Here is a 144,179-nt window from a genome sequence, read left to right as displayed (position 1 = left end):
TTAGCCTTCTCTGTCACAGTGATAACAATTACGATGTCTTCATTCGATGACTATATATTGAGTGTGCCCTATGTACTAAGCGCTAGGGACACTGCAGAAAGCGGTAGGGGACAGAGTAAATAGGTACCCACCATAGAGGTAGTAAATAGGTACCCACCATAAAGAAGTCGTTACAGTCCAGCAGATGGCATGAGTAACAGCCAGGTATGTCTTTCAGATACGGTGATCCAGGAAGGCTTTCTTGAGAAAGCAACATGCGCACTGAGACTTGAGGCAAATGAGAATTTATAAAGCAAGCCAACAGAAGGGAGTGAGGCAGAAGGAGCATCTGAGATGGGGAAAATGGTAGTCATCGTTTACCGCGTCACAAGCTGCTATATGCCAGCCCCGGACACGCCGTCTCATTTGACCCCAGAACACTGTGAGGAAGGTACACTTTTTTCCAGGAAATAACTGAAGCTCAGAGACATCACCCAAGGCAAGTGGCAGCACTAATACTGAGTCTCGTCAGCATCTAGCTGTGATGCACAGCCTGGTTTTGGAAACCCAAGGTCAGAGCAAGGCAATGGACCAGACCAGTAAGAACAGAAAGACGAGGCTTCTGGGGCAGGGGGAAGGCCAGCAGCCACCATGAGTGATTTCAAACAATTTTCTTAAAGAGAAGTAATAATAGCCATTATGCTCTGAATGATAGGCTTGTGTCAGGCACTATGCTAAGCCCTCCTCAAGCACCATTCATGGCCTCCTCCCAACACCCGTAAGATAGGAAACACTACACTCCCTGCTTTGTGGATGAGTAAAGGGATGTAACTTCCCCTCCCCTGCCCCCCGTTTCTCCCCCACCACCACGTCCCACATGGACCCAAGCAGAAGCCAAGATTTCAACCTGGAATAGTGACGGCAGAAGGGAGTGATGAGGGAGACTGTGAGACTTTAAACCATGTCTTACGAGCATTGGTTAAAACCAAGTTAACCTGGAGAAAAGAAGAATGCAACAGAGAGCGGGGATCAGACTCTGCGTTGGTGTTTGGAAGGTTATCTCTTAGAAGCTGGACTAGATTCGTTGACTTCAGAACACAGAACTCAAGTCACTGGGTGCAGTGGAGGCTGCCAATGCCCCACCCAGCTCCCTCGTGCCAGACCCATCCTCTCAAACCCAGGTTGCTAGGAGTGTCGGCGGCCAGGTTCTCACAGTGGCACCCTTTTGGGGAGAATTTGCACCACGGATGGTCCCACAGAGCAGCTGAATGTATGCACTGTCCCAGCCACTCTATTGGACCTGAATTTTGACATGCACAATGACTGTCGAAAATCCAGTCCCCTCCTTGCAGAGCTCGCTTTAATCAGAACTAAAGTACAAAAAGACTGCAATTTAGAGACAAAATAATCGCCACGCTACCCTGATTCTCTCCAGCAACTAGACACAAAAACTGAAAAAGGACAAACCAAATATAGCACCTGGGAAATACAGATCTGGAGCTCCTCCCTGCTGCTATGTTTTAATCCTTGGGGCTTTCCCTCGCTTGGATACTTTACAGGTCAACGATTTCCTTTCTCTTCACACACCTAACGTTTACCTCCTCGTTTTCATCAAGGAAAGATGGAGGCAAAAAGCAAAGATGCCTGGCTATAGCAAAAAGCAGTTGTGAAAAACATTACGCCAAGATCAAATATTTATGCTGCAGCAAGCCAGCCAACTGACTGTAATGTCAAAGGATAATACATCACTTGAAAAAAGGGAGGAAAAGCAATCAATGTGAACAGTATAATTTGCCTTTCATCAGGTGCTGTTGAGATCTTGATTTTTTTCTGTTGTTCATCTAACAATGATCATTTAGGACTTCTTTTTTTCTCGCTTAAAAATACGTTTCATTGGGCTTCCCTGGTGGCGCAGTGGTTGAGAGTCCGCCTGCCGATACAGGGGACACGGGTTCGTGCCCCGGTCCGGGAAGATCCCACACGCCGCAAAGCGGCTGGGCCCGTGAGCCATGGCTGCTGGGCCTGCGCGTCTGGAGCCTGTGCTCCACAACGGGAGAGGCCGCAACAGTGAGAGGCCCGCGTACCGCAAAAAAAAAAAAAAAAAAAAAAAAAAAAAAAGTTTCATTTCCCTCCCCCAAGGCCCTCCGATGTGCAGTGTTATTAGATGAGGTTTGCGAAGAAGACATCGAATTCCATATTTTGTACCCTGTGAAAGGGAGCACATGTAGTTCTCTGTAGCCCGTGTCTCTTTTTCAGTGGCTTCCGCTGTTGTTACATGATTAAGAAATTGATTGACCTCTGAGGGACCAGGGCATTTCAAAGAGCACCCATGTTCAACTTACAGATTTCAGTAAATGAGACTTATGAAAAATTAGCAGCAGCCCACTAGTCAGTATTTCTCACGCCTAGCTACCCTTCCCCCCTCCACTACGCCCAAGCAGACAGCAGGTAATAAATTAAGTGGAGAAACAAAAGAAAAATGATAATGAATAATTTGACATCTCTTTGCCATTAATGTTTTCTAAAACTCTACTCTCAGTATTTTCAAGAGTACCATCCCTCTCATAGCATTTTTAAAAATTTTACCATTTACATCAATTTTTTTTTTTTTTTTTTTTTGCGGTACGCGGGCCTCTCACTGTTGTGGCCTCTCCCGTTGCGGAGCACAGGCTCCGGACGCGCAGGCTCAGCGGCCATGGCTCACGGGTCCAGCCGCTCCGCGGCATGTGGGATCTTCCCAGACCGGGGCACGAACCCGCATCCCCTGCATCGGCAGGCGGACTCTCAACCACTGCGCCACCAGGGAAGCCCTAATCCTTCAACAAGGTCATACTTAGAAGATAAACTGCCGGAAGATTTATCATCAGACTGTTAATTTCCAGTGAAAATGACCTGATTCTTACAGAGAGCTTAGTGCTTATGGAATTTGGTTCTCCTGATTTAAAAAAATTTATTTATAAAAGCTTTATCAGTATTTAATTCACGTACCACACAATTCATCCATTTAAAGTATATGATTCAATGGTTTTTACTGTATTCACAGAGTTGATTTTTTTTTTTTTTTTTTTTGAGTAACCTCTTTTGAGTAAGCCTGTTGTTTTTGAATTGGTCTTTTTGGAGAGAACACTAAAGAAAAATCTAAAAGAATTTTTAACCTCATGAACTTTGAACTCAAAGAATCAAATGCTACTTTTCTCCCACCTCATGGCTTCTTTCTTTGTAAATTTTTAGTATTACTTTTAGAAGAGCTCATTCCATCAGCGGAAGCCCTCTATGTCTAAAGTCAGTACAGAGGTACTTTTATCGGATTGAAGCTACATCTTTGCTCTGAAAAGCCTAGTTGGGCTTTACTACTGGAAAATAAACTCTTTGTTTCCCTCAATTTTCCTTACAGACATTTTTGAGCCCAGCTCACTGCAGGCTGACCTTTATGACTTCACATTTGCTCAAGGCAAGTGATGCACTAGCGGTAGCACCAACATGGATTCAGAAAAATCTTTATGAAATATCAATGAACCAAGGTTCACTTTTCACACTGTGTTGCCTGTGTGTGTGTGTGATTTGCATACACACACACATTCATTCATTCATAGAATAGCTCATAGGTCTGATTGTGTTATTTTTTTCCTTTTATAAGAGGAGATAATTAAACATGAACACTTATTGTTCCTTCAATTCCTATACGTCATTCCCTCTCACTCAAGGCTTCCTGCACCTCTTGGAGGGGTGGAGTCCACAAACCTGTGTTTTAAACAAACTTTCCAGGTGACTCTGATGGCCCAACATTGGGAAACAAAGCTCCTCTGCCACATACTGAAGACGAGATATTCAAAGCCAGCAGTGGGTGGCTTCACGGCTGATATTCAGTGACAGCAATGCACCAGAATTAAATCCCAGACTGCTGTCGTCTGAATGTCTGTAACCTACCAAAATTCATGTTGAAATCCTAACCCCCAAGGTGATGGTATTAGATGGGGGGGTCTTTGGGCATTGGTTAGGACACGAGGGTTGAGCCCTCATGAATGAGATTAGTGCCCTTATAAAAGACCACAGAGAGCTCCCTCACCTCTTCCACCATGTGAGGACACAGTGAGAACGCACCACCTATGAACCAGTAAGAGGGCTCCCACCGGAACCCAACCATGCTGACACCTTGATCTTGGACTTCCTCCAGGACTGTGAGAAATAAGTTTCCATTGTTTATATGCCACCCAGCTGTGATAGCAGCCCCAAAAGATACTAACTGTTCTAACGTCTGAGAGCACCCAGATCTACGTGTATGCTCCTAAATGTGTGCTCTATGCCACGTGCAGGGGCTACAGACAAACAAGACTCAGCTCTTGACTCTCTCTGTCCGGGGGGATCTGGACATGTAAACCAGTAGGTTACAACACAGTATTAAAAGTACGAAAACAAAAATCTGTACGTTACAAGGCTGATGTGGGGACTTTACAAAACCACCTTCAGGTTTCCTATATCTCCTCTCTCTTCTGACCAACCCTCCCAATCCCCCACCCAAACGCACACCCCACACATATAATACACACACGCACCATGTACATACACACACCCATGTACACACACCCCAGGTACACACACACACACCATGTACACACACACACCATGTACACACACACAGCATATACTCCCCACTCGCACATCACAGAAATAGGGTTGTTAGATTTAACAAATAAAATACAAGATGCCAGTTAAATTAAAATTTTAGATTAACATATTTGCGATATATGAAAAAGAAATTCATTATTCATCTGGAATTCTAATTTAACTGAGGGTCCTATATTTTACTTGGCAATTCTTCACATCTCTCTGTCTCTCTCTCTCAATCTCTCTCTCTCTCACACACATACCCACACATACCCTCTACCCTACTTCCACAGAGGTCTACTATATTGCTGGAAATCCCCACAAGTAAAGAGAGTGCTGAGTTACTATTTTTTTACCTTTCTATACTGTTTCCTTGAATTTTTAGAAGACATAGCTATTACATTTGAAGTTAAAAATCTAAAAATTGTTCAGAAGTATGTAAAACATGTATTTCATTCCATTAAGCCATCAGCATTCCTGCCAAGTTGCCCTCTCCTCACCAAGTGGGTGAACTGCTACAGAGAGAGCCATGTCTCAGGGAAAGGGGAGAGCTTTGGGAAGGGGAGGAACGTGGGTCCAGTGAAAAGGGCAGCTAGGAATGGACACTGGGGAAGGCAACCGGGAGGCATGGAGACTGCTAAAAGCTTTGACTGCTTTTTTAATGGTAAAACCAATTACATCAGTAGTAGTTACGAGGACTGCTACATGCGGTTGTGCGGTAAGTACACTGCAAAAGGGGCTCTGCTTGCCCCTCCAAATATCCAGAGGGCATCTTTTTCTAAAGTATATAAAGGCTAACAACTGCCTCCCATGAGTCTGCACTTAGGAAAAACTGTTACGTGCTAGCTAGTGCGCTAATTGGCTTAAGATTCATGACTCCCTGTGGAGATCTCCCTGTTACAGAAGGAAGGGGACTCCAGGACATTCCGAGCACCAGTGGGTAACATGGGCACTTCTCCAGTTCATACATTGGAAGCTGTCACCCCTTCTTTAGCCTGGCCCCTTCCCGTCGGACTCCTAAGAGAGGTGAAGAATTGCATTTGCCAAAGATGGCCCGCACTGTGACTCTCCAGCCTGGAAACGAGGCAGGATTGCAGGTGCTTCAACCAATAGAGTAGAACAGAGTTGCTGCTGATGGAGTTGGAGGCTGGGTCACAGCAGGTGAGGCAGCTTCAGCCTCAGGTCTAACGACCCCGAAGCTGCTACGCTGTCAGGAAGCCACGCCAGGTCCAGAACCTGAATCATCCTCATCCAGATACCACAAATGTGCAGGAATGAGCCTCTGGGAGAGACCAGCCCCCTGCAGTTGCGTGACCACCAAACTCTGAGTCTTCCCAACGGAGACCCTGACATCCTGGAACACCAATGTACCACCTAGGAGGAACTATACCTTGTCTGTTTTCCTGACCCACAGGATCGATGGGCATAAATCACTACGTGTTACAGCAACTCGTACACAGTCATAGCGCCTAGAACAGGAGAGCAGAAGGCCAGGTGACCTATGAACCTGGTGAGAGCCAACAAACTCTATCGAAGTCTGCAGAACAGAGTGCTGTAAGCCAGGCCAAGAGCACCGTCCTGACACTGCCAGACCCGGGCTGCTTCCCTCTGGTCTAAACAGCACTTCAAGCCCATCTGACCACAGCAAGACGGAAACTGTGGGACATCAAGAATCACCAAGTGGCAAAATGGCTTTCCTCTCTCATCGTTGCCGCCAGAAGCCCTGCTAAGCTACATCCAGATTTTCCCTGCTCCTCTGGGAAAGTCTGGTTTCCTTGATAGTCTGAATATCACTGGTCCCCAGGGCATGCAGAGCCCATGCAGCAATGAGGCGGGACAGAAAATCTTCCAGGTACAATTGGGCTCCAGGGAGAAGGGTAATCTGATGGCTTGTAGTGTTTTTCCCTGGGAAGAAACGGTGAGGCTGTGGTGCTATCCAATCTCTACTCTCCTGGGCCTTTCTTGGGATATAAAGCACAAGCTTCTCCCTAACATGTATGGGAACACGCCAAAGCGGAGGCCTAACGAGCAAGTGTGATTTTTAAACCGAGGCGTGCTCAGTAGAGGGCTTGCAAACATTAAGAATTCTCTTATTTTGTGCAGATAGATATGCAGCCTATCTCTGGGAAAAGACACAGAAAGCTTAGGAGACCCCAACAAAAGACTGTTAGAAAGTAGCTGCGGTTCATCAATTCCATCGATCACGTATGAAATGAAGACATCATTACATAGTTCAGGGGTCTCAAGGCCTAGGTAAGGGATTTTTCTGAGGGGCTCCCATGATGTTAACGTACAGTTTAATTAAGCACCTGCCATGATATAATGAGGCCCAAGAGGATGTCCCAAATCGCCTCTGTACCTTCATGGGACTCACAATTGAAGCCACTCATTGTTGTCAACAAGTAGAATAGCCAGACTCCACAAAAAGGCTTTGGATCAATTGATGAGACTGTGCAGTGCTATTTAGGAACAAAAATAATGGCACTCAATTTTCATAATTACATGAACAAGGTTAACAAAGACCCCCCCCCCCCCCCGCACTTGGAGCCTCTGCTGGTGACAAACCATGAACCTGATGGTCCCGGTAGCATGTTTCAGAGACTGCTTCAGCCAACTTTCCTTATATTATGTACGAATAGTCTGCCTGGAAGGGGCAGCATTAACCCAGGGTCTCTTGTAGAAGGATGAGATACAAGGTACTTCCAACTCTCCAAGAAGTGACATGATGTAGTGGCCCAAGCACTGACCTCAGACAAGTTTGAATCCCAGCCTAACCACCATCCTACAAAACCTTGAGAAAGGCATGCTAACCTCTTTGGGACTCATTTCTCACAATCTGTAAAATGAGGAGTTTGGACCAGGGTGGTACTTCCCAGAATGTGTTTCTTGGAATACTAGTCTTACAAGATGTTTCATATATTTAAATAAAAATAGGAAGGATCCTGTGATCAGACATGTTTGGAACACGCTGCATGTTGCGTCACCCTGTTGGTGAATCACAAGATGCACTGATACCTAAGAGCTCTGAGAAGTCCTACGTTAAAGAAGCTTACTTCACGTTGGTTAACCCAGCACGTCCAAAACGTGGTTGACCATGAAACTGTTCTAACCTATAACTCCTATTAACACTTGGAGAATGGTTCCCTGGAACTCATTTTGGGGAACACTGGGCTATGTTCATTTATTTACTCACTCATGAGTCTCCCAAGTTCCAGAAATCTTTCATTCTACCTTAGTCAGTTTGATTGTTTGAGTGGGATGCCCGGCAGGTGGTTTGCAAGAAAGCCAATGGACTCAGAGCCAGATGTGAGACACCACATGCTTTCTGCCAAATGTGGGTGAGGAACAGCCCTAGGTCTCATCAGTAGGACTCTGGCTTTAAAATATTAAATAAATGAGTTTTCCAGGACAAAAAAAAAGCCTATGGAATTGCTGAGAAATACGTTCCCCATCACGGTGAGGGTTCCCATTATTCTCCATGATGCTACTATACAACAATTTAGCCACTGCCGGGTTGACTGGGATAAACCATTCCTCTTTAATGACCCCCAAAATAGCAAGAATGTTCCCCTCTTTCACAGAAGTAAACAGCTCTGAACAATTTTCTACCACCATTCTGAGAAATGAATAATTATCTTCCTCCATTTCAGATAAAATACCCGTCCCTAACCCAAGGATAGCAACTAGGTTTGTGACCCATTCTCTCCCCTCCTAGGACTGTTGAGGAGAGAAAGACTCTAAGGCCATGTCTGAAATCATAGGGAAAGAGTTCTGTGATAGATTAATGATGCCTGCAAGGGATGGGGGAGCAAAGACATATGCCATGGATTTGCTATCTTGGCTCTAAACTAAAGTGAGATGGAAGCCGCTATTCCAAAACAACAGGATTGTTACAAAAATCAGTCTTAAATTAGCAGGGGAAATGTAAACAAATGCTTGTTTTTTGTTTGTTTTTAATATTGTTCTTTTTACACCACCAGCACTCGAGGAAAAAAAAAAGTGTGAAAAATGAGTCCATTTTATTACACTCCCAGATCCTGCTACTGATTCTAGGGGGATTTGAGTTAATAAACCTCTGAGATGGAAGATTGAGTTGTAGTTTCTACAATTCCATTTTATTTCATTATAGATAATATGTACTCACCAAAAGTAACTTTATTATTCTTCTGACATGTTTTATCTAATTCAGGAATGGGCAATTCCAGCCGTGAGATGTGTGTGCTGCACGCCAATATATTCAGAAGCTGGGCAAACCCCTGAGTGCTGGTTGTGCATGAAGAAGGGTCTGTGCTCGTTCCCTCTGGGTCTCCATGCAGCCCCGGTGGCTCTGTGATGAGATTCGCATGAGCATCTTTGACACAGCTGCTAAGACGCCTCAGTCACTACCCCGTAGTGAAGACGGCAGGAATAGCAAAGGTGCTCTGGACTCTGCTCTGTTTTAGGAGCACCTGGGGAGCACCTGCGGGTCAAGCCCAGCCTAGAGCTGCTGACCTCAGGCCCTGAGCACAGAGTCTCCATACTGAGCAGGGAAGCTGTCCATGCTTTAGGCAAGGAACTGCAAGAGACCTGGATGCTAGGGGAGCCTTTCTGTGACGATGGAAATGACCTATAATCTGCCTGTCCAATAAAGTACCCCGTGTGTCTCAGGAGCTCTCATCGTGTGGCTGCCACTGAGAAACATATTTTAATGTATTAAAATGTATTAATATAAGTTTAAATAGCCACTATGTGAGTTTGGTCAAGTGACTTAATTTCTCCAGCCCTCAGTTTTACAGACCTCCCAAATCCATCCGCTTTCTTCTCGCCATTTCTCTGCTAGCCCTCTCATCCCCTAATGCGAGCTATTCTGGCTGTTTCTACCCAGGATAAACACTGTGGCCTCCTAATTAATTCTCCTTGCTGATTGCAGACGGTGAGCACTAGTGAAAATAAAAGTTGAACTAAAAACATCTGTCAATGGCTTCTCAGTGCTCTCCAGATGAAGGACACAATCACAAAATTGGTCAGCTGATAAGGCCCTGTGTGGTTTGCTCCCTCCTACTTTCCCAGCCTAAACTCTCATTGTGAGGCCCTTGCCCTCTGGGCTCTGGCTAATCTGATCTGTCCTTGTCCCTTGAAGCTCTACGCTCCCTCCTGCCCCAGGGCCTTTGCATGTTCTTCCTTTCCTATTCCTTGCCCTCCTTCATCCTCCTCTCTCTCTCTACCATATTCGCTCTTGTACATCCTTTAGAACTCAGCTCAAGCGTTACTTCTCCAAGGAAACCTCCAGTTTGGGTCCCAATCCCTTGCTGTTAAGGTGTTTTAGGATTGTAGTCCACACCTTCAGAGCCCCATCATCATCCTTTTTTTTTTTTTTTTTTTTTTTTTGCGGTACGTGGGCCTCTCACTGTTGCGGCCTCTCCCGCTGCAGAGCACAGGCTCCGGACACGCAGGCTCAGTGGCCATGGCTCACGGGCCCAGCCGCTCTGCGGCATGTGGGATCTTCCTGGACTGGGGCATGAACCTGCGTCCCCTGCATCAGCAGGCGGACTCTCAATCACTGCGCCACCAGGGAAGCCCCATCATCACCTTTCCAACTTCAAGTTCATTGCTCTCACAACAAGGGAGAGCACAGCCTTGTCAAAACTGTAGTAACATCTCAGAGTGGGGAGACACAGCTGGAATATTTAGGAAACTTGGGGGAACTGGTTTAAGGCGGCTCTTTTGTGGGTGTGTGTGTTTGTGAGCACTTTTTTTTAATTGGAGTAAAACTGTTTTACAATGTTGTGTTAGTTTCTGCTGTACAATCAAGTGAATCAGCTATATGTACACCAACATCCCCTCCCTCTTGGACCTTCCACATCCCACCCATCTAGGTCATCACAGAGCAACGAGCTGAGCTCCCAGCGCTATACCACAGGTTGCTACTAGCTAATGCGAGGTCTGATGGGTCATGGGCAAAGTTCATAACAATCATTTAGGATTGGCAGACACAGCCAGGCAAGGGTTTTGACACAGTCTTGAAATGTCATTTGACGAGTCTAGTTAAGAAGCTTATTGCCCTGAGAAAGAGACATTTACCCTAGTGGGAGCTCCCTGGGAGGTCTCGGTTTGGATAAACAGATTTTCTCAAACAGCACAGCTATCTGTAGCTGCAACTTTCTGAACTGGGTAAGTCCCATTAATGCAGGCAGTCAGTAGTAAAGTTGTGTCAATGAAGACCTTGAGCTGGGTGCTGTGCATGGCTCTGCTTCTCAGCTCCTTGGGGAATTTCTAAGTACGCATTTGGGTGCTTATTTGATTAATGTTTCTCTGTCCCTCTCGACCGCAACCCCATGAGAACAGGGACTATATCTGCTTCTCAAAGCACCATTGGTTCCTAACACTTAATCTTGCAAATGTCTAGCAGTAAATATTTGTTTAACAGATAAATAAACAAACAGAAGGAAGGAATGGACCAGTGAGATGTTGCATGGGGTGAGGATATTAAGAGAAAAGTGCCAAGAGGAGGAAGAGGTGGTTATCTGGAGGGAATGAGACCAGCACAAAATGGAGATCACGCCGCTTGATTAACAAACATGTTTCTGGCTCCAGAGATCCCCTCAAGACCCAGCGTGGTTCTGTCTGTCTTCAGTACCTATAACTGACTATCTCTGTCCTTTGTTCTTGCTTCCCAGGAACCTATGGCGCCCTCTTCCCATCAAACCCTTCCTCTATCAAAAACTCAGATCAATTGCACACCATCAATCTCTGCCAATTAAACTCATAGAGCCTTTCTTCCAGAAGCTTCTTCATCATCAGTTTTGTTTCTTGTGGAATCAAAAACTTGTCCCCTCCTAAAGGGAACTCAGGCCACCTCTTCCTCAGCCTCAGGTAAGCAGAGGGTCATTCCACAAACCTTCGCTGAACCTACTCTGTGTGCAGGCAACTTCTTGGGCAAACCTGAGACAGAAAACTGGGCTGACAATACTTCTGACCATCTGCAGAGATCTCTGCTGACAGGGTCCACCCTATGAGAATCCCTGCAGGCAGCGTCCTGGTTCCTTCCTGTGCCCACGCCCTTAGGCCCTTAGGAGCCGCGCTAGCAGACCGTACTTAGGATTCCTCTGTGACGAGGACTCCCTCCTTGATCAACCTTTACTCAGGGTCCTCTGAGCCCTCTTATCAACTAGGCCTTGACCTTGACCTTCCACATCCTTGGCCAGCTGACTCCAGTTTTAGCAAAGAATACTATGTCCGTTTAGCAAGAATCTTCCCACCCTTGCTATTAATTAATTTTCTCTTAGTTATTTTCCATCCACTGACCCCCCTCACTCTGCTCATTGGCTCTGAATTCCTAGCTCCTTTCTATACTGGAGTCTCTCTCCCCCAGTTGCAGTAACTCAAATAAACTCTGCCTTGCCATTCTTAACAAACATCCAGTGCAAAAGTTTTCTTTTACATGTGAGTTTACAGAGAGACGCCCACGAGCAGGGCATTGGTGCTTACGTCCACACATTAGCATCCTCCCACATTCCAGCATATAGGAGTCCTAGACCGGGACTCTCTTCTAATTGTAAAACACAGAAATCAAACTCAAACAAGCTTAAGCAAAGGAGGAGTGTACTGGTTCCCATTTCTAGGAAGTCCATGGCAGGACTAGATATGGGGCTCAAAGTTTGTCCTGAAGAGAATGTTTTCCTCCAGCTCCCTGGCTCTGCTTTCCCTTTGCTGACTTCATTCTCAGGCAAGCTCAGGGCTCACTTGATCCTCTGTAGCCTCAAGAGAAGGGACATTTCCTCTCTCATCTAGTATCCATCTAAATCCCTCCAAAAACACTCTAAATAGCCCCGTCCAGGTCACACATCAAGCCATGGACCACTCCCTGGTTCTCAGACCAACCTGAGACCCATTTCCACCCTGCTGCAGAGATGATCAGGCACCCTTGGTTGGCAGCCCCACCTAAATCACAGAGAGTGGGGAGGAGGTGGTACCCAAAGAGGGTTAGGAGGAACAGACCAAACTGTAGGGCACATCCACTACTCTAGTTCTATGATAAGTGTGGTCCAGGGACCAGGCATCACCCAGGAGCTCATCAGAGGCTCCCAGGCCCCAGCCCAGATGTGCTCATTCAGAATCTCTAGGAGTGGGGCCCAGCAATCTGTGTTTTAACAAGCCTTCCAGGTGATTCTGATGCATGCGTTCTGATCCACTGCACTTTTCTACCCACTTGGTCAGAAGTCACAAACTGGGACTTCCCTGGTGGCACAGTGGTTAAGAATCAGCCTGCCAATGCAGGGGACACGGGTTCGAGCCCTGGTCCGGGAAGATCCCACATGTCGTGGAGCAACTAAGCCCGTGTGCCACAACTACTGAGCCTGTGCTCTACAGCCCACGAGCCACAACTACTGAGCCCGCATGCCACAACTACTGAAGCCTGCACGCCTAGAGCCCGTGCTCCACAACAAGAGAAGCTACCGCGATGAGAAGTCCACGCACCACAACAAAGAGTAGCCCTCTCTCGCCGCAACTAGAGAAACCCCATGAACAGCAACGAGGACCCAACACAGCCAAAAATACATAAATTAACTAATAATAAAAAAAAAGAAGTCACAAACTGAAGAGCAGTAGATGTCCAATGGGCTGACAGTCCTGGAAACAAAGAGTCATGAAACAAGGATTATCCGGCACTCACACAGGCTTTCCCATCACTTATTAATCTCTAAATGGGCCTTACTACATGTCAGGTGCCAAGCTAGAGTGTGCATATCCAGAAACAAATACAAAGTCTTCTTAATCAAACAGAAAGAAAGATTTTCAGTCTGGAATAAGCTTTATAGATGTATGATCATACTCTATTGGTGTGATTATAAAATGATACAAGCCTTCCAGAGGCCAATCAAGCAATATATACCCCAAATCATAAACATGTTTGTTTCCTAATAATTCCACTTCTAGAAAAAAAATCCTAGGAAGTGAACAGTGATGTGGATCAAAGGTTATATATAACTCTTGGTAGCATCATTCACCATAGAAAACAATGAAGGCAGTCAGAATAACCAATAATAAGAGAATGGCTAAAGGAATTATGATGCATTTATGAAAAACCATGTTCATGACTAGTTTTTAATGGCTGGGGAAAACGATTACCATAGAATACTACGTTTCACAGAAGCACAACACAGGCTCTGCCTCACTTTCCACCTCCCAGGACTTTTGTATTAGTTAGATACTGCTGTGTAACAACTTACCCACAAACTTAGCACTTTAAAACACTTTAAAACTTTTTATTATATTACAGTTTGTGTGTGTCAGGAATTTGGGAGAGGCTTAATGGGGTTCTCTGGCCCTGGCTCCCTCACAAGGCTGTAGTCAACTTAAGACTCAGCTAGAGAAGAACCAGCTTCCAAGCTCACCCTGGTGGTTGTTGGCAGGATGCAGCTCCTCCTGAGCTGTTAGCCAGCGGCCTTCTTCAGTTTCTCATCACACAGGGCAGTGCACCCCAGAGCAAGCAAGTGAGAAGGCAAGAAAGACTGCCAGCAAGACAGAAGTCACAGCCATTGATAACCTAAACTTGGAAGGGACAGCCACCATTTCTGCCATATTCCATTCAGTCAAAGTACCTGCTGACAGGGGCCCACCCTGCAAAAGGCCTTGAAGGCAATGTCACAGTTCCTTGCTGTGTTTGGTGATTCGCCCACGGGGCTCAGGAGCTGCACCAGCAGATTACACCCAGGAGCCCTGTGAGCTTACAGAGAGACGCCTACGTCCAGCCCAGGCACACGGGGCAGGAACTACACAGGGTCGTGAATACCAGCAGACAGGGACCGCTAGGGGCCGCTAGGGAAGTGGCCGGCTTCGCCTCTGACAGCTAGAGGGCTGCCGCCAGAAGCTCACTCGCCCTTTCCCTTCACCCTCAGCGATGCCAAGGGAACAGAGCAGATTTTGAGGACCTGATGGTTTCCACTGAGCCAGACACCAGTGAGAACACGAAGAAGCAGATGCAGACAGTGAAGAGAGAATTAAACATGGAGAAAGATCACTTGTGGAAACACCAAGGCTGAAGATGACAAATATTAGGGAAGTACCGATTCAGTAGCCAGAGGAGACTCGGGTCTCTACCTGGAGGTTATTCCCAGAACCAGGCCTCAGCCAAGACCAGGAGGGACATTTTTAAACTTCTGAAAATAAACCAAACAGGTACTCAGCAAGGTGATAGCAGGAGGCTCTGTGGCAGCCCCACCCAGCTCTCCCTTCCGGGGAGGGGCACCCATTCCTACCCGCCTCCGCACCCGCAAAGCACCAACGAGAGCACTGGCCCCTAGAAATGCACAGCTGTCCCTTCTTCAGAGAATTGCCCTCAGGTGGCAGCAGAATTAAATTAGCTAATATAGGGAGGCACTCAGAACCGAGCCTAGATCATGAATACTTCATGTGAACAAAATCGCCAAGAGAGCGGAATGGTTCTTGGAGGCAAACAAAATCGTATTATTTTTATACATAAAGCACAGATACACAGACAGCACAGATAAACAGGTATCCAGCCTACCAGCGGTACTAAAGTTTCATTGTGGGCGGCTGGAGAGGATCAGAAAGAAAAAGTCTGAGAGGCTCCTTAGCGGGGGGGGGGGGGGGGGGGGGCGGGCAATAACGCAAAAACAAAGTTGAGAAACGCTGCCCTAGATGGATGCTAACTATGGTAATGGTGTTGGCAGAGCCCCAAGGGCTCCAAATGGCCTCTTTCTGTTACTCGGGAGGATTCCCAGTCTAAGGACTGGTCGGTCCAGACTGCTTTTCCAGCACCCCAACCCCCAGCGGCTCCCCTCCCAGACTGTTCTCAGCAGGAGGAAATGCTTCCCGTCTCCTCCAGTTACCAGCACATTTACCCTGGGCCAAGCCTGGCAATTCTTCTCCCTCACCTCCCTCACCCCTGCTTTGCATATTACTAAAATCAAACCACCTCGCTGTGTGGGCTGAGAGAATTTTATTTTGCTCATTGAAATCTATTTTGAAATTGATGGATGTGTGAAGAGTACATGCAATGTAGATTAGCCTCAGAATGACTGATTTCTCATAATTCTGAGAAAAGAGAAATTATTGCCCTTAGAAGGTGTCACCTATCTGCATACAGTTTGGGTTAGAAAGAGAATATCCTTATCAGTACTTTAGTATATAGCTCTCAACCCAGCACCAGGAAACAGTGTAATTTGAGACAATGAATATCATCAATGCCATGAATTCCATGTAACTGTATTTCATTGAGAAAAAGAAAAATGTCTCTCCTTGGCAAACCTGTGCGTCTTTTGTGGGGTGCGAAGAGGGAAGGATTGCACTGTACCATCTGGACTGTCAGAAAAGAGATGAAAAATAGCACAGCCGCTCACCCCGCCATCGGGAATTCAGTCACGTGTTTCCGAAACGCAAAGTATGAACACAAGCTAAGGTAAAAAGAAATTAGCGTGACAGCTACTTATTCTCTGCAATGCAGCCAACCCTTACTGAATTCCTACTATGGGCCAAGGGCTGTGGCAGCTGCCCGGCCAATTCTCTGCCCTTGTTGAATTCTCTCTCCACCAGCCCTCGTAACAGAAGAGGTCAAGACTCAATCAGCCTGAAAGTGGCAGAACTGGGAGTTGAACCATGTTTCCTTAGTTTGATATCATGACTCAAGGGACTGAAAGAGACTCTAGCCGAAAAAGTAAAGTACTGGCTCATCCAACTGAAAATCCCAGGAGTAAAGGCTTCAAGCACGGCTAGATCTAGTAGCTCAAACAACATGATCAGGACTCTCGCCTCATCTCGGCTCCACTTTCTCTGCGTGGGCTTTGTTTCTCAGGAAAGCTCGCCCTGCATGGCAGCCTCTGAAAACCCCGAGCCTAAAGTCCTCACAGCTCAATGACCTCAGCAGTTACTAAAAGGGGGTTTTAAACTTCTTTCTCTCTGCGCTAGTTTCTCAGAAAAGCCTCAGGGCTCAGTCTCGTTAGGGTAGCTCGGAGCCCACTGCTGAAGCATCCACTGTTGGGGGCAGGGAGATGAACGCTCTGACTGGCCAGACTTTGGTCACGTGCCTCCCCCCACTCGCAAACCATGGGTGAGGAGAGAGGAATCTTTTTAAATGAGCAGGGATGAAGATCAGGGTGCCCTTCCCAGAACAAGGATGAAAAGGGCAGCAAAATACAGTCCTGTATATCCTCCAAGAAAAGAACAGCTTCTCCTCCCCTCTCCCACTTCATCCCCCACCCAAAATTCTATCCTCTTACCCTACTTTGCCCTCAAAGCTCCTACCAGGTTTTGACATCATAGCGTAAATTTACGTATTTCTGCAAAGGCACAATCTTATCAGTATATCCCTGGTACCCCAAAGAGCGCCTGGCACACTATAGCTGTTGAATAGTTTATTTGTTCAATAAAAGAAAGAATGAATCAGAAACAGCAAACCTGCCTCTCAACCAGAAGTAATAAAGGGTTCAGGTGATGGGGCATGTTGGAGGGGAGAGTAAATGACCAGCACACCCGGTAGGTGCTTAACTAATGCTCAGCACCTGTGCACTCGGGCGAGCGGAGAACGAGCCCCAGCACCCAGGCCTCCAGCAGGAACTGGAGAGATGCGGGGGCCTGTCCCAGCAGGTTGGGAGGAAGCCTCACTGGCCCTCCCGGGATGGTGACCTGCCACTTACTGCATAACCCCTAAGTCCCCTTAACGCACAGACGGCAGGCCCCACCCCCGGGGGTCCCAGTCCCTGGGACGGGGGCTGAGTTTGCATTCTGACTAAGTTTCCAGGGCCTGCTGGGGCTGCTTCTGGGACCACAGCTTGAGAACCAAGCTGTATCTAATGGTATTTCCAGTGTCGCCGGCAGCTACCGCGTGCCCCGGGGTCTACGGGACGGTACAGCAGGGAGCTGCCTGGAAGAGCCAGATTCACGAATTTTAATCCATCAGTCCCTGAAGGGAGGCGTTGAGATACAGGACGGGGTGCGGCTCCCCGCCAGCAAACTCCCAGAGTTGTGGTTCTCAAACCGTGATCCTCTGACCACTGACCTCATAACCCCCTGGAGAGATGGTTGAAAAGCAGCTTCTGACTCAGGAATTGTTTAGCAATCATACCAAGGGATTTTTTTTTTAAGGTACATAGAAAGAGATTTGTGAGGAATTGGCATCACCTGGTTATGGAGGCCGAGACGTCCCAGGATCTGCCGACCGCAAACTGGAGGCCCAGGAAGCCGGAGGGGTAGTTCCAGCCCAAATCTGAAGGCCTGAGAACCAGGAGAGCCGTGGTTTAAGTCCCTGAAGACGACTTATAAAGACCTGAGAGCCAGCAGTCCAAGGGCAGGGAAAGATGGACGCCTTTACTCAGCAGAGAGTGACTTTGCCCTTCCATTCTCATCAGGCCTGCCATGCATTGGATGACACCCATATTGGTGAGGGCGATCTGGATTACCCAGCCAGGTACCGGGGCTGGAGGTGGCAGGAGGGCCAACGGCCAGCCATGCTCTCCTGACGGAGATCCCCACAAAGACCCGCCTGGCCGAGCATCTCCAAATTGAACAGGAGATTCTTATTTAAATGTGAGAAGCACTGCCCCAAGGACTGCTGGGTTGTACTTGAACATAATTAGGTCAGTAACAAGTATTCTCTGAGTTCTCTTAGACTCAGGGCCCATAACCACAGAAGCAGCTGATCAAGGGCAAGAGAGGAAGAAATGGAAGAAGGATTTGCTAAGCAGATGCAGCCACTGCGTGTCAGGGCCTTTACACACACAATTGCTTGAATCCCTGCCAAACCCTATGAGATGAGTATAATTAGCCCCATTTCACAGATGAGGAAACTGAGACTTAGAGAGGTTTACTACCAGCTCGCCCAGCAATAAGGAGCCAGAATCAAACCCCCGGTTTTGACTGCAAATACTGCCCTCTGTCTGCCAAATGGGATAATGGAAAAAAGGCAGGACAGTGAGGAGCACTAGGAGGTAAGGTTCCACGGGACCCAGAAGCTTCTAATATCCAGAGTTGAGGCTCCTTGTGAGAGGCTGTGAGGAAGGACAGTCCAAGGAAGCAGTCATCTGGGAAACTCCCAAGGCACTGAGAGACCCCCTTCCCAAGCTTTCTCTAGAATGATGTACGTGCCCAATTTCATATCAAGCTGAAAGCAAGTTGAGATGAAAATCAAATCACCCACCTGAACACTGAGGAAGGCCTGGTGTGCTTCCAAAAGAACAGTCTGGAAGTTTCGACGTTTCCCCTGTTCTTACTTCCCATTGTTCTGAAGTATCATCACCTGACTGTGCAACTCATGGTGTTTCCCCAGCTGTACTCTCCGGAAAACAGGAACCCCAAGACACACGGCACTGTGAGTCTTAACTGAATAATATATATGAAAGAGCTTGATCCTGGGAGGAAGTCTCTACAGAGAGGCCCAGTGTCCTCACTGTCATTTTCACCATCACTCATATTTCAACGAGCAGCCTGCCAAGAATTCAGTACAAGATTCCAAAGGACCATGAAATGACATTTTTCCACGCTGTGTTTAAAACATGCCAACACTGTATTTTTCTATATCACTGGTGGCTAAAACTATACTTTTTTAAAAGCACCATTAGGAAAAGTGAAGCAATAGTGGTCTCTTGTGGAAGTAAACAGTACATACAACAATTTATATATTGTAGAATGTGAATCACACAGGATCTTTTTGAAGCCCATTGGTAGAAAAACGCCCCTTTTTCAGAGTGGATGGTTTTTGAAGGCTCAGGCCTAAAACCTGAGGCTATACTTGGGAGCCTTTCCTCGGGGCCATGAACATTTGATTCCTCCTGTCAACCACCAGCCTTCCCGCTCTGCTCCCCTCCATCAGCCAGGTGGGTCTGAAGCAGGTGTTCGGGAGATGCGCTCTGAGATTCAGCGTTGCATTGAGTTTCAGTGGCTTTGTGCTGGGCATACAAGTGCATTTTCTTCAAATATCACTGTCAAAACGGGGCCACGCTACTTAAAGGCTTTCCCTCCTGGACGTCCATTCAAAACTGGGCTGCACAACATGAATGGACCTAGAGATTGTCATACTGAGTGAAGTAAAGCAGACAGAGAAAGTGAAATATCGTATAATATCACTTATATGCGGAAGTTTTAAAAAATGATACAAATGAACTTATTTGCAAAACAGAAACAGACTCACAGACTTAGAGAAGGAACTTATGGTTACCGGGGGAATGGTGGGGGGGAGGAATAGTTAGGGAGTTTGGGATTGACATGTACACACTGCTATATTTAAAATGGATAACCAACAAGGACCTACTGTATAGCACAGGGAACTCTGCTCAGTATTATGTAACAACCTAAATGGGAAAAAAAGATTGAAAAAGAACGGATACATGTATATGTATAACTGAATCACTTTGCTGTACACCTGAAACTAACTCAACATTGTTAATCAACTATACTCCAATATAAAATAAAAAGTTAAAAAGAAAAAAAAAAAAAACTGGGCTGCAACCCATTGACCACAAACCGCTGTCTTTGTTTGTGACCATGAAAGGCAAGGAAAGACTAATGCTGGCGTAGGTGTAGCAGAACTCAAAGGCCTGGAGGAGGACCAAAATACTTGGTAGATTTCTCCACCAAATGATGCACATTCTTTTATTTTCCCCTCTTTTGATGAACATTTTGCCATTTTTTTATGCTGCACCAGAACTGAATTATGACTTGTATTTCAAGATTTGGGAAACCTATTTCACATACGACAAATTTATTATGAAATTTGACATAAACACTGAGAACACCTAAAATATGTGCACCGCATAAAGAATAAAAATAAGGTGAGCATTCATGCAACTAAGAATGAGCATTGCCAGGACCCCGGTGTGCCTCTCCAAGCACATCCTCTCCAGGGATGACCCCTAGGCTAACTTTTATGATAATCATTCCCTTGTTTTTCTTTACAGCTTCCCACAAGTGTTTGTATTTCTAAGCATACATTTAGTTCGAGTTGCTTTTGAACTGCACATAAACGGAGCTTCTCTGCTCTGTCTCTGCTCTATAACAATCCATTGTATTGATACAAATCAACTTCCTTTTTTTTTTTTTTGCGGTACGCGGGCCCCTCACTGTTGTGGCCTCTCCTGCTGCGGAGCACAGGCTCCGGACGCGCAGGCTCAGCGGCCATGGCTCACAGGCCCAGCCGCTCCGCGGCATGTGGGATCTTCCCGGACCGGGGCATGAACCCGTGTCCCCTGCATCGGCAGGCGGACCCCCAACCACTGTGCCACCAGGGAAGCCCCAAATCAACTCCTTTTGATGAACGTTTGGGTCTTTTCCAGTTGTTCACATTGGCAAACAATGCTGCTATGAACAGTCTCATATGTCACCTGATTCCCACATGCAAGGGGATCCTCCAGGCTGGAAGTGGGAACACGTTTTCTGTAAACGGACATACAGTAAATATTTGGGACTTTGCAAGCCAGTCAGTCTCTGTCTCTCGCAGCTATCCAACTCTGCCATTGTATCAGGAAAGCAACCAGGACCAGATGTCAACAGAACGCAACAGATAACACAACCGTGCTGCAACGAAATTTTAACGAAAGAAAACCAAAGCAGATGGCAGGCCAGATTCCGGCTATGGTCCCATAGTCTGCGGACTCCTGCTAAAGATGGCCTGCTGAGGAGTGCAACTGCCGGGTCCACCCCACTGCACAATCCCATGGCAACCCGAGCGTGCACTGCACAGCCTACTGCAGCCAGAAGCCGCAGCCCAGCCTGCTGAACCAAGGCCACAGCCGACTCTGCTGGGTGAGGCCAAACGCTTCCCCGGAGTGGTTCTGCAAGTTTGCATTCCCCCCGCGGTGTGTTCGCATTCCCCACAGCGGTGTGAAGATGCCCCCTTCACTCACATCCTTACCATCCTTGGCATTACTAAGTTTTGCAGAACTCAAGGGTGTGCAGTAGTTTGGCTTTGCATTTCGCTAGTAAGTAGCTGAGTCCTGACTTCATGCATTTCTGACAGCAGCCCTACTCTTGTGTAAACTGAAGATAAGTTGTTTTCCCTTGGGCACCTGAGTGGCAGAAGCCTGTGCTTCTGTATCTCCCTCTTGCCCCAGAACCAGGCTCACACATTGTGGAGGCAATGATGTTGATAATCCAAATCACGTCTTAGAACTCTGAAGCCTTCCTACTGAGGAGAGACAGGCAACCGAGAGTGGTGGTTGAGGCGGAGGCCATTTGGGGGTTGGGGGGTCGGGATACAGAGCACAGAACATATTAAAACCCTGAAAAATAAAACCACCTTACTAGCGAAGAAGGCAGAGCAAGCAGCTGTCTCAGTGGTTTCCAGGGGACCCTGGATCTTGTAAAACTGGCCTGGCTGGGGAAGCAGGGAAGTTAGGGTGTACGTGCCAAGCGGGGAGAGTCCCTGTTACCACCCCTACTTCACCAGAGCTACGAGTTCTGGGTTGTTTGTCTGTATGTGGGGTCATCTGTTTTATAAATTCAATCACTATATAATTTTTATCTGAGGATTTTTATCAGCTCATTAAAAAAACTATAGACCACCATTCAGTATTAGTCAACTTACAGGAAGCCAATCCAAGCAATGGCCCCCATGAATATACAGTCACCCCTCGGTATCTGTGGGGGATTGGTTACAGGACCCCCAAGGATGCCAAAACCTGATGACGCTCCAGTCCCTTATATAAAACATCACAGGGAAGTTGTCCCTCTGTATCTACGGATCCAGAAAGCCAACTGGAATGATACAGCTAGCGTTTAAGATCTGGATGCAGAAGCCACCTACTGGCTGGGTGACCTTGGGCTGAGATCCTCCACTTCTCTGAATCTGTTTCCTCGTGTGCAGAATGGGAGTAATGATGGACCCTCTCCCATTGGCTTAGTCTAAGTGTTCACTGAGATAATGCATCGGAAAAGCTTGCTATGTTTGAGGCAGAAAATGCAAGCAGTAAATACTGGCTGCTGCTATCTTAGTAGTTTTTATAAAATGCAATCAGGAGCATAGTGGAATATTCCCTATGTAAATCCACATAAACTCGTCTGCCTCAGAACCACATGTCTCCTGTTGAAGAAGTAGGCTCAGCTTGGTTAGATAACAAGAGGCCAAGAACCCAACTACTTTCCCTCTTTGCTCTGGCTGCCAGGAAGCTGAGGTTCCGTAACCAGAGGGTTGAGGGTGTGTGTTAGGAGAGGGCCATACAAATGTGAGCCACAAAATTACATACATACATTAATTTACATATTAATGTGAATGTAAGTACAGAGAGTAGGCAAAGGGTATGTAACCAAAAAATGTAGGAACAAAAGAGCTGAATCAGGTAATTTTAATTAAAACATTGTAATTTTTATGGATTTTTATGTTATTATTTGTTAGCGTTTTAATAGTTGTGATTTGCTAGACTTCTCATCTTACATACATATTCACTTTTACATTCACTTTCAAAACTTTATATTGTTTTTCTTAAAGGGATCCCTCTAAAACTTGGATCAACCCCTGCAAGACATAGAAAAGTCGACAGTGTCCTTCCTACTGCAAGATTTCCCAAGGGGCATGGCTGCAGGGAAAGCTCTAAGCAGGGCTCTCAAACTGTGGCCCCCAGATTGGCAGCATCAGCCTCACCTGGAAACTTGTGAGCAATGCAGATTCTCAGGTCTCACCCCAGACCTACGGAGTCATAAACTGTGGGGTATGGCCCAGCAATCTGTGTTTTCACAGACACTCCAGGTGTACTGGAGGCACTCTGAACTCTGCACACCACTGGCTCTCAGGGAATCCATTTCCAGATCCTCAGGGTAAAAATATGCTTTTGTATTGATCCTTTCACCTACAATCGATCAGCTTGAGACCTGACCTACGATCTACCAGTTCTCAGCACCCACAATCCCCTCTTCTACTTTATCAGAGGGCACGCCTCTCGCAAACCCAGAATCTCACCACTCTGGTTGCACAGCCGTAGCGAGCTTCTATTCTGGGGCACCAAAGGGTCCATGTGAAATATTTTTCATGTAATAACCTGCCTTTTCCCTTCCCTCCTTGTTGGCAAACAGTGCCTTGCTCCAGAGGTTGTCTCCACACGTTCCATTCCTGCAGCAAACTACAGCGCGACTTCCTGCCAGCATCTCTCCATCCTAGAACTTGGAAGGGAGATGGCTATTACTGGACATGCATTACCACAACTATTAGGACTGAAAAATGAAATCAGACATTTCCGGTGAGCAAATAAGCCTGATAGGGCCAATTAACTTGAAAACAAGGATCCGCTTAGCCAGTTATGTTAAATCATGGATACATTTTTCTAAATTGAATAAGTCTACAGCTTCAAGGTTTTGATGCAAACATATTTAAGGGAGGTCATAAGATAAAGGCACTTACTTTTTTTAATGTATTACCAGAGATAATATTGCATTTAATAATATTTTAAAATTTCCCAGCACTTTTGAGTATTTCAGGTTACACAAGGTGCCTCTAAATTGAAAAATAACAGGTACAAAAAATAATCATTTGACAAATCTTGGAAGGCCTTTCTGGAATACATACCAGAAAGTGCAAAAGTGAATGGCTCTAATAACTGAATAACAAATCTTTTTGCAAGTCAGTGGTTTCCAATTCTTTGCTTGCAACAAAATTGAAAGAGAGCCCAATTTATTTGTCAGCAAATGGATTCTAAAACTTAAGTTCTGATCATAAACTACTGGGTAATTTTGGGCATATTGCTAAGTTCAAAGAATTAAGATATCTAGAGCTATAGATATTTATATATAATAGCTATAAAAACTCTTTGTACTTCTATCCACTTATTTATGTGAATGAGGTTACATCTGTAAAAATGAAAAATAGGATAATTGATTCTAAAACCCGTCTCATTCTGGCAATAAGTAGTGTTCATCCAGAGACATACAATTCAATTAGAGAGAGAGAGAAAAAAAACAAGTTACTTAATAAAAGGAAATTTTTCCAAAAGAATTTTACCTTTTTAAAAATTAGCAAAATACATATTTACGCTATTTATATAGTAATTGTAATGTTAGTTCAATCCTGAAGAAATTTTTTACTACTTGGAGCTTTATGGCCGCAGAAAATCTGTTGACCTTCTATTTGTCAAACTATGTGTGTTTCTGTGACACAGTGTGAGTGGGTGGCAGCAGAACTTTAAAGGACTGAAACATATTAAATCAGTAGAAAATTCTGTGGTGAAAAAGGAATGAAGAAGACCTTGTTTGAAAGTGCTTTTAAATAGATGATGGTAGGTAACAAACTGCAATGGTTTTTAGATTTAAACAAATATATTTAAGAGAGTAACTTTCAGTTTCATTTTAAAATGTCCTTATTTACCCACAAAATCAGTTTAGGGTGGCCCAGATGGGTTTTCCAGCAATGGAAGCCGGCTCTTGGCTCCCTTCTGGTTTTCTTGCTAAGAAGGTGTCAAGCTTTTCAAATAACAGGGCAGTGTTCTCCAAGAATTTGATCAGCCTGCCACTGAAGATGCCCTTCACCCTGCTCCCTTCAGAGTAGAGCTTCCTCAATGTACCCCATGATGCCAGAAATCCCCGCCTTGGAAAGGTGGATATTTGAGGAGGACCAAGCTCTTCAAAGAGGGCATTTCTGTTGTGTGGAGGCCATGTGGACCCCCAACTGGCCTCCCTGCCTCCTTCCCACATCCCCACACAGGCACGGAGATTATTCTGAGCTGTGGGGAAAGCCTCTGGCCCGGGCCTCTCCGAGCCAGTCCCAGTTCTTATCCCTCCCTGGGGTCCCTGTTTAAAGACTGTAGGGCTGGACTTCCCCGGTGGCGCAGTGATTAAGAATCCGCCTGCCAATGCAGGGGACACGGGTTCGATCCCTTGTCTGGGAAGATCCCACATGCCACGGAGCAACTAAGCCCCTGTGCCACAACTATTGAGCCTGCGCTCTAGAGCCCATGAGCCACAGCCACTGAAGCCCACGTGCCACAACTACTGAAGCCTGCAAGCCACAACTACTGAGCCTGTGCTCTAGAGCCTGCGAGCCACAACTACTGAGCCTGCATGCCCTAGAGCCCACACACTACAACTACTGAGCCCACACGCCGCAACTACTGAAGCCCACGTGCTCTAGGGCCTGCATGCCGCAGCTACTGAACCCACATGCTGCAACTACTGAAGCCCACGCACCTAGAGCCTGTGCTCTGCAACAAGAGAAGCCACCGCAATGAGAAGCCCGTGCACCAAAACGAAGGGTAGTCCCTGCTCGCCGCAACTAGAGAAAGCCTGCGCGCAGTAACGAAGACCCTATGCAGTCAAAAAATAACTTAATTAAAAAAAAAGACCATAGGGCTTGTCCTGGGTATCAAATCCAATTTGGCCATGATTAAAGGAACACACACACAGAGGCTGCCGTGTGCCAGGTGCCATGTTAAGCACTTTACACATAATGATCCACTCAGTCCACTCTGTGCATGTGGACTGTTATCACCATCCCATGTAATGGATGGGAAAACTGAAAATGGATGGAATAACTGTGTAACTTGGCACAAAGCTCGTCAGTGGCAGAGCTAGGACTTACCCCAAAGACCGTGGATCCGGAGTCCCTACCCTCACCCCGACACCCTCCAGCGCTGCCCACACAGGATGCTCCAGTCCACTCGCTCCACAGCTGACCGAGGGCTCCAGCTACCAGGGCTCTGCATCTTGGAGAGGGAAGGCGGGGCTGAGGCGTGATCTATGGCCCTTCAGCTGTCCACTGGCATACTGGGCCTGCTTGGACTTGAAGTCAAGAGGATTACAAACCCATGGGACTTCATACACACACTCACCCTGCCTTACGGTGGCATGTGTTCTGAGATCAGCAGGTGCTTCCAAACTCGGGACTGCCCTTCACCCTGTTGCAATTCAGGATTTTTATAAAGCCCCATCAAAATTGCAATGACACAGAGCTGGGACACCAGGATGTCACAGGGGCAGAATCAGCAATCGCTTCAAGACCCCATCAAGGTTCAGGCAGCAGTAGGCATGGAGGCCATCCCTCTGCAACCCTCCTAGGTCGTGCTTCCCCTGGACCATTAATCCCATCTTAGCCTGTAAAAAGATAGGAGAAAAGAATTGCCTTGCTTAAGGTAACACCAAGAATTCCTTCCAGGTTCTAGAGAGACTCAGGTAAATGGCAGCAAGAATTGAGAGTGAGTCAGGCCTGGGAGAAAGGAGGCTAAGGTGAAGAGGTTAGGGATAGGACAAAGGTCATTAAAAGTGGCTCTGAGTGAAGGACGGTTAAATGAAGGTACGACAGACAAGCCTGAAGTGGTATTCCGCAGGGCTTAGCTGTAAGGAAACAAAATAAAGTTTTTATTCATCCTGTTTTATAGACTCTGCTCCCCTCTTTATCCTCTATTATATAATGTGTATGTGTGAGTATATAAAGGAGAAACAAAATGACAACTCAAAAAAAAAAGAATCTTTTAATAAAAATTACTCATAAAAATCCTAATAAATTTCAAAGAGCAAGATATTTCTTAGTACATTTATAAAGAACATTTGGTCCTTTTACAAAAAGCTCCCTTTAATTTAAATACATTTTCTTATTTACAGATTAAACATAAAATATCATCTATAGTTGCAAAGCGTATTGCACGTTACAGAGAGAAGCATTTGTATGTTTCAATAGGTTTTTCCCAGAGTTTCCAACTCTAGGTTTTTTTGTGTGTAAAAACATATTTACCTTTCTTGTGCATAATAAATAAAAATGCAGCCTGTGTTTTGCTATTTAAAACGAAAACAAAATACCTTTAAAAATATTATTTCTCTGCCTCTCAGTAAGAGGGAAGGGGGGTAACAAACAAATCAGGAAGGTCCACAGGTACTTAACATTCTCGCCAGATTCACATGTAAATTCAAGTGGGAAGGTAACCCTGAGCCCTGCAAAACCTGGGGACACACAGCCCAGCCGACTCGCCTTCTCACTTTCACAAGAGTCCCTGCCCTGCAGGAACAGGCACTAGAGAAGGAGCTGGATGTCTGGGAATGGAAAAGGAAAGAAAGATCAAGACTTTTTTTTTCTAAAGTCCCTGCTCAGCCACTCTAGGGCTGGGGCAATCATCCGGCCCGACCTGGTCACCAGCATTAAATTTGCGGTCGGCAAAAAGAAAGAAAGACCTCTAGAAAAAAAGAACTTCTGATATTTTGTCTACAAAACCCAAAGTGAAGGATGACAGTTTGTAATCATTCATTAACTGAGCTAAGAAAATAGCTGAGAGGGATGTTTTTCTTTGGTGGAGGACACAGCAGGGAGGCGAGAGAGGAATCAAGCTGAGACCCTCAGATTGCACGTATCCAGCCAGGGAGCTAATTTCCATCTGCACAGACACCATCCTGGTGCATAAACACACAGAAAACTATTGGACTGATGTGCACACGCCCCATGATCCAGGACAGCCTCAGAACCTGGGGATTCAGTCACACAGAGCAGTCACACAGAGCAAGTTCTGACGCAAGATTTCCAAGTTCTGAAGGGAAGATTTGAACATGGAAGCTGGATTTCCACCAAGGCCAGGACAATTGGAGAGCTAGCAAACACTTCCTTCATCACCTCCTCCTCCAGGAAACGGAGTTCCTCAGTCACAGCATCTCAGCCAGCGAAGCCTGCCCTGGAACAATTTAGAACTCTGTGGTGGGACATTTAGACTCCACCCACAAAGGTAGCTATAAGGTAGCTTCCCACAAAGGTTTGGCGAAACCACTTTCATTGTGTGAACCAAAGCAGAGTCTAGACATTAGCTACACACAGGATTGCAAGGATGGTGCAAGCTGTCAGCTGTTCCAAAGCATGGAATGTTTGGAATCAGGGTGCTCCTAGGGCAAATCACAAGGGAATTTCCCTGACACTCCCCTCCTCAGCCCTCGCCTTCCTGATCTCCCACGACCCAGAAGAAACAGCAAAGACCCTGAAGGACATATCACAGTTGTTGACACTCTGACCTTTAAAGAGAAAGCAAGTTTTGAACGTGGCTCAAAGGACCTTCTCCGTAACTAGCCACGAGACGGGCATTCTGGCATCTAGTCACTGACTACATGGCATCCAACTTCAGACTGGGCAGTCTGGAAGCTCAGCAACCGGGGTGAGAATGGGTCGCTCACCCTCGGACTCACGACTGGTACAAGTCCAGTGCCTGGAAGCCAAGGGGGTCTGAGACTTAATACAAAACATGTCTCATGCCAGCCTGTAGCCGTGAGGTGCCTCTGTGGCGCTCAGGCCCAGGTCCCTGTTCCAGAGCGGGAGGGAGATGGGATACCTGAGCCCAGAGGAGGGGGAACATTGGGGTGCGATAACCTAACAGTGTGATCACAAAGGGCCCACTTTCTTCCCTGAGGTGCCCCATTCTCCCAAACAGCTCATTTATAGTCCCACCTTGGTTTACCTGGAGAACAGGTGCAGGGATGCTCATGCAGGTGTGTGTCTTTAAAAGGGGATATTTTGGGTTTACTGAGGCAATGAAAATATTTTAAATATATAGAGTATTCTCAAAGAAACTTTTCTGTTCAGTAGATGAGACAATGTTGACAAACAGAATGCTTCTGAAATGAAGAAAAAATGTAAAACAGAAGCATTTGATTTTTTTTCTTTAAAACATTTGCACAGTAAATGTTTAAAAGACAGAGGTGACGTTTATTACTGAAAATCCCTCTTCTAAAAACCTCAAAGAACTGAATTAGATATCTATTTTAAAACCAGCAACACTTAAATTTTCAAGAATAAAATTCCTCCCTTTTGACTGAAAATGCAATGGCTTACACAGCATTCCTTTCTAGCTTTAAAAAGACGAAAATAAAATCATTTGAAGTATCCTAGCGGTGACGGGTGAGCCACACGACAGGTGAAACTGGAGGTTTCTAAGAGACTTCCTACCCTTTCTATTGAGGTTCATTTCAACCTCTGACGTTACAGGGAAGCCAAAGCTCAGGGTTCTGCTTTCTCTGAGCCCTCTGCACAGTTCAAAGAGACACAGTTCCGTGCTCACTAAAGAAATAATACCAACAAAGAAAAGAGGCGTTTTAGCACAACTTCCTCTTTATGTATGCTTGCTTAAAATATCAGGCTGAAAGGCAAGGACTGGCCAAGAAGTTTCCAGAACCTGCCTGATATCCATCCCATGCCCCTTTCGCTGTGGTCACACCATGTAGCAATACAAAACAAGGCGGTTAAAATCATAGCAGCAGCTGTGACATCCAGTGGCCCAAACCAAAAGAGTATAAGGCACCCATCAAAAGCCTGCATTGCACAGAGAAATGGCTCAAGGATGCCAGAAAGTCATCTGATCATTTCTTTCTCCCTGACTTAGCTGATTGGCACTAGACACAGGAAACAAAAAGGAAACAATTCCAACCCAAACGTGGTCGGAACTGATAATCCTTGGTTAGTAAATACAAGACAGATGAAAGCTCAGACGATCATAGGTATTTTTCTCTCCCTTGAAAGGCACCTGGTTCTGAAACTATGGGAGATCCTCAGGTGAGTTCACAATAAATGTAGAACACCATCCAAAAGATCTACCTGTTAAGCTCTTAAACTGTGAGGCGACAACTTAAGAGACTGCCTGTTAGAATTCGGATAAATTCGTGAGCAAATAATCTGTCAACACCGTGACGAACTGCATGGGGCGCAAATGCATAACTGGATGATTTTTCCCCATGTGACCGACAACCGTGGGTAGAGACCTGGGACACAGCCCAATTATCCAATAAGAGAGAGAGGATGACAGAATGCAGTAAATAGGGATGTCAGGGAAACCGCAGGCCCTGCTGCACAGAAATTCATTCACACTCCTCTGGCAGAGAGGCGGCCAGGCAGCGGTCACACAAGCGCCGGCAGAGAAGACTCGACGGATTCCACAGTAGGAAGGTCTGGAGATCCAGCCAAAGAGGCCCACCCACGGTGCACAGTAACATCCGCACGTCGTAAGAAGCCAACTCCTACGTACCTTCTCACTTCAAAGTACATCCTTAAGACAAACAGGGCATTTTATTGAACAGAAGAGAAACGCTAAAGTATCCAAGAATCTACCAGATGCGGCTGGGGAGCTGGACAGAGATTCCTACACCATCGTGGACAGCCAGACGCCTAGCCTCCTCCACTTCGGACTGGGTCTCAGCCTGGCCTGGGTTCAGCTGTTTTAGGTCCAGTTTCAGATGAGGCCACACAGGGGAGAGCAGATCAAATCAAGCCAACCATCTGGTCAATCTGTCGCATGTAGACGCTCTTTAAGGGCAGGGAATATCGCCTTTCGTCAGGAACACGATTGCACTAGAAAGAAAGTAAATGAGGGACAATTCAAATTTTGAGTTAAGACGCCATGTGTTAATTCCTCAGATGTGACTGGATAACCTCCCCTGGGGTTTCTCATCCTGGCACTGTCAACACTTGGGGCCTGTCCCGTGCACTGTGGGATGGTCAACAGCATCCCTGGGCTCTCCCGCTATATGCCCCCTGCCCCTAAGCCCCAGCTGTGACAACCAAGATTGTCTCCAGACATTGCTCAATGTCCCTTGAGGAGCAAAGTCACCTCCAGTTGAGGACCACTGATGTAATTTAATTTCCTCACTTCACAGGTGAAGAAATGGAAACCCAGGGAGGCTAAAACACATGCACCCAAGTGAAGAGGGGCCGGGACTAAAACCTGCACCCCCTGGGTCCTCAATCCACCCAGAATCGCAAAACATGTTTCAGCTACTTGAAAATACTGTTGTTTGTCTGAGTCTGTTGCTCTTCTCATCCACAGCTAAACCCAACGCCCCCCACTCGTGCTTTTTGTAGGTGCTCTGCCTTCTGCCAGAGCGTCCCTCCTGGGAAGCCCCCCCTCATCATTCCAGGAGCTACTGAGAGGCAACCTCCTGAGTGAAGCCCGCCTTGTTTTCCTGGCAGAATAATTCCTCCCTCTTCGGTGTTTCAACAGCACTTCACACAGCCTCCTACTGACAAGCACCCGGGGGGAACCGGTCTCTACACTGGGCCCTGGGCCCATCCAGCACCAGGACCCCTCTGACCGGCCCGCATCCCTGGTGCCCGGCACAATGGAATCGGGTCTATCAGACAAGTGTCTCCTTCAGTATAAATCCGGGCTCCACCACGCGGCTCCAGCGTGTGACCTGACCCTCTCTGTACCTCCCTTCTTCTGTCTGTGCAGTAGGGATATTGCGATACCCACCCCTCACAGGGCTGCTATGAGAAGTTAGCATACTCAAGCATTCAGCACAGTGCTTAGCATGTGGTAAGCTCTGTAAGTAAACGTTGGCTATGATATTCTCTCTCCTTCTGTTTTAGCCTTTCCTCTCAATCACGCTTTGCTTGCTTAATCTACACTCCATGGCCTAATATAAATTTCAGGGTCTTATCTACAGCTACAGAAATGGCCTCCTTCTGAGACTCTTCTCAAATTACCCAACCCGAGTGTGCCATGAATATTCTGTCAGACACTCTGGATGATAATGTGATGAGTAGTGTTTTCTCTTCCTCCAATTGCAAACCACCCCTGGAGAAAGCAACTTACATTGGAGCTGGAGTTGATGACTTTTAGCTCATGAGGTCTCGGCCTGTGCCCCGACTTTCCCACTGGGTCCCGCCCTCCCTCTTCAGAAAAGAACTCCTTCCAGGGTGACTCCCGGAGATGTGCGTCCACAGATACAATGTGTCCCTCAGTCGTAAACATGTATCTGGTTCCAGATTTGTGTACTGGATTCTCCTCATCAAAGAGCTAGTAGAAAAAAGAAAAGAAAACATACAATTGTAGCAGGTTTGGAACCAATTCATAGGGCGGCTGAGTTAAGACTACTTAGGGACAAGAACCTGCTTGGCTCTCAGGCCAACTCAGGCTGTGGGGCGGAATCCCCAGTTGTGTTGAAACTCAGACACCTGGACTTCCCCGATCCCGCCCAGACCTAGAGATTAGAAAGCCCGGGCCTACGACCCAAGCGCCACTAATCTGTAAAAGCCCTAGATGATGCCCCCACGCTCTCCGGAGAGTCCCAGCGCTGGAATCCTGGAACCACCCCCAGCTCACACGCACCTAGGCCTGAAACTGGAAAAGCCTGGAGAGAAGGAGGTCAGTGGTTCATCCTTCACCAGGTCCCCAGGGCCTGACACACGTGCCACCGCGTGGCGCACTCCTGTGTGGGCTCTGAGGGCACAGGGCACCCCAGGCAGTCCTTCCTTCAGCAGCGGGCGTGGGGGGTGGAGGAGGGCGCAGCGGGGGCATCTAGAAAGGACCCCTAACCCAGGCGTGCGGTAAACGACGCATGAGGAAGAACGCAGAACTCTTAGAGACGGAGGAAACCTCACAGGCACCTCAGGTATTTTACAAACGAGGAAGAACACTCGGCACAGCTGCTCCGTGTTCACACGGCTCCTAGGATGAGAACAGGGTCGGCCTGGGTCCTCCCCCTCCGCCACCCCCCGCAGCCCTGAGTTCTTTCTCCAGGAACACCTTGGGGGGTCTCCTCCGTTCATTCGCTCCAGAACTTGCCCCGTGAATACCCCGGACCCCACGGCTGCCGGACGGGATGCCCGCCAGGCTCTCGGCAGCCGACCGGACTGGCCGCACTGTGCAGTGTGGGAGACCTCGGTGCCCACAGGACCTGGTGGCAGGACCACGTGGCCAGCGGGCGGTCCCCCAGGAACCGTTACCTGCACTTCACACAACGTGTAACCCAAAGAGTGTCTATGTGTGTACTCGGCAGTGCCTCCCGTACGAGGTCAGGAACCACGGAGCAGACAGCAACGTGCCTTTGCTCCGACAGTACTGCGCCCCTGGGCCGGCGAAATGTCCAGCCTGGAGCAGCGCCTGGTGGCGTATGTTAGATGGAAAGCGGAGGAGTGCTTCCTGTCAGCAGAATGGAGCACTTCCGGGGTTAATCTGACAACACACCTACCAGATACAAGTATTTACAGGTCTCGCTGAGGAAGAAGCTCTCCATCCGGTCCTCTTTGGATTTGTCGATGACATGATGCAGCGTAGCGTAGCCACACCTACAGAACAATCACCCAGTGAGGCCCACCTCTGCTCCTTCCCACCTGCTTATTAACTGAAGAGGCAGAAGTAGCCTATTCACAGAGCCACCAAGGCATCAAACACCCCGTGAGAAACAAACTAAGGTAGGTTTAAGGGCTGTCCTTTTCCAGCCTAGATTGTCTGCAAACTTCATTAAAAAGTGGTCTGGCTGCCGAATCATCAGGTTAATGGCAGCAGAAGGGGGGTGGGGGTGGAGGACAGTATTTGCCAAAAGCATAACAGGACACCAAGAAAATGACTCGCAGCAAATTCAAAAGGACTGATTTAAATTTCGTGTCCCAATACTTGCATAGACTGACTAATCACTTGATAGTCTAAGACAATATTTTGTAAGAAAATACTCATGATATTATAGCTAGGTAAAAAAAGCACATCTCAAAAAACTGAAATAGAGTTTTTATACATATATACACACATTATAGATTTATATATAAATATATAAAAGAGTATAAAACTACGTACTTCAATGCTGATGGCAGTTATCTCTGCAGGTGGAGATTACAGTGATAATATTCTACCTCTATATTTTCTATATTCCATGAACTTTTTAGTATATATATTATTTGTATAACAGGGGAAATAAGTTACTTAAAAAGAGCTCATATAGTCTGCTGGAACCCTACAGGAATAAAGGTGAAAAATAAATTTTAATTCCCACTATAATGGGCAGGTTCTACTACACAAAAAGTAAGCAATTTCCCTACAAAATTAACATTAACGACCTGTTCTAAAAAGTAAAATGCAAAATAGAATAATATTACCTCAGCACAACTCAAATGAAATCAAAAGTGGCCAACAGAAAAAGGATGGAACTTAGAAAACTAACTTGACTTTTGTGTACTTTTCCAGACTCTGCAGGATGTCCATTCCTACATGGAGGTAGAAGGGATTCTTGGTTGCCTAGAGAGAACACGAGAGAATGTGATCCAGCGGGGGCCTGGAAGACACGCCGTCAACACACATCGCGGTGATTGCAGGACGGTCCCGAGGAGACGAATCACTGTCCAAAGGTAGGCACGGGCCAGTTCACTTTATCCTGAAGGGTCGCGAATGTTACAGGATTAAGGTGTTCTGTTGGTTCACATCAAAGCGCACCTCCAATCTGCTTAACTTGAACGGGGTGGGGGGCGGGGGCGAGAAGATCTGCCCCAGAGCAGATCAACTCACTGCCTTTGGCTCTCGTGATCCCCATCATGGTCAGAAATGAAACAACGCCTCACTGACAGCCCCATATCTGAGAACAAATCCAGTTTCTGTGTTGCCTCAGAACTCACTCGACATTTAAGCTGCGAGCACAGGGGAACAGGACGTGGCCCCCATTCCACCCACAGCACCGTGAGAAGGGCGGGGACAAGAAGACTCTCAAGTATCTAAGGAGGCCTCCACGTGCTGTGCTCTCTCATCACCCTAGGAACTCAGTCCCTGGGTTGCTGCTTCCTCTTCTGTCACGTGCTCATAGATGGTTTCGTTAGGGGAAAAAAAAAATTCTCTGGGAAGATGAGACTTTTATCCCAAAACTAGTTTGAAAGTTGGGGATCACCTATAATTCGTGCCCAGTGCCAACTGCGCAGCACCAAAAGCAAACGAGCACAGGGTCAGCTGTGTCTGGATTAGGAGGGCACACGGAGCAGCTTCTGAAGGCAGGGCAGAAAGCCACAGATTTCTCTGGATTCTAAGAAAGTAGTCAGCATGAGGAAGAAGCTGCAAGAAGAAAGAAGCAGTGACAAAACAAAGAGGCATCAACCCAAAGGCAACAGACCTAAGCTTAAGAGGAGAACGCAGCCAGCACCCGAGTGTGTCACCCTCGCAGCGCGAGTGGCCGGACTCTACCCTGGGATCTGGGATCCGGGAGGCGAAACCAGAGGCCACCTCCCCACCCCTGAGAGCTTACATACAACTCACAAGGTCTCTCTACACCTGAAGTCACTTACCAGTTGCATAGGATTTCTCCCTTTTTCAGAAGCAAATGGCAAGGATTCGGTGCTAAAAAAAACTATGGAATAAATCTAAACTACTAATCCTACTACCAGAGCTCATGAGATCTCCTTGCAAGGGCCTGCCCACTACACGCGTCTGCCGAACGCACGGAGGGCCAGCTTCTTGGAAAGTGAGCAGCTCGTGCTGCTGAATTTGCGAATGGCTGACAACTCTCGATGTGCATGTATGTACGGCACGCCCAGAGGTATAAATATCGGCCTTAAACCGTCGGGGAGAAGATCCTTCACAGTTAGAGTGACATTTCCTCTGGCATTCAAGGAATTCCACAAAAGAGGAACACTGTATGTGTTTTTGAACGATTAACAAAAGTAGGCACTCAGACAATCCCAGAAGATTCCCTTTCCAACTAAGAAAAATAATTTTTCTATCTGAATACTTTACACAAACCAGGGTTCCACAGTACATGAGGACAGAAATGCATCCCCCAACAAGAGTTGTTTGGTCAAATAAATTTGGAAAACAGAGAGTACCAAATCTTCCTCTTGATTGAAGGATGTGAGAAACAAGCCCTGCAGTGAAGATACGACTCAGCTTTGCAGACTGTAGGGCAAACGCGTACATGACCGCAGACGTCTTCCCTGTCCCGTGCGACCAGGACAGACACTGAGCGCTAACAAGGCTCTGGGCCGGTGGTCACTCTAACGGTCGCTGTGAAATAACACTATTCCCCACCTGTCAGCAAGTGTTCCCTACGAACCAACTGCTACAGGTCTTCCCAGCATTTCAACACAAACTACTGTTCAACAAGCTCTCGTACCTGGTAGAGGAGATACGTAGACTCCACCAGCTCAGGTCTCAGTGGGTAGAAGAGCACGTCGGGGGCCTGCAGCTGCCAGTTGTACCTCTCGGGGAGGGCCCCATAGCGCTTCCATATGGCGTAGTAGAAGGCGTGCAGGCAGATGGCGTCTTCCACGTCTCCTATCAGAACCTACAGGGAAGGCGCAGGTCACCAGGCTAAGACACTGTTCTCAGAGCGGCAAGACGTGACACAGGCCCTGGGCTTCCCCCTCCCCGCACTGGTCACCTGACCTACAAACGTGGCTGGAGACAAAACCAACCCAAAAGGAGCATCCCAGACAGACCCCCCCCCACCCCCCATCTGGCCATCAGTGCCAAAGCCCTGAGAACTGCACAGGACAAGAGGCTAGCTGTACTCGTGAATGGAGAACGGACAACTGAGACATGAATCACCCAAAAGTCACACGCCGTTACTTTTCTGGCATGGCTTTGCACTGATTTAGTGTGGAGTAATGCCCAAAGAGAATAATGGGGACGTACTGTGCTATTCACTTCCCAAATCTGAAGGAGCCAGAGAATGTTCTGGTACCATAAAAAGAAAACAGAGGGGGGAAAAAAAGCCCTTTCCCAATGACTGCTATTTCTTAGCACACAGGATTGCGAAATACCTGCAGTCCTGGGAAGAACGCCTGCAGAGAGTCAATCCACGTGTTCATCAGCTGCCCGCTGAACATGTTCACGTTGACGTAGAGGGGCGGGTCCCCTTCCCCCTCGTTACAGGCTTCCCGACTGAGGAGCCACGCAGAGAGGCCAAAGGGGAGGAAAGAGAAACAGCTCAGGCTCTGTCCCCCCCAGCAGCCCCTGGCAGCTTCTCTTAGATGGAATCAACATTAACCTTTTCTCCTCACTCGTTCTTTAAACCTTTGCAGACAGGCTGCCTCCACCTCTCAATACGAGACTCTAGCATAAGATGACACTTACCAAAGGATGAAAGCTCTAAACTCAGCCATGGTAACACACTGGGATTTCACTGCATTTTGCAGAAAGCACTTTGACAATCAGGTTTGAGAAATACTTCCACGTAATTTGGTATATAGCATGGGTCAGTTTTGACCTGAGTGGGGAAGTCTGGTTATTTCTGCACAAAAAAAAGGAGTCTCTTCTCTGATAAAATCCTACACCACGGGCCTGGAGGAACACCTCAGAGCAAGAAGCTCAGTGATTACTACTAATTTAGTAAATTTAGGGGCTTTAAAAATCGAAAAGGATTGAACTCTGGCCAAACAGCCTCTTACTAAAACACATCACTTGAATGATCCTACAACAGCTAGGGTAGAAATGGGCAGGCAACTAGTAGCTATCACGTGCACTGGCCACTTAACACACACACGTGCACAAGGGAAGACCCAGGGAAGGCAGAGGCGGCACCAGGGTCGAGGCCGCTGCAGCTTCCAATGGTACTTCTCTTCTGCCGTCCTGAACGCACAACTGACAAGCGGCAAGCAAAGCTGTTTTAAACAAACACAGAGGGAAAAGAAGGTGGCAGCTGTCCTTTCTCTCATCAAGTATAAAGATCAATCCTAACTTCTTTAGAAAGTGAAAGACCAACACAGCTGTGCCGCATTACAGCGCTATGTGCAATTTAAACCAGCGAAACAGAGGGGTGTGTCACTCTTGAGGCAGCCAGTCTCTGGGCGGCCCCCAGTGGCCCCCGCCTCCTGGCTGTCACACCCTTGTGCAGTACCCTCACAGACTACGTCAGCCCTGGTCTGTGTGACCAACAGTGTCCGGCAGAAGTGCTGGTTGTCATTCTGAGATTAGGGCATGAAAGCTTATGACATCCATTCTGGTAGCTCTCTTTCCATCTCTCTCAGATCACTCATTCTGAGGAAGCCAGCTGCCATGAGCTGCCTACAAAGAGGCCCACATGGCAAGGAACTGACACTTCCAGCCACAGCACGTGAAGAACTGAAGCCTAGGAGGGGACCCTCCAGCCCTGAGTGAGCCGTGACAAGGCTGCAGCCCTCACCAATAGCTTGTGGATGACCTCGTGAGAGCCCCTGGATCAGCCCAGCTGCTCCTGGCTTCCTGACCCTCAGAAAACGGGTGAGATAATGTTTGCTGTTTTAAGCCACTAGGTTTCAGGGTAATTTGTTACGCAGCAGTAAATAGCTAATACACCTCTTCACCACCCCCTCAAATGACTAACAAACAACTAGGAGGCAGTAAAATGAGGGCAGAGACCAAAAGACCCTGTGAATCTATATTGAGAAAAATACGAACATTTCACAATACATTCTATTTGCTTGACGGGACAGTAAGAGAGATGGTGAGGAGACATACCCTCTTCTTAAGTAGTTCTGAATACTCTTATATACAGCATTAAACATTTCTAGGTCTTCTTTTTCTCCAAAGAGAATGTAAGATTTCAAGAGGTATTCATAGAAGGAGTCCAGTCCGGCACCCAAGCCACTCTGCTTTCCGACCCAATGGCCCGTCTGAATGTTCACAACATTGCCTGTGAAAACAAGCAAGCTCGTCAGGGCCCCCGGGTGGGGGGCCGGGGGGCCTCCTACTTCAGCCCCACTGCTGCTCAGCACTTTCGTCCCTCACAGGAAAGAGGAGGGATGAACGCGTGGCCCTCTCGTCTTTATCGGTCCTATCAGCAGCATGGGTGGCCAGAGCTTCCTGAACATACAGTGTTTCAACACTGACACAAAAATGGGGAAAACATTTAATGCACAAGAAAACTAGGCTTGTCGTGTTGCTTTTCCAGGTTGACAATGCATTTCAAAAGCCTAAAGGGTGTTGTTCATCAGAGAATGATAAATTTTATAATTTACATTATCTGTAAAATGGAAAAAAAAAAGAAAAACGGAAATAATTCAAATGTCCAACATCAGAAGAGTCAATGGACTGTCATATAGACTTTAAAGACAATAACTGTGAAAGCAACACAACAACTTGAAACCACCTGCATGATTTGCCAAATGAAAGGCAGAATAAAAATATCTATAATTTGAAAGTATACAAAAGTTGCACATGGGGCTTCCCTGGTGGCTCAGTGGTTGAGAGTCCACCTGCCGATGCAGGGGATGCGGGTTCATGACCCAGTCCGGGAGGATCCCGCATGCCGCGGAGCGGCTGGGCCCGTGAGCCATGGCTGCTGAGCCTGCGTGTCCAGAGCCTGTGCTCCGCAACGGGAGAGGCCACAACAGTGAGAGGCCCGCGTACCGCAAAAAAAAAAAAAAAAAAAAAAAAAAAAAGTTGCACATGACAGGCTGCAAGGGCCTATGGAAAATTTTAAAGTTGACAGTTTGGGGTGACACTGGTAATGGGGTGACGGGGCAACTGTTTTGTTTCTACTGTTATTATTAAATACAAAAAATTTGTAAATAAATTGAAGAACTTAAGGAACAGTAATCGAAGATCACTTCTAAAAAGCAGTGCTTTTGCAATGACACTCTAGGCTCCAGGACCACCAATCCAGTTCCTTCCCGATGACAAAAAGAAAATATTTCTCAAAATAAGACAAACAGTTACAAGAGGCAAACAACCTATTTTAAAATAACATCTCGAGCTAGTAAAATACTGATAATCATTGAAGATAAATAATGAGTACATAGGGGTTCATTATTCATTATACTTTTTCCTACTTCGCTATGTTTGAAATTTTCCGTAATAATTTTTTAATAACATCTTGATCAAAATTCTCAAGGGAAAAAAATAAAATCTAATACAGGTTTAATCTGGGCTTTTAACCTACTACCACATGCCGTGATTTTTTAAAAGGAGGAAGTCACTCTACCAGTTAACTCTAAATTCCTAACTCTAACTTCCTATCTTTGGAACCTTATACTGAAGCAATATAATCTGCCTCCGAGGCAGTTCTTTTTATAGCATTTAACAATCATCTTCAAGTGGAATATGCCAAGGGATTCAGATCAGAAGGGTGCCCTCAAATAGGAAGAGCATTACTCTGTCCCATCAAACCTTCCACCCACCCTCTAAGTGAAAAGTCACAGGGAGAAATCAGATGTGGCAGACACTGAGGGAGGGCCCTTCTCTCTGAGCTGTCAATTTTCAGGTTCAGTGGTACAAGGAAGAAGGAGTGGAAAGGAGGGAGGGCCCCAGAGAAGAGGAAAGGAAAGGGGGCGATGTGCACAGTGCCAAGGGCCTCACAGGTGCCCCACACCTAACAATCCCGTATCGTTGCTCCGCAGGTTCCAAAGGGCTTTCACGGCTCTCCTGGCCACCCACTCAAACGTGGAATCCCCCAGCAGTCGACTCAGAATCCCAAATTCCACCAGCAGGGAACCAGCGCCGGCCGTGCACGTCTCATTATTACTGTCAGGAGGAACGCCTGTCTTTAGATTCACCTGGGGACAGGAAGAGACAAAGGATTTGTGGCAGAAGTCAAGGAGCCCACAGGGCTAGAAGCCCAGGTTACAGCGACCACACTCCACTAATGAACCAAGCTCACCACAGGGGGAGTCAGCCTGCTGCCTCCCACTTTACATTCAAAAGGAAAATGGGAGTAAGTTTAAGACGCAAACAAGACAGTACGAACACCAGAGCCCTGTGTTATTAATAAGAGCAAGCCTTGGGGGAATCATTGTAACGCTCTTCACTAATCTGCCTCTTCCCAGCAGGTTCTCTTCATGGTGACGCAGCACCAGGCTTTGGCACTGGGGACAAAGGCAAGCTGTGGAACCACGTAGAAATTTTAAGTGAGCTGCTATGAACTCACTCCTGCTCAGCAAACATTAACAAATCTTGGACTGGGAGAGAAATGAACCCAGCGAGCAAGTGACAGCCTGTTTGATCACTGAGGCTCAGTGGTCTGGCAATTCTCCACTGGTTGCTGACCCAAAGGCTGACTCAATTCTCAGAGGGGTTCTGGACTCAGTAAACCAGATGCCACAAAGACAAGAGTCTCATGCCAGACCTTGCATTTAAATCAGCAGCTAACTTACTGGTCTGTACAGGTTTCATTTGAAAGATCCACATGAAGTGTCCAAAAGAACATTCGCTGAGCTCCTATAGCGTACATGTGGGGAAATGGACCCAAGTCAGAAATGAAGACAAACTGCCCCCACTGTTTTGCAGCAGAGGATGTAAATCCCACCTGCAAAAGGGGTTAAGAATACAGAGCACAGGAACATAACTTCCTTAAGGGAAAGGATTAAGTCAAATATGTCACTGTGGGCTTCCCTGGTGGCGCAGTGGTTGAGAGTCCGCCTGCCGATGCAGTGGACACGGCTTCGTACCCTGGTCCGGGAAGATCCCACATGCCACGGAGCGGCTGGGCCCGTGAGCCATGGCCGCTGAGCCTGCGCGTCCGGAGCCTGTTCTCCGCAACGGGAGAGGCCACAACAGTGAGAGGCTCAAGTACCGAAAAAAAAAAAAAAAATTTTCACTGTATGCCCAGCACACAACAGGTGTCCAGTAAATGCTGAATGAACTAAAAACCATTTCTATCATATTTAGGGCCAAATTCTCTCAAGGACATGGCTTTCCTCTTCCGCATCAGCCCCACTCCTTCCCGCAAATAAATTCATCAACAAAGAGTTTTAATTCGGGAAGGTGGTGAGTTGTTGACGCCGTCTACCTACCCGAGGGTAGGGGATCCCTGTCCTGGTGTTTTCAAAGGCAGGGAGGAGCCGCACGGCCAGGTCGTGAGCCATATGCAACAACTCATTATCATAATCCTTAATCGTCATGTCACCAAAGGGCTGCTTGGAGTCAGTTATTATTCTGTGGGCAGAAAGAAGGCTTCCCAGGACCCTAATGGCAGGAAAAACAAAAGAAGAATAAAATCACGTTGGTTGTAAATGTGTACAATGCAGCTCAGAATGACAGAAGCAGGCTTGAATCCCCTATGGACTTAGCACTGCCTGAAATCAGAGGGACTGGACTTAATGACCCCCTGAAGTTCTTTCCAGCCGTGATAGTAAACGATCATTGTTAGCTAACAGCGTTATGGAAAGGGAGAAAGCGAACCATTCTTCTGAGGCTACTGAGAATAATCCCACTTGAAGTAGTAACAATGTTTAGTCATTTTCATCATCTCATCAGAAGGGAGTGTCCTAATCATTCCCAGAATAAATAACACCTTTTAGTATTAATAAACTACTCTTGGTTTCTCTCACATGGGGAAAAAACTTAGCAAAATAAAAAACAGAAAAGAGCAAGACAACAAACACTAAGTAACTTTTGTAGTTCTGGCTGCCAAGCAACGTCCAATTCTCCAGCTTCTGCTAAACAGGCAAGGTGGGGAAGAGAAGGAGAAGGAGAAGGAGAGAATGACCCGACTGACAGGCAGGCGCCCCCAGCTTAGATCTCAGTCCCTCAGCAGCCACGAGTTCAGGTCCCCCTCCAATGAGGTGAAGCAGATTGTGACATTTTTCAGAACAAATGTTTTCATAACTTTACTTTTAAATAAACGCTACATCTGGAATGTTATGCAGTGATACAACTTTCAAAGTTTAAATGGAATAGGAAGGCAGTCGCAATCTATCAAACTAAAAAGGCAAGATATAAAACATGAGCCCAGTACATTAGAGAGAGGGAGAGGGAGGGAAACCCAAATGGTCAGCAGTGGTTTTCTGCAGGCGGTGGGTGACAGGAGAAACTATGATTCCTTCAGAAATACATAGGGGTTTTCCTAGGACACAGTGGAGGAAATGAGACCAGACATAAAGTGAAATAATGAAAAACTCCTTTAAAGGGACATCTATCTTAAACCTGCATTACAATGTGTCTTTCTATTTGGCCCCAAATAGAATTAATGAAATGGCAACTGTTTCAGTTTTGATCAATGCAAAGCAGATGAAAAAGGGACACAGTGCCCACAAGGTCTGCACGGACTCCCTACCTGGACCCCGGGGCTGGTGGACCCTCCAGGAGTTTTCTCCTTACACACCCAAAAGCAGCCTTCAATCCGTTTGATGTACTATTTTACCTTATCGTGGCCTCAAAGACTTGGACGGTGGAATCTTTGTCAAATGACACTGTGTTGATCACTAACTTGACTGCTTTCTGGAACTCGGATGAATTTCCCATTATCTTTAAAAAGAGGAACACAAACCATTACAACGGCCTGAAACGACACTGAGGCTGCATGATCGCAGGAGCTGGGCCACTTCATCTGAATGTCTGTACGTGTGGTTTTGCCACTCGTGGGAGAAGAAACACAAAAGGCAGAAGAGCACAGTTATCTCTTAGAACACATTCTGGGACAGACGGCAAGCCCATTTCCACCAAACTCAAGCATCCTATCTCCAAATGGCAAAACTGTGTCAGTAACTCCTCATAAAATCATTAGCAGCCCTCCTCGTCCTGCCCCATTCTCCCTCACCTTCTGTCTGATCTTGTTTACCGTGCAAGGCATTACACTTCCAGAAATTCCTGAAATGAGTAACAATAAATCCAAAAACTGAAGAAACGAAAAACATGGCTTTCCCTCTGCTCCTCAGATAATGCAACAGCTTGGGCGCTTAGCTCCCAGGAGACCGAAACACCTGGAAAACTGACTCCTTGCTTGTTACCCAGATGTCTGAACACTTTGGGAAATAGTGGTATTATCTTTTGGAGCATAGCATAAGACCAATGACATTCAAAACAAACAAAACATACAAATAACCACCTCTACATCCTTTGTAAGAAATGTTCTAGAATTAGGATTCCTATTTTGGCTGTGTGGATATGGTATCATTCCAAGCTTCTCTCTCTTATATGAACTGCAAATTGGACATAAAATTTGATAAAAATAACCTGAATAGAAATGCTTTCATGCCGTTCAAAATTTTATGACAATCCTGGCACTATAACGACATCATAAAGACACCAAAAAAAAAACAAAACAAGAAAAAACAATTTCATTCAGACACTACTTATTTCAAGTATGTCTTATTTCCTAGTGTTTATTGATCTAGTGCAGCTTTTTTTCTTTTTCTCCCCCTCATTGTTATTTTGCTGTTACATGCAGAGCAAGTACAGACGTTTCTTTTCTGGCTTTCGGTTCTTTCTTTTTAAAAGATTATGCGATCATGCTGCAAGTTGCATCGAACAGTCAAGGGACTGCTATCGTCAAAGTGTTTCCAAAGCACACCTGTTAAAGTTTGTTTAAAATGTCAGCAAAAGAAAAGGGAAGCGCCAACAGAAGTAACACCTGAAAAATAAGCCTGAAGTGTACCTTAAAGACCGGATGTTCTACAATGAAAACCACAGAGATGGGTCTGTTTCCCTACAGATGTTCACCAGCAGCAAACTCTGTTATAGCAGCTGCAGGCACTGATATGATCTCAGATCACGTGGAGGACGGCAAAGGAAGCCAACAGCTTTCAATGATATATTGTAATTTGCCATTTTAGACAGCTACGGAACAGAGTAACGAGGCTCTGAAATCGTTCACTCAGGCTCAAGAAAAGCTGGACTGCGTTTCTTTACTTCTCAGAGCCTTCAAACTGCTGGTGTGCATGGTGGCTCTCCAGTAGTGGGACAGACTGGTAGAATTTCTCAAGTTCATTTGGGAGCAGAACTCTTCTTTGAGGGAGGACACCCTTGGAATCTGTGTTGGGAAGTGCCAGGTTACTAGAAATTCATTTTCTTAACACGTATTTGCCCTCCTATCATGTATCAGACACCATGCGGTGTGGACAGAGTGCAGTGACTGTAACAGGGACAAGGTCTCTATACTTCAAGAGCATGGCAGACGGATAAAAAGACACAATGGGGCAAAAAGAGAGAGGGTCAGGGGGAAAAGGTGTGCTTTCATAAGCTATATATGAGTCTTGGGACTTTTTTTTTTTTTTTTTTTTTTTTTTTTTTTTTTTTTTTTTGCGTTATGTGGGCCTCTCACTGTCGTGGCCTCTCTCGTTGCGGAGCACAGGCTCCGGACATGCTGGCTCAGCGGCCATGGCTTATGGGCCTAGCCGCTCTGCGGCATGTGGGATCTTCCTGGACCAGGGCACGAACCCATGTCCCCTGCATCGGCAGGTGGACTCTCAACCACTGCGCCACCAGGGAAGCCCTTGGGACTTTTTTTAAAGCAACACTTGTAGCCTGAGCCAGCCTCTGGTCCCCTCAACAAGTTAACTCTAATCAGGGTGAACACACCCGTCCGGGCACATTTTGACCAGTGATGGTGGATGACTGACAGGGAGTAGCAATCACTTCAGAAGGAGAGATTGGGAAACTAAACTGCTGTGCAACTACGGCCTGGCAGAATGAAACCCCGGGCTCTCTGTTAGACCATGAGCCTAGGGGAATTGAGAAGGACCGCTCCAGCTCTTCCCAAGTTCCGGTAATTCTACTACTAGCAAGATCTGGGACAGCTGTAATGCAAACTTAGCTAGCGTTACCCAATTCTAACTCCTGACAGCTTCAAACTCTGTTTAAGGAAAGTTAAAATGCGGGATTTGGAATCGACTTCAGTACAAATTTTCTTATGGTAAAGGTGTGCCGGACAACGGAGGAGAGCAAAGAGGCAGTAGAATCGTGTTTACTAAGGAAATTTTTCAGCGCTACGCTGGGATATAGTCCCTTGCTGTATTCTACAGCAAAGGGTCGTGAGGCACACCAAGCACACACGGCAGCCTGGTAGTAAGAGCCATGCATGGTGCCTGACTGCCTTCCACGTGCTTTGGCTCATCTGTCTAGAGGCCTCCAGCTGCCTTGAGGGAAACCAGGGCTGAGCATGTAAAGGCTGCTCCTGAGCTGGCAGCCCAAGTCTGGAGGGGGTAGTGTCCACAAAACACGGACAGCAAACAAAACAAGAGTGTTTATACAGAGGGTCTCTGCGCAGGGGCTGGAACCAGGGCTCAGACTTGATTTTGGGGAGCCAGTAGCTGAGGCACATTTCAGGGGATCTTGTCCCCTGGAGATCTTGAAATCCTGAGATCCTGTCTTTTACTTCTGAAGTCTTAACTACAGTAACTGTATACTGGTTCCTTTAAGGAAAAAGATAGTGGGGACCCTGCAGAAAAATAGGTTTCCCCAAAAACAATCACATTTTCTTTTTTTTTTAAAAAACATTTTTTAAAAATTTATTAATTTATTTATTTTTGGCTGCGCTGGGTCTCTGTTGCTGCCCATGGGCTTTCTCTAGTTGCGGTGTGCGGGCTTCTCATTGCAGCGGCCTCTCTTGTTGCGGATCACGGGCTCTAGGAGCACGGGCTTCAGTAGTTGTGGCACATGGGCTCAGTAGTTGTGGCTTACGGGCTCTAGAGCGCAGCAGGCTCAGGACTTGTGGCACACGGGCTTAGTTGCTCCACGGCATGTGGGATCTTCCCGGACCAGGGCTCGAAACCGTGACTCCTGCATTGGCAGGTGGATTCTTAACCAGTGCACCACCAGGGAAGCCCAACGATCACACTTTCTCCTCTGCTTTTTTAGGAGAATCACATTTCCCCTCATCTAACCTTCAATGTTCTTCTTGCTCTCAGCATTAAGCTCATTAAAATAAACAATAGCTATCAGAGCTATGAATACATGTTGAGAATCACGTTTCCTGGAATTCTCATCCCTGGGGGAAAGTAAGGGTAATTAACTCCAAAATATCTTAATTAATTTTTAAAAATAATAATAAAGCTGAACACTTACTGCAAGTGTATCCAACGCATCAACAAGAGTCAGTGAATAATTCCCTAGGACATCATTGATGTTCAGATTTGAACTGAAAAAGAAAGAAAATTAAAATTAAACAAAGGTACTTTTAAAAGATAAAAGAGGCAACAAAACTAAACACTCATCAGAAACTAAAATGGCTGGACACTTATTTATTCAGGGACTACTGTGGGTGGATCAGTACGGCAATGGTCCTTCTGCCTCACAAGGGACAGTCTCTATAGTGGCACAGAATAGCAGAGACACACACGCTTATACTATAGTGGAAAGAACACAAAACGGGAAGTAAGGAAATGGGAAACAAGAGTCATTGCCCTCTCCAAGATACAGTTTTGACAGCACAAATGACCTTTCTGTCCAGCTTCAAAAAGCTCTGATTTCGAAATCATTAGGAATGAAAAAGGAGAGGCCCTGTCACATGACCTGCAAATAAAACTTTAATACAGAGATCAGACACTGGCGCAGATTACACACACAAAGCAGCAAATAAATACCTCAGTTACAGGCTCAGTATCACTCATCTGTCCTTGGGGTGGGGGAATAAATTAACTGCTTTGTATCATTTTTTCCCTAACATACCACCCAAAGAATCCCCACCAGCTCCATCAATTGTGAGGAGCTGTTGTTTTACCATGAACCAGGCCAGGGCTTCTCGTAACTGCAGCTGCATTAATGATTCTACCACACACCTCCTGCCCCATGATCAACACCAGTCGCCCACTGTGAAACAATCTTAAGACACCAACTTCAGGGCTGCAACGAGGGTAACTGACAGTTCTTTGCAGCACTAAAAACGACAAAGATAATACTAATACATCTGGGAAAGGTGGGGACGGAGAAATAGTGCAAGTCATAAAGTCAGCTTGACAAATTCTAGGGAGTTCAGCTATTCCTGTCCCGTTCCCACAAACCCTAGAAAGCAGCTGCAGAAGCTTGAAAAGATTTGAAAGTAAGGAGAGAAACGAAAAAGATGAAAAAGATGTAAGTCAGGAGAGAAAGAGGATGACTGTTTCAAGATTACGTTTATGAAAAACCACAGTGAAAACACCCTAGTTTTATCTTCAGCAACTGATTCACCGTCATTATGACGTCTTCCATCAAACCCCAGACCACGTCACCTGCTCCGTGGCTCTCTCTGATGGGTCCTGTCTCACTTCCCTACGGGCAGCATCTCCGTGTTCCTGTTGCTCGCCCTGCTCTCTGAGAGGCCTCCTATGTGCCTCAGCTGGGGCGAAGTGGGCCCCACGTGAAACACACCTCACATCCGATTTTACCTGAGCCTTTGTTTTAGGCTGATTACGTCCCTTAATCTAGGACAAAGAATGTAGGGCAAAATTGTACCTCCTTTTTTTTTGAAACAAACTATCTAGAAGGGGCGATCTAGGAACCAGGGCTCTCACATGTCTCTCCCAAGCCACAAGGCCAGCACACCACACCTGCTGAAGAACCGCACCTGCTGCTTCTAGCTGTCGATTCTTTCTGAATACATGAATATGATTGCAGAAGGTCCTCTGAAGACGAGAGCTGTGGGTTAAGCTCAGCCCTTCAAGGGCAGTGCCAGCCAGAGAGGATATAGGAAGTGTCAAAAGCTGGAGGGGAAGGCCAAAGGAGACAGGGAGATCCTCAGTGCTGCCCACTCAAGAACATTCTACTGAGCTGAAATATCTACCTCCACTGGTCTGCTGCTCAGAAACCAGGAGCTGCCTCCAACAACCCACCTCATCCCAACACGGGTCGCTCATCACCTAGCCTCCAGGCTGGATGCTGGGCGAACCCCGTGGGACCACCCTCCCCTGAGGCGTATCACCCTTTCCACCTGCACCGGCCCTGGAAGGGAGGACTAATCTGGAGCACTGCACTCCTTCCCATGGTTTACTGTGCTTTTCCTTTCAGGCTATAACTACACCGGACCCAGTTTTAAAATACTTCTCAATAGAACGCCCAAGCAGCCACGACAGAGAACAATTATAAGAGTTGGCACAAGAAAAAACGTGTTTGTAGTAACTGGTGGTTCCTTCTCTCCACTCAGGCAAATCCACTCAAAGATCCAAGGCGTTCATGAAAACACTTCCAAATTCTTTTCTACCAGATTGTTACACACTCTTTCAAAATGTGCCAAACTAGAAAAAAGAAAAATGGGGAGGGCAGGAAGGAAACAGGAGACTCCACGGAAGCCTGTTGGCCTAACGGCACCAGATTACCGGGCATCCATTGAGGCCAGCCCACCGTGCAGGCAAGACGGCGATCCGTCTGTCCTGTGCAAACCTGACCAAGAACTCAAACTTCAGGTACAAGGCTGGGTTCAGAAGTGCCCATCTTTCCACATAACCAGCTGCCGAACCACGACGGCTCTCCACTTAAGATACCCTGTGTGCCTGTTCGTGACATTCACCCCACGCTGCATTTTTAAGGTTCTTATTACCCCCAAACAGAGAAGATGGAGAAAACTATGGCCTTTCACAGAAAATTTCTGGCGACGCAGCTAACATAATGCTAACATAGCATGTTCAAAATTAAACGCATGTGTAAAAAAGAAAAAAAAAATTCCACATATACTTAACCTGTAACAGCTGTTCAGAAATCTACCTGGTGCTGTGTAGGCACAGAGGTAATATAAGAAACAGTCCCTGTGTTCCAGGGATTGACAATCTGGGGAGACAAGACAAAGGGAAAGGAAGGTGAACACACAACAGTACTCAAGTCTCACACGATATTAAAAGGTGGAAAAGCAGCTCAAAGGAAAGGAACCGAAAGGAGAACTGAGTAGATCAAGGACAGTCATCTTCAAACAGTTCAATGGTGTCATGGAAAAAGACTTGAGCCTGACTCTGAAGGAAGCCAAGATTTTAGGAAGAAAGGGGAATGCAGAGGAGGCCATCTTAAACTAGGGGTGCCTAGGAACGAGTCGGTTTAGGGGCCAGCATCGGTTTGGTTTGATTTGCTTTTTTGTTTGAACAGCAATATGGTTGGGGAGAAACAAAGAAGGGTCATGCACCCAAGGTCTGAACTAACGTTATTATTCATGAGACTGCAAAGTTTCAATATCCAGACTTACTTGAAGAAACTTTTGAATTTGGATCCTCCAACCCAAATCGGGGATGTGAGAGGAACTGAGTTTACATAGTGATTTGTAGCTGGACAGACACGTTTGCTATTTTTAAAAAAGTGTTCCGGTTTTATTTACTTCGTGTCAATACTCTTCATCCTACCTCCAGTCAAACAAGACACGTAAGATAAGCCTCAAGTAAACGTGACTAAAAAGAGAAGACAGGCACATTTAGCACTCATACTTTGTTTCTGTACTTTGTACATAATATTCTAATGGCTAAGTTACTCTCTTTTTTAAGTGAGTCATTAGAATTCACTTGACAGTAATCATTAGAATACATTTGCTTAAAATAAATATCTGAAAGACTTTTTATTACCAGTTATTTATTGCAGGGATGTAAATGTGGCCTGCTCTTTTCCTGAAAAGACTAAAGTCTGAGAGGAGTTAAGTGAAAGGAAAAGGACTAAGAAAAATTAACTTTCCACTCTTTACGAGCGGCCAGCGTGAGGGTCTACTCAAGGCTACCATAACCCCAGAGCTCTTTCACCTTCTCAAAGACACCAAGGCTGACCAACCGAAAGGGCACAACCCTTCCCACATGGCATCCCCTCAATATCTCTAACTCCATCTTTCCAGAAGCAATGTATCTGTCTCAAAGCAACCTGACCTCAACTTATCCAGACTGTCACTGAACAGTCAAACCAAACCACTCATCAGCAGATGTCATCCCCAAGCAAAGAGAACTAGTTAAGCAAAACAACTCAATTTCCTAAAATCTGGAAAAGCCTAGTAATTTTTTAAAAAAAAACTTACTTAAAATTTTTCTCAAAAAAAAAAATTGAGATAGAAAATACATTTCTATGTATAAAGCCTGACACAGTGAAACATGAAAAATATAACTCATCAGTTTCCTACAACTTTAAAAAGGCCAAGTCTTTTTTAAGTTAACCTGGGATGTCCCCCTGGCTTCACTAAAAATCATGCTCTCCAAATGCAATTTAAGACAAGAATCTGTAGATAATCCAACCATTTTTAAAACTCTTTAAGTCCCTTTAGTGTATGGGCTTCCTTTTTAGGACCTAAGGACTGGACTCTGCTGCTTTTCATCAGGTGAAGGAAAACACAGGCCTCAAATGTCCACAGGGACCAAGCAGCTCAACTCCTCTACTGCCAAATGAGGGGAGCGGCCGAGAGAAAGGCAGCCATATCCAGCCTGACAGGGTCAGTGTCAAGGCACACCGGTTCCCTCCAGCTAGGAGGTCCTTAGCTGGGTGTGCTGTCCTCTTGGACTCTGATGTCATCAGCAGTAACCCTTGAAGCTCAGCCTCTGCAAACACGGCTGATGGAAGGGGAAGACTGGTAGATCTTCCCTGACAGCCCTGCCACCAGGGTGGGGGAATTTATGGAACAGACCCTACAGAGCAAGGAATGTCATCTTGAGCATCAGGACCCCAAATCTGGGCCACGCAGCCTCTCTCTCTCCCTTCCATCTAACCATCTCAGCCTAAGGAGCCACCCCTGTGATAAAGGAGAAAGGCTGTAGCCCTGCTCTGCCTCAAACTCACTAGATGGCTTTAGAAAGTCCCTTCTCAGGATCAACTCTTGAATTTTTATATTTTTATACAGTAAAGTTGGAGTTGGCTAGGTGGAGGGAGATAAGCGCCGTTTCGAAGCTGCGCTTACAAGGGATTTCATTTTGATTTGACTTTCACTTGGAGAAAGGATTGCAGACGGAAGTCTAAGGCCCCCCAAGCCACCCCTCGGTACTGCCACTGTCCCTTCCGGTCTCTGGGCCTCAGTTTCCCCATCTGTAAAAGAGACTGCGCTGACAGCTGTCCAGTAACAGAGATTCCAGGAGAAGCAAGAGCAGGACAGCCAGCGGGCCGTCCACGCAACCCCCAGCCCAGGCCGACCTCAAAGGGGGTCGGTCAGCCGAGGCGCCGGACGGGTGGGCGCTGCCCCCAGGACCCTAAACGCCCGGGCACCAATGGGGGGACCCGGAGGAATGAAGGCTGCACCCGCCGGGAGAACGGAAGGAAGCGCGTGCGGCGCGCGGTCCTGGGCGTCGGGCCGGCGCGGGCTACTCACGGGTCCCCGCGGTCGGGTCCTCGGCCGCGGCAGTGGATGGGGTTGAGCTCGTCCTCGGGGAAGGCGTGCGCCATGTAGTTGTCGTAGCCGAACACGAACATGCCCCGCGCCAGGTCGCGCATCTGGGCGCGCAGCTGCGGCGGGAAGGCGCCGCTGTAGCGCTTCTCATACTCGTCCCGGCCGCGGCTCCGGCCGCCCAGCACGTAGCCCCAGTGGCCTGGGCCGCAGACGTCCGGCCCGGGCCGCCGCGGAGCCCGCCGCCGCCCCGCCGCCGCCCCAGGGACCTGCGGCTGCAGCCACGATGGCCCCGACGGCCCCCCGGGCGTCCCGGGCCGGCCCGCGGGCCCCGAGGCAGGAGACTCGGGGCCGTCGGGGCCCCTCAGGCGCTGGAAGCCGAAGCTGAGCGGGAAGCGCTGGTAGAAGCCCATGCTGGGCCCCAGCCCGAAGACGAGCCATAGCACTCCGTGGAGGCCAAGCCGGAGGAGCACCAGCCCCAGGACGAGCGCTCGCCATTGCATGGTCGCGCGGGCGCCGCGGGCATTATTTACAAACGCGGGGGGCCTTCCCCGCCGACCACCGCACCCCACGTCCACCCAGTAGCTCCGCTCACTTCCCCTTTAAGGAACTCCCTCGTGACGCACCAGGAACTGGCCCATTATCTCCACACCCCCAGCACCTCGGGCCCGGCCGGCCAGGCCCCACGTTCGCCCGCCCAGTCGCCCGGATTGGCCCGGCCCCGGCCCGGCCTCGCGGGGCGCGGCAGCGGACGCCCTCCCGCGCCATAGGCCACCCGTACGTCTCCAGCGCCGCGAGGCCCCGCCCCTCCTTCCGCCCCGCCCTCCGGGCCCCGCCCCCTGGGCGGGAGGATTCGGATGGGCTGGCGTGGCGAGTAGGGACCGCTCGGGCTCCGGACGAGGGAACTTTCAGCCAATGGGAGCGCGGCACGGGAGCGGACGGCCGCGGGACAAGGACGTGGCCCCGGGCCCAACCGGTTCCGCGTAGAGCCTGTTTCTCCCAGAGCTAGGAAGGAGGAAAACTACTCCAGCTCTATGTTAAGGATGGTGACAGGTAAAAGACGTAAGGAACGAGGAGGAAAAAGGACATTTCTGTAGGACAGGGTTTTTAATTTGTCTGTTATGTGGTACAGGATGTTTTGTGGTAGAGGATGTTATGTGGTAGGGGATGTTATGTGGTAGGGATGATACTATCCTTAAGCTTAAGACTGCACAAAACGGTATCCTGAATTCTTTATGTTAAAACATCCTAATTTGTAGTCTTTTAACACTTTTTTTATTGAAACACCCTAACTTGGAAGAATTGCTCACGGTGATTGTTCCCAGGTCCTGTCCTAGACCTATCGAACTCCAGTGGAGTGTCCCGAGAATGTGTGTATAACAAGTGTTCTTGAGCAATTCTTAGCATCCGGCAATCTCAGGAAATATTGAGTTAGGTTACATTGCCTTTGTCTCGGAAATAGGATCTTTTTAAAAACAGATACAGCGGTAGGAGTGAAGGCTGCCGCTGCCACCACCGAAGTATTTTTACTAGATCTATTTAATCATGTCCCCTCCTGCCCCTCCCACTGCCACCATCTCTCCTGTACAGTGCAGCAGTGACCTATCCTTTGAGGTGTGGGATAGATTCCTGGTCACTTTACACCTCTGTATCTGCTTTCCATAATTAATAAGGTGGCAAATGTCAGCTCTGAAGGTCTACTGCTTTCATGTGATGACTCAGCAGTTGAGGGGTTTTGTTTTCTTTTGTTTGCTGCACTTGAAAATGTCTGCTAAGGTTTGCCCTCCGTAAGCTTAGACCATGTGCCTCTTACATACCGAGGTTCCCGAAAAGCTTGGGAAGCACGGCCTGATGGGTGGCTCAAATCAGAGATTGGCTGAGTGACCAAGGGAGTGATTAAGGATGATAAAGTTGTCACGTGGCACACTCATCACATTCTCAGAGTCAGAGGACTTTTAGCAACACAGAGGAGGTATAATGGGGACTGAGAAGGAATCCAAAGAAACATTTGATTCTAACACAAGGTAGCAGGCACATAGTAAGGCCCTTTTTGTTGGCTGAGCCGTATTCCTGTCCAAAATCCTGAGATAGGCCTGCCCAAGCATTGAAAAGAGTGTAAAGAGTTGGAGCGTGGGTCTTTTGCCTATACAGATTCTTTTCCCCTGTGAAAGGCACCTAGGGACCCTGCTGAAAGTCCAACACCAGCGCTTGATCCTCAACTTTCAGATCCGCCTTCCTGGAACTTGCAAACTGAATGTGAATATTAAGGACCGCGTTGTATGTTTCCTCCCTAAGTTATTTTACTGCAAATCTTAACTCACCACAGTCAACTACAGACCACATTGATAATAGCTCCTGTTTTCACATTAGAGACAAGGTCTAATAAAAACAAATCTTTTTTCGTAACCAGAGAAAACCATCTAACTTTTGAAAGATGCTTTTCATGGTCAAACTGACAATACCTGCCAACTGTATATGTCTGGCGAGTTTCAAACTACTTTCACATGTACTCATTTAACCTTCGCAGAAAACCTTATATGCTCTGTTCCATAAACCATAAGGGAAGAAGTCAGGTTGGGGGTCTCAAGTCCTCCAAGTTAGTTGGCTCTAGGCAGAAAAAGCACTACTGCCCTGCTTTCTCACACTTTAGTCCCAGAAATTTACTGTAACTAGCTGGCCCTCAAAGCAAAGAAAGACTGGTCCTTCTCTATTCTTCCCAAAGCAACAATGCTGACACTAGTGTCCTGCAAGGCACAGCCTAGGATTTAGGGGCCAGGTTCAGAAAATATCTCCTTCTCGAATTAAACTCAACAACGAAAATCTTGTGCTAGCCCTTTAGATTAGACTAGACTCCCCTGAAGGTAAATGTGGCTAAGACTGGAACAACACCCGTATCTAACTAGAAAACCCAACCTTAAAAATCAACTCCTTAAGAGACTGTTTTGTGATAGGTTCTTCCACACATAAGCTCACAAAAGCAACAGGGGACTGATTAAAAAGAACACTGAAATGCGCCGTGGTAAAAATGGGTGACGCCAAAGAGATAACAGCTACGAACCCAGACTCAGAAGTCCAGCTGCCAGGTGTTCATATCTTAGCGCTGCCCTCTGAGTAACCTTGGGAAGTTACTTTTCAGGACCTGTTTTCTCATCTGTAAAATGAGGGTGATAAAAACAGTACTTACCACATACGGTTGTGAGAGTTACATTCTTTATTGTATATAGTATACCTACAACAGTGCCACATACATGGTGAGGCCTATTATTACTACTCATCTACTCTGTGTTAAGACCAGCAACTAGTAAAAGTACCTGGAACATATAAGGCTGAGGTCTGTTGGATGAATTAAATAACTAAGCCCCTACAATTTTCAAAGCACTATTTTAGGAGAAAAATGTGTCTAACTCAACCGAGCATAAAGTAGGACAAGGGCTAAAAGTTACCACAGTCTAAGAACAGTTGAAAAAGCTTTGAATCCTCGTCTAATTCCAGTTCTATTTAACTTAACCTGTTCCAGCTTCCACACATCAAGGTCCTAAATCTGTGTGATTTGGGTTACGTCCCAAAAGGTCATCCTCATTCAATCACCCTCTTACTTTGATAGTTGAAGGAGATGACTGCTTACTTCTATTTCTGTGCCTTTAAAGATATCCTCCACTGTAAATCAATAGACATTACAGTTCTGGGGATCAGTTTTGTGAGGCTGAGGGGGTGAATCAACGCACTAGTTTCCTAAAAGTGCAAACCCTGAAAAAAATCTCTGGCCCTTTCTTTTTTTTTTTTTTTGGTAGGTACGTGGGCCTCTCACCGCTGTGGCCTCTCCCGTCGCGGAGCACAGGCTCCGGACACGCAGGCTCAGCGGCCATGGCTCATGGGCCCAGCCGCTCCACGGCACGCGGGATCTTCCTGGAGCGGGGCACGAACCCGTGTCCCCTGCATCGGCAGGCAGACTTTCAACCACTGCGCCACCAGGTAAGCCCGCTCTGGCCCTTTGATGACCCTAAAGGGTAGTCCCAGAGCTTCCTATATTAAATATCAGGACTAGTCTATAAAAAGGAGGGATTTTTCTACTCTAAAAAGTTATGTGGGCTTCCCTAGTGGCACAGTGGTTGGGAATCCGCCTGCCAATGCAGGGGACATGGGCTCGAGCCCTGGTCTGGAGAGATCCCACATGCCGCGGAGCAACTAAGCCCGTGCGCCACAACTACTGAGCCTGCGCTCTAGAGCCCGCGAGCCACAACTGCTAAAGCCCGCGCGCCTAGAGCCCGTGCTCCGCAACAAGATAAGCCACCGCCATGAGAAGGCCGCGCACCACAATGAAGAGTAGCCCCCGCTCGCCCCAACTAGAGAAAGCCTGCGCGCAGCAACGAAGACCCAACGCAGCCATAAATAAATAAATAAATTTAAAAGGAAGAAAAAAGCAAAAGGTTATATAAACAACCCAAATGTCTATCAATAAGGACCAGTTAAATAAATTACGGAAACCCGACACAGTGAAAACCACACACAGTGAAATGGGAACCATACTACTGTCAAAGAAAATGAGGAATTCTCTACATAGGGCTGTGGAAATATCACTCGTACATAGCAAATGGAAAAAAGTTATGTTCAAATACCTCCTATACAAGAGACTTTTTAAAAAGTATATATTTCTATTTGTTTCCTGTATTTTGTATAAAACACTAGAAAGATAAATAAGAAATTGATATAAGGGTGACCTATAAGACCAGGTGGTAGTGGAAGAGTGGTTACTCAGTCATGGGTGGGATCAAGAGTTCCTACGTCTTTTTATGTATTTTCAATTTTTGAAACATGTAACATACATATGAAAAATCAACTTATTCAAAAAACAAATGGAACTTGGAGAAAAAATGATGAGCTTTCTGGCCCACACTTTTATTTTTTTAAATAAAGTTATTTATTTAGTTTTGGATGTGCCGGGTCTTCGTTGTTGTGCGCGGCCTTTCTCTAGTTCGGCAAGCGGGGGCTACTCTTCATTGCGATGCACGGCCTTCTCATTGCGGTGGCTTCTCTTTGTCGCAGAGCACAGGCCCTAGGTGCACTGGCTTCAGTAGTTGTGGCTCGCAGGCTCTGGAGCACAGGCTCAGTAGTTGTGGCACATGGGCTTAGTTGCTCCGCGGCATATGGGATCTTCCAAGACCAGGGATCGAACCCATGTTCCCTGCATTGGCAGGCAGATTCATAACCACTGCACCACCAGGGAAGTCCCTTGCCCACGTGTTCCAACTACTATACCACTAAATCAAACACTGCAACTTTCTACCGAGAACTGATTTTCATCACCATTCACGTGCCATGCCCCAGCCCTTAAGTTACTGACGCGTCCAGAAAGAGTAGGAATAAGTTCCTAACCCTTCTTTGAAGGGAGAGGAGAGCTAGCAATTTCATAAATTGGCTCATGGTATGACAATTTCTTTTTCCTTAGGGGATGATACAAATAGAAAAAGGAGTCATCTAATTCATGTATTGGGTAACAGTAGATAAAAATGATGGACTCTGGGGCTTCCCTGGTGGCGCAGTGCTTGGGAATCCGCCTGCCAATGCAGGGGACGCGGGTTCGTGACCCGGTCCGACAAGATCCCACATGCCATGGAGTGGCTGGGCCCGTGAGCCATGGCCGCTGAGCCTGCGTGTCCGGAGCCTGTGCTCCGCAATGGGAGAGGCCACAACAGTGAGAGGCCCGCGTACTGAAAACAAACAAACAAAAGATGGACTCTGAAAATGTAGAAACAAGACTGTACATTATGTGATACAAATTGTACAAAACTGAGGGTAGGCCAAAGCTGTGGATTATATAAGAGCTGGTTGGAGACATACTATAATTAGCAATCTGTTGATGTTCTATTTCCCATGTTCAAAAGGGAACACATTGATTTTGTTGGGGGATTCCCCCCACTTGCTATTTTAAACGACTATTTTCTAACTGCCCCCCGTTTCTCCAAGCTCTAAATAAATTTTAGCAGAACTTAGCAACACAGCAGTCATAAAGTGTTAAAACACTCACTCTATAAACATTTGCCCCCAAATTGGTAGTATATCTGTGGTTTATATTTTTCCACATTGTATACCAGAATACACGTTTTTCTGCAGTCTGGGAGAAACGCTTTAAAATTTTTAAATGGCTTTCAAAGTATAAGCCCGTGTGGTTACAGCATTTCCTTCGAACAAAATGTAAGTTATTACATCATTCTGTAAAATGTCTGTGATCTCCAGTCCTTAACTATGTTAAAAGTTACAACATGTAAACATTTCTGTGGTTTCAGGATTATTTTCAAGCAGAAGGAACACACGCAACACTAACACAATCACTAGGACAGATACTAGGAGCAGCGGGCTTTTTCATCTCTCTTCCCTGCTTTCTGTTTCACCACCAGCCAAATCTCTAGGCTGTTAGAACCACAGCCTGTGAGTAGGAGAAATAATATTAGAAATCCTCTACTCTTCATTTTGCAGAATGGAAAACTACGGAGCCAGAGGGGGTTTAGCAACTCACCACGGTCACACAATCAGTTAACAGCAAAGAATTCATTCTCTTAAATGCCGATCCAGCACTCCTGACAGAACCAAGTGAGCATTTTAAGCTGACAATTCTTTCCCCACCACAACCCTTTTATGAATGCAAGACCTGCAAGCCCCAGTAAAATGAGGCTAAGGTCCCCTCCCCCTCCTGATTCCTGCCAGGAAATGTGCATTACCTAAATCACCAGCTACCTTGGGATTTTAAAATAGAATTACCTCACACAGAGAGCGCTTGTTAATGAGATGGAAGAATGAATGACTACTGCTGTTGCTCAGATTAAGGAACTTTCCACTGAGTCTGTCTAGCATGTCAATGACTTGCTTCTGTTTCCCTAAGAACATTCAAGAGGCGGCAATTACAAAAGTACCCACTTTTATTAATAGCTGAATTTTAAACAGAAATTGTGTGGAGGATATTTACTAATCAACAGGAAGCACCTGCCGTGGGTTGTACATTTGTAGAACTGCAAACTGAAGGGAAGACGGGCAAGCCTAGTGTTTGCTTTAAATGTCTTCCTATTCAAGTATCTTCACTGATACACATCCTGCTGAGGGTACAACCTTTAAAGTTGCTAACAAAATGAAAATATTTCACGTACTGAACATGGTGGTTCCCCCAATGGCACATTTTTAGAGAACAGAATTCAGCCAATTGGATATTACAGATATGGTTCTGGCTACAGTAAATTAGCCGCTCCAGTTCTCAATCCGCCAGCCCCTGAAGAGGTTGGAATTACCAAAGCAACAAGATTTCAGGGTAACTGCATGAATAGAATACACAAGGCAATTACTTCCTCAGTCAAAAACAATAAACACAAAAGCAGACACAGTCCAATACACCCAATTTACTTGACAGAATCGAAGGGACTAATTTTACTTTATTAAGATTTTTTTTTTTGACGTGGAACTTTTTATTTTTTTAATTTATGGCTGCGTTGGGTCTTCATTGCTGCGCGCAGGCTTTCTCTAGTTGCGGCGAGCGGGGGCTGCTCTTCATTGTGGTGTGCGGGCTTCTCATTACAGTGGCCTCTCCATTGCGGAGCACGGGCTCTAGGTGCGCGGGCCTCGGCAGTTGTGGCACGTGGGCTTCAGTAGTTGTGGCTCGCGGGCTCCAGAGCGCAGGCTCAGTGGTTGTGGTGCACGGGCTTAGTTGCTCCGCGACACGTGAGATTCCCGGACCAGGGCTCGAACCCGTGTCCCCTGCATTGGCAGGCAGATTCTTAACCACTGCGCTACCAGGGAAGCCCTGATGTGGACCATTTTTAAAGTCTTTATTGAATTTGTTACAACATTGCTTCTGTTTTATGTTTTGGTTTTTTGGCAGCGAGGCATATGGGACCTTAGCTCCCCGACCAGGGATCGAACCTCACCCCCTGCATTGGAAGGCGAAGTCTTAATCACTGGACCACCAGGGAAGTCCCCAAAGGAACTAATTTTAGAAGTCTCAATTTTTGAAAGCAAACATAGACTCAGAAGCAGGGTGAAGCAAGCTAAACGTATATCCTCTCCCCAGCCATGCCCTCAACACACTCCTCTTTCAAAAATCGCTTTATAGGAAGCTGTTGAGAAAACAAGCAAACTGATAGCTTGACTAAATGGCTCCACTGATTCAATAAAAGAATTTAAACCTGATACCCAAGTACTTCTGTCCTAGAAGTGCAAGATCACACATCCAACTGACAACACAATTTGGCTGCACAGAAGGACGGCGTGCACACGGAGGAAGAGCCGAGTTGAACTCCTCTGAGTAAAAATACATAAAATCGTTTCCCCAAGAGCTTTGATGGGATAAACGTTCACTTCTATAGTGCAAAAGATAACATACTATACAAAACAGGTCAAATGTTTTACTTTAAAAGTGTGCCTCTTTGGGAAAAACTACCAGGTTTGATACTTTAAATCTTTTCATTCTGGAACTGAAGTCAGCAAGTAGACATATCTTGTAATTTCAGTTTATTAATAGTTTTGTTATGATTTTTAAAACCAGATTACAAAATGCTTAACTAACTCAATACTTATTTTTAAAAAGTCCTAAATTTGGTGTATTATGACAGTTTACAAGTAGTAGCATTTCCTCCACCGCACCCCCCGCCCCATCGCAAGGTCAATTCTGTGGATATTTCAAAGTTTGTTTCTATTTTAACTAGCTCACAGACCCAATTCTTTAAGAGCTGAGCTGATTTCTTTCTAGCACATGGTCTACAGACCCTGCTCATGGTAACCTTCTTTCCACCCCCTTCCAAAAAAGTCAGCACCTTCCAGCATGATGGACATTTTAAGTTAAAACCGTCAATACAACCCTCAAAATGCAAGTTTATTGAATAAAGCTGAGAAGAGCAGTAAAACAGACAAAAAACGCATCCACCTAAATAAAAAAATTCACATATTTACAAAGTTCAGTAACTGTTAGGTTCCACATGCAGAGGTTAATGCACAGGAAAATGTTGGTAGTAGTATCTGGATGTCTTGAAACCCTGGAAGCAATGAACAGACACACAAACACATTACGGTTTAGCTGTAGGTCAATTAATGAACCTATGCGGTCCCCACAGAGTCACACATTCTTGTTCTGATTCCTCCTTTTAGGCACAAGCAAATTGCCACATTCTTTGTAATGGTTCACAGTGACCATTAATGGTGTTGAAGTACAGTAGCAAGTTTAAATATCCCTTCATTTACAGAACCATCCATCCCATCAGGGAAGTATGCAACATGCTTCAAAGAATAAGAACAGAATTTTAAAAGCCAAGATTCTACTCATAAAAATGTGAATGGAGAAAAGCAAATAGTGTCTGTGCAACACGGTGCAGTATTTTGTACAGAATATCATTAAGGCCATGGCAGTCTATAAATTAAAACTGATATCATTAAAAGAACTTACTGTTGACTGCACTTCGAGTGCTCAACATGTCTGGAAATGCACTGTCTACATGAGTGCTGCTTAACAAAAGAAACAAAATCACACATAGTGTGAGGCAACACATACGCAAGTGTACCACAGAGTTTTATCTACTACAGTGGGCTATGTAACAATTTACAAGTGCTCCAGTTTTAATATGTCCCTTTATGTGCATGATGATCACTAAACTACAAAACACGTTCAGGTAAGTTTTCATACATCTCTGTATCATAGAAGCAAACAACAGACAGCATCACTTCCTCACCTCTGTGTGATTATTCAACAGCCTGCAGCCGTTGTGCATGATTACATCAGATAAAGCAGGCAGGTCTAGAGTTGTCACAATAAACAAGATGTCTAATGGCACCAGACAAAAGAGTGCCAAACCTTACATCGATAAGAGAGAAAAATAAGAATTTTTATTTGTTTCTAAGTATCTATTGTGCTGAAAGTCAACTTTATGACGGAATATAAAAAGTCAAGAGTTAGAGTGTCATGCAGCAGCACTGCTTTAGTGACTGGAGAGAGAAAGAACAGACAGGTGTTTCAACAGTCTGACATTCTTAACACGTTTATTATATTGGCTAGAATGCTCTAAATTCATGAAAGCTTTTGAGAAAATCTTCAATTCCCAACCCCTTAAAAAAGTGTGTTGAACCAAGAAAAAGAAAAGAAAAAATATAGAAGTAATGATCTGGACAGATACAAAACAGCATGCCTCGGTTCCTCCCGTACCCCCGACTGCTATCTGGAGAAGAACTCTCAGAAAGCAGAATGTGTTTAAAATTCATCGCCCAAGATCTTGCCAGTGTAAAGAAGGAACAACAACATTGATCTGGTGCCTCTATTCACTCTTTGCAGACCGTTTTTTAAATTCCTAAGGTGTAATTATACATTTCACATGCATTTGTGAGATATGTAAACATTTTGTTTCTATCCCACATGAGTCAGGCTAAAGGTTTTCTAAATACTGTGTGTGGCACTAGAAACTTCATGCTGTATCAAGTCAGTATCAGTATTAAGCTACTGGACTCTATAATGAAATATCATAGACAGACATTTACTGAAAACCAATATAAAAACCTGGCCCAGAAAGACCAGAACAGAAATACGCAATTTTTCTTGATTTAAGATGGTCAAAAGTGTGGTTTTTTTTTAAAAAAGCTCTACACACTGTTTAAGACAAGTATGTATAAGAAGCCTTTTTGTGTGCTGACTTTATCATGACAACTCTAGCTGATTCTTTATGAAGGGTTAAGGATACACATCTTCAGCAGTGCACATGAGAAATAAACTCTGAAAAAGGCAATTTCTTGGGTTTAGGAAGGACCATATTCTGGGAAGTACTTCAGAGGAACGGACAATAATTCTGGGATTGTAGCCAGGAAGGACTGGAAGACTTCAGGAGATGCTTCAGCTTCTTCTAGATTTTGAATGTTGAATAAGCCACTGAAGTGTGATATCTAAAGATGGAGGGGAAAAGAGTGAAGATGTTACGATACCAAAGTTAAGAAACTAAATATCAGAGAATATTTAAAACGCAGCTATTTCAAAGCATATCCTGGGCCTGCCCTCTTCTTTTCTGTCTCTATACTACTATACTTACATAGATATCTGTATCTATCCCACTATTCTTCATTCCCTGACCTTCAAGAGGTTAATCTGGAAACATGAGAGACTGAAGAGTCTCCAATTTAAAAGCTAAATTGTGTACAGAACAGCTTGTGCCTTCCTTTATTCATTCAAAAGTTTACTGATTGCCTGTAAGATCAGGTATTGTGTGTGAAGCTCCAGGATGCAAAGAGACGGGAAAACCACTCTCTGCCCTCGAGGAGCTTTCAGTATGCTGGAAAACATGCAGGTAGTCGTCTGGGTTTGGAGGACAGCCTCCACAGAATTCCAGGTAAAAGAAAGAGCAAAACGCATAGGATAAGCAGAGGCATGAAACTGTGTGGAGCTCTGGCTGGATGACAAGTGATAAGATGTGGCTGAAGCACAGGGATGGGTGAGGGGGGGTGCCACTCATTGCTACGGCTAGAGCAGGGGTTCTCAAGCTCACCCTTTCCACATTTGGGGCTGGATAATTCTTTGCTGTGCACAGTACAATATTCTGCAACATCTGTAACCTTGACCACAAGATGCCATTATCACCACCCCCCATCCTCAGCTGTGACAAGTAATGGCTCCAGATTATCTCCAAATGGCCCCTGTGGAGCTCAGCTGTTCTCAGTTGAGAACCACAGGCCTAGCGGGAACCAGATAACCTTGTGTGCCATTCTAAGATGCTCAGAAGTTTGGATTTTATTCTCAAGTCAACAGGAAGTCATTGGAGAATGTTAAGCAGGGAAACCATACTGTTTATTGTAAACTGTTAAGTTTATTGTAGTAAATTCAACAATGGCAACCGAGGAGGGCAACTTGGAAGGCTGCCAGTATAGAGACTATCTATCACAACAGGAACAGGAAAGGGCCGGAGGCCTGAAGCAAATCAAGTGCTGTAGGAATGGAGAGGAATAAAATGAGGAGCATGTTCAAAATATAGAACCTAACAGGACTGAGCAAATGCAGGGGGTGAGAAAGAATCTTCTGGCCTGAATAAGTGTGTGTGTCATGGAGCTGCTGACTAACAGTAGCTAAAGGAAGAACAGGCTTGAGAAAAAAAGACTAAGAATTCGGCAGCAGGCACACCAAGTTTGAGATGGAGAAGGTAGCACATGGAGATGTCCAGCAGGTTGTTTCATCTGTACAGATCTGAGGAAGAGATGGAGACTGGCAAGACAGCATCGTAGAGGTGGCAACTGAAGCTACAGTGGCCGAGAATAGCCAGGAAAGGCACTTAGACTGACAGGACAAGGCAGCTAAGCAGGACTGGTACTTTGCTATGGCAGTCCTAGGAAATTAATACAGACATTAAGTAGATAAAGGGTATTCTGGGCTTATCCTTTAGAGAGCTAACATACTGCAGTAATATATTTTGATTTTGACACATGCAAAATCATAATAATGCCTATAGACCAATTTTTGTAAAGTCTTATTTCAAAAACATCATCCTGTTATAATGCACAGCTGGACACTAGCTCTGCAAAAGTTAATACAATAAATTGATATCACATAATGCTTAACTTCGTGTCTCTTTTGCATTTACTTCTTTAAATAGCATGGAGCAGATTCAGGATTTTATATTTGTTGTCAAAAGGTATAATGTGTACTCTTTTTCCTGAGGCAAAAGCAATAGTACTTTATAAGGGAAATCACTTAAACAGAAATGGAGATAATAAACAGTAAAAAGCATGAGACATCCCTTCTAATGATACCCACTTCTTCCACAAACACCAGTCATTTCTTACCTATATTATCCTTTTCTTTGCAAGAAATTGAATAGCAGCAAATTTCTCTATCCTGAATAGCAGACAGATTCCTATAAAAAGCAGAATTAAGAAAATAAGTCTGTGCTTAAAACAACTGTCATCTTTTCACTCACTGCTCAATTTTGCTTGTTTTTTGAATTACTATACAGAAGAAATTATTTTACTGATACTAAAATTTTACGGGGACTTCCCAGGTGGCGCAGGGATTAAGAATCCACCTGCCAATGCAGGGGACAAGGGTTCAAGCCCTGTTCTGGGAAGATCCCACATGCCACGGAGCAACTAAGCCCGTGTGCCACAACTACTGAACCCATGTGCCACAACTACTGAAGCCCACACGCCTAGAGCCCGTGCTCCACAACAAGAGAAGCCACTGCAATGAGAAGCCTGTGCACCACAACAAAGAACCAATGCAGCCAAAATTTAATTAATTCATTCATTAAAAAAACAATGTTTAAGGGGAAAAAAAAATTTACGGGTTCACTTTTCTAGTATGTCAAGATTATGTACTCCAAAACGTGACTATGATCATTACTGAATAATACAGCAATGCTAAACAAAGCAGTGAGCAAAACAGTATAATTTAGAACCAAATTATTTTTAAAAAACCATCATTCATTCTTAAGACATACATTTTTTCAATTAGCTGTTTCTCATCCAAGGCATTAGGAAGATCTCTCTTGTTTCCAAGTACTAGCACCTTTAAAAAGAAAAGATACTGAGTAAATTTTACCTAAGAAAATGTCACAGAAGCATACCATATGCATATCTGTAGACATTAAAATCAGGATGTTACATCATGCCATAATTAAAGTATATTTATGTGACTGGTGGCCTATCTCATTCATTTAATCATTCAAATTAGAATTTATTCTAACTCCTACCATGCACATGTCCTTAATTCAATATGTGGCTGCCAACTTCTATTTGAAATATTCTAAGTCTACGGTATACATTCTGCTATTTCTTAATAAATCTTTACCAAGAAGTGAATATGATCTTAACAACCAAGGGTGGAGGAATGAGTTTAAACTATTTTTACCTGTTAGTCATTAATCTAACAGTAAACATGTAAATAAGCCTTTAAAATTCTACACCCATCCTATAAAATATAATGTATAAATATTCTAAGATAATGGATAAGACTGGGGTTCAGAATAAATGCAGTAGCCATAAACTCTGAGAATAAATATCACCATCTGATTGGTAGATGTGCTTTGAAAAACAAGGGAAGTGGAGAGGGGCGTCCCAATCATCGCTCTATCTTCCCCAGGTACATCCATTCTACCTTATGAAAAGCAAAACCTATGAGTACATATAACGTACTTGATAACATCCTTACTGAGTCAACGTTCTCTAAGAAACTGTATCTTTGACCAATCCTGAGAAAGTACACGCCATGTCTACCTTGTCATCTTGTTAAACACTGGTCAAACCTATTTCTTTCACTTAATACATGCCCCTACCCCCACCCCTAACTCCAAACACGGCGACTGATTCTATTTCTAGGCCCTAGACGCTTAGTTCTCACGAAGGAGAAAGAGCCAAGGACGGAGACAGACAGCCAGGGTCACCAGGAGCTCCCCGGGGAACGCTAAATCACAGGGGTCGGAGAGCCAAAAGCCAAATCTCAGCGCCTGCGGTCAGCCCGTCCTCCCCTCCCCAACTCTTACCCCTCTCTACACTCTTATTTAAGTCACCCCACGTTCTCAACCTGGACCTGTGTGAGTTTTAAAAACTGCATCATGGTCATTTGTGATCAGTTGTCAGTTTGGGGTTGCCTGACATCTTAGCCCTCTTCCTACATTTAAGAAATCTTCCACCTTATGAACCTGCCTCCCAATAAAGCTTCTTGCTTCTGTAGACAACTTCTTTTCCAACCTTCCTTTCTGCTGGAGAATGGACACATAATCTAGGATCAACCAGAACTACAAATGCAGAGTCAGTACTGCAAGAAAGTGGGGATAGAGAATCCATTCTGCTAGGGAAGGGGCATCAACTAAATGACCTTCCAATCGGAGCAACTGTGTCTGGTGTTCAGAAACTGCATGAAGTCACCAGACTTACTCGATGGTGTAAGTCTGGATGTGGTCCTAGCAGCTGCTGAGCCTCCCTTGTTCCAGCCTATTTTCTGAAGATGGTTATGGGCAGCCTTCTCCCAGACTCGGTGAGATACCCAATATCCTTTCAGTAAATTCCTTTCTACTTAAATCAGCTTTCTTTTCTATTGCTTGCAACTAAGAACTCTTACGGTGACCAAGATAAGACTGATTCTCTTACTTATGGTATGTAAAACTAGTTGTTAACATAGAAGAAGAAGAATAGACTTTGAAGTCAGAAAGACATGGAGTCAAAACCTAGCTGTGCCAAAATGCTAATGACCGTGTGATCTTGAGTGAACAACAACTATTACAAAGGAGGGATCACACCATCGACCTCAATACCTTGTGAGGATTAACTGAGACAACATACCGCGAGGATCTGACACTCGTGAACTGGTCATGAGGATAAAGCCTAGTCCTTTCCAGCATCCCTTAGCTCAACAAATGGCACCACCTTCCACCTGACTAAAAGAGCCAGGAACTAGGAACTATCCTTTATATCTTCCCATGTAAAACTACCAAGTCTGGTGGCCACTCTTCCTAAACCAGTCTATTTCCTTCTCACGACCTTGTCTACGACCACCCTAATCCATGGTACTCTATTTTGCCAAGACAACTTCAATAGCTTCCTAAAACTGTCGTCCTTACAGTCACGCTTCAATCCATTCTTAAAGTGACATCAGAATGATTTAGATGATAAATCTCATCATTTAAAAACATCCAGGGAGGGCTTCCCTGGTGGCGCAGTGGTTGAGAATCCGCCTGCCGATGCAGGGGATGTGGGTTCGTGCCCCGGTCCGGGAAGATCCCACATGCCGCAGAGCTGCTGGGCCCGTGAGCCATGGCCGCTGAGCCTGCGAGTCCAGAGCCTGTGCTCCGCAACGGGAGAGGCCACAACAGCGAGAGGCCCGCGTACCGCAAAAAACAACAACAACAAAACACCCAGGGAGCTTCAAGATGGCGGAAGAGTCAGACGCAGAGATCACCTTCCTCCCCACAGATACATCAGAAATACATCTACACGTGAAACTGCTCCTACAGAACACTGACTGAACGCTGGCAGAAGACCTCAGACCTCCCAAAAGGCAAGAAACTCCCCACGTACCTGGGTAGGGTGAAAGAAAAAAGAATAAGCAGAGACAAAGAACCGGGATGAACCTGCCCCAGTGGGAGGGAGCTGTGAAGGAGTAAAGGTTTCCACACACTAGGAAGCCCCTTCGTGGGCAGAAGCTGCGGGTGGCACGGGGGGGGAGCTTCAGAGCCATGGAGGAGAGCGCAGGAACAGGGGTGCGGAGGGCAAAGAAGAGAGATTCCCGCACAGAGGATCGGTGCCGACCGGCACTCACCAGCACGAGAGGCTTGTCTGCTCACCTGCCGGGGCGGGCGGGGCTGGGAGCTGAGGCTCAGGGTCGGAACACAGGGAGAGGACTGGGGTTGGCTGCGTGAACACAGCCTGAAGGGGGTTAGTGCACCACGGCTAGCCGGGAGGGAGTCCGGGAAAAAGGCTGGAACTGCCTAAGAGGCAAGAGACCATTGTTTCCTGGTGCGCGAGGAGAGGGGATTCAGAGCACCACCTAAATGAGCTCCAGAGACGGGCGCGAGCCGCGGCTAACAGCGCGGACCCCAGAGACAGGCATGAGATGCTAAGGCTGCTGCTGCCGCCACCAAGAAGCCTGTGTGCGAGCACAGGTCACTCTCCACACCTCACCTCACGGGAGCCTGTGCAGCCCGCCACCGCCAGGGTCCCGGCATCCAGGGACAACTTCCCCGGGAGAACGCACGGCGCGCCTCAGGCTGGTGCAACGTCACGCCGGCCTCTGCCGTTGCAGGCTTGCCCCGCATCCGTACCCCTCCCTCCCACCGGCATGAGTGAGCCAGAGTCCCCGAATCAGCTGCTCCTTTTACCCCATCCTGTCTGAGAGAAGAACAGACGCCCTCAGGCGACCTACACACAGAGGCGGGGCCAAATCCAAAACTGAACTCTCAGAGCTGTGCGAACAAAGAGAGAAAGGGAAATCTCTCCCAGCAGCCTCAGGAGCAGCAGATTAAATCTCCACAAACAACTTGATGCACCCTGCATCTGTGGAATGCCTGAACAGACAATGAATCATCCCAAATTGAGGAGGTGGACTTTGGGAGCAATGCTATATATATATTTTTTCCCTTTATCTCTTTTTCTGTGTGTGTATGTATATGCTACTGTGTGTGACTTTCTCTGTATAGCTTTGCTTTTACCATTTGTCCTACGGTTCTGTCTGTCCATTTTTTTTTACTTAAAACATTTTTTTCTTAATAATTATTTTTTATTTTAATGACTATTTTATTTTATTTTATCTTCTTCTTTCTTTCTTTCTTTTTTTTCTCCCTTTTTTCTGAGCTGTGTGGAGGACAGGCTCTTGGTGCTCCAGCCAGGTGTCAGGGCTGTGCCTCTGAGGTGGGAGAGCCAAGTTCAGGACACTGGTCCACAAGAGACCTCCCAGCTCCACACAATATCAAATGGTGAATATCTCCCAGAGATCTCCATCTCAACACCAAGACCCAGCTTCACTCAACAACCAGCAAGCTACAGTGCTGGACACCCTATGCCAAACAACTAGCAAGACAGGAACACAACCCCATCCATTAGCAGAGAGGCTGCCTAAAATCATAATAAGGCCACAGATACCCCAAAACACACCACCAGACATGGACCTGCCCACCAGAAAGACAAGATCCTCATCCACCAGAACTCAGGCACCAGTCCCCTCCACCAGGAAGCCTACACAACCCACTGAACCAGCCTTAGCCACTGGGGACAGACACCAAAAACAACGGGAACTACGAACATGAAACCTGCAAAAAGGAGACCCCAAATACAGTAAGATAAGCAAAATGAGAAGACAGGAAAACACACAGCAGATTTAGGAGCCAGGCAAAACCCCACCAGACCTAACAAATGAAGGGGAAATAGGCAGTCTACCTGAAAAAGAATTCAGAATAATGATAGTGAAGATGATCCAAAATCTTGGAAATAGAATGGAGAAAATACAAGAAACGTTTAACAAGGACCTAGAAGAACTAAAGAGCAAACAGAGATGAACAACACAATAAATGAAATTAAAAATTCTCTGGAAGGGATCAATAGCAGAATAACTGAGGCAGAAGAACGGATAAGTGACCTGGAAGATAAAATAGTGGAAATAACTACTGCAGAGCAGAATAAAGAAAAAAGAATGAAAAGAATTGAGGACAGTCTCAGAGACCTCTGGGACAACATTAAACGCACCAACATTGGAATTATAGGGGTCCCAGAAGAAGAAGAGAAAAAGAAAGGGACTGAGAAAATATTTGAAAAGATTATAGTTGAAAACTTCCCTAATATGGGAAAGGAAATAGTTAATCAAGTCCAGGAAGCACAGAGAGTCCCAGACATAATAAATCCAGGGAGAAACATGCCAAGACACATATTATTCAAACTATCAAAAATTAAATACAAAGGACAAATATTAAAAGCAGCAAGGGAAAAAATACAAGTAACACATAAGGGAATCCCCATAAAGTTAACATAAGCTGATCTTTCAGCAGAAACTCTGTAAGCCAGAAGGGAGTGGCAGGACATATTTACAGTGATGAAAGAGAAAAATCTACAAACAAGATTACTCTACCCAACAAGGATCTCATTCAGATTTGACAGAGAAATTAAAGGTTTACAGACAAGCAAAAGCTAAGAGAATTCAGCACCACCAAACCAGCTTTACAACAAATGTTAAAGAAACTTCCCTAGGCAGGAAAAAAAAGACAAGGAAAAGACATACAATAATAAAGCCAGAACACTTAAGAAAATGGTAACAGGAACATACATATTGATAATTACCTTAAGTGTAAATGGTTAAATGCTCCAACCAAAAGACACAGACTGGCTGAATGCTTACAAAAACAAGACCCGCATATATACTGTCTACAAGAGACCCACTTCACACCTAGGGACACATACAGACTGAAAGTGAGGGGATGGAAAAAGATATTCCATGCAAATGGAAATCAAAAGAAAGCTGGAGCAGCAATTCTCATATCAGACAAAACAGACTTTAAAACACAGACTATCACAAGAGACAAAGAAGGACACTACATAACTATCAAGGGATCAATCCAAGAAGAAGATATAACAATTCTAAATATTTATGCACCCAACATAGTAGCACCTCAATACACAAGGCAAACACTAACAGCCATAAAACGGGATATCGACAGTAACACATTCATAGTAGGGGACTTTAACACCCCACTTTCACCAACGGACAGATCATCCAAAATGAAAATAAATAAGGAACCACAAGCTTTAAATGATACGTTAAACAAGATGGACTTAATTGATATTTATAGGACATTCCATCCAAAAACAACAGAAGACACATTCTTCTCAACTGCTCATGGAACATTCTCCAGGATAGATCACATCTTGGGTCACAAATCAAGCCTTGGTAAATTTAAGAAAATTGAAATCATATCAAGTATCTTTTCCGACCACAACGCTATGAGACTAGATATCAATTACAGGGAAAAATCTGTAAGAAATACAAACATATGGAGGCTACACAACACACTACTTCATAACCAAGAGATCACTGAAGAAATCAAAGAGGAAATCAAAAAATAGCTAGAAACAAATGACAATGAAAACACGACGACCCAAAACCTATGGAATGCAGCAAAAGCAGTTCTAAGAGGGAAGTTTATAGCTATACAAGCCTACCTTAAGAAACAAACAACATCTCAAACAAACAACCTAACCTTACACCTAAAGCAATTAGAGAAAGAAGAACAAAAAACCCCCCAAAGTTAGCAGAAGGAAAGAAATCATAAAGATCAGATCAGAAATAAATGAAAAAGAAATGAAGGAAATGATAGCAAAGATCAATAAAACTAAAAGCTGGTTCTTTGGGAAGATAAACAAAATTGATAAACCATTAGCCAGACTTATCAAGAAAAAAAGGGAGAACACTCAAATCAATAGAATTAGAAATGAAAAAGGAGAAGTAACAACTGACACTGCAGAAATACAAAGGATCATGAGAGATTACTACAAGCAACAATATGCCAATAAAATGGACAACCTGGAAGAAATGGACAAATTCTTAGAAATGCACAACCTTCCGAGACTGAACCAGGAAGAAAAAGAAAATATGAACAGACCAATCACAGCACTGAAGTTGAAACTGTGCTTAAAAATCTTACAACAAACAAAAGCCCAGGACCAGATAGCTTCACAGGTGAATTCTATCAAATTCTATCAAAGGATCATACAGCATGATCAAGTGGGGTTTATCCCAGGAATACAAGGACTCTTCAATATTCGCAAATCAATCAATGTGATACACCACATTAACAAACTGAAGGAGAAAAACCATATGATCATCTCAATCGATGCAGAGAAAGCTTTTGACAAAATTCAACACCCATTTATGATAAAAACCCTGCAGAAAGTAGGCATAGAGGGAACTTTCCACAACATAATAAAGACCATGTATGACAAACCCACAGCCAACTTCATCCTCAATGGTGAAAACTGAAAGCATTTCCACTAAGATCAGGAACAAGACAAGGTTGCCCACTCTCACCACTATTATTTAACATAGGTTTGGAAGTTTTAGCCACAGCAATCAGAGAAGAAATAAAAGGAATCCAAATCGGAAAAGAGGAAGTAAAGCTGTCACTGTTTGCAGATGACATGACACTATACATAGAGAATCCTAAAGATGCTACCAGAAAACTACTAGAGCTAATCAATGAATTTGGTAAAGTAGCAGGATACAAAATTAATGCACAGAAATCTCTTGCATTCCTATACACTAATGATGAAAAATCTGAAAGGGAAATTAAGAAAACTCTCCCATTTACCACTGCAACAAAAAGAATAAAATACCTAGGAATACCTACCTAAGGAGACAAAAGACCTATATGCAGAAAATTCTAAGACACTGATGAAAGAAATTAATGATGATACAAATAGATGGAGAGATATACCATGTTCTTGGATTGGAAGAAACAACACTGTGAAAATGACTATACTACCCAAAATAATCTACAGATTCAATGCAATCCCTATCAAACTACCAATGGCATTTTTCACAGAACTAGAACAAAAAAATTCACAATTTGTATGGACACACAAAAGACCCTGAATAGCCAAAGCAATCTTGAGAAAGAAAAACAGAGCTGGAGGAATCAGGCTCCCTGACTTCAGACTATACTGCAAAGCTACAGTAATCAAGACAGTGTGGTACTGGCACAAAAACAGAAATATAGATCAATGGAACAGGATAGAAAGCCCAGACATAAACACACACCTATGGTCACCTTATCTTGGATAAAGGAGACAAGAATATAGAGTGGAGAAAAGACAGCCTCTTCAATCAGTGGTGCTGGGAAAACTGGACAGCTACATGTAAAAGAATGAAATTAGAACACTCCCTAACACCATACACAAAAATAAACTCAAAATGGATTAAAGACCTAAATGTAAGGCCAGACACTGTGAAACTCTTAGAGGAAAACATAGGCAGAACACTCTGTGACATAAATCACAGCAAGATCCTTTTTGACCCACCTCCTAGAGAAATGGAAATAAAACCAAAAATAAACAAATGGGACCTAATGAAACTTCAAAGCTTTTGCACAGCAAAGGAAACCATAAACAAGACGAAAAGACAACCCTCAGAATGGGAGAAAATATTTGCAAATGAAGCACCTGACAAAGGATTAATCTCCAAAACATACAAGCAACTCATGCAGCTCAATATCAAAAAAACAAACAACCCAATCCAAAAATGGGCAGAATACCTAAATAGACATTTCTCCAAAGATATACAGATTGCCAACAAACACATGACAGAATGCTCAACATCATTAATCATGAGAGAAATGCAAATCAAAACTACAATGAGCTATCATCTCACACCGGTCAGAATGTCCCTCATCAAAAAATCTAGAAACAATAAATGCTGGACAGGGTGTGGAGAAAAGGAAACCCTCTTGCACTGTTGGTGGGAATGTAAATTGGTACAGCCACTATGGAGAACAGAATGGAGGTTCTTTAACAAACTAAAAACAGAACTACCATCCGACCCAGCAATCCCACTACTGGGCATATACGCTGAGAAAACGATAATTCAAAAAGAGTCATGTACCAAAATGTTCATTGCAGCTCTTTTTACAATAGCCAGGAGGTGGAAGCAACCTAAGTGTCCATCATCGGCTGAATGGATAAAGAAGATGTGGCACATATACACAATGGAATATTACTCAACCATAAAAAGGAACGAAATTGAGTTATTTGTAGTGAGGTGGATGGACCTAGAGACTGTCATACAGAGTGAAGTAAGTCAGAAAGAGAAAAACAAATACCAATGCTAACACATATATACATGGAATCTAAAAAAAGAAAAAAAAATGATCAGAAGAACCTAGGGGCAAGACAGGAATAAAGATGCAGACCTACTAGAGAATGGACTTGAGGATATGGGGAGGGGGAAGGGTAAGCTGGGACAAAGTGAGACAGTGGCATGGACATACATACATACAGTACCAAACGTAAAATAGATAGCTAGAGGGAAGCAGGTGCACAGCACAGGGAGATCAGCTCGGTGCTTTGTGTCCACCTAGAGGGGTGGGATAGGGAGGGTGGGAGGCAGACCCAAGATGGAGGGGATATGGGGATATATGTATAGCTGATTCACTTTGTTATACAGCAGAAACACATCATTGTAAAGCAATTATACTCCAATAAAGATGTTAAAATAAATAAATAAAGAGAAACAAACAGTCCCGCCCCACACAGCCTCTTCTAGTGTCCGGGCCGCCGCAAGCTCGCCACACTCTACCCCACCCTCCTCACTCTGCTCTGTGCTCAAGAAACACTGGCTTCCTCCCAGTGCCCCACCTCCTCCTACCAAAGAGCCTCTGCCTGCAACTCCCTTTTCCTCCAGCTGTCACATCCCTCACATGCCTACACATCCCTCCCATCTCAGCTCAAGCAGCACTTCCTCAGGGAATCCTTCCTTCTTCCCTCAAACTACATTAAATCTCCCCTCTAACTTACAACTCAATAGCCCCTTGTACCTCTCCCTTGTAGCACTGATCACAGCCGTGTTATTCAAATGATTTCATATCATCTACCTAGCTTCCTACTAAACCATAAGCTCCATGATTGTAGGCAGCATGTTTCTTTTCACTTCTGCTCACTACTATTTCCCCAGGACTAAGCACTGCTCCTACTACATACAGTGCAATAAACAGCTGGTTAAGAAATGAATAAACAGCACACTGCACAGTATGTGGCAGATACTCAGTAAATGTAAGCCTTCCACGCTTTAAAACAAAAGACATTTTACTGATTTCAAACACAATAAATAAAAATGTGTAATTATACTTGTAATAATAATTATAAATATTATAATTATATAATGTAAAATTAACCAGTACTCCATACTCACTGGAATTCCTTGTAATTGTGGCTTATCTAGAAGATTATGTAGTTCATTTCGAGAGGCTTCTATCTTTTCACGATCTGCAGCATCTATCATGTAGCTTTACAGAAACATAAAGTGATCTCAATATGTCTCCACCATATTCTTTGATGATCGCAATTAATAGATGTTTTAATTTTCTTAATTTATACTACTGTAACTGTTCATTAAAATAAAGTCCTCGATTTTAAAAGGCTGGCACCCAAAAATACTTTCTAATAGACTGTTCTACAAACTACTATATATAAAATTAGATAAGCAACAAGGATATACTGTATAGCACAGCGAATTATACCCATTATCTTGTAATAACCTATAATGGAATATAATTAAAACTACTGAATCACTATGCTGTATACCTGAAACCAACACAATACTGAAAATCAACTATACTTCAATAAAATAAGTAGATAGGTAGACTGTTCTTAGGGGGCTAATACATGATAGTAAAACATTTATATCCATTAGCTCTTAGCTACATAAAAAGCAAATAAAACTCTCATTCTATTTTTAAAGTCTGATGCTAATGGGATTACACTAAGAAAATATCTAAGAAAGACTGTTATTGCCCGAAGTAAAAATTGAGCCTTTAAAAGTATGAAAACCAGCGTTTTTCCCTTGAAACCTAAACTGACTGCAAGCGGGGAGACGGGGCGGGGGGGGGGGGGGAAGGGGCGTGGAAGCAGCTTACACAATAGCGTTGACCCCTCTGCAGTACCGTTCCCACATGCTCCGGAAGCGGGGTTGTCCTCCTATGTCCCAAATCTTCAAATCAAGATAGACAGTTCTTAATAAAGATATTTCAAATAACACATTGAAGAAAAAAGCAGCAGAAGGAGGGGACAAAGATCAAGCAGATATGCTCATTTCCACAGTATTAGAGCCAAACTGCTTTTGAAAAACTTGAGGTCAAACAAGCTCTTAATCTGGAAGTTCTTGGGGCCACTTCTAAACTTGAAGCTCATACTTAATATGTTTACATTAGACCTAATAGGTGGTGCTTGAGCAAACATTTAGTTTCTGTGCAATACTTTCTTTGCCTGTTAACCAATAAATTTCCAATATTGAAAATACGTATTTTTTGAAATAGCACTCTTAGAATCTGCATAATCAGCCGTCATCCATATTTGGAGTCCAAGACAGAAAAAAACAGTTCATTCAGAATCTATTTTAGTTGTCTGATTGGGTATATATTAACATCTAAAAGTTTTTAGTTATTCTGTACATAACAGAAAACATTCCTACCTAGGTGCTTTTCTTATATAAAATTATTTTACCCATATGAAAGCTACTACCCACAGTAATTTCACTATTATGGCTACTCTGTAGGGCTATGTAAAGGTCTGAAGTCATGATATTTATCTTTAGGAGGCTTCCAATTTAGCCATAGACACTGGAAACATGCATGAAGACACACACGAAAAATTAGCAGCTTCATTAGATAAGCTATGGAACGAATTTAGTAAACAGCTTCTGTGAACCACAAGAACTGGGTAAAATGGCCATAAAGTTCAGGCTATAGAAGTAAACTCCCCCCATGAACAGGGAAGCCAAAAATAATACTACTAATAAATTAAAAAACAGTCCAACAGTCCATTATTCAAACCTATGAAACTTATTCTAGAAACAAAATTATGTTAAACTAGTTAACTTTTTACTGTTTTATAGTTTTAATTTTAGGGCTTATTAGCAAAGAAAGGGAAAACTAGTTTACCATATTTGCTACCACAAATATAATACTAAATTACCAACATTATAAACAATTATTATCTTTCAATATAAAATATCATTCATGAAATAATGTAATAATATCACATTCCAAATACTCTGAAGATGGGATTTTTCTTTCCTAGGAACACCTAAATCCCAAATAATACTTCTGCCAACCCATATGCTAAGTTTTTTATGGGCACTTAACAACATTTCAACACACACATTTTGATCTATTAGAGCAAGAAAGAAAAAAACTTGATTTACACACTTTTTTCGAATATGCCCACTCATTAATTAAGAACTGCCAATACTCATGTAAAACGCAAAGAAACAAACAGAAAAATTCCTAGTTTGTATCTGCTAACAATGTAAATCAAGTATGGCAAGAAGCTGACGTACCTTTATTGTGACGTTACCTTTAGTTACTTTCCTCATGTTGAAGCCCACTGTAGGTATCATATCTTCACTGAATTGACCTGACTGAAAGAAAACATTTTTAGACTAGTCGTTGTTTATTAAAACATGTAACACTGCAAACCTTTCACATCAACATTACTCTGTACCCATCTTAGCAAATAACTAATTTTTTAGTGACGATAACAATATACCTTAAGAAAACACTCCTAATAGCCATAAATCTTGAAGAGGTGCATTATTTTTTTCATTCAAAGACATAGTCTTCCATTAAAGATACTTCTGAAACTACTATAATTTTTTACATATTTTTAAGTTTAAGAAATACTGTACAACTACATATGAACATTTATTAATTCTTGCACCTATACGTGAATTTTTGCATACAAGGTACAAGTAAATCGGAAGTAAAAGTTCAAAGTTTTCTATTTTTAGGATTGAAATTATTTTGACAATACTGTTAAAATTCACTGTTGCTTTTCTGAGTCAGTCTTTTAACAAGGCTTATAAAATGTTTTCTTCATGAACATGATCCTCCCTTATGTAATCAATTATTCCCTTTTTGGTTTCTGACTTTCCTGTCAGAGGACTAAAATTAAATATCTTCTAAGAGTATTTATATTTTTAAATTTAAAATGTTCACCCATCTAGGATTTGATTATACAATGCAAGAAAGGACCTTTTTACAAATGTATAACCTATAATCACCTCACTCCTCATTTAATATTTATGTATTTACTTAGTATTTATTTTTGGCTGTGCTGGGTCCTCTTTGCTGTGCACAGGCTTTCTCTAGTTGCGGCGAGTTGGGGCTACTCTTCGTTGTGGTGCACGGGCTTCTCATTGCAGTGGCTTCTCTTGCTGCGGATAACAGGCTCTAGGTGCGTGGGCTTCAGTAGTTGTGGCACGTGGGCTCAGCAGTTGTGGCTTGGGGGCTCTAGAGCGCAGGCTCAGTAGTTGTGGTGCACAGACCCAGTTGCTCCGCAGCATGTTGGGTCTTCCTGGACCAGGGGTCCAACCCGTGTCCCCTGCAGTGGCAGGCGGATTCCTAACCACTACGCCATCAGGGATGCCCTCACTCCTAATTTAAAAATCCACACTTTCCTAACTAGATTGATGTGATATGCCAAATTCCATATAGAGACAATTCTATATCTGAGTCTTCCATTCTTTTCCATTAGTCTGTTTATTTCTAATTGGAAATAAATTAGGACTACATGAATTACTGTAGCTTATCCTACATATTATTCTATATAGCAGATCAAGAAGTTGGAATGTTCAGGAATGTGTTTCATCTCTCGCATTTGAAATAAACTTTAAAAATTAATAATTCTGTTAAAATACTAACTTCCCTTTATCAACTCTTGATACTTAACCAAGTCTCTCCACCTAGGCACATGGTTTGTCCACTCAAACATTCAAATCCCTTATATCTTTCAGTGAAGTATCATAATTCTCTAACAGGTCTTCCATCTTTCTTGTCATATTCTTTATTTTGACTGCAATTATGAAGTACATCTAATGAGTCACAATTGACACAGATTTTATATATTTACATATTCATATATTTTATTTGCCAAATGTTTATTTCTCAAGTGGTCTCTTATTTATTAGGTACAGCTCGGGATTATGAAATGTATCAACGTGGGAGTGATTAAACAAATGGAACTATTTTCAAGGCCCTAACACTGGCCAATTGTTTGCCACACATTCATTCCAAAACTGTCTACAAGTACCAATTGTACCAAGCACAATGAATTCCAATTTTACAAATTAATTTCTTCTACATAACCCCAAAAGTGTTCTACTTTAAAAATTTTTCCCCTCCTGTTCAGTGGAGTTTGGGCTAATCTCAAAAAAATGTGAAAGAGAGAGAGAGAGAGAGAGAGAGAGAGAGGAGAGAAAGAGAGAGAGAGAGAGACAGAGGGAGAGAGACAGAGAGAGAGAGACAGAGAGAGAGAGAGAAAGAAAGAAAGGAAGGAAGGAAGGAAGGAAGAAAAGAAAGAAAGAAAAAGAAAGAAAGAAAGAAAGAAAAAGAAAGAAAAGAAAGGACAGAAAGAAGAAAGAGAAAGAGAGAGAGAGAAAGGAAGAAAGTTAACACAACCATAATCACTACTTTATTTATACATACAGACATTATAATTTTCAGAACTTTCACATATACGATTTATATGTGTGAAGATCTAGTCATGATATCAAAACTACATATATCATAACTAGCCATAACACAAGAACAAAAAATATAACCTGAAAATGGGCAAAGGCAAAACCAAAGGCATAATCTATGAAAGAAATAATAAGATAACTTCATTAAAAACTTCTGCTCTGCAAAAGACAATGCCAAGAGACTTGGAAAACAAGCCACAGAGTAAGAGAAAAATATGTGCAAAAGATACTCTATAAAGGACTGTTATGGGAAATATACAAAGAACTTTTAAAACTCAGCAGTACAAAAACAAACAATCCAATTAAAGTATGAGCCAAAGATCTTAACAGACATCTCATCAACGAAGATATACAGATGGCAAATAAGCATATGAAAAGATGCACCACATCATGTGTCACCACAGAAATGCAAATTAAAACAATGAGATACCACCACAAAGCAATAAGAGTGGCCCAAATCTGGTATTCTTTGGTAACACCAAATGCTGATGAGGATGTAGAGCAAGAGGAACTCTCAGTCATTGCTGATAGGTTTGCAAAATGGTACAGCCACTTTGGAAGACACTTTGACAGTTTCTTACAAAACCAAACATACTCTTACCATACAATCCAACAATGACACTCCTTGGTATTTACCCAAAGAACTTGCAAAGTTAAGTCCACACAAAAACTCACACATTAAATGCTTACAGCATCGTTATTTATAATTGTTAAAACCTGAAAGCAACCAAGATGTCCTTCAATAAGTGAATGGATAGACTGGTATATCCAGACAATGCAGTATTATTCAGTACTAAAAGAAATTAGCTATTAAGCGACAAAAGACATGGAGAAGCCTCAAATGCATATTTAATGAAAGACCCAATGTGGAAAGACTACATGCTGTATGATTCCAACAATATCACATTATGAAAAAGTCAAAACTATGAAAACAGTAAAAATATCAGTGGTTGTCAGGGGCTGGAGAATGAAAAACAATATGGCAGTTCCTCAAAAAATTAAAAATAGAATTACCACATGATCCAGCAATTCCAGTTCATTTGGGTATATACCCAAATGAAAGCAGGAACTTGAAGAAATATTTGTATAACCACGTTCACAGCTGAATTATTCATAATAGCCACAAAGTGGAAGCAACCTGAGTGTCCACCTGCAGATGAGCAGATAAAGTGTGGTCTAGTCCTACGATGCAGTATTTTTCAGCCTTAAAAACCTTATTCATGGACTTGAGCACACGGGGAGGGGGAAGGGTAAGCTGGGACAAAGTGGAAGAGTGGCACTGACACATATACACTACCAAATGTAAAACAGACAGCTAGGGGAAAGCAGCCGCATAGCACAGGGAGATCAGCTCGGTGCTCTGTGACCACCTAGAGGGGTGGGATAGGGAGGGTGGGAGGGAGGCATAAGAGGGAGGGGATATGGAGATATATGTATACGTACTGCTGATTCACTTTGTTATACAGCAGAAACTAACACAACAATGTAAAACAATTATACTCCAATAAAGACATTAAAAAAACCCAACCTTATTCATGCTACACCGTGGATGAACCTTGAAGACATTATGCTAAGGGTAAGGCAGTCCCAAAAAAGACAAATACTTCATGATTCTATTTAAATAAGGAGCCTAGAGTAGTTAAATTCATTAAGACAGAAAATAGAATGGTAGTTGCCAAAGGCTAGAGAAGGGGGAAACAAGGAGTTAATGCTTACTGAGTACAGAATTTCAGGTTGGGAAGATCAAAGGTCCTATAGATGGACAGCAGTGATGGTTACACAAAAATGTGAATGTATTTAATAGCACTGTACACCCAAAAATAGTTAAGATGGTAATTTTAACGTTTTGTGTGTTTTACATTTTTTAGAAATGTATGATGTAAAGGGAGGCAATTATCCCTACTACTTTACAGAACAAGAAAGAAATTCCCAAGGTCACATAGCTCAATAGTTGCTGATTACATGTCTTACAGATCGCCATTGTGAACTGTAATAGGCTTTAATTAATATCTGAGGAGAGGTGTGTATGAGATAATGCTTCATTTATTTGGTATATTAGGAAAAGGTGCTACACATAATAAAGCAGCCAGAAATTGTAGCTAAAGTTTCTAGATAACAAAACTTTTAAAAAAGCTTGCACAGAAAGCTTTCTAAAATGAAATACATACTTGGTTAACTTCTCACAGTCTATGGAACATGATTTAATGTGTTCTTGGTGTTTCAGGGTTATTTTATAAATTGTAAAAAGAGAAAACTAGGGACTTTCCTGGCGGTCCCGTGGTTAAGAATCTGCGCTTCCCAGAAATCTCTTGCATTCCTATACACTAATGATGAAAAATCTGAAAGAGAAATTAAGAAAACACTCCCATTTACCACTGCAACAAAAAGAATAAAATACCTAGGAATAAACCTACCTAAGGAGACAAAAGACCTATATGCAGAAAATTCTAAGACACTGATGAAAGAAATTAAAGATGATACAAACAGATGGAGAGATATACCATGTTCTTGGATTGGAAGAATCAACATTGAAAAATGATTATACTATCCAAAATAATCTACAGATTCAATGCAATCCCTATCAAACTACCAATGGCATTTTTCACAGAACTAGGACAAACAATTTCACAATTTGTATGGAAACACAAAAGACCCCGAATAGTCAAAGCAATCTTGAGAAAGAAAAACAGAGCTGGAGGAAACAGACTCCCTGACTTCAGACTATACTACAAAGCTACAGTAATCGAGACGTGTGGTACTGGCACAAAAACAGAAATATAGATCAATGGAACAGGATAGAAAGCCCAGACATAAACCCATGCACATATGGTCACCTTATCTTTGATAAAGGAAGCAAGAATATAGAGTGGAGAAAAGAAAGCCTCTTCAATCAGTGGTGCTGGGAAAACTGGACAGCTGCATTTAAAAGAATGAAATTAGAACACTCCCTAACACCATACACAAAAATAAACTCAAAATGGATTAAAGACCTAAATGTAAGGCCAGACACTGTAAAACTCTTAGAGGAAAACATAGGCAGAACACTCTAAGACATAAATCACAGCAAGATTCTTTTTGACCCCCGTCCTAGAGAAATGGAAATAAAAACAAAAATAAACAAATGGGACCTAATGAAACTTCAAAGCTTTTGCACAGCAAAGGAAACCATAAACAAGATGAAAAGACAACCCTCAAATTGGGAGAAAATATTTGAAAACAAAGCAACTGACAAAGGATTAATCTCCAAAATATACAAGCAGCTCAATATCAAAAAAACAAACAACCCAATCCAAAAATGGACAGAATACCTAAATAGACATTTCTCCAAAGATATACAGATTGCCAACAAACACATGAAAGGATGCTCAACATCACTAATCACCAGAGAAATGCAAATCAAAACTACAATAAGGTATCACCTCACACCAGTCAGATTGGCCATCATCCAAAAATCTACAAACAATAAATGCTGGAGAGGGTGTGGAGAAAAGGGAACGCTCCTGCACTGTTGGTGGGAATGTAATTTGTACAGCCACTATGGAGAACAGTGTGGAGGTTCCTTAAAAAACTAAAAATAGAAGTACCATACGACCCAGCAATCCCACTACTGGGCATATACCCTGAGAAAACCATAATTCAAAAAGAGTCACGTACCACAATGTTCACTGCAGCACTATTTACAACAGCCAGGACATGGAAGCAACCAAAGTGTCCATCGACAGATGAATGGATAAAGAAGATGTGGCACATATATACAATGGAATATTACTCAGCCATAAAAAGAAAGGAAATCGAGTTATTTGTAGTGAGGTAGATGGACCTTGAGTCTGTCATACAAAGTGAAGTAAGTCAGAAAGAGAAAAACAAATACCGTATGTTAACACATATATATGGAATCTAAAAAAAAAAAAAAAAAGGTTCTGAAGAACCTAGAGGAAGGACAGGAATAAAGACGCAGACGTAGAGAATGGATATGAGGACAAGGGGAGCGGGGAAGGGTAAGCTGGGACGAAGTGAGAGAGTAGCACTGACATATATACACTACCAAATGTAAAACAGATAGCTAGTGGGAAGCAGCCACATAGCACAGGGAGATCAGCTCGGTGCTTTGTGACCACCTAGAGGAGGTGGATAGGGATGGGGGGAGGGAGACACAAGAGAGAGGGGATATGGGGATATATGTATATGTATAGCTGATTCACTTTGTTATAAAGCAGAAACTAAAACAACAATGTAAAGCAATTATACTCCAATAAAGATGTTTAAAAAAAAAAAAAAAAAGAATCTGTGCTTCCATTGCAGGGGGCTCAGGTTCTATCCCTGGTTGGGGAACTAAGATCCCACATGCCATGCAGTGCGGCCCAAAAAAAAAAGTGGAAATACTTAAAATATTTTTTTTTTAAAAAAACAAGAAAACTAAATTTGATAACCTTTAAGGGCCCTTCTGGTAGTAAAATTTTATGATTACGACCATCAATTATAGTACCAGCCCATGATGAAATGATGTAGGGGGCTGTAGTATACACAGCTGCCCCTGAACTTTCATAAATGTTCATCTCTCTCTTCACCATTACTTCTCACTGCTGGCAGATGTTAACAATAACTTTCCCTAATTCACCTGGCACTGCTAATCTGCAATGGCTGAAAATTAGGTAATCAAATCTTCGGGTTTTTAATCCCCAAATGTCTTGAGTACAGCAAAATGTTCAAAAATCATTCATTAGCTTTTATGAATGGATTCTGTGGTATAACAACTTTACAGACTTGGAAGCATTTTCAACTTCTTTCTTCGTATCAAATCTTAATCGTCACTTTTCAAAGTTTGTGCTGAATGACTAAACCACTAAGCTGGCAGTTGTGCTCTAAATAACAGAATTTATTTCTATGCTGTCAAAATGCCACTAGGCTGAGACTAGCAATTCAGGAAACAAGTAGATGCTTTAAAAGTACTACTTAATTGTGTATCATGCTATTTATTTTAACAAACACTTAAATAATGTGAAGCACTGTTTTAAGTACTTAGTAAATATTAATCAGTATTAACTTACTTAATCCTTTTAACAACCCTATGAAGTAAGTAGCATTATCCCCATTTTTCAGATGAGAAAACCAAGACAAAGATAGGTTAAGTCATTTGCTCAAAGTCCCATCATTTTTAAGATCTGTGAAGAGAAGTAAAAATATGCTTTCATACCTGTCTTCCTAAATAGGATATGAAACATAAACTGACCTTCTCTTAATAACACAAATTCAAGACCACAAGTGACACTCACTGTGATTTTGTGACAGTGGACAGAACTGCAGTTATCAATGTGTACCCAAAGTCACAAGGTAGTATCTTTGGAATCTGGCTTCGGACAAGATAAAATTGAAGCAAAATAAAACGGTAAAAAAAAAGACTATCTCAAGGTCCAGGAATCTTATCACCAATTACACTACTTACTAACCACATGCAAGTCATCTTACCCTCAGGATTAAGCTTTCTTACTAGAGAAAAAGGTACTTGGAAGAGTATTTCCAAAATCACTTCGAGCTCTAACATTTATGGTTTTATGTTTTATTCATAGGCCTCTCATTTAAAATATAGTTAAGAAATGAATGCCTACAGCAGTAGGAAAAATGTGGCTCTTTTTTTTTTTTTCCAAAAATTCATTAGTATACCAAAGGCTAAAAGCAGACCTTGTCCCATAAAGTTTTGTTAGTGTCAACTTCAGCAAACAGAGCTGACCTAAATTTATTACTGCAGATCGTAGGAATGAGGCAAATAGAAAAGGGGAAGGAAAGAGAACAACCAAGACAAAAGTTAACACCACGAAGGCAGAAAACAGGAGGCAGTGGACCTGTATTAGTGAAAGGACACTTCATTGAGTGTACTCTAAGACAATAAGAATGGGGGAGGGGTCTATTCTTTGTAAACAGGTTAATGTACAGAGATGTACCATGCAGCACTGGCTGCTTATATACATGATATCTGACACTAGTGAGAACACAGTGAAATACTCATACATTTCAGGGCTTTAAAGTAGAGACTCCAAATGGAACAGATTAGACTTTACCATTGCTCTTTTAAATGAACAAATGCAGAAATCAAGCTATTAACAACATGGTAGTAGAAGTTTCTCTTCGCTTAATCTGTTCCTCTGTAGTAGCAGTCCAATCCAATTCAACAAACTTTAAACACAAGTGGAAAAATACCTGCTTCGACAAATGTCTCACAGTCTCTTTCTCTAAGAATCTTTTTATTTTTTAAGGCTTTAGTTATCAAGCTAAAGAATGAAATAAAGAGCACAACAAAATACTCATACTAAATTTCTCCTTTCAGCCAAAGAAACTACTTTCGCATGTTAAGCAGAGTGGTCATCTCACACTATGACTCAGTTGTTTAATCGCCAAAATTTACACACTTGACAAGTGAGAAGATATGGCCAATAAATACACAAGTTAGTCATTTTTCTTTCCAAGAACTTTTAATTCAAATGGAAAACTGTTATTATCAATACCCATTTTCCTAGTTTGTAGCATTATTACGCTTCTTATATTTCACTAATAAGCAGAATTACTGATAATATTGCTCTTTTATTTCAATTCACAAAAGTTAAAAAAAATGGCAACCTATTTTTTACTGAAGTTGTTTAAAATGAAAGGTAGATCTAGGGGAACTTTTGATGAGGAGTAGGGTATTTCCGTGATCTTAAAGTGTACCCCACAAACTACGCATCAGTTGCAGAGGGAAAAACAAGCAATTCTACAATGGAGAAATCAGACAACATCTTGACTTCACATGGGCTTCTCAGATGGACTTCATGTGCCTACAGAAGTATTACTACGAGGACACAATATCCCCCATATAGTATTTCAGCTGAGAATGCATAAACTAAATCTAATCATGAAGAAAGATCCAAAACAGAGGAACATTCTCTTAAAAAGGCGGGGGAGGGAGGGTAATTTTTCAAAGACGTCAATGTCATAAAAGATCAAGGCTGTAAAAATGTTTCAGACTAGATAGAGGGGACTAAAAAGACATGACAACTAAATGCAGTACCTGACCCTAGACTGGATCCTGCACTGGAGAACAAAAACAATATAAACAACATTATCGGGTCAAGTGACAAAATAGGAAGAGGTAAAATGTGAGGTTATCATTTTCTAACATATTTTCTTCATAATCTAATCATGAAGAAACATCCAAAACAGAGGAACATTCTCTTAAAAAGGCGGGGGAGGGAGGGTAATTTTTCAAAGATGTCAATGTCATAAAAGATCAAGGCTGTAAAAATGTTTCAGACTAGATAGAGGGGACTAAAACGACACAACAACTAAATGCAGTGGCTGACCCTAGACTGGATCCTGAACTGGAGAACAAAAACACTATAAACAACATTATCGGGTCAAGTGACAAAACAGGAAGAGATAAAAATGTGAGGTATCATTTTCTAACATAATGAAGTTGGCAACTAAATTAGTTATGCAAGGGAATATTCCTAAGCTTAGAAAACACAAACTTAAGTATTTAGGAATAAGGGCCATGGTACATAGACCTTACTTACCTAAGGTGACACACGCAGTGCATGAATGATAAAGCAAATGAGGTAAAATGTTTGACCTCAGTAAAGGGTATATAAATGTTTTTTGGAATGCTTTTATTCCCGCAAAATTTCTGTAAATTTGAAATTGTTTCCAAATAAAAGATTTCTTAAATGAAATAATCAAATACCATCTTCTTGTATATCATATCTAGGACACAACTAGAATTAGAAGATAAATTACCTACTACAATAGTAGTGAAATTCATGAATACATTCAATCACAAGGAATTATGACAACTAGTTCAGGAACAAGTCATTGCTAATCTTGTTTTGTCCTTTAATATTCTAAAAGAATACTAACTTACAAATGTCTTCTAATAGAAAAATCCATGTTTTATAGTTTCAGTGTAAGGAAAATGCCTCTGGGCTTTAAAATTGGCATTTTAAAATCTACTCCAATGTTTTAATATTTATTTATAAGCTGGGAAATGAATTAAACATAGTGTGCTCTTCCAAGTCTAAATTCCTCTTAGTTTTGGGGAAAACTGTCCCACTTAACACATATTCTTCTTTTCTTTCTGAACATTTCATACAGTAGTTACCACTGTGAACACATACATCGTATCTAAGGATATCTCCCTACAACCTCTTTTTAAGGGGCTAGAAAAGACCATTCACTACAGCAGTATTTCAAGGATCATACAATGTTCATTTTCTATTTTAGAACATTTTGGACATTTCCTTAAATAATTTCCCAAAAGACAGTAATTTGTTCTCAGTTTTATGTGCCAGAGTTACTTCCAACTACAGACAAAATTGCTTCCCACAGGATGTCAGTTTAAAAGCACATGTTAAGATTCATTTGAGATTTAAATATTAGTAACCAAGGAATAATGTCTCTCAAAATCCCAGTGGGTTTGTTTGTGTTTTTTGTTTGTTCTGAGAGGGAGGGATTCTCTTCAGTCCTTACCAGAAAAAATTAAGTAGCATGCAAAATTTTTAAATGTTAGGTTTCTTAGGGGCATAATCAATTAAGGCCTCTCATCTCCAAATGGCCCAGATTCTGAAAATGGGCCATCATTCCAAATAAACCAAACTGAAGAGCTATTTTTCTGAAGCAAATTAAGTAATAAAAACTTTCTGCAGAATCATAAAGTTCCAGGATTACCCTTCAAAAAGTGGCGTAATTTGCAACAATACTGACTCAAAAAAAACTTCTAACTCTTCAAAAAACACTAGCCAAAAAGATAAAGGCATCCCTAGATTCTGGCATGGACAGGCCCCCGTGTAGACTGTGGTCTAGATGCCAATGTTTTCCATCTGGTCTGCCAACTCAAACTGACTGGCAGCGGCTTCCACCTGGGCACAGTGAGTGCTGTGCTCTTCTTTCATCTGTGTTATCCACACAGATGAGGGAGAAGTGCTTGTGGCTCTCATGCTAGGCATTTACAAACTCTGGTCTAGATGTTCTAACGTCGGCAGGCCAATTATAAAAGCCTACTTTGCAGATGATCCAATCATCAACAGCAGACACAGACAATGAATCTCTATTGTAATGATTCACAAACAACTATTATTGTTCACCCCCTCCTTTATGGTTTTATCAACCCACAAAGCTACTGTGCCTCTGCCTTTATTCATTCATTTATTCACTCACTTATTCAACAACAGAGAAAAGGAAAAGAAAAGTAACTAGGAAACAAATATAAAAACATCACACAACAAATATATCCTACAGAGGAGATAATACAGGATGACTGGGTACCCAAGGAAAGCCTCTCTGAAGGAGTGATATTTAAGGCTCCAGACCCACTCGGATGCATAATATGTAATATTTAACCCTTAACTGCTATCCTGATCCTCATAAACCACTCAAGAATTGTCTCTCTGCTGTCAGAGGCACTCTTGATATACTTGTGGACTGAAGACCACTCCTTTAAAGGGTCCAGTTAGGCAAGTCTCCAGGTTTTAGGATTGAAATTGCCAGGTTTTTTTGTTTTGTTCTTTTTTGATGGTAAATTTATGGTAATTTGGCAAGCAATCAGTTTTGCCTTGGGAGGGACTTCAGGTGAATAGTTTATTTTTAAAGTTAACTATTGGTTAGGTTTTATCTATACACCCCAAATAGTAGCAACATGAATTAAAAGTTATTTTTAGGTAGCAACATTAAAACTAGGTGAAAGACACTATGTTTTCTTTGATATGAAACTATGAAATCTGAATATAACAGATGAGAATTCTTTAGATAAAAACTTTTTACTAAGCGGGCTTCCCTGGTGGCACCGTGGCTGAGAATCTGCCTGCCAATGCAGGGGACACGGGTTCAATCCCTGGTCTGGGAAGATCCCACATGCCGCGGAGCAACTAGGCCCGTGAGCCACAACTACTGAGCCTGCGCGTCTGGAGCCTGAGCTCTGCAAGAGAGGCCATGATAGTGAGAGGCCCACGCACCGCGATGAAGAGTGACCCCCGCTTGCCGCAACTGGAGAAAGCCCTCACACAGAAACGAAGACCCAACACAGCCAAAAATAAATAAAATAAATTAACTGAAAATCACAGCCGAATTTAAAAAAAAAAACTTTTTACTAAGCATAATGACATAGGGAACTAATTAAATGCCTGTCACTGTAATTCAACTCATTTCAAACAACTAATTAATCCCTACTGCCTGCTAATACCAATAGAGCTACTATGCAGCAATCTCCTTTACAAAGACAAATCTTGAGGATTAAAATGTTCTCAAACCCACAATTTCAATTAGGAGCCTGAAAACTCTCATTCCTGCTAACCTCTATTCCTGAAGAAAATTCACTTCAAAAGGTCTCTAATGACTATTTCCTACGTTCACTACGACTTTCATTAACAGCACATTAGTAACGGTTTTACTAAATCTACATCCAAAGAACTGCTGAAGAAAATTAATTTGCTAGTCTATAGAACAATTTGCTAGTAAGCATCCCTAGTCAATCACTGGGCAACCACACCACAGTGCAGCATCTTCACTCAGTCAGAAATTCTGATGATGCAATAACAATGTAAAAAAGGGCCCCAAAAGAAATCAGCGCTGGAGAGCTTTAGCAAATACAGTATTTGCTAACTTGTCAAGTCATTAATATGTCTGGATGTATTTCCCATGAACATCAAGAGCCCACTATAAATCTGTAATAAATACTTGTATCTTTATATGAAAAAAGTCTACTAATCTTCACATGTAGGATGAAGCATGTTCTGAAGTCCGAAGCATGAGGGTCAGGGGAATTAGCATACAAGTCACATTTTCAGGCATTGATACTATTACTACTGATTGGTCTCTAGACAATTCTACTACTTTTTTTAATTTTACTTTCCTTTGTAACAAATACCTTTTCATAAAGAAAGTGACAAGAGAAAGAAATTAAAGGAATCCAAACTGGAAAGAAAGTAAAACTGCCATTGTTGGCAGATAATACGATAGTACATATAAAAAATTCTAGACACCATCAAAAAAATTCATCAGGCTTCCCTGGTGGTGCAGTGGTTGAGAGTCCGCCTGCCGATGCAGGGGACACGGGTTCGTGCCCCGGTCTAGGAAGATCCCACGTGCCGCGGAGTGGCTGGGCCCGTGAGCCATGGCCGCTGAGCCTGCGCGTCTGGAGCCTGTGCTCCGCAACGGGAGAGGCCACAACAGTGAGAGGCCCACGTACCACCAAAAAAAAAAAAAAAAATCATCAATGAATTCAGTAAAATTGCAGAATACAAAGTTAATATATAGAAATATTGTGTCTGTACACACTAACAGTAAACTATCAGAAAGAGAAAGCAAGAAAAAAAATCCCATTTACAACTGCATCAAAAAGAATAAAATATCTAGGAATAAACCTACCTAAGGAGGTAAAAGACCTGTACTCAGAAAACTGTAAGACACTGATTAAATAAATGGAAGATGACACAAGATGTAAGATAATATACCATGGTCATGTATTGGAAGAATAAATATTGTTAAAATAACCATATTACCCAAGATAATCTACAGATTCAATGCAATTCCTATCAAAATACCAATGGCACTTTTCACAGAAGTAGAACAAATAATTCTAAAATTTGTATAAGAACACAAAAGACTCTGAATAACCAAAACAATCTTGAAGAACAAAGCTGAAGATATCACACTACCTGATTTCAAGCTATTCTACAGAGCTACAATAACCAAAACAGTATGGTGCTGGCAGAAAAACAGACACATAGATCAACAGACAGAACAGAGAGCCCAGAAATGAACCCACACTTGAAACTGAGTCTCCCTAAAACTAAGTTCCCTTACCAAGTTTATCATTAATCTCTCTGTCCTATACTTTATTCCCTTTCTTGTCTCCTCTGACCTCAATGCTGTGCTAACTTAATACTAATCAACCAGTTGGATGACTGAAACTGCTGTTGTCGATGCCATCGATAATGTACTAAAACTGCTATCATAGATATCATCATATCAACATTAACGTACAAACTCAGGTTGTCCTCCAGGGCAAGATGAGCTAACAGACCCCCAACCCATGGACCACTTGGCAGATACTCATAAACCAGACTCCCAAAACTTCAAGTAAGAAATGTCCCATGACAATGATTAATCCCAGCCTCTTTGTTCTCCCCCCTTTAAAAAAACAAAAACAAAAAACTAACTCAAAGACCAAGTTGGAGTGGATCTGAGGCTTGCCTCCTACTCCCTTGCTGGCGTCCTGCAACATATCCTTACTTTGCTGCAAACTACCACTATCAGAGTTTGGCTTTCGGCACCATGGGCACACATGCCCTTTGCTGGATTTCACACTAGATTAATTAATCTATGACAAAGGAGGCAAGAATACATGATGGGAAAAAGATAGCCTCTTCAATAAATTGTGATGGGAAAACTGTACAGCTACATTAAGTGTAAAAACTAAAGTCATAAAACACCTACAAGAAAACATAGGCCATATGGTCTTTCACATTAGTCTTTTTTTTTTTTTTAATATTTATTTTTCTATTTGGCTGTCCTGGGTCTTAGTTGCAGCACGCGGGATCTTCGTCGAGGCATGCAGGATCTTTAGTTGTGGCATGAGGACTCTTTTAGTTGGGGCATATGGGATCTAGTTCCCCAATCAGGGATCAAACCTGGGCGCCCTGCATTGGGAGAGTTGAGTCTTAACCACTGGACCACCAGGGAAGTCCCCTGACATCAATCTTTAGCAGTATTTTTTTGGGTATGTCTCCTCAGGGAAAGGAAACAAAAGCAAAACTGAACAAATGTGACTACGTCAAACTAAAAAGCTTTTGCACAGCAAAGGAAACTATCAACAAAGGAAACAAGCTGCCTACTGAATGGGAGAAGATAACATGATATGGATTTAATATCCAAAATATACAAAGAACTCTTAAAACTCAACATCAAAAAACAATCCAATTAAAAATGGGCAGGGCTTCACTGGTGGCGCCGTGGTTGAGAATCTGCCTGCCACTGCAGGGGACATGGGTTCGAGCCCTGGTCTGGGAAGATCCCACATGCCGCAGAGCAACTAAGCCCGTGAGCCACAACTACTGAGCCTGTGCGTCTGAAGCCTGTGTTACACAACATAAGAGGCCGCGATAGTGAGAGGCCCGCACACCACGATGAAGAGTGGCCCCCGCCTGCCGCAACTAGAGAAAGCCCTCGCACAGAAATGAAGACCCAACACAGCCAAAAATAAATGTAAAAATAAATAAATAAATAAAAATGTTGAAAGACGCTAATCTTAAGACCTCAACAGCAGAGATAAATATTTTTTTAAAAAATGGGCAGAGGACATGAATAAACATTTTTTCAAAGAACACATACAGATGGCCAACACACACATGAAAGGATGCTCAACATCACTAATCATCAGGGAAATGCAAATCAAAACCACAATAGGATATCACCTCACACCTGTCAAAATGGCTATTATCAAAAAACATCAAATAACAAGTGCTGGCAAGGATGTGGAGAAAAAGGAACCCTTGTTGTGTGCTGTCAGTGAGAATATAAATTGATATAGCCACTATGGAATAGTATGGAGGTTCCTTAAAAAATCAAAAATTGAATTACCATACAATCCAGCAATTCCATTTCTGGGTTTTTTCCAAAGAAAACAAAAACACTAATTCGAAAAGATATATGCACCTCATGTTCACTACAGCATTATTGACAATAGCCAAGATAAGGAAGCAACCTTAAGTGCCCACCCATAGATGAATGGATAAAAAAGATGTGGGGTGTGATATGTGCGTGCGTGTGTATAGATATATATACATTCAATGGAATACTAGGTATAAAAAAGAATGAAATCTTGCCATTTGTGACAACATGGATGGACCTAGAGGATATCATGCTAAGCAAAGTAAGTCAGACAGAGAAAGACAAATACAGTATGATTTCACTTATATGTGGAACCTAAAAAACAAAACAAATGAACAAACGTAGCAAAACAGAAACAGAGCCACAGATACAGAGAAAACAGAGAGGAGGAGGGTGGAGGGGATGAGTGAAACAGCTGAGGAAAATTAAGAGGTACAATCTTCCAGTTACAAAATAAATGACTCATGGAGATGAAATGTACAACAGTGGGGGAATACAGTTAATAATAATGTAATAACTATATATGGTAACAGATGATGACTTACAGTATGATCATTCTATAACGTACTGAAATATCAAGTCACTATTCTGTGCATCAGGAACTAACATAGTATTACAGGTCAATTATACTTCAAAAACAAACACTCTTTTTAGAGGTCAGATTTGTGGCTACCAGAGGTGAGGGGTGGGGGGAGGGGGAATTGGATAAAGGTGGTCAAAAGGTACAAACTTCCAGTTATGAGATAAATAAGTACTAGAGATGTAATGTACAACATGATTAATATAATTAATTATAATGCTGAATGTTACATATGAAAACTATTAAAAGAGTAAATCCTAAGCGTTCTAAGGGAATTTTTTTCCTTTTAATTTTATGAGATGATAGATGTCACGAAATTTATTATGGTAATCATCTCATGATGTACATAAGTCAAATCATTATGCGGTACACCTTAAGTTTATACAGTGCTATATGTCAGTTATACTGAACAAAATAAGTGATTTTCTATATTTAAAAGTTTCTTTCCCTCTTTCTGGGAAGAACTGGGTATTGATGGAACTAAAATGAGAAAGAGACTTATTTTTCACTGTATGCCCTTCTGTGTGTGCATGTACAGCTTGTTCAAAAAAAAAAGATTATAAAAAGAAAAGCTTTCCTTCAAATCCTAAAATAGGCTTCTATTATTAAATTTAAAAAGGGGATTCCTAAAGCCAACCAAATGGTACACATCAATGAGTTACATACATAACAAAAGCCCTTCAGTCTTAAGAAAAACACTGTGATGGAAATCACAACTTGTAACCTACAAATGGTAAAATGAATCTTGAACTCTTTTAAAACAAAATAAGAGGGGACTTCCCTGGTGGCACAGTGGTTAAGAATCCCCCTGCCATTGCAGGGGACACAGATTTGAGCCCTAGTCCGGGAAGATCCCACATGCCACAGAGCAGCTAAGTCCGTGTGCCACAACTACTGAAGCCTGTGCGCCTAGAGCCCATGCTCCGCAACAAGAGAAGCCACCAGCATGAAAAGCCCGTGCACCGCAACAAAGAGTAGCCCCTGCTTGCCGCAACTAGAGAAAGCCCGTGCGCAGCAACGAAGACCCAATGCAGCCAAAAAAAAACCAAAAGCCTAGTCTTTATTGAAACTCACTTTCTCCAAATGTAAAATGAATATAACCAAGTCTCTACCTCAAGTTAAATGATTTAAAATACATACACCATTTAGAACAATGCCTGTTTTGGGCACTGGTTACAGGTACAGGGGAAGCATTGAATATTTGCTATCATCATCATCACATAGAGTCCATGAAATGTGGTGTTAAAAAGTAGTTCACAGTGTTCTGGTTAAGATTAGGTAAACACACTCCACCCTGTCCCTTCCACTGAATGTAACTAAACACCATGGACAGAATGCACGCAGCAGCTAACTGAGAACTCTGAAAGTAAGTGTAGCAGATAGATTAGACAATGAAATCAGAACTCAAAACACAAGCAATCTCTTAATTTACGACAAAGGAGGCAAGAATATACAATGGAAAAAAGACAGCCTCTTCAATAAGTGGTACTGGGAAAACTGGATAGCTACATGTAAAAGAATGAAATTAGAACACTCCCTAACACCATATACAAAAATAAACTCAAAATGGATTAAACACCTAAATGTTAAGACTGGACTCTATAAATCTCTTAGAGGAAAACATAGGAAGAACACTCTGACATAAATCACAGCAAGATCTTTTTTAACCCACCTCCTAGAGTAAGAGAAATAAAAACACAAATAAACTGGACTTAATTAAAGGCTTTTGCACAGCAAAGGAAACCATAAACAAGACAAAAAGACAACCCTCAGAATGGGAGAAAATATTTACAAATGAAACAACAGACAAAGGATTAATCTCCAAAATATACAAATAGCTCATGGAGCTCAATATCAAAAAAACAAACAATCCAGTTAAAAAATGGGCAGAAGACCTAAATAGACATTTCACCAAGGAAGACAAACAGATGGCCAAGAGGTACATGAAAAGATGCTCAACATCACTAATTATTAGAGAAATGCAAATCAAAACTACAATGAGGTATCACCTCACACCAGTCAGAATGGCCATCATCAAAAAATCTAGAAACAATAAATGCTGGAAAGGATGTGGTGAAAAGGGAACCCTCCTGCACTGTTGGTGGAAATGTAAATTGATACAACCACTATGGAGAACAGCATGGAGGTTCCTTAAAAAAGTAAAAATAGAACTGTCATACGACCCAGCAATCCCACTACTGGACATACACCCTAAGAAAACCATAATTCAAAAAGAGTCATGTACCACAGTGTTCAATGCAGCACTATTTACAATAGCCAGGACACGGAAGCAACTTAAGTGTCCGTGGACAGATGAATAGATAAAGAAAATGTGGCACATATATACAATGGAATATTACTCAGCCATAAAAAGAAACGAAACTGAGTTATTTGTAGTGAGGTGGATGGACCCAGAGTCTGTCATACAGAGTGAAGTAAGTCAGAAAGAGAAAAACAAATACCGTATGCGAAGGCATATATATAAAATCTAAAAAAAAAAAAAAAGTACTGATGAACCTAGTTGTAGGGCAGGAATAAAGAGGTAGACACAGAGAATGGACTTGAGGCCGTGGGGTGGGAGGGCGAAACTGGGGTAGCATCGACATATACACACTACCGAATGTAAAATAGTTGGCTGGTGGGAAGCAGCACCATAGCACAGGGAGGTCAGCTCGGCGCTTTGCGATGACCTAGAAGGGTGGGATAGGGAGGATGGGAGGGAGGCTCAAGAGGGAGGGGATATGGGGACATGTGTATGCATATGGCTGATTCGCTTTGTTGTGCAACAGAAACACAGTATTGTGAAGCAATTATACTCCAATAAAGATCTATTAAAAAAATTTTTTTAATAAATATATCCTCAAAAAAAAAAAAAAACACAACATAAGCAATCTGATGCTATTTCCTAGTTGCTTCTTTGCTTTTTTTTCTTCCCTCTCAATCTCCCAGAGCCTGGATCAAAGGCAGCCCAATTGCCAGAAATGTATACCAAGCATGAACAGAAAAAGCTTAGAGAGGAGTCTTCTCTTTTTGGTAGGAGGACTGTGTATGGGTGTTTGTGGGGGGGGGGGCCGGCAGGGAGGTGGGTAATAGGACAGAGAAAGTGGGAGAAATGCCCTGGGTTTTATCCTTTCTCCTGCCATAGCCCCCAGACAAACCAAGTCTTGAAGCTGTGAGCACCTAACAGCAGCTATGGCCAAGCAAGTACCTTGAGAAGAGGAATCTTCTCTAACCATAGCAACTGTGGAAAGTACTTGGGGGTGGGGTGGATGAGAAGAGCACTGGGGGTGGTAGAGGGAGAAATCCCTGTTGATTTGTTTTTTCTTTTTTTTGGTCTTTATTCTCTCTCCTACCACTTAGCTCCTGAGAGATTCAGTTGAGGAAAGGGCACAGCAAAGCAAGGAGACTGACTCCATCCAACCACCCACAACTTTATAGCCAGAGGATCAGGAAGCGGGGAGGGGGAGAGCCCTATGAGTCAGTATCAGGGAGATTCATAAAGAAAGGGACTAGGGAAATGAACCCCATAAGTTGTATCTGAACTCCTGGGCTCATCCTCAAACTGTGGTATGTGGGTCTGACCCTAAACAAAGGCCTTGAGAACTAAACTATGAGGTAGACCACTAGCCAGATTTCTGGTTAATCCTCTCAGTAGTGTACAGGCAGGAATGATCCAAACAGTACTACTGCAAACTAGACTGACATAAGAACCAAAGACCAAAGACCAAAGAAGGTTGATTGGAGCTTGTGGCCTGAACCTAACTGGGCCAAATGCCTGCTAAAACAAAACAACAAATCAACATTCTCCAAAGAATTTAAACAAAACCCAGAGTCTCATAATATTCAAACTGTCCAAAATAACTGAATATGTGAAGAATTAAGAAAATTTCAAGTAGCAAGGCAAAAAGACACTGAACAGATGCCAACATCAAGATAACACAAATAACGGAAATATCAAAGACTAGCTACCATAACCATACTCCAAGAAGGGCAAACACTGTTGAAATGAATGGAAAGAAAGTTTCAGAGGGTAAATAAAAGCCATAAAATAGAACCAAGTGGAAATCTTAGAACTGAAAAATACAATAACCAAAATCTAAAACAAACAAAAACCACCTCAATGGATGGGCTAACAGAAGAATGGAGGTGACAGAAAAAAACTCAATGAAGTTGAAGACAGATCAAGAGAAATTATTCCAAGCTGAAAGAAACAGAAAAAAAGACTGGGGGAAAAAATGAACAGAGCCTCAAGGATCCATAAGACTATAAAAACGTCTAACATTCATGTCATTGAAATCCAAGAATAAGAGAAAAAGAATGATACCACAAAAGACTTCAAAGAGTCAAAACAATCTTGAGAATAAAGAACAAATCTAGAGGCACGATGCTACCTGATTTCATACTCTATTACAAAGCTGTAGCAATCAAAACAGTATTGTATGAGCCTAAAAAAACCACAAAGATCAATGGAACAGAACAGAGAACTCAGAAATAAACTGATTTATGACAAAGGAGCTAAGAATATACAATAAGGAAAAGACATCACTCCAATCAATGGCATTGGGAAAATTGGACAACCAAAAAACTGGATAGTGGTCCAGGTTCACTGGCCAAAGAATGAAACTGTACCACTCACTATCTTACACCATATTAAAAAAATTAACTCAAAGTGAATTAAGGACTTGAACATAAAAGACCTCAAACCATAACGCTCCTGGAAGAAGACATAGGCACTAAGCTCCTTGCCACAGGTCTTGATGACAATTTTTTGAATCTAACACCAAAAGCAACAAAAGCAAAAATGAACAAGTGAAACTACATCAAACTAAAAAGCTTCTGCACAGCAAAGGAAACCATCAACAAAATGAAAAAGCAACTTACCAAATAGGAAAAATATGTGTAAATCATGTATCTGATAAAGGGCCCATATCCAAAATGTAAGAACTCATACAACTCAAAAGCTAGCAAAACAAGCAATTGGTTAAAATCTGGTCAGAAGATCTGAAAACACATTTTTCCGAAGAAGACATACAGATAGCCAACAGGTACATGAAACAGTGCTCAGCATCACTAATCATCAAGGAAATGCAAATTAAAACTACAAGAAAATATCACCTCACACCTGTTAGAATGGCTATTATCAAAAAAAAAAAAAAAGAAATAACAAGTTTTGGCAAGCATGTGGAGAAAAGGAAACCCCTGTGCACTCTTGGTGGTAATGTAAATTGGCACTTTTGGCCACTTTGGAAAATAGTCTGGAGGTTCCTCAAAAAATTAAAAACAGAACTACCATATGATCGAGTAATTCCACTTCTGGGTATTTATCTGAAGCAAATGAAGACTCTAACCCAAGAAGATATATGCATACTTATGTTCAGTGCAACATTATTTACAACAGCCAAAATATGGAAACAACCTAAGTGTCCAGTGTCGAATGAAAAGATTTTTTAAATGTGACAGATTAATATACATATACACATGTGCACACCCATACAAACACACGCACAATGGAACATTATTCAGTCTTTAAAAAGAATGAGATCTTGCCGTTTGGAACAACACAGATGGACCTCAAGGGTATTATGCTAAGTGAAAAAAGTCAGACAAAGAAAGACAAATATTAAAAGCTCTCACTTATATGTGGAATCTAAAAACAAAACAAAACAGCAAAAAAACTAAGCTTATAGATAGAGAACAAACAGCTGGTTGCCAGAAATGCGTGATGGGGGGTAAGAGAAATGAGTGAAAGAGTCAAAAGTTACAAACTTCCAGTTATAAAATAAGTAAGTCATGGGGATATAATGTACAGCATGGTGACAAAAGTTAATAATACTGTATTAAATATCTGAAAGTTGCTAAGAGTAAATCTTTCAAGTTCTCATCACAAGAAAAAAAGTTCCTTGGCAACTATGTAAGGTAACAGAGGTTAACTACACTTATTGTGGTAATCATTTTGCAATGTATACAAATATTGAATCATTTTACTTCACACCTGAAACTAACATAATGTTCGATGTCAATTATACAATAAAGAAAAAGAGAGCAAATGGCTGAAAATGTTCAAAATTTGCCGAAGGACAAACTTACAGATTCAAGAAATGCAACAAACCCAAAGCGGGGTAAGCTCAGAGAAATCCACACCCAGATACATCATAATTGAACTGCTGAGACCAAAGACAAAGAAAAACATCTTGAAAGTAGCCAGAGAGAAATGATATATGACATGAGAATAACAATTTGAATGATTATGAATTTCTCATCATAAATAATAAATGCTTATTCAGTGCTGGGTGAAAAAAAAGGACTGTCAACCTAGAACACTATATCCAGGGAAAACATCCTTTAGGAATGAAGATAATAAAGACATCCTCAAAGGAAAGAAGACTAAAAGAATTTGCAACTGGCAGATATGCTCTAAAAGAAATACTAAATGAAATTCTTCAGCCATAAAAGAAACTAACCTAGAGCTTCAGTAATTAAAGGAAAGCAAAAGAAATGATAATATCTGGGTAAATGTAATAAAGTATTTACTTTCTCTTTACTATAAAATGTTTGATGGTTGAAAGTAAAAATTACAACATTGTCTGGTATGGTTTTCAATGTATGTAGATATGATATGACAAGCACAACATAAAGGGAAAAAGGTAAACGAACCTATATGGTGGTAAGGTTTCTACATTCCACATGAAGTGATAATGTACTAATTTCAGGTAAACTAGGTAAAGTATGTCTATTTTAATCCCAAGAATAACCACTAAAGGAGCCATACAAAGATAACAGTCAAAACCTCAATAAATTAAAATACTGAAGAATGAATAGAAAACAGAAGAGGAAAAAGGGAACAAAAATCAAAGGAGACAAACAAAACAAAATGGTAGAACTAAATCTAAACATACCAATAATTACAGTAAAAGTAAGTAGTCTAAACACACCAACTAAAAGACAGACTGTTGGAATATATATATTTTTAAAAAGACCCAACTATATGCTATCTTCAAGAAATCCAGGGCTTCCCTGGTGGCACTGTGGTTGAGAGTCTGCCTGCCGATGCAGGGGACACGGGTTCGTGCCCCAGTTCGGGAAGATCCCACATGCCGTGGAGCGGCTGGGCCCGTGAGCCATGGCCACTGAGCCTGCGCGTCCGGAGCCTGTGCTCCGCAACGGGAGAGGCCACAACAGTGAGAGGCTTGCGTAATGCAAAAAAAAAAAAAAAGAAATCCACTTCAAATATAATGACAGAGGTAGGTTAAAAGGAAAAAGCTAGAAAGAGTATCACCATGCAACGACTAACCAAAAGAAAGCTGGAATAGCTATATTAATATTAAAACAGACTTCAGAGCAAGAAAAATTACCAAGGATAAAGAGGGACCCTAAATAATGATAAATCAATTCACCAAGAGCATATAACATCCTAAACATGTATGCACCTAACAACAAAGCTTCAAAATAAATTTAAAACTGATGGAACTAAAAGGAGAAATAAACCCACAATTATAGAGACTTCAGGATTCCTCTCTTAATTGATAGAACAAATAGCAAGAAAACAAGCAAGGGTGCAGAAGTTAACATCACCAACAACCAACTAGGTCTAATTGACATTTATAGAACACTCCACTCAAAAAGGGCAGAATATACACTATTTTCAAGTAAACATGGAACATTCAAGATAAACCATATGCTGGCCATCAAACAACACTTAAGCAATTTTAAAAGGTTCAAGTCATACAAAATATGTTCTCTGATTGCAATGGAATTAAACTAGAAATAATTACTACAAAAGTATCTGCAAATAACCAAATACTTGATTATATATAATCTATGGGGCAAGGAGGAAGTCTCAAGGAACTAAATCAAAAACACATCCAAATTTGTGGGATGCAGCTAAAGCAATGCTTAGAAGGAAATTCAAAGACTCAAATGTTTATATTAAAGAAGAAGGGTATCAAATTAACAACTTAAATTAGAAAAAGAAAAGATATGTACAACATGATGACTATAGTTAACACTACTGTACGGTATATTTGCAGGTTGTTAAGAGAGGAAAATACGAAGAGTTATCATCACAAGAAAAAAAAATTTTTCCTCTTTTTTTGTATCTAGAGGTGATGAGTATTAACTAAACTTGTGACAATCATTTCATCACAATATATGAAAGTCAAATCATTATGCTGTATACCTTAAACTTACCCAGTGCTTATGTCAATTATATCTCAATAAAACTGGGGAGGGGGGGAGGGAGAGCAAAATACATCCAAAATAAGCAGAAGAAAATAGTAAGAGCAGTAATTAATAACACTGAACAGAAAATCCATAGAAGTAAATCAATGGAACCAAGAGCTGGTTCTCTAAAGATAGATAAAACTGATAAACTAACAAATGAAAAAAGAGGAGACAAAAATTATGGATACCAACAATGAAGGAAGAGATATCACTAAACTCTACAGACATTAAACGGATAATAAGGAAATACTATGAACTCTATGCACACAAATTCAACAACTCCAGTGCAATGGACCAATTCCTTCAAAGTTACAATCTATCAAAACTTACCAAGGAAGAAAAACTTTAACAGTCCTCTATTTATTAAAGAAATGGAATAAGTAATTTTAAATCTTCTTAAATAGAAATCTCTAGGCCCAGACAGAGATTGGTGGGGAAGGGTAGCGGAGTGGGAGCATGCCAAGCTCCCCTGCCAGGAGGTTACTGGTGATAACTCCTCGATGGTTCCTGGTATCCCAGGAACCATTTATTCTAATTTTCAGAATACAACAAATCAGTTCCACACATACAGCTGCTTCCCCGAGGGTGTCTTTTCTCTTCTGACTGTACCCACATTTCAGTTTTAAGCAGCGTGAAAACCTGCTCCAATATTCTCTAAATAGAGAAATAAAGACAAGATTAATCTGTGTTGGAATTTATCCATGAAGCTTAGTTCCTGAGGCACCAAAAGAGCATCAAATTTAACACTGCCACACATGGTCCCCAAAGTGAAGAAAACAAGCTATCATATCCTGTATAGGAAGATGATGCCATGACCATTGCCACCTCTGAAAGAATATGAGTAAGAAGGTCACTAGGAGCCCCGCAAGCTCTGTATCGCATATTCCCCTAACTTCTCTTAGACAGGACACCCTGTAGGAACTGAACTGACACATTCAGAACTCCCAGGTCCAATATCATCCATTAACTACTTTTGCTTCCTGTTCAGCTCCATTTCTTTCTTTTTTTTTTTTTTTGCGGTATGCTGGCCTCTCACTGTTGTGGCCTCTCCCATTGCGGAGCACAGGCTCTGGACGCGCAGGCTCAGCGGCCATGGCTCACGGGCCCAGCCACTCCGCGGCATGTGGGATCCTCCCGGACCGGGGCACGAACCCGTGTCCCCTGCATCGGCAAGCGGACTCTCAACCACTGCGCCACCAGGGAAGCCCAGCTCCACTTCTTTAAGGGAAGTTATACAGGAGTTTTTCTAGGCCATGAAGAAATCTAACTGTTGGCAACGTTTTACACAATTGTCTGAGTATGCCTCAATCTATTTCCAGGCAAACAAATTTCACTGCTCACTGAAACTGTAATATCCATTAGTGGCTTTTTAGATCTGCAATCAAACAAATGTCAAAGACATTACTTAGAAGGTACCAAGAAACCATCTCCTAGTTTAGAACTTAATCCATTACTACTATTGCTACTTGAAACCCTTAAATGTTAGAATGAAAAATCCTCTAAATGTAACCTAGGATTACACCATATCTTGCCTGATGACAGTATATGCGTGATCTCTTATCAGTTCTCGTTTCCATCTGGAAGATAAATGAAGCTACTAAAACCATGCTCCACAATTATTTCATAAAACCGATAGGCAATCCTCCCTTATCTTTTAAAGACTAGCCTAGGCATTCTTTTTTTTTTTTAACTTATTTTATTTATTTATTTTTGGCTGCATTGGGTCTTCATTGCTGTACATGTGCTTTCTCTAGTTGCGGAGAGCGGGGGCTACTTTCTGTTGCAGTGCGCGGGCTTCTCATTGCAGTGTTTCTCTTGTTGCGGAGCATGGGCTCTAGAGCACAGGCTCAGTAGCTGTGGCACACGGGCTCAGCAGTTGTGGCTCATGGGCTCTAGAGTGCAGGCTCAGTAGTTGTGGCGCAAGGGTTTAGTTGCTCCGCAGCATGTGGGATCTTCCTGGACCAGGGCTTGAACCCACGTCCCCTGCATTGGCAGGCGGATCCTTAACCACTGCGCCAGCAGGGAAGCCCTAGCCTAGGCATTCTTGACAGAAGTAGTGGAGGCAAGAAAATGTTTATAAACACAATTCTGATGTCAGACTCTGGAGAAAGCAAACTGTGGGACCTATCATTAGGATACATTAAAACATGGATTTTAATTTATTAGTCCTTTACTGCCTACTTGTAACACTTTCTGGCCTTGTGGATTTACAAACTTATCTCCTCCACTAATAATGTCATGTGGGTTGCTTTGTCTTCCCCACTGTAAAATGTTTAGTAGCGCTGTTTACTTTTTTAAATATTAAAGTTAATAATTCCCTAAAAACATATTAAACTAAAACACATCAATTCTTTTAGCTATCTATTTATTTGTGTATCAGCGGAGGCATCTCTTATTCAATGTTTATCAGTTTGGCAGTACAGTGGCATGGCTGCACAAAATGATCTGAATACGTTCTCTCTCAGTGGCTATTTTTCACACTCTGGCTCTCTGGGTGTCCCCAAAGAAACATTAAACACTGTAAAGTTACTCCATTAGCCCAATCAGTGTTATCAGAATTGCTTCATACTGAAACTCAGCTCTTAAATGATGGACAGTCATGAAACACTGAGTCACTGTACACTGCTCAGGTTCCAAACTGCAGAGCCTTCTAAGATGCTAACATCATTATTAATTCAGTAGCTGTCTACAACCCCACTTACTACCATCCGGGTGGGGAGCTTGGCAGGGAACTGAAAGTGCAGAAAGAGGCTGAAGTAACAAGAATATTTTCCAGTTATATGTGATTACTGCATCAAGAATACATTAGTTATTAGCTAGGATACATGTTGCTGGCTTACCCTATTAATAACAATAAAAATAACAATAGCAGCACAACACCATTTGATTTATTGGCCTCACTTTACAGAAATGGAAGTTAGAGGTCAAGGTGTCAAGGTCACACACTCAGCTATAAATAGTGGCAAAACCGGGATTTGAATCCAAGTCTAAACTTCAAAGCCCTAATGTTATTCACTACTTGAATATACTACTTCAGGCATTTGAGGGTTATTTGTTGATAAATAAGCAAGGGTCATCATCTGTCCAGAAGCTTGAAGGCAACGTTAGGATGCTCAAAAGCAACAACAACAAAATACACACTCAATGGTCAATTGAGAGGCTGTAAATAGATACTATGCTAGTATTCTACTAGCATGTGCAGTAAAATACCAACTTAGAGCAATCAGAATCTCTCCCACCAAGCCAAAACCAGTAACCACAACTAAATGTACAAACAGGAAGACAAACCAAATAAACCAGCAAAATTTTCAAACGGTTGCTCTAAACATCCTAGCACATCTACAGTGGACTATGGCAAAGGACAGTCTGTTATTTTAGTTTCTCTCTCACAATAATGGAAAACCTTCACCAAGAATCAGAAATTGGTCCCTAGCACCCATTACACCTCTACCCTGACTCTCAGGAGCCTTTCATCCCCCGCTGAAACTGAATCCCTACTCAGTGCTCACTTGAGGAGTGAGGGGTTTCCATTTCACCTACCATCTAAATGGAGCACATGCCCCTGCCCTAATTCCCAAACATCACATCAACCACAATGATAATTACTAACTATGGAGCATTCACTACATGCCAGGGATTGTGCTGATTACCTTACCTCATACCATGCGTCCCTGGGGTACCTAGTCTCACTCCCACATCACCAATGAGCAAACTAAAATTCTGAGGGCATCACAGAGCTTTGACAGATCTAGAATTCAAATTTAGGCCTGTCTGACCCAACATACTTAAACATGACCTGACTCTGCTTCACTATATTAAGTCAATAATTATGAAGCACCTACTGAGTCAGGCCCAGATCTACACTTAGGGGGCATAAATAATAATAAGTAAGTTTACAGTCTGGAAGTAGGGACAGATGAACAGATAACTGGCTCAAATACAATTCTGAACAAAGTATTATGACAACAGAGCAAGGGACAATTAACTTTGCCTGGGAGAAGAGCTGGGGCAAGGTTTCACAGATCTGGGACCTAAACAATGTGTAAGACAGTGTCATCTAAGGGAAAAGGAACACTGGGAGATAAAAACTGTATTGTAGGCCAAAATTAAAGGGGGGGGGTGTTGATATCTTGGGTGTCTCATTCTCCTTCATTACCACAGTCTAACATGGATTCCAAAGGCCTGCTTCCTCTATCCTTCTCCCCACACTCACACTGGCAAATTTAAGACCCCCTCCTAAGTCTCACAAAAACACAACAAAACACTAAGATTTAGAAATGCTCCTAGAAACGATAAAATAGGGGCTATTTAAACAACCAGTAAAGGAGACAAAGTATTTGGCAACAAACAGCCAAAGAAAGCTAAAATCGCATATGGAACAACACAAGGTCATGTCCAATTTCCAAACTAGTCTGTAACAGGACTTGGAAGAACTGTACTTATCAGGTGGCAAAGTACAACCCTAAAGGATTTGTCGGTCACCATGGATTCATCATAGTTCGCCTTCTTTATGGAATACAACATTCAGGCTGAGCACTGGAGTTGAATTCCAGATCTATCTAAAAACTGTGTCACTTAAACCTTTCTTTACCCTATATAATGAATATCCACTTAACAAAGGAGCCACAAAAAATCATACAATGCATTGTGTGCGAAAGCACTTCATAAAACAGTCAACTGTTTCATTAACTAAATGAATGAAAAGATTTTTCTTGAATGCCCTGTGTGATGGAAATAAAGGAAAAGGAGGATTAAGAAACAGTAGGATGGGGCTTCTCTGGTGGCACAGTGGTTAAGAATCCGCCTGCCAATTCAGGGGACACGGGTTTGAGCCCTGGTCCAGGAAGATCCCACATGCCTTGGAGCAACTAAGCCCGTGCACCACATCTACTGAGCCTGCGCTCTAGAGCCTGCGAGCCACAACTACCGAGCCCACGTGCCACAACTACTGAAGCCCGTGCGCCTAGAGCCCGTGCTCTGCCACAAGAGAAGCCACCGCAATGAGAAGCCCGCCCACCGCAACGAAGAGTGGTCCCCGCTCGCCGCAACTAGAGAAAGCCCACGCACAGCAATGAAGACTCAATGCAGCCAAAAATAAATAAATAAAAGAAATTAAAAGAAATAGGAGGTCTAGGAACATTCTTTGTGTTAATCACCCTTGAGAACGACATAGTGTAGGTGGCACAGCCACTTCCTGTCTTGTTTTATGGTAATGTCCACATTCGAAGATGAACTGATGTCTTTGAGCACTTTGAGCACTATAAGTCCACGACAGACTGCACTAAGTGAGGCTCTAAGCAGACATCAAACTGCCTGACATGAGAACTGAGGATAACACTTTGTTTTCACAACCACACAGTAAAATAAACAGTAATGTAACCTGACAAGAAAGAAAAAATGATATTCTGAGCCTAATACTATCTACAAGCTTACCCAGCACCTAAGAAAAAATCCCAACAAATCGGATACTCTTTATGTTTAAAGAAAATAAATGACACATAACAACTTTTCTCTTCAGTAGAAAGACACTAAACCAGACATGTTCCAGGGATAGAAACATTCCTCTTCAAAGTAGCAAGGGCTTCCAAGACTATAAAAGAGTATGAGTCACTCTGAACACACAGCCTTCATTCAGCAGCGGAAAGGACCTGTTATGGAAGGCCTTCATTCTGGGCACAGATTAATGCACCTAAGCACCAAAAATAAATCAAGATAGTCCAACTGGGGCTTCCCTGGTGGCGTAGTGGTTAAGAATCCGCCTGCCAATGCAGGGAACACAGGTTTGATCCTTGGTCCAGGAAGATCCCAAATGCCGCGGAGCAACTAAGCCCATGCATCACAACTACTGAGCCTGCGCTCTAGAGCCCATGAGCCACAACTACCGAGCCCGCATGCCTAGAGCCTGTGCTCCACAACAAAGAGAAGCCACCGCAATGAGAAGCCCACACACCACAACGAAGAGTGGCCCTCACACGCCATAAGTAGAGAAAGCCCACGCGCAGCAACGAAGACCCAACTCAGCCAAAACTAAAATAAATAAATTTATTAAAAAAAAAAAAAAGATAGTCCAACTGCAATTCTGAAGAAGTGGAGATATTCTGCTTGGTCCTTGCATACTAAACACTGGCAAGATTTTGGAGGAAATTTCAATTCTCAGTTTTAGTGCCACTGTACGTAAATATAGTACTAATTCCCTTCCCAAACAGCATTCCCTTTATATCATTAATTATATAATACATTCTATACTCAACTTATCCCCTTCTCTTCACCCATTCCACCTTTTCTACCCCAATATGTGCTACTTGTTGATCACACAATCACATTTCCCACCACTCACTTAAATCCTTTTTAAAAAAACGTTTTTTACATCTTTATTGGAGTGTAACTGCTTTACAATGGGGTGTTAGTTTCTACTTTATAACAAAGTGAATCAGTTATACATATACATATGTTCCCATATCTCTTCCCTCTTAGGTCTCCTTGCCTCCCACCCTCCCTATCCCACCCCTCCAGGTGGTCACAAAGCACCGAGCTGATCTCCCTGTGCTATGTGGCTGCTTCCCACTAGCTATCTATTTTACATTTGGTAGTGTATATATGTCCACGCCACTCTCTGGCTTTGTCAAAGCGTACCCTTCCCCCTCCCCATATCCTCAAGTCCATTCTCCAGTAGGTCTGTGTCTTTATTCCTGTCTTACCCCTAGGTTCTTCATGACATTTTTTTCCCCTTAAATCCATATATATGTGTTAGCATACGGTATTTGTCTTTCTCTTTCTGACTTACTTCATGCTGTATGACAGACTCTAGGTCTATCCACCTCATTACAAATAGCTCAATTTCGTTTCTTTTTATGGCTGAGTAATATTCCATTGTGTACATGTGCCACATCTTATCCATTCATCCAATGATGGACACTTATGTTGTTTCCATCTCCTGGCTATTGTAAATAGAGCTGCAATGAACATTTTGGTACATGACTCTTTGAATTATGGTTTTCTCAGGGTATATGCCCAGTAGTGGGGTTGCTGGGTCATATGGTAGTTCTATTTGTAGTTCTTTAAGGAACCTCCATACTGTTCTCCATAGTGGCTGTACCAATTCATAGTCCCACCAGCAGTGCAAAAGTGTTCCCTTTTCTCCACACAGTCTCCAGCATTTATTGTTTCTAGATTTTTTGATGATGGAAATTCTGACTGATATGAGATAATATCTCATTGTAGTTTTGATTTGCATTTCTCTAATGATTAATGATGTTGAGCATTCTTTCATGTATTTGTTGGCAATCTGTACATCTTCTTTGGAGAAATGTCTGTTTAGGTCTTCTGCCCATTTTTGGATTGGGTTGTTTGTTTTTTTCATATTAAGCTGCATGAGCTGCTTACAAATTTTGGAGATTAATCCTTTGTCAGTTGCTTCATTTGCAAATATTTTCTCCCATTCTGAGGGCTGTCTTTTCATCTTGTTTATGGTTTCCTTTGCTGTGCAAAAGCTTTTAAGTTTCATTAGGTCCCATTTGTTTATTTTTGTTTCTATTTCCATTTCTCTAGGAGGTGGGTCAAAAAGGATCTTGCTGTGATTTATGTCAGAGTGTTCTGCCTATGTTTTCCTCTAAGAGTTTTACAGTGCCTGGCCTTACATTTAGGTCTTTAATCCATTTTGAGTTTATTTTTGTGTATGGTGTTAGGGAGTGTTCTAATTTCATTCTTTTACATGTAGCTGTCCAGTTTTCCCAGCACCACTTATTGAAGAGGCTGTCTTTTCTCCACTCTATATTCTTGCCTCCTTTATCAAAAATAAAGTGACCATAGGTGTGTGGGTTTATGTCTGGACTTTCTGTCCTGTTCCATTCATCTTTCTGTTTTTGTGCCAGTACCACACTGTCTTGATTATTGTAGCTTTGTAATATAGTCTGAAGTCAGGGAGCCTGATTCCGCCAGCTCCATTTCTCTTTCTCAAGATTGCTATGACTATTTGGGGTCTTCTGTGTTTCCATACAAATTGTGAAATTTTTTGTTCTAGTTCTGTGAAAAATGCCAGTGGTAGTTTGATAGGGATTGCTTTGAATCTGTAGATTGCTTTGGGTAGTATAGTCATTTTCACAGTGTTGATTCTTCCAATCCAAGAACATGGTATATCTCTCCATCCATTTGCATCATCTTTAATTTCTTTCATCAGTGTCTTATAACTTTCTGCATACAGGTCTTTTGTCTCCTTAGGTAGGCTTATTCCTAGATATTTTATTCTTTTTGTTGCAATGTAAATGGGAGTGTTTTCTTGATTTCACTTTCAGAGTCTTCATCATTAGTGTATAGAAATGCAAGAGATTTCTGTGCATTAATTTTGTATCCTGCTACTTTCCCAAATTCATTGATTAGCTCTAGTAGTTTTCTGGTAGCCTCTTTAAGATTCTCTATGTACAGTATCATGTCATTTGCAAACAGTGAAAACTTTACTTCTTTTTCGATTTGGATTCCTTTTATTTCCTTTCCTTCTCTGATTGCTGTGGCTAAAACTTCCAAAACTATGTTGAATAAGACTGGTGAGAGTGGGCAACCTTGTCTTGTTCCTGATCTTAGTGGAAATGCTTTCAGTTTTCACCATTGAGGATGAAATTGGCTGTGGGTTTGCCATATATGGCCTTTATTATGTTGAGGAAAGTTCCCTCTTTGCCTACTTTCTGCACGGTTTTTATCATAAATGGGTGTAGAATTTTGTCGAAAGCTTTCTCTGCATCTATTGAGATGATCATATGGTTTTTCTCCTTCAATTTGTTAATATGGTGTATCACATTGATTAATTTGCATATATTGAAGAATCCTTGCATTCCTGGAATAAACTCCACTTGATCATGGTGTATGATCCTTTTAATGTGCTGTTGGATTCTGTTTGCTAGTATTTTGTTGAGGATTTTTGCATCTATGTTCATCAGTGATATTGGCCTGTAATTTTCTTTCTTTGTGACATCATTTTCTGGTTTTGGTATCAGGGTGATGGTGGCCTCACAGAATGAGCTTGGGAGTGTTCCTCCCTCTGCTGTATTTTGGAAGAGTCTGAGAAGGATAGGTGTTAGCTCTTCTCTAAATGTTTGATAGAATTTGCCTGTGAAGCCATCTGGTCCTGGGCTTTTGTTTGTTGGAAGATTTTTAATCACAGTTTCAATTTCAGTGCTTGTGATTGGTCTGTTCATATTTTCTATTTCTTCCTTATTCAGTCTTGGTAGGTTGTGCATTTCTAAGAATTTGTCCATTTCTTCCAGGTTGTCCATTTTATTGGCATAGAGTTGCTTGTAGTAATCTCTCATGATCTTTTGTATTTCTGCAGTGTCAGTTGTTACTTCTCTTTTTTCATTTCTAATTCTATTGATTTGAGTCTTCTCCCTTTTTTTCTTGATGAGTCTGGCTAATGGTTTATCAATTTTGTTTATCTTCTCAAAGAACCAGCTTTTAGTTTTATTGATCTTTGCTATCATTTCCTTCATTTCTTTTCCATTTATTTCTGATCTGATTTTTATGATTTCTTTCCTTCTGCTAACTTTGGGGGGTTTTTTGTTCTTCTTTCTCTAATTGCTTTAGGTGTAAGGTTAGGTCGTGTATTTGAGATGTTTCCTGTTTCTTAACGTAGGATTGTATTGCTATAAACTTCCCTCTTAGAACTGCTTTTGCTGCATCCCATAGGTTTTGGGTCATCGTGTCTCCATTGTCATTTGTTTCTAAGTATTTTTTTATTTCCTCTTTGATTTCTTCCATGATCACTTCGTTATTAAGTATTGTTTAGTCTCCATGTGTTTGTATTTTTTACAGATCTTTTCATGTAATTGATATCTAGTCTCACAGAGTTGTGGTCAGAAAAGATACTTGATACGATTTCAATTTTCTTAAATTTACCAAGGCTTGATTTGTGACCCAAGATATGATCTATCCTGGAGAATGTTCCGTGAGCACTTGAGAAAAGTGTGTATTCTGTTTTTGGATGGAATGTCCTATAAATATCAATTAAGTCCATCTTGTTTAATGTATCATTTAAAGCTTGTGTTTATTTATTTTCATTTTGGATGATCTGTCCGTTGGTGAAAGTGGGGTGTTAAAGTCCCCTACTATGAATGTGTTACTGTCGACTTCCCCTTTTATGGCTGTTAGTATTTGCCTTATGTATTGAGGTGCTCCTATGTTGGGTGCATAAATATTTACAATTGTTATATCTTCTTCTTGGATCGATCCCTTGATCATTATGTAGTGTCCTTCTTTGTCTCTTCTAATAGTCTTTATTTTAAAGTCTATTTTGTCTGATATGAGAATTGCTACTCCAGCTTTCTTTTGGTTTCCATTTCCATGGAATATCTTTTTCCATCCCCTTACTTTTAGTCTGTATGTGTCTCTAGGTTTGAAGTGGGTCTCTTATAGACAGCATATATATGGGTCTTGTTTTTGTATCCATTCAGCCAATCTGTGTCTTTTGGTGGGATCATTTAGTCCATTTACATTTAAGGTAATTATTGATATGTATGTTCCTATTCCCATTTGCTTAACTGTTTTGGGTTCGTTATTGTAGGTCTTTTCCTTCTCTGTGTTTCTTGCCTAGAGAAGTTCCTTTAGCATTTGTTGTAAAGCTGGTTTGGTGGTGCTGAACTCTCTCAGCTTTTGCTTGTCTGTAAAGGTTTTAATTTCTCCATCAAATCTGAATGAGATCCTTGCTGGGTAGAGTAATCTTGGTTGCAGGTTTTTCTCCTCCATCACTTTAAATATGTCCTGCCAGTCCCTTCTGGCTTGCAGAGTTTCTGCTGAAAGATCAGCTGTTAACCTTATGTGGATTCCCTTGTGTGTTATTTGTTGTTTTTCCCTTGCTGCTTTTAATATGGTTTCTTTGTATTTAATTTTTGACAGTTTGATTAATATGTGTCTTGGCATGTTTCTCCTTGGATTTATTATGTCTGGGACTCTCTGTGCTTCCTGGACTTGATTAACTATTTCCTTTCCCATATTAGGGAAGTTTTCAACTATAATCTCTTTAAATATTTTCTCAGTCCCTTTATTTTTGTCTTCTTCTTCTGGAACCCCTATAATTCTAATGTTGGTGCATTTAATGTTGTCCCAGAGGCCTCTGAGGCTGTCCTCAGTTCTTTTCATTCTTTTTTCTTTATTCTGCTCTGCAGTAGTTATTTCCACTATTTTATCTTACAGGTCACTTATTGATTCTTCTGCCTCAGTTATTCTGCTATGGATCCCATCTAGAGTATTTTTAATTTCATTTATTGTGTTGTTCATCGCTGCTTGTTTCATCTTTAGTTCTTCTAGGTCCTTGTTAAATGTTTCTTGCATTTTGTCTATTCTGTTTCCAAGATTTTGGATCATCTTTACTATCATTATTCTGAATTCTTTTTCAGGTAGACTGCCTATTTCCTCTTCATTTGTTAGGTCTGGTGGGTTTTTATCTTGCTCCTTCATCTGCTGTGTGTTTTCCTGTCTTCTCATTTTGCTTATCTTACTGTGTTTGGGGTCTCCTTTTTGCAGGCTGCAGGTTCGTAGTTCCCATTGTTTTTGGTGTCTGTCCCCAGTGGCTAAGGTTGGTTCAGTGGGTTGTGTAGGCTTCCTGGTGGAGGGGACTAGTGCCTGTGTTCTGGTGGATGAGGCTGGATCTTGTCTTTCTGGTGGGCAGGTCCACGTCTGGTGGTGTGTTTTGGGGTGTCTGTGGACTTATGATTTTAGGCAGCCTCTCTGCTAATGGGTGGGGTTATGTTCCTGTCTTGCTAGTTGTTTGGCATAGGGTGTCCAGCACTGTAGCTTGCTGGTAGTTGAGTGAAGCTGGGTGCTGGTGTTAAGATGGAGATCTCTGGGAGATTTTTGCCATTTGATATTGTGTGGAGCTGGGAGGTCTCTTGTGGACCAGTGTCATGAAGTTGGCTCTCCCACCTCAGAGGCACAGCACTGACTCCTGGCTGAAGCACCAAGTGCCTTTCATCCACACAGCTCAGAATAAAAGGGAGAGAAGGAAGGAAGGAAGGAATGGAAGGGAGGGAGGGAGGGAGGGAGGAAGGGAGAGAGGAAGGGAGGAAGGGAGGGAGGGAGGAAGGGAGAGAGGAAGGGAGGAAGGGAGGAAGGGAGGAAGGAAGGAAGGAAGGAAGGAGAAAGAAAGAAAGGAGCGAGGGAGGGAGGGAGGGTGGGAAGGAAGGAAAGAAAGAAAGAAGATAAAGTAAAATAAAATAAAGTAAGATAAAATTAAATTAAATTAAAATAAAAAAATAATTATTAAGAAAAAGATTTTTTTAAAAAAAAGGAAGGATAGAACCCTAGGACAAATGGTGGAAGCAAAGCTATACAGACAAAATCTGACACAGAAGCATACACATACTTACAAAAAGAGGAAAAGGGGAAAAAATAATAAATCTTGCTCTCCAAAGTCCACCTCCTCAATTTGGGATGACTCGTTGTCTATTCAGGTATTCCAAAGATGCAGGGTACATCAAGTTGATTGTGGAGCTTTAATCCACTGCTTCTGAGGCTGCTGGGAGAGATTTCCCTTTCTCTTCTTTGTTCTCACAGCTCCCGTGGCTCTGCTTTGGATTTGGCCCCGCCTCTGCGTGTAGGCCGCCGGAGGGCATCTGTTCTTCGCTCAGACAGGACGGGGTTAAAAGAGCCGCTGATTCGGGGGCTCTGGCTCACTCAGGCTGGGGGGAGGGAGGGGCACAGAGTGCGGGGTGAGCCTGCGGTGGCAGAGGCCAGTGGGACATTGCAGCAGCCTCAGGTGCGCCTTGTGTTCTCCCGGGGAAGTTGTCCCTAGATCCCGGTACCCTGGCAGTGGGGGGCTGCACAGGCTCTCCAGAAAGGGGGTATGGATAGTGACCTGTGCTCGCACACAGGCTTCTTAGTGGCGGCAGCAGCAGCCTTAGCGTCTCATGCCCGTCTCTGGGGTCCGCGCTTTTAGCCGCAGCTCGTGCCCGTCTCTGGAGCTCCTTTAAGCAGCACTCTTAATCCCCTCTCCTCGCGCACCAGGAAACAAAGAGGGTAGAAAAGGTCTCTTGCCTCTTCTGCAGGTCCAGACTTTTCCCCGGACTCCCTCCCGGCTAGCCGTGGTGCACTAACCCCCTGCAGGCTGTGCTCACGCCACCAACCCCAGCCCTCTCCCAGCCCCGCCTGCCCTGGCGGGTGAGCAGACAAGCCTCCCGGGCTGGTGAGTGCCAATTGGCACCGATCCTCTGTGCTGGAATCTCTCTGCTTTGCCCTCCGCACCCCTGTTGCTGCGCTCTCCTCCGCGGTTCTGGCTCCGAAGCTTCCCCCTCCGCCACCCGCAGTCTCCGCCCGCGAAGGGGCTTCCTAGTGTGTGGAAACCTTTCCTCCCTCACAGCTCCCTCCCACTGGTGCAAGTCCCGTCCCTATTCTTTTGTCTGTTTATTCTTTTTTCTTTCACCCTACCCAGGTACGTGGGGAGTTTCTTGCCTTTTGGGAGGTCTGAGGTCTTCTGCCAGTGTTCAGTAGGTGTTCTGTAGGAGTTGTTCCACATGTAGATGTATTTCTGGTGTATCTGTGGGGAGGAAGGTGATCTCCGCGTCTCACTCTTCCACCATCTTCCACTTAAATCCTTAAAAAGGTCTTTGACTACAAATTCCCCTTTGCCCTGTACATCTGATTCAACTGTTCAACTGTACCCACTCCACTTCCATAATAAAGCTCACTACTTTCTCTTACTCCCCACCCCACTTAATTATCTCTTAACTAGACTTCTGTAATAATCTTGCAACCAATTTCCTTCTTGATGCTCTCTATATTGCTACTAAATTAATCCTTTGGAAACACAGGTCTTCATTCCCATGAACAAAATCTTCAATGGCTCCCCATGCCTACAGATTCAAATTTACTCAAGGTTTTGTGTTAACTGATTCAACCCATTTTTCTAGGCTTTTGGGTTTTTTTCCCTTCGTGCAGGTTACACTCAAGTTGACAAAAGTTCTTGCCCTCAATTGTGTCTTTGCTTCTCCTACTGTTCCTTCGTGGCACTGGAAGCTCCACAACAGAAGGAACTGTATCTCTTTTGTTCTTCATTATGCATATGTTGCCTAGAACACTGATTCAACTATCCACTGAATGAATGAAAACCACCCTACTCAAAGCTCAGCTCCATGGCCATTCTCAACACAGTCCCACCCAAAGCCAGCAAACTGCCTTTCTAAAACTCCCCTTATGTCTTCCGTGAGGGTGGGGAGATTCCCATAACATTATGTGCCAATTTTAAGGCACTTAATATTTCTATCCTATACATGGCTATTATGAGGCAAATACTCTACCACAAATAACCCTGCCTGATACATTTATGAATCATCTCCTACCATGATGCCTTGCACACAGTTTGAGTATAAAAGAATAGATACACTACTTTGCTGTTATATTCATTCATTCACTCAACATTTAGAGAGCTTACTATGTGCCAGGCACTGTTCTTTGCCCTGGGATGCACCAATGAAAAAAGGAAAAAGCCCTGCTCCTATGGAATTTATATTCAGAAGACAGATGAAGACAATAAGCAAGATAATCTCTGATGGTGGTAAGTGTGGTGAAAATTACAATGGAGGTGACATGATCAATCCTGACTGGGGAAGATACCTACCATACACAGGATGACAGGAAAATGTAAAGGTTAAAGCTGGTCAAATCATTTGGCCCACTTCCTGGAACTCCAAAGAAAACTACAAAATGAAAGTTTTAGGCGCCAACATCTCAATCACTCAACAGTGGAAAATCATGCCTGTAACCAAAATGTACACATAAGGGTTATTTAAAGCCTGTAACATCCTTTTTTTCTTTTTTTAAAAAATATTTTTAAGATAAGGGTAGATGTTGGTTCCTTGGATTGAGAGAGGAAGGGATCAGGAATTCCGTCTTGAACTGACTGAATGTGAGTTGCCTATTAGCCGTCAAAGTAGGTAAATCAAGTAGACTACTCGAGACCACTCAGCATGTACAGCATGATCCCATCAATGTTGTCAAGAAAGCATATACTGGGCATTATGCTAAGTGAAATAACTGAGACAGAGAAAGACACATATATGGAATCTAAAACAAAACACAAAATATCCCAACTCATAGACGGAGAACAGATTGGGGCTGGAATAGGTGAAAGGAGATCAAAAGGTACAAACTTCCAGTTACAAAATACATACAGAAGTCATGAGATGTAATGTACAGAAAAGTGACTATAGTTAAGAATACCGTATTGTATACTTGCAGTTACTACGAGAGTAATCATCACAAGAAAAAAATTCTAACTATGTATGGTAGTGATGTTAACTGGACTTACTGTAGTGATTATTTCACAGTAGATACAAACATAGAATCGTTACATTATACAACTAAAATTAATATATTATATGTCAAATACATCAATTTTTTAAAAGCTGATATTTGTATATATAAAGGGAGAAGAAAAAATCTGAAGGATATACAGCTTAATGTTAATAGTGATTAAATCTTAATGGTATTAAAGATTATTTTTTCCAATCTGTATATCCACACTACTTTTTTAAACAATATGGATTTTGTGTATTTTTTTAAACGTTTTAAGTTTTTTAATTCAGCCACTGAATGAAGAAATAATAAGATCAAAATAAGGAAACCAACAGCTAGTGGAGTGAAACAGGTAGATTATAGAGGGAGAAAAAAGTGAATTTCCTCCATTTCCCAGTTTTTCCTCTGAAAGAAACTATTCAGAAATGATCAAATCTATATATTTGTGTTAAACCATTCTCCAGACAAAATGAGCTTTCAAGAAAAAAGTAAAGAAAAGGTAGCCTAGTGATGTGTGTCTAAACCAGACCTTAAGCCACCTTAAGAAAGGAAACTCTGCCAAAAGCCCTTTCTGGCCCAGCCTGCATGCAGTCTGCAGAGCCCAGTTCTCATCTAGGGGAACAGGCCAACACAGACACAGCACACTGCCTGCTGGGGCTTGCAAATTTACAGCTGTCAACAGTGACTAAAATCCACTTGGATCTTAAATCCTGGTTTAAAAATTACAACAAACATACACAAAAAGCACTACTATGGTTTAATACAAATTTAAAAAGTTCATCTAAGCATATATTTGTACAGGACACCTGAATTCTAGAGGGCAGGTACTACTCAAAAGGTTCACTCTTTTCTTCCTGTTGGGATCCGTCTACCTTTCCACCTCTTAAATAAAGCAGCAAACCATCTCAGTTTTTCTTCTGGCAAGAGGCTGGGATCTTATAACCGGCATTTTATATTGGAGCCTTTACACTTTTATTTTATTCTCTGATCTGTGAGTAAGAGTTCCAATTCCAGATATAGGAAAGCACCACTAAATTCTCAAACAATAAGGTTGTCAGTGCTTATTCACTCTTCACAAGCATCAAAACCGAAGAACAGAGAAGTTAAATGACTTGTCCACAGTCCTGCCATTAGTCAGTGGTGGGACAAACAAAAGAACAACTCATATTTCCAATTCCCTGTAAATTCTTTCCATAACAAATAATACAATTATATATACACACACACAGACACACAGACACACACACACACAGTCCAAGGAGAAGTATATAGATCTATTAACCTCATTTTCTAAAAGGAAGAATTATATGAGTAGGTCCATCAAAAATAACTAGCCTATCCAGGAGGCTAGAACATTTTTTCTACCAGCCCATCTCAGCTATCAAAAAAATTCAACATGATAAAATATAACGTGCTCAAAACTTTTCCAAGAATTAAACAAAACCAAACCTTACTTCCTAAACAAAAGCTACAAATATTTAAATATAATTAAGAGAAATCTAAAAAATAATTGAGCATAAAGGCTGATGATTACATCAAATGTTACCCCTGACACATAACAGTTACCATTTAGAGTGCTATGTGCCAGGCACAGTGCTAAGCACTTTATATACATTCATTTAATTCTGAAAACCACTCCAGGAGGCAGTTCTTTGACCATCTACATTTTACAGAGGAGGAAAAAATGAAACACACAGATGCTAATACAAGTGATATATAGCCAAGTCAATATTCAAATCCAAATCTATCAGATTCCAAAACTCTCATTCCTAACATTATGCTACACTTTGCATACTGAAATATGAATATGGGTTCATAAAGACACTTGTTCTTAATTTTATATTTTAAATGTAATATTTGTCCATTGCAAAATACATGTTAGCACCCAGTGTATGCCAGAAACTGTTTAAGACACTTGGAACACATCAGTGAACAAAAAAGAGAGAATTCCCTGCTCTCCAGGAGATCATATTATAGTAACCTAGCAGCTAACACATGCCTTATTTTGATCACTGTTCAGTGTTTTAGAAGTATAAACCCGTAATAACTCCATGAGGTAGAAACTACTATTATTCCTATTTTACAAGTAAGGAAGCAGATACTGAGCGGTTAAATAACTTGCCAAAAATAGTACAGGTGTTAAGAGTCAGGATCTGGACCTAAATAATCTGGCTTTCAACTCCCAACCTCCATGCATTCTAATTCATGTAGCCACTTATACATATTCCAAATAAACTCAACCATACCACATTCATATACCAACAAATTTAGGCTCAAAATATATTCTTATAGTAACACTATTTTGGTAGATGCTTAAGTAACTGTCATCAAGTAAATTGATACAAAAGACATTTTTAGAAGCATTTTGCCAATCATCATACAATTTTTTTTTAACAACAAATGATTACTTTTCTAGCCCAGTTTAAGAGGAAAGGCCTCAATTTTCAAGAAAAGTGTCACTACTTAGGTACCTGAATCCTAAAATTATTTTGCCAGTATTATAATTTTTTAAAAATACAGTATTCTTAGAGATAATTTCTAAATGAACCCTAAAGCTTTATTAATATTTTAATTTTTTAAAAAAGTTTGTCCGGATATGAAATAAGAATCTTATTCTATTATATAAAACTGGGAAAACTATGAAATCAGATCCAAATACAAGATCCAATATCTAATTTAGGAAACAATATAACGGGACTTCCCTGGTGGGAGAGTGCTTAAGAATCCGCCTGCCAGTGCAAGGGACACAGGTTCGAGCCCTGGTCTGGCAAGATCCCACATGTCACAGAGCAACTGAGTCCGTGCGCCACAACTACTGAGCCTGTGCTCTAGAGCCTGCGAGCCACAACTACTGAAGCCCGCACGCCAAGAGCCTGCGCTCCGCAACAAGAGAAGCACCGCAATGAGAAGCCCCTGCACTGTGAAGCCCCTGCACTGCAATGAAGAGTAGCCCCTGCTCACCACAACTAGAGAAAGCCTGTACGCAGCAACGAAGACCCAACACAATCAAAAATAAATAAATAAAATAAATAAATTTATTAAAAACAAAAAACAATGTAACCTTTAAAAAAAATAGCACAATAGAATGTAAGACTTGTGGTTTTTACTTTGAAGAAAGAAATTAACTCAAATCACTCCATTACAGATTTCAATTTTGGTTTGTCCTGTCTCAGAAAAACTAAATGCCTTAAATTATCGTTTGATTTTGACCTATTCAGCAGACAGGTTAATATTTCTTTCCTTTGTTTTTTTCGTACAAGAGTTCAAAAGACATAAATCAACTTTTACAAGTATAAATGATACTCAAGTTATAAACTTAAAAATTTCATATGCTATAGCTTCAAAAAGTGGTCTACCTGGCAAACTTTCTTAGACTCTGGTTTAGGAAAAACTGCTTTTAATACACCCCCCGCAAAAAAAGTGAGCAGCATCCCACTATAATAGGCAAGACTAGGTAAGGACTGCACGGAAACATGCCATAATTCTGGAATACAAACCCCTAAGACAATCCACCAGGAAGTTTAAAACATAGGCTGTGATAGCTAAAGGGGATGAGCTGTATTTATATGGCTTGCCTGCAAAGTTTAGTAAAAAAGAAAATTGAAAAAGGAATTATGTTCTCTATAGTCTCAGTCTTAGCGGTTGCTGAAGCATAAATAGGTACTTCTTAAAACATTAAACAAAGAAACAGAGCAATTATCTGATAGGATAGTTTTAAAATACTGCTGGTTAACTTTACCTTACCAACAAAACTAAGTATGCCCTAAAAATACCACAGGACAAAGTGCTTAAATGAAGTCCAAGTTTTGTTCAGAAGACCTTCTCAGTAGGAGTGCATACTTTCTGGAAAGCAATTTGGCCATTTGACATGAAATATGTTCACACCCTTGACCCAGTGACGCCAACTCTGGAACCCATCCTCAGGAAATGCAGATCAAACTGATGTACAACAGCAAAACCCTGCAAACCACTCAACTGTCCAATAATGAGGAAATGATCAAATATACGTGGTATATCCACAAGATATGCTATAACAGGATAAATTATGAAGGAATTAAAGATGGTTTTAGACACAGAAAAATGTGTACACCGTAATTAAAAGAAAACAAACCAGGATACAAACATTATAAACGTTATCTCAAGACTTTTTTAGCCGTTTAGATATATACTTTTTAAAAAAAAAAAAGATGAAAAGGAAATACTCTGGTATGCTGACAGTAGTTAACTTTGGATGGTGGAGATAACAAGCGGTTTCTTCTATTTTATAGTATTCTTTTCAAATTTCTACTAATGACCCTGTGCTATTTTGATAATTAGGGGAAAAAAAGATCTTCTAAAAATAATATGTAAATAACTCTTCTTTAATAGGTGCAATGCATTTTGTATCCATGTTCACTGACATTCCACTTTATCTCTGAGAAACACAGTGCTTTAAGTTGTGAAATATCCTCTAAGTTAGTAATTTAAAGTGCCTTAATGCACTCTTAACAGCTTCTTAAGGAGAACATTTTGTTTTGAGATTCTAAGCCTGCATGGAAAACACAATGGGAAAGGGGAAGGGGGTAAAGAACTTTGAAGAAATGCTCCTTGGCAGGATGCCTCCTGTTCCACAACTCTGAATCTGTATCTGAAGATGACCTCACTGGAAGGCCAGCTCCTACAGTCAAGTTTCAGATTTGCTAAACTTTACAGGTGAGCATGTTTTCTTTAAAAACTATTTTTGCCCTTCTTACCCCAAAGTAGTTCAATAAGAAGCACTGTGATCACAGAACTATTTCTGCTCTTAAAAGATATTAAACGTAGTTCAATAACCCAACAATGCCTGTTAGCCAGTTATTTAAATGTCCAAACACAGTAGTATAATATTCCACTATTGCTACTTTCCATAGATTATCATTCTTTCCTCTAATTGATGTCCTCAAATACACAAACACTGTGTGTGTGTGTCTGTGTGTGTGTATATTCCTCAAATGTTAGTCAATATGCTTAAGAAGGTTGGATCTAAAAAGCTATCCAGATTTGTAAGAGGAGTATATTTATATTCAAAAAAGATGTTTAAAGGATTAAGAGCTCCCAATTCACAGCTCTATGGTTCTAACCTCAGGTAAATCTACAGACGCAGAAAGTGCACTGGCCATGGGTTCTAATTTTATCTCTGCTACTAATTAGCCTTAGGAATTTCACTTAACCTTTCTGGATCTCCTACCTACAACTATAAAACGAGGGTAAAATTAGACCACTTAATTAAGGTTTTTACAAACTCTTAAAAAAATTATTCTAGGTGCAGATTTCTACCATTTTTCCAAATATCTCCTTTTTCTAATTCTCAGCAGTAATAAACTTTTCCTTGGATTAACCTTTGAGCTCTCGATACTTCACAAAAATGTAGACAAATTTTTATAATACTACTAATTTCAAAAATACACAATGTCTATAAAACTTATCCCATAACATTTTGGTAAATCCTATTAAACATTTCTTCATAAGTATCCTATAACCCATCTAAGGGTCTCAGTTAAAAATAAAGATTACTCAACATACATTACACATACAAGACACATGCTTTATTACGTCATAACTGCCGTAATACTTAGCAATGGGCAGTATTTCATTTCCTAACACTAATCAAAAAAATTAAAGACTAGATGTGTTTCTTTTCTGTTTTTTAATATTCAAAACAAAGAGAACACTACGTATATTAAGTGTCTCTACATAAAACATTAGATAACATGAAGTATCATTTGGGGTTTGAAACCATAAAAATATGAATTTGAGGACTGAAACTCTCTGTAAGCAAACTGCCTAATTTCAGAATGGACCAAACCCTGCATATAAGTAATTCAGCTTCACAAACCTTTTGAGTAAGTTAAATGACATCACTCAAAGTTGTCTTAACTTTTAAGGCAGAAAATAAAGACACATTTTAATTTGACGTTTACAAAAAGTTGATGTCTACCTAAGAAAATTGGCTTCACCTGAAGCTTTTCCTACCTGGAAAGTTACTTGTTGAATTTGAGAAATAAACGGCCAACTTTCTAAAGTAACACGTAGGAGTCAACGCGTCTGAATTTCTGAGTCTATAAATCAAACACTTTATACAAAGAATAATGCAGTTGACTTTTTTTAAGATAAAGCTAAATTTACTATTTTGGACACACTGTTTCTATCTAAAACTCTGTAAATTCACTTTTAATTACTAACTTTTTCCTCACCCTCAATATATTCTATAGGAACCACAGATTAGATTAAAGTCTGAGGTTTAAAAAAAGGCATGAAATTTACTGAGGTCTCTTTTTTTCCAGCATCTTAAAGGCCACGGGCAATTACCGTCACGATTTTTTCTTAACAGAACCTACCCACATCATATCATTCAAAAAGAATGGTATAGGGAATTCCCTGGCGGTCCAGGGGTTAGGACTCAGAGCTCTCACTGCCATAGATCCAGGTTCAATCCCTGGTCGGGGAACTAAGATTCCCCAACTCGCACCGCGCAGCCAAAACAAAACGCAATGAAGAGTCTAACATTAAAATAATAGCTCACTTTGAGTTCAACAGCTTTCCAGATGTTAAAATAATCTAATGCAAAAAAGGGGGGAACAGAGAGGACATGATGTGATTACTTGCCACAATCTAGGAATCCACTACAGCAGTCCACATTTGGATACATACACAAATTCAAAGACGGAAATGACCCCAGCTAATTCCTTTCTGAATATTTTTCAAAATATCGTTTCTGCATTAAACGAGTATACCCACTACAAATAATAACATCGGTTACCATTTATCTAACCCCTTCTATAGGCAGGCATGACGCGAGTCACTTAACATCTGTCAATTCATGTACTCACAGCAACTCTGTAAGAAACCCATTATTATCTCCTCTTAATAGATGGGAAATCAAGGACTGAAAGAGGATACAAGGCTGCTAAGTGGCAGAGCCAGACTGCAAACCCAGGGATGCTTGACTTCAAAGTTCATGCTCATTATATTAAACTACACTGTCTACTGGAAACATAAGCATGAAAATAGAGCTTGTATTTTTAGAAGTTCCTCAAAGATTTACTAAACTTTTTTTAGGTTTCCCAAGAATAACTACTTCTCTGCAACAAACAAGACTGACTGTAGTAATATACCTATATGCCCTATAAAATAATTCAGTCTTGTCAAAAAGATAGAATTTAGGAGGAGACACCAATTCTTATCTGAAAGGAATATCAGAAAATGTACAGTTAAATGAGCTCAGCTGCACTCAGGCTGAGCTTTTCCACATCACACAAAAGTTCGAATATGGATACTTAGCGCAAAGTCTTTCCTTACTAATTTTAGTGGTACTAGACACACATGCCACTTTTCTATGACTGTTGAAAAAAGTCACCTCAAGCACCCCCCCAATCATATTATACAAAAAGAGCCCAAAAAGTAGGCCATGCAACATTCCTCAAAGGAAGTTTGGAGTTCTGCTGATCTCTATTTCTCCAAGTCTTACTCATTCCTGTTGCTCTATAACTGCAAGGACTGAGAGTCACGAGTTACACAAGTTGTGTTCCCTAACAAGGAAGTCGTGTTTGAATAATTCCAGTAACCCAACCAGTTGGACAGCTAGTCGCCTATTTTTTCACCCATCATCTAAACGGTGGAGGAACTGCTGCCATCTCTCTTTGGAGTAGCTGGGCAAGCACAAGCCCCTATCAGCTAAGACTGAGGCACAGCAACTCCTGGGCTGTAAATAAAGATTGACGAGAATCTTTCGCTCTTATTTCTTCCCCAGCCAACCAAACAAGCAATATTGAATCATCCTCCTTCCCCTCAATCACTGCTGAATAAACACCACATTATATATAGGTTCCCAGGGCAATTTCCCTCCCAGACACCCATTCCCTGGGCGCGGAATAAGCTACGTTCCTGCCCAGACCCTTCCCCTCCCTTCATTTAAGAAGCACCACCACAAAAGACCACCCCCGCTTTTTCAACGTAGTTAACTTTACGCTGGCTGCAAATCTTACCCCCTAGATGAGGACATTTAGCTCTAGAACTGCAAAGACCCCCTAACTGCTCGGCTTAATAAAAGCTGTGCATTTATAAGTCAATTATACTTCAATTAGATATGTAAAGTGCAGAATAAAGTAAAATAAAAGCTGTGCACTACTCTGGACTGGCTGGAAATGTCCCTCCCCAGCTTTACCGGTGAGCGCAGCACAATCAACTTGATCTTGGCCCCTCGGGGAACGGGTGAAAACCAGTAACTGAATTACAGCGGAGAAGCTGCCCACAGAATTCAGGAATGAGTCCCCACCGGTCCCCTGCTTTCCTACATCGGGGCTCTTCGTCCCGAGTGGTTAGTTGAGAGGATCTCAATTTTTATGCTTTCTCACGGGACACACGGAGTCGCCAAATCCCACCCTTCAGGAAAGTGACAAGCTGGAGTTAACCCTTCCGCTGCCTTCACAGACCAAACCCGAAGGAAACCCCAATCCCCCAAGCGCCTTAAAAATGTGACAAGCCCAATTCCACCCTTTCCAAACCCCGGCCGCGTTAAGAACACGGCGCTTGGAAGAAAACAACTAAATGGAATTAACCCTTCAGCTGCCGATCTCAGCGCTACACTTCAGCCACCAACACACGCGAAGCTCCGAGTCCTGACCCTAGGGGAGGTGACAAGCACGGCTACTCCCTCCCCCAACACACACACACTCCCGAGAGCCCCGCCGCGCAGAGGGGACCCCCAAGCCAGGCCTGCCCGCGGACCCCGAGCCGGACGCGCGGGCTGCGGCGCCCCGGGCGGGTGAGCGTGTGAGCGGGAGGGCACTCACCGCGATGACATTGACGAAGGTGGTCTTGCCCGAGTACTGCAGCCCTACGAGCGTCAGCTCCATCTCCTCCTTCCAGAAGAGCGAGCGGAACCAGTCCAGCAGGCGGGAGATGAGAGCCAGCATGATGGCGGCCGGGAGGAAGGACGGACGGGCGAGCGGGCAGGCAGCGGTGACGACGACCTCCACACAAGTGGGCCTCGGCCCGAACCCCCCAACGGTTCCTCGGGACCCCGGCTCGACGCTGGCGGGCACGGGCTGGCGGCGGCAGTGGCCGAAGCCAGGAAGCCGAACGGGTCATATGACTTGCCCTACCCCGCACGCTTGTCCCCGCGCTGCCGTCTGCGCCCACGGCAAGAGCGGCGGGCCCCCACCCCCACCCCCCCGGCCAGGCGCGCCCGCCGCCTACAGCGCCACCTGTTGGGGCCTCCGTGCAGCACCGCGTACCTGCGAGCCGCCCTTGGGCTCCTTTCCTACTACCCTCCTTGGCTCATTCATATTGGTTCATTCATCTTTCATCCTCTACAATTGTTTATTGACAGTCCGCTCTGTGCAGAAAGACTTCAAAACTCTGGGGATACAGCATGGAAATCCCTGTCGTATATAATAAAAGATGGAAGCCACATGTATTTATCAGTAGAGAAGTGTTAACTCCAGTATGTTCCCAAAAGGGAATACTATAGAGCTGTTTAAAAAAGAATGAGAAAGTTCTATATAAACTGATATGGAATGATGTCCAGGAAATATTTTGAAGGAACATAAATGCAAGAGGCCAACTATGGATTAAATGACATCTTCAGTATAAGATGGGAAAACAAGAATATATATGTACATATATACAAATACGTGTTGTAGTTGCATGAAGAGATACTGGGAGACTAGTAAAAATGGTTTTCTATGGGGGTCAGGGAAACTGGATAGTCAGAAACTGGATAGTTCCCAGAAATGGGAACGAGCCTTCTCTGGATATCTTTTTATATCATTTTCACTTTCAACCATGTAAATAAGTCACCTGTTCAAAAGTTTAATTTAACTAAAAAGTACACTAAAATATCTGCAAGGTTTTCAAATTTTAAAAAATACCTTCCCCTGAGGAGCTTACATTCCAGGGGGGAGATATGTAACATAATAAACAAATAAATATAAGACATAATGCCATGTAGTACTGAGCATTATAAAGAAAACTGAACAAGAAGACACAGGAGTGGTCCCTGTTCTAGGGGTTAGGGTCAGAGTAGACCTCTCAAAGGAGTTGGCCCTGGATGGGAAGACCTGGAGGACATGAGAATGAGAGCCAGGCACACATCTGGTGGAAGCACGTTTCAGACAGAAGGAACAGCAAAGACTCTGAAGGGGAAAGGCACATGGAATGCTCTAGGAATAGAGAGACAGTCATTGTGGTTAGCTCAGAATCCTAATACTAAGAGATATGGATGGAGAAAGATGCAGGGACCAGAGGAAGTAGGGTATGGTTGCCCTAGTTCAGGTCTTGATATGATGGGGAACTCGGAGAGTGAACCAGTTTATATTTTTAAAAGTTTTCTCTGGCAGCTCCATGCAGAACTGACTGTAGGAAGGCATTATGGGTTGAAGTGTGTCCCCACGAAAGATACATTGGAGTCCTAACCCCCAGTACCTCAGATAATGGCCTTCTTTGGAAACAGGGCCATTGCCAATGTAATCAGTTAAGATGGTCTTAGTGGAGTATGGTGGACCCTTAATCCAAAATGACTTCTTCTCCTCAAGAAGACTAGAAGATACACAGACACAGGAGGGGAGAGACCCATGGGACAACAGAAGCAGAGACTGAAGTGTTGCAGCTGCAAGCCAGGGAACACCAAGGAATTGCCAGCAAACCACCAGGAACTGGAAGAGAGGCACCAGGAACTGGAACGGATTCTCTCTCACAGCCTCAGAAGGACCCAACCTTGCCAATACCTTGATCTTGGACTTCTGGCCTCCAGAACTGTGAGGCAATACATTTCTGTGGTTTTGAGCCACCCAGTTTGTGGTCCTTTGGTATGGCAGCCCTAGCAAATTAATACAGAGGGAAAGAGCAGAAGCAGTGAGATGGGTTCAGAAGCTCTTATACTAGTGTAAGGGAGTGATGCTGGTGGCTGGGCCCAAGACTTTGGACACACTTAGGTGTCGGCTGCCACGGACCTTCCGTTCTAGAGAGAAAGACAGTGAACAAGTCAACAAACTAATTTCAAAATGAAAAGTTGAACATTCCTCAGCCTTTACAATTATCATAATTTCCTTCACCTCTAAAACCATTTAATAGAAAAGTCACTTCTTACCTCCTGATTCTAGTTTCAGAGTAAAAAAACACAAAACCCCCTTTATCAGTTGTTCCCAGTGGTGAGGACTCAGCACTTCCACTGCCCAAGTTCAATCGAGTTCAATCCCTGGTTGGGGAACTGAGATTCCGCAAGCCACGCAGCAGGGCCAAAAAAAAAGAAAAAAAGAAAAGAAAACTTTATAAATTATTTTTTATCATAAAAGCACAATATGATGGTTGTAAAACCATCAACTAGTAGAGACGTATGATAAGAAAAAGGGAATCTGTCTATTGGCATCCTCAAGTCCCCATCTCTGAAGTAACCCATTTTAAGAGTTTACTCTTTTTTGATCAAACAAACATTTATACACATATACGGGGTAGAGAATTTTCTCTTATGCACAAAAATGGGAACATGTTGTAGGTATTATTCTAGAGCTTCCTTTGCTCAGTTATAGTTAAATACATTTCATGAAAAAGAAAGGCATAAATATTCAAATAGATATTCAAAACATCGTTTCCTAATCACTTTAATACAGTTTACTATTAGCTATATTCTTTTCTTTTTAAAATAAATTTATTTATTTATTTATTTTGCTGTGTTGAGTCTTCGTTTCTGTGCGAGGGCTTTCTCCAGTTGTGGCGAGCGGGGGCCACACTTCATCGCGGTGCGCGGGCCTCTCACTGTGGCGGCCTCTCCCGTTGCAGAGCACAGGCTCCAGACGCGCAGCCTCAGTAGTTGTGGCTCACGGGCGTAGCCGCTCCGCGGCATGTGGGACCTTCCCACACCAGGGCTCGAACCCGTGTTCCCTACATTGGCAGGCAGATTCCTAACCACTGTGCCACCAGGGAAGCCCTTGGCTATATTCTTGAAGCTATTTACAAGTAGTGTATCCATAGGATGGAAATACCATATAATGGAGAACATTTCTTCCCAACTCCGAGTTCATCGATTCTCATTGGTAGTTTGAAATTAACCACTCTGGGAGTATTTGCACCATGGAAATTGGCAAACACTACAATTTAGGCTACAACTTACCCTTCCCTGGAGAGCCAGTTGTTAGACATTTACTGGCACACTACTGATAGTACCTAATTCATAGCACTAAAGTGAGAATTAAATAAAATAATAGTAAATTATATTAAGTAAGATAATGAAAGGCAAGATGATACACTTTTTGTGTATAGTGTTCATAGTATAGAATGAACCTTCTGATCACAGCTCCTCTACCTATCAGCTGTGTGAACTGTGCAAGCTGTCTAACTTCTCTGTGCCTCTAATTACTGTAAAGGGAGGTAATATTGCTATCAGCCTCAAAAGGTTATTGTGAAGAGTAAATGAATTCACATGAAACTCTTATTATAGCACCCGGTACAGCATTCACATTCACTAAATGTTAGTTATTATTTCTGGAACATAGCGACTCAGGACATTTGGTTAGCAATTCAGGCGCTCAGTTTCTCATTTGTAAAATAGGGGTAAGGATACCACCCTTATTTGATATTTTAACTGAAGAGGCATTTTCTTCTGGAGTCAGTCCATCATGTACAAAGTCCTGTGGGTACTCTTCCCTTTGAACTTTATCTAGAGTTAAGTTTTAAAAATGGGAATTTTTCCTATACATTAAAGTTGAAAAATCTGTAAGAGAAATTAAGGAAACACTCCCATTTACCACTGCAACAAAAAGGATAAAATACCTAGGAATAAACATACCTAAGGAGAAAAAAGACCTGTACACAGAAAACTATAAGACACTGATGAAAGAAATTAAAATTATACAAACAGATGGAGAGATATACCATGTTCTTGGATTGGAAGAATCAACATTGTGAAAATGACTATACTACCCAAAGCAATCTACAGATTCAATGCAATCCTTATCAAACTACCAATGGCATTTTTCACAGAACTAGAACAAAAAATTTCACAATTTGTATGGAAACACAAAGGACCCCGAATAGCCAAAGCAATCTTGAGAAAGAGAAACGCAGCTGGAGGAATCAGGCTCCCTGACTTCAGACTATACTACAAAGCTACAGTAATCAAGACAGTATGGTACTGGCACAAAAACAGAAAGACAGATCAATGGAACAGGATAGAAAGCCCAGAGATAAACCCACACATCTATGGTCACCTTATCTTTGATAAAGGAGGCAAGAATATAGAGTGGAGAAAAGACAGCCTCTTCAATCAGTGGTGCTGGGAAAACTGGACAGGTACATGTAAAAGAATGAAATTAGAACACTCCCTAACACCATACACAAAAATAAACTCAAAATGGATTAAAGACCTAAATGTAAGGTCAGACACTGTAAAACTCTTAGAGGAAAACATAGGCAGAATACCCTAAGACATAAATCACAGCAAGATCCTTTTCGACCCACCTCCTAGAGAAATGGAAACAAAAATAAACAAATGGGACCTAATGAAACTTAAAATCTTTTGCAAAGCAAAGCAAACCATACACAAGACGAAAAGACAACCCTCAGAATGGGAGAAAATATTTGCCAATGAAGCAACTGACAAACGATTAATCTCCAAAATATACAAGCAGCTCATGCAGCTCAATATCAAAAAAACAAACAACCCAATCCAAAAATGGGCAGAATACCTAAATGGACAATTCTCCAAAGAAGATATACAGATTGCCAACAGACACATCAAAGGATGCTCAACATCACTAATCATTAGAGAAATGCAAATCAAAACTACAATGAGGTATCACTTCACACCAGTCAGAATGGCCATCATCAAAAAAATCTACAAACAATAAATGCTGGAGAGGATGTGGAGAAAAAAGAACCCTTCTACACTGTTGGTGGGAATGCAAATTGATACAGCCACTATGGAGAACAGTATGGAGGTTCCTTAAAAAACTAAAAGTAGAACTACCATATGGCCCAGCAACCCCACTACTGAGCATATACCCTGAGAAAACCATAATTCAAAAAGAGTCATGTACCACAATGTTCATTGCAGCTTTATTCACAATACCCAGGACATGGAAGCAACCTAAGTGTCCATCGACAGATGAATGGATAAAGATGTGGCACATATATACAATGGAATATTACTCAGCCATAAAAAGAAACGAAGTTGAGTTATTTGTAGTGAGGTGGATGGACCCAGAATCTGTCATACAGAGTGAAGTAAGTCAGAAAGAGACAAACAAATACCGTATGCTAACACATATATACGGAATCTAAAAAGAGAAAAAAAAAAGGTTCTGAAGAACCTAGGGGCAGGACAGGAATAAAGACGCAGATGTAGAGAATGGACTTGAGGACACCGGGAGGGGGAAGGGTAAGCTGGGACGAAGTGAGGGAGTGGCATGGACATATATACACTACCAAATGTAAAATAGATGGCTAGTGGGAAGCAGCCACATAGCACAGGGAGATCAGCTCCGTGCTTTGTGACCACCTAAGACGGGTGGGATAGGGAGGGTGGGAGGGAGATGCAAGAGGGAGGGGATATGGGGATATATGTATACGTACAGCTGATTCACTTTGTTATACAGCAGAAACTAAAACAACAATGTAAGGCAATTATACTCCAATAAAGATGTTAAAAAATATGTAAATAAATAAATAAATAAATAATAAAAATGGGAATGCAGGATCATGTGCTCAGATATATTCCCAAGTCATGCGTAAAGGTCAGGAATCCCATTGTCCTGGGAATGTGGATGAAGAGGACAAGGCAAGTGATCAGAATAACCCATTTGTTTGCTACATGGCTGTTGTATAAGAAATGGAAAACTCTATGGCATCAGACCTGGACGCATCCTTGAAGACCATTCTAGTTTTGGCTATCAGAAAAAGAATTTGAAAAAGAATAGATACATGTATATGTATAGCTGAATCACTTTGCTGTACACTTGAAACTAACACAACATTGTTAATCAACTATACTCTAATATAAAATAAAAAGTTTAAAAAATTAGAAAATAAATAAATACAATAAAATAAATAACTCTCCCCAGGTGGGTGAGAAGTTGATCTGTGAACTTAGTTCCAGATCCTCCATTCTTTGGCCACTGAATAAAGCTTGTGCTGTGTCGATCTCAAAAAAAGAAAGAGAGAGAGAAGAAAACTGAGGCACGGAGGAGGAAATATCACAGCTAGCGACATGATTTTCAGTTGTAATCTTAAGAACAGGCACCATTTCTACTTAAACTAATAAAGTCATTCTGAGAAAATGAGTGGTTAAGGTCTCATCTCTTAGCTGTCTGTTTTGTCAGCCTCATATTTGTCTAATGAGATAATAGTTTTGGACAAGGAATAAGACGGGTGTGACACATTCCATATGTTCCCACTGGCCTAATTATCAGTTTCACAGCATTTTAAAATGACAGCACCTGAGCCTTCTCCACAGGACATGGCCGCATCTTGGCCAAGTCAGTCAAAGAGCCAGAATCTTTCCTTAGCCATGGACATCAGCCCAGGTCATAGAGAGAGCCCTTCAAAATTGACAAGGGGCAGAATGCCAGCTTTGTCTTTTAAAAAGAGCATCAACCTCAGGAAAAGGGAAGCAAGAACCAGTTAGGGAATTCTCTTTAGAAGGAACACTCCTCATTATTCTAAAACTGAACTCGTCCACCCCGTTGTAAGAAAAGTCAATGATTTGAGAATTCCAAGGGTGGAAAACAGATACTAAACAGACGCTCGGGGTGATGCAAAGAGCACTCTGCTGGCAAGGAAAAGCCTTACCTTGAATAAAAAGTTCTTATTCTGGCTTTAAAACCTAAACAGTGACCTTGGGCAAGTCACTTCCCTCCTCTGGGCTTTAGTTTCAACTGTCTCTGAAAGGAACCAAGTGAGGTAAAGAAATGAAATAAAATGCAACAAAGTAGAAGAAACAATAGAAAAAGAAAAGAATACAGGTACTGGATAGAAGCATTAACTTTTTTCAAATAGATCTCTCCATCCAGGTCATCTGTGCTTTTCGGTGGATTTGATTACCGGTCAGTGTTATGGTTTCGGGGGTAAAATTGTAAGCAGATAGGGAAGGGGGTGGCGGTCCTGGAGAAAGAGAACTAGGCCTGGCTTTCTTGACATAAGAGAAGCCATTTTTGGTCTAAGCCATTTCGTGATCTAAGCCTGGCCACAATGTTGATCTTTGAGCAGGTCTCAGTAACTAATGATCTGAAGAAACAAGGGAAGACAGGAACAAAAGAAAAGCAGTCAAGAAAGCAATAGTTCAGCAACAAAACAGAGTCCTAGTTCCTCCTCAAGGGATCTACCTAACAACCTGACACAGATCTCCAAGTTTTGCAGAAACTAAGGCCCCACCGCGGTGGAGGAGGGTAACAACATGCTGAGATCCCAGACTGGTCAGAACCCAAGGAATGATGATGTTGACCTTTTCCAACCCTCCTGACTTAAATCAACCAAAGACTGGATTCTGGCCACCTCTGCCCCAATTCTATCCCGCATTCCCTTCTGCTCAAGCCCCTTCGTGAATATGCATGTACTCAATTTAAAATGTCTCCCTTTGCTGTTTAGGGAGACGCTGCTTTGGGAAAAGATCCCCAGTGTCCTCCTTACTTGTTGCAAGTGATAAATCCTTCCTTCTCCCCATCTTTGGCTTAGTTGTGCTTTGGGGCTCAACACCCACCAAGAGGTGAGTCCAGTTTGGGGGTAACAAAAGCCTGCCCTTTGGAGTCAAGCGGGAGCAGGTTTGCATCCCAATTTTCTCCCTTCCGACTCCTGGCAAATTACTTCACCTCTCTGAGCCTAGATGGAAATAATACCTGCTTCTCGGGGCTGTCACGAGAGTCAAATGAAACAACACAACGACGCCTCAGCACAGGGCTCTGCCCACAGAAAGTGCTCCTTTAATCCCACTGTCGTTACTTCTCACATCTGGGATCCCGAAGCCTAACGTGGAAATTCCCTCTTGCGTGTTCCTGTGACAGGCACGCCGCCCAGTAAGTGACTGACCCAGTCCCCTCCTAAGCATTCCCATTCTACAACCACACGCCCTGGGGGTCCTCTCTCTCGGCTATCCTCACAGCCACTTTAGGAGCCCTTAGGATACATACAGTGGTTTCAGTGTTGGAGCCGGGGTTTCTCAACCACAGCAGTACTGGCATTTGGGGCCTCGTAATTCTGTGCATGGGCAGCTTTTCTGTGTGCTGTAGGATCTTTAAAGGCATCCCTGGACTCCATCTACTAGGCACTGGCACCACACCCTCGCCCCATTATGACAATCAAGAACGGCTCCAGACACGGCCAGATATTCCTCAGGGACAAGATTGCCCCCAGCTGAAAAACCACCAGATTCGACATTAGTTCTTTTGTTTTTTTCCTATTTCCCACTGTCCTGTCCTTCAAATCCAATCTGGGGCAATGGTGGGAGTGGCAGGAGTGGCCCCCCAGGTAGGAGGAGTATTTTATCACTGACATTTTCAATACCGCAGCACAGCAGTACTAAAAAGCAAATAAATTACTGTTGGTCTCTTATCGGGTTTATCTTCTCACCAGGAAATGCACCCCTTTATTGCGGCACCCAGCATCCCGCCCCCTTGCTAGGCCATTGCTCTGTGCAGTGGTTCTTCCCCTGCACCCGTTATTCTTACACCATAAAAAACAACCTGCTGTCACTTTAAATGGCTGCACACACTTCAGGTTCAGTAACAAATATATTCAGTTTTAAGAAACTGACAAAAAAATTATTTCCGGTAAAATTTCTCCTGCTGCCTAGTTTGAGCCAGCTGCAGACTGGACCTTTGGGAAGGGATATAGGACAAGATTGTCTGCTTCTGTTTCCCGGTGTATTCGCTTCCCAGGGCTGCTGTGAAAAAGGATCACAGACTGGGTGGCTTAAACAACAGAAATGTTTTGTTTTACAGCCTGGAGGCTGGAAGTCTGAGATCAAGGTGTCAGCTGGGCTGGTTCTTCCTGAGGGATGTGAGGGAGAGTCTGTTCCAGGCCTCTCTGGACGCAGGGAGCCGGGTGTGGGGGGCTGGAAAGTGTTGACCTGACACACAAGGCGATAGTAGGTGCTGGCGCTCTCTGGGTGCGGTAGATATTTCAGGCTGACGGTTTCCCTCACGGAGCGCTGGAAATATCTCACCTGCAGTTCACTGGATTCAGGCAAGTGCATCTCTATTTCAGCAGGTGGCTTAAGGCTGCCTTCTTTTAGAATCAGAGCACCCAGGAGCCTTTTTTCTGCTGAGATCTCCTCACTCCACCAGGAGGTCGCCACAGACAAGACCTAAGACAGCCCCACTGCGGTTCTCTCCACAGGGGATCCACATCTGGTCCCCTGAGAACACTCACTGAAATTTGCCTTCACAAACTGTGGGGATAAGATTGCCCCCAGTGTGGTAACACCTTTTTCTCTTCAGTCGGAACAGCTAGTCAACCCAGTGCCACACGTTTTAGATTTCCCAGGCGGCCTCTCCAAGGGGCCCCTTTAAAGCCCCTTTCCCTAGGTTTAAGTTAATGAGAACGAAAGGACTCAACTCATCCAGGGTTCTCTCTCCAAACACTTTTTCCTTTAATTTCCCCCTCTGGGTCCCTTTCCTACCCTCAGTGGGAGGAGTCCAGCACCTCCAAGCCATCCCTTTCTGCACGTCCTGCACTGCGACCTGACGCCTCTCCTTGACATGTGACATCTATTATTTGGTGCTTCAGTCAAAAGCAGAACCAGATGGTTTCCCTGAAACCGTCTTTTACCCTACTATTATTTACAAGCCTGAGGCCCTCTGAAGGCAGGGATTGTCTTACTCAACTTGGCGTCCCAAGCCTCCAGCTGCGGGTCTGACCCCTGGTAGGGGGATCTGTAAATGTTTCCCAATGAATGAACGCCAGTTTCCAGTCCTCTCCACGTTCGGATCCCTCTTCTCTGACAACGTTTCAGTTTGGTTTTATTAAAGTCCTAAAGCAACCTTTGGTAATGGAATAAAGAGACAAGCGTAGAAAAGGGAGATGGAGGTGAACAACTTCGTCCAGCTTCGGAAAGGATGCCTCTGATTCGGGCAGGCGGGATGCACGCAGGCAGAGGGGCGGGCGGAGCAGACGCGCCCCCCGCTGCGAGGCTCCCCGCGGTCTCGGAGAGGCGCCGCTGCCTTTGAGCTCCAGCTGGCGGCTGCCGGGCGCACTGCAGGGCTCCTCCTGGCTGCGAGAGGAGGGACCACTGCTCCCACGCGCAGCGGGATCGTCTGGGATGCTCCGGGAGATTTTCATTGGCTGCCAAGACAAGTTCAAAGGCGGCCTGGAAGCTTTCAGGATAGACACGTCCGTCCAAAACGCCCCCGGCGTTGACCAGACCCGGGCAGGTGGTCTGCCCTGCGAGTGTGCTGAGGGAAGACTGACTCAGGGCATCCAAAGAAAACTCTGTTAATAACATGGGGTTCCACATACTGCTCTGGGGCCAAAAATATGCTGTGGAACAGAAACACTTGAATCGACCTTTCAGATTTTTTTAAAAAGCGTTCATTGTTATTGCACTGGTTGCTTGTAAGAGAAGATAAAGGCACTTGGGGAAATAAATTTTGACATGAGAGGTATTTTTTATAAAATAATTTACATAATATATATATAATAGAAGTAGCCTCTGATTGGTGTAAATGCTTTGAACCACACAGATGTGTATAAAGTAGAAAATATGAATCACTATCCCCTCCCTGGCACCCCAGCGTCACTCCCTCTCCAGAGAGGTAATCATTACTAGACAGTTGGGTGAGTGTTCGTTAGTAATGGTAATCGTGGCAGTAAAAATAATAATAATAGCAAAAATGGATCAAGGACTCACTTATGCGTCAGGCACTGTCCTAGGTCCTAGGCATTGCGATCCCAGTGAACAAAACAGAAAAAAAGAAAACCTTCTTGAAGTGTTTGTTCTACTGGTCTGACCTTCAAATGGGCCAGGAAAACCACAGTCCCTGATGATCTGTTGTCAGTAACCTTTCTGTGACATATGTGGTAATTTAATAAGAATAATAATTCCTTATGCTTATTTAACCAGTATGAATTGCTTCCTGATCCCTGGGTTAGCAGCAACTTTATGTCTTTATTTTTAAAATTGAATTAGGACCCGTTCACAGCCTTATAGATCAAGATTAGAAGGGAGTCTGGTATCTGTCTGTCGAGGTGCTCTCTCTACCTTGCATGCAGGATTCTAGAGGGGATCTTAGGATCCAAGAAGGGGGTCTGCTCGACTTCCAACAGGAAGCATCCTGACTTCTGAGTCCAGAGTTGACCAGAGCTGCTAATGTTCCAAGCTACTACTTGATGTCATTGCACTACACGGGGTGACGCAAAATATTGAACCATCTGTATACCGTGGGTATCAACCATCTGTATACCGTGGGTATCAACCGATCAGAAGACAAGCAAGCGGCAGTGCCAGTGTAGGGTGCTGGGACCTCCATCATTCCTGAACCTAACCTTTGTTCATTAGATCATGGATACTGGAGGGGAGGGTGGGGAAGCCAGGTCAGAGTCATCGCGGTAGAGGGGACACTTGAGTGGGCGGAGGATTGAGGCAGTGGCTAATGAGCCGCCATTACAAACATATTCTAATATGTCGACCACCCATAGAGCCACACCTGTGTGGGCAGGTAAATAGCCCAGCTCATGGTCTGTCAAGTGGGGTTGCTGATGGTGGGAGTGGATTCTTGCTTGCCCAATTCCATGCCCTAGACAGTGCATCCCTGAAGAAAGGTAGATGATGTCTGTTCCTTTCCTTGACCCACGGAGCCCTTCACTGCACTCCACAATATTTGAACCCAGTTCTTACAGACATGCTCCCATGAGGTCATCCCTCCTCAAAGGGTCTGCCTCTGTGTGGGCTCTGCAGTCTGGTGGAACTGACATCACTTGCCTCCTTCTTATTCCCAAAGGGAGCTTCCCAAAGAGTCATTTGAGCTTTTGGATATAAAATGCTGATTTCACCTTATGTTCTAGGCAATGGCATTGGCCCCATCTCTTCTAAGAATGGCTACCACAAACCCTTGGCACACAGATGTGCATATGCCAGACACACACACACACACCCTCCGAAGAAAGCTCCCTGTATTTTATGGGTTCTCAAACTTCAGGAAACATAAAATGCAAATTTCCAGGACTCCCTCCCTCAAGAGTCTAGTTAATCAGGTATCCAGTGCAACCAGATTTTTGTATTTTAAACAAGACACCTCTCAACAATTGGCTCTGAGGCAGATGGTCAGATGAAAACAAACACCCACTGTTCCTCAACAAGGACTTCAGCTCCATTTACAAATCACTTTGTGTTTTGCAAACAATGACAGGTGTGTTGCCCTCTCCAAAGCCCTAATGCTGAACAGAGAAGTAAATCATAAACTCTAAATTTGGTTGTTACACTCACCCTATTAGTCTGTTTCCTTTAAGTTGTCCCTGGCAAACATGCCCAGAGATTCCTTTTGAGATTGGAGGTTATTGCAAGGATACAAGGGAATCTGAGGTAGCATGGTACCTTTCCCCAACCATGTAATCTATCTACATCCCAATGCTTCTTTGATCAATGTTCACGGAGACTTGAGGCTCAGGAGATAGCCCGAGTCAAGTACCCGTCTTTATGTTTGTTCATTTAGAATATATATTTCCCCCCAAAGGGCTTATGATTGGTCAGCTCTTCACCGAGCAGAGTGGAATGCTCTTCTGAACAGTTTCACACCCCACACAGCCTCAGAGGGTGGAGTTTCTCATGTTCAGACAGCTTTGGTGCCATTTCTGATCCAATGACACATGACCTGAGACGTGAGTTCATTTTTCAAATTATACGACAACTCTTGGAAGAAAGCCCCTTGTAGGAATATTTTCCCCAGAGGAGATAAGGGCAAGCAGGCTCTTGAAGGTTCATGGAAAACTCTTGGCTTCTCCGTGTGTTTTCCATTGACTGGGGGCATGTGGTACATACATACATCAGAATACTATTCAGCCTTTGAAAAGAAGGAGATTATACCATGTGTGACAACATGGGTGGACCTGGAGGACATTATACCAAGTGCAATAGCCAGTCGCAGAAAGACACGTATTGCATGATTCCACTTCTATGACGTTTCTAAAACAGTCAAATTCATAAAAGCAATGACTGGAATAGCAGTTACCAGGGGCCAGGAGGAGGGGGATATGGGGAGTTACTCGTCAACAGGCATGATGTTTCAGTTAAGAAGAATTAGTTAAGTAAGAAGAGATGTGCACTATAACATTGTACCAACAGTCAACAATAATATACTAAACACTGAAAACTTGCCAAGAGGATAGATCTCATGTTAAGTGTTCTCACCAAAATAAAGGAGTCTTTTCATACCGGAACCTTGCTTTCCATCATGCTGAACGTTCACTTCCTCCTTCAATTCTCAGCCCAGTACTTAAAAACTCATTGTGTGTGAATGACCAAAAATTTTTCTTTGTTACTTCTACTCAGAGTTTTTGTTCCATTTTGAAAACATACATATGTGTGTGTGTGTGTGTGTGTGTGTGTGTGTGTGTGTGTGTGTGTTACTTTTTCAAGGCTTCTGGTCAATGGTGCACAGAATTTGGCCACTCAAGGTCTGTTGAGAAGATAAAAGAAATTTTTTTATACCACTGAAACCACAACTATGAAGGAAAACAAAATAAAGGAGCCAGGAGCAGAGCTAAAACTGGGGGCGGGGGGGGGCGGGAATTCTAAAAGGTAGAAGCAAAATGGAATTTGGTGAAGACAGAAAAGAATAGAGAGGAATCACTCAGATAAAGAGCAATCCTTCCCGAGGATGAGAGAAGCTTGAGGGTGGGAGTCCACAGGGAAGGGCAGCTGGGAGGCCATCACGGGATTAACAGCAGTGTTCTGGCCATGTATTGCTGGGCTGCAAACGACCAAAAACTTAAAACAATGACAATATTTATTTGCTTACAAATCTACAGTTGAGGCAGAATTCACTAGAGACAGCTGTGTCTGCTCTTCTCAGCACTGGAGCAGTTCAAACATGGGGGCTAGATCACCAGGGGCTGCTTGGTATCTCTGTGTGGTTTCTACAGATGGTCTCTCCAGTGTGGTGGCTTCAGGGCAGTTTGGCTTCTTACATGGCAGCTCAGGGCTCCAAAGGGACATATCCCGAGAAGTAGCCAGGCAGATACTGAATTGTCTTTATGACTTAGCTTTGGAAGTCGTATAGCATCACTTCCACTGCAGACAGTTCAAGGGGAAAGAACATAGACCCACTTCTTGATGGAACAGTGTAAGCATCAGGTTTAAGAAGAGTATATTAGGGCTTCCCTGGTGGCGCAGTGGTTGAGAGTCCGCCTGCTGATGCAGGGGACACGGGTTCGTGCCCTGGTCCGGGAAGATCCCACATGCCGCGGAGCGGCTGGGCCCGTGAGCCATGGCCGCTGAGCCTGCGTGTCCGGAGCCTGTGCTCCGCAGCGGGAGAGGCCACGACAGTGAAAGGTCCGCGTACCGCAAAAAAAAAAAAAAAAAAAAAAAAAAAAAAAAGAAGAGCATATGAGAGGGGATAGTTTCGTGTGCCCATCTTTGGAAAATACAAACTGCCACAAATTACGTTTAGACCAGCTGCACCAGATAATTACAGAAAACCAAAACAGTGAAGGGTCAAGATGAACAAACACAACTGACCCAGGAAGGAAGAAAAAAAGTTCAGGAAACACAGATTTAATTTTTTAATAAAAACTGATTAGGACCATCAAAATTACTTGAGAATATTTTACATCCATAAAATAATATAGGCTGATATGAGAAAGACATAAGCCAAATAAACGAATCTGACCAAAGTTAATTACTGGATGGACTGGCTGGATAATAGAAAAGGTACGGTGAGGACCAAGACAGCAACCTAGAAGATAATCTTGAAAAAATCCCCTACGATGTAGAGCAAAAAGTAAAGAGTGAAAAATCTATTTTTTAAAAGCTGGTCTTTAACCAGAGGAGTTGAAAACTTATGTCTACACAGTAACTTGCATAGAGATGTTTATAGCAGCTTTATTCACAACTGCCAAAACTTGGAAGCAACCAAGACGTCCTTCAGTAAGTGAATGGGTAAATAGACTGTGGTACACCCAGACAATGGGTTATTATTCAACACTAAAAAGAAGTGAGCTATTAAGCCACGGAAAGACAAGGAGGTACCTTAAATGCACGTTACTAAGTGAAAGAAGCCCATCTGAAAAGGTTACATACCGTGTGACTCCAACTAGATGACATTCTGCAAAAGGCAAAACTGAGACAGTAAAAAAGATCAGTGATCACCAGGGCTTGAAGGGAAGGAGGGATGAATAGGCAAAGCACAGAGGATTTTTAGAGCAGTGAAAATAACTGTATGATATTGCAATGATGGATACGTATCCTTATACGTTTGCCCAAACCCATAGAATATACGACACCAGGAGTGAACCATAATGTAAACTATGGACTGTGGGTGATTATGATGTGTCACTGTAGGGTCACGCTGATTTTTTTTAAAAGTACCGTACTGGTGAAGGCTTCCCTGGTGGCGCAGTGGTTGAGAGTCCGCCTGCCGATGCAGGGGACACGGGTTTGTGCCCCGGTCCGGGAAGATCCCACATGCCGCGGAGCAGCTGGGCCCGTGAGCCATGGCCGCTGAGCCTGTGCGTCCGGAGCCTGTGCAAGAGGGAAGGGAGAGTGGTGGGTATAAAGGTAGTAAAGAAACTGCACTGAGTTCTTCATAACTCATGGCCTGAAGGCAATAGATACCATCTACAGTCGATAAAACAGGACATGAATATGTATACTGTTGAAAATAAATGTTAACTACTTGTGGAACTTAAAAATCATTAAAAATGGCCATCTCTGGACTTCCCTGGCACTCCGGTGGTTAAGACTTCGCCTTCCAGTGCAGGGGGTGAGGGTTCAATCCCTGGCAGGGGAGCTAAGATCCCACATGCCTCGTGGCCAAAAAAGAAACAAAACAGAAGCAATACTGTAACAAATTCAATCAAAAGACTGTAAAAATGGTCCACATCAAAAAAAATCTTTAAAAAAAATGGCCATCTCTGCGAGTGAGTGATGGATTCAGGGTGAAAACGGAAGTTGAAAATGTTAACTGTTAGTTCCTTCGGATGGCTAAAATTGGGACCGTGATAGAGCAGATTGCTACCTTTACTGTTTTGTTTGTTTAGGGTGGCTGGCGGGAGAGGCCAAAGCCTCCCCCACTTCCTCCACAAGCTTTCCCTTGGTACCTTGCGTGCCTGCGCTGTTCTTTCGCTTTCGCTTTGCAGGATGTTTTATCGGGATTCAAGCCACCCAAGGTTCCCTTACGACAATCCCTGAGATCTCATATGAGAACTACCAACCGGAGGGCTTAGAAGCCAGTGAGGCAAACCTGAAGGCTGGCTGACTGCCTTACTTTGCTACTCCTGACATTTCCTTGTTGGGGACACCAGGTACGGCCAGCATGACACCAACTTGCCTCACTATCATTCTAAGGAATTAGCTTAAAAATTTATGGCTACTAGAAAGTTTAACAATAGCAAAGGCATTAACATTAACAAGGAACTTCCATCTCTGCCCCCTTCCACCCTTTCCCCTACACACACACACACACACACACACACACACACACACACACACACACACACACACACACACACACGCCTCCTGTTTCCATGGAGGAACTTCCTCTTAAGCAAAGGTGCACCTGGAAATATGTGGGCATTATTTTGGTTGTGAAATAACTGAGCCACATGTCAAGGATGCTAAAGATCTCACAATGTGTAGGACACTTCAGCCAGAAACTGTCCTGCCTGATACAGCAATGGCGACCATTCAGCAGCATCCCAATAGAGCGACACTCTCAACTCTCTGTTCCCCTTCCTCCCCCACCCAGGGAAGGAATGACTTCTCTAATTGGTGGCTTTGGGAGAAGGAATGAGGAGGGTAGCTCAGGCCCTGCTGGGATCTATTTTCTTGGAAAGACCTGGAATTCATCCACACCAGAGCCTGGGTGGGAATATCTGTTAATTCTAGTGGAATGTTAGCAAGCCCTTTGGGACACAGTTCTGAAGCCACTGTCTGCAGTCACCTTTGTCAGTAATAGAGATGACATTTTCATGTCCATTTGTCTCTCTGCTGTGTATTAGTTCCCAATTGTTTTGAACTGGGAAGGGAATCAAGGAATGCTATTTATTTATTTTAATTTTTATTTTTTCTGCGGTACACGGGCCTCTCACTGTTGTGGCCTCTCCCGTTGCGGAGCACAGGCTCCGGACGCGCAGGCTCAGCGGCCATGGCTCACGGGCCCAGCTGCTCCGCGGCATGTGGGATCTTCCCGGACCGGGGCACGAACCCGTGTCCCCTGCATTGGCAGGTGGACTCTCAACCACTGCGCCAGCAGGGAAGCCCCAAGGAATGCTATTTATTGATCCAATATTTTTTAAAAAATTTGAGAGACTTAGGAGAAAAAGTGCAGGATAAAAATGCCAATAGTCTTTAGAATTTTCAGTGATCTTAAATTTTAAAATGCCCATCATTTAGAATAATTTGTTATTCATACAGATTAAAGGACATTGAAATGGTATTTTCATTATTAAGACTGCACCTAGCCTAACGCTAAAATAGACTCGAGGCTGCTTTTTTAAAAATGCATACAATTGCACAAGATTTTCTTTCTT

The 144,179-nt window shown here is 42.8% G+C and overlaps 2 protein-coding genes and 2 long non-coding RNA genes across 7 annotated transcripts; 1 reads left to right on the top strand and 3 right to left on the bottom strand.

Annotated features, from left to right (window-relative positions):
- Positions 1 to 26,944: 26,944 nt before the first annotated feature.
- On the bottom strand, positions 26,945 to 52,583 carry EDEM1 (ER degradation enhancing alpha-mannosidase like protein 1). Of its 4 annotated transcripts, XM_073787589.1 has the most exons (13): positions 52,066 to 52,583; positions 49,515 to 49,577; positions 46,905 to 46,977; positions 43,264 to 43,367; positions 41,915 to 42,086; positions 40,495 to 40,678; positions 38,643 to 38,817; positions 36,968 to 37,088; positions 36,319 to 36,489; positions 34,390 to 34,463; positions 33,424 to 33,520; positions 32,046 to 32,249; positions 26,945 to 30,802 (listed from the first exon to the last, which is right to left on the bottom strand). In XM_073787589.1, exons 1-13 carry the CDS (start codon positions 52,581 to 52,583, stop codon positions 30,713 to 30,715), a joined length of 2,046 nt encoding a protein of 681 aa, XP_073643690.1. In that variant the 3' UTR covers positions 26,945 to 30,712. The 4 variants fall into 4 exon arrangements, with proteins under 4 accessions (XP_073643690.1, XP_019803177.1, XP_073643692.1 ...); XM_019947618.3 differs by lacking the exon at positions 49,515 to 49,577; XM_073787591.1 differs by lacking the exons at positions 26,945 to 30,802; positions 32,046 to 32,249; positions 33,424 to 33,520; positions 34,390 to 34,463 and adding an exon at positions 34,464 to 34,599.
- Positions 52,584 to 53,005: 422 nt separating this feature from the next.
- Positions 53,006 to 62,205, top strand: LOC141275697 (uncharacterized). Its single transcript, XR_012323902.1, has 3 exons — positions 53,006 to 53,133; positions 55,872 to 56,052; positions 59,945 to 62,205. It is a non-coding gene; the product is annotated as an uncharacterized lncRNA (long non-coding RNA).
- Positions 60,914 to 126,626, bottom strand: ARL8B (ARF like GTPase 8B). Its single transcript, XM_019947626.3, has 7 exons — positions 126,302 to 126,626; positions 77,606 to 77,686; positions 76,185 to 76,258; positions 75,461 to 75,554; positions 65,520 to 65,587; positions 64,867 to 64,937; positions 60,914 to 62,982 (listed from the first exon to the last, which is right to left on the bottom strand). Exons 1-7 carry the CDS (start codon positions 126,422 to 126,424, stop codon positions 62,933 to 62,935), a joined length of 561 nt encoding a protein of 186 aa, XP_019803185.2. The 5' UTR covers positions 126,425 to 126,626; the 3' UTR covers positions 60,914 to 62,932.
- On the bottom strand, positions 103,212 to 125,666 carry LOC141275698 (uncharacterized). The gene is made up of 2 exons (XR_012323903.1): positions 116,815 to 125,666; positions 103,212 to 115,734 (listed from the first exon to the last, which is right to left on the bottom strand). It is a non-coding gene; the product is annotated as an uncharacterized lncRNA (long non-coding RNA).
- Positions 126,627 to 144,179: the final 17,553 nt, after the last annotated feature.

Source organism: Tursiops truncatus, chromosome 10, assembly GCF_011762595.2.
Source record: "Tursiops truncatus isolate mTurTru1 chromosome 10, mTurTru1.mat.Y, whole genome shotgun sequence".
In the NCBI taxonomy this organism is placed as follows: Eukaryota; Metazoa; Chordata; class Mammalia; order Artiodactyla; family Delphinidae; genus Tursiops; species Tursiops truncatus.
This window is presented reverse-complemented; position numbering and strand designations above follow the sequence as displayed.

Excerpts from the sequence above, each read along its gene's own strand:
- EDEM1 (XM_073787589.1), bottom strand. The coding sequence starts at position 52,583 with ATGCAATGGCGAGCGCTCGTCCTGGGGCTGGTGCTCCTCCGGCTTGGC. Across the intron at positions 36,490-36,967 it reads CGTTCTTCCCAGGACTGCAG|GTTCTGATAGGAGACGTGGA; the intron begins GTATTTCGCAAT and ends CCTTCCCTGTAG. Across the intron at positions 30,803-32,045 it reads TCATCAACTCCAGCTCCAAT|TGCAATCGTGTTCCTGACGA; the intron begins GTAAGTTGCTTT and ends CTTTCTTTCTAG.
- ARL8B (XM_019947626.3), bottom strand. The coding sequence starts at position 126,424 with ATGCTGGCTCTCATCTCCCGCCTGCTGGACTGGTTCCGCTCGCTCTTC. Across the intron at positions 75,555-76,184 it reads AGAGGGGTCAACGCTATTGT|CTACATGATAGATGCTGCAG; the intron begins GTAAGCTGCTTC and ends GTTTCTGTAAAG. Across the intron at positions 62,983-64,866 it reads CAAAGAAAAGGATAATATAG|ATATCACACTTCAGTGGCTT; the intron begins GTAAGAAATGAC and ends CTCCATCTTTAG.